General features: G+C 47.3%; 2 protein-coding genes and 1 long non-coding RNA gene across 3 annotated transcripts; 2 read left to right on the top strand and 1 right to left on the bottom strand.

Moving 5' to 3' along the window:
- Window positions 1–16,271: 16,271 nt before the first annotated feature.
- LOC130887650 (uncharacterized) lies at window positions 16,272–20,550 on the top strand. Its single transcript, XR_009058381.1, has 4 exons — window positions 16,272–17,550; window positions 17,886–17,993; window positions 19,627–19,909; window positions 20,326–20,550. It is a non-coding gene; the product is annotated as an uncharacterized LOC130887650 (long non-coding RNA).
- Window positions 20,551–20,559: 9 nt separating this feature from the next.
- Srd5a1 (steroid 5 alpha-reductase 1) lies at window positions 20,560–56,436 on the bottom strand. Its single transcript, XM_057790198.1, has 5 exons — window positions 55,906–56,436; window positions 41,272–41,438; window positions 34,984–35,085; window positions 27,718–27,868; window positions 20,560–21,489 (listed from the first exon to the last, which is right to left on the bottom strand). The coding sequence occupies exons 1-5, from the start codon at window positions 56,184–56,186 to the stop codon at window positions 21,423–21,425; spliced, it is 768 nt and encodes a 255-aa protein (XP_057646181.1). The 5' UTR covers window positions 56,187–56,436; the 3' UTR covers window positions 20,560–21,422.
- Window positions 56,437–56,898: 462 nt separating this feature from the next.
- Nsun2 (NOP2/Sun RNA methyltransferase 2) lies at window positions 56,899–79,364 on the top strand. The gene is made up of 19 exons (XM_057789802.1): window positions 56,899–57,069; window positions 57,177–57,334; window positions 58,910–59,014; window positions 62,725–62,830; window positions 63,458–63,529; window positions 64,192–64,276; window positions 65,394–65,586; window positions 67,205–67,279; window positions 68,422–68,552; window positions 71,517–71,590; window positions 72,117–72,247; window positions 72,577–72,673; window positions 74,619–74,779; window positions 74,991–75,083; window positions 75,612–75,747; window positions 76,204–76,284; window positions 76,691–76,829; window positions 78,235–78,274; window positions 78,566–79,364. Exons 1-19 carry the CDS (start codon window positions 56,980–56,982, stop codon window positions 78,846–78,848), a joined length of 2,250 nt encoding a protein of 749 aa, XP_057645785.1. The 5' UTR covers window positions 56,899–56,979; the 3' UTR covers window positions 78,849–79,364.
- The last annotated feature ends 28,594 nt before the right edge of the window (window positions 79,365–107,958 follow it).

Genomic DNA, 107,958 nt, shown 5'->3' with positions numbered 1-107,958 from the left:
CAGCAGTCAATAAGTAGAGGCTCCACCCAGGTAGGAAGCGTAGGTGAGTAAATCTAGCTTTTCCACCCCAGGGGAAATGTGCAGAACTCCTATGAGAACCAAGACTGTAATCAGGTCAAACAACCTCTCATGTTTCCGCAAATACCAGGGCCTGTGGGTCCAGTTTCTCAACTTGGGCAATCTGGTAAACCTCTAACCTTGCACACCGCATCTTCAGGAAGGGATGGATGATCCTGGTCACTTCCATTTAGGATTATATGAAAACTAATACGGCTGGATTTCAAGAGTGACCATTCACAGACCCTACAAGCTGGCAACTCTTACTGCTCTGAGATTCTGCAAGAAGCTGGGGTTTCCTCTGAGCCTCTGAGGTAGAAAGGCAGTGCATAGACCCACACCCTGCCTCCCACTCGGGCTGGCTCTCTCCCACCAGCTGTAGGGGCTGCTCTTCATCTCTGTTCCTCAGGTTGTTCTGTATTCTCTGCCCACCCTTTTGGCTGGCCTGGAATTCACTCTTCAGCCCAAGCTGGCCTCAAACTTGGGACAGTCTCCTACTTCCGGTTCCTAAGTGTGTTTACAGGTGTGAGCCATCACATCCAGCTTGTATCCATGGCGTTTACCAAGGGGCGACAGGAGCAGCTGGGGAAGCCTCCAGAGGGAGTCCGCCCTGAGCGCCTTTGTCGGACGAGGGCTTTCTCACCTGTGCACAGTGCCAGAATAGGCTGGAGAATTCTGAGCCACGCAGCTAGATTGAATCTCCGGGGCCTTCTCTAGAGGGTCATCCAGTGTACTCCATGGACGGGAGCAGGCTGGGGACCATGCCACGCCCGGGGAAGAACTCTGCAGAGTGGGCATGGGGACAAGTAGCCACAGGTAGAATACATCCTGAAAAAAGCCACCAGAAGAGTTGGGCAGAGTGTAGTTTCTGGGACACGGGTTTAGAATGGCTGGAGGTCCTGGTTTCCTGATTTAGGGGACAACAGGGCGAGCAAGAAATGCTCCCCATGTGAGAGGCACCTTGAGCTAGTTGACATGGTGGCTGTCACTGAGCACAGCCGCCTGGCCAGGCCTAACCAGGTGCATGTGCAGGAAGACTCACACTTAGCGGTGGCACCGGGTGAGCAGCATGCTGAAGTGGGTGTGAACCCGGGGAGCAAGCAGACAGAACCAAGGGGGCTGGGAGCTTGCCCCTTGGTCTTCATGAGTAAGCCACGTGACATTTCAGCCCCCCGAAGTTTCTCGGTAGGGTGGGGGCATGCGCTAGAACGTTTCCAGGTCCTACTCAGTAAAATATGTGGGTCTACTCCACTGAAGAACTGGCTCAGCCCCACAAAGGCCTAAAAATAGCGAGTTTACAGACCTGCAGATTCTTTCCTCATGACAGCAAGGCCTGGCAGGCCCGCTGGCTGCCCCGCAGGCATGCCCCCCCCCCCCCAGCTCCAGACACAGACAGACCAAGGCTGGGCTCAAAGCCTTGCCTGCCGGGAGTTCCAGGGGACACCGCCTACCGCAAAAGCTTGGCCATGACCAGCTCTCTCTCTCTGGTCCAGGCATGGGCCGCCTGTTGCCAGCAGGGCAGCTCTGTTTGTTTTCTGTGCAGAACGACACAGTAACACTAAGTAACACTCCAGCATGGTGATTGTTTCGGAAACTGACAAGCTGCTTCTAAATGTACATGGAAATGCAGAAACGCCAGCCTGGTGAAGAGAACCTTAGGTGATGAAAACAAAATCGGAAAGCTTCGATCTCTTACATCTTTAGCCTCCTAGCGTCAGCTTTCGGGGTTATTTACCTTGTAGGTGGCACGTGTAGCTTTGTGCACCACGGGGGTCACACCTCTTAAAACCCCACTTGATACAGTGATGCTTACTTAAATTCTGCTCCTTGAATTTTCCTCTGTTCTTTCCTCTTCCTCCACCATTTCTCTTCTTGCTGGCACAGTAAAAACATCTTATATCCTCTGTCCTTTGGAAGTTAGTGACTTGTATTTTGATGCTAGAAATGATTGTAGTGGTATTTTAATTGATTAAAATTATTAAAATTATTTGTGGTTATGAATACTGTATGCAGTACCTGATGAGACCAGAAGAGGGCAGAAGATCCTTTGTGATGGGTGCTGGGAATGGAACTCCAGTCCTCTGCAAGACCAAGATGCGCTCTTAACCCGTGACCATCTCTTCAGTCACTATATTGATATTTTGTTACAAGCTTAGGAGCTTGTCTTGTCAAGGTTGTTGGCTTCTTTTGGTATCACCAATGGCCCATCTCACCCAGCCTTGACAAACACCTACACATGTACCCACTGATTTGTATCAATCCCCTCTCTCTCTGCTCATGTCTCCATGTTTCTGGTTCACATGGCATCTCAGACATTCCAACTTAAGTTTACTGGGTCTTAATCACAGGGCTGAAGATCGGTAATTTTTGTAAGTTACATATCTTTTCGAGAATAAATCAGTTCTTTGTGTTTTGTGAGCATGAGCATCTGTGGTTTATGTACAGATGTGGGCGTAGGTGCAAAACGGTTCTCAGAGAGGCCACTGGTGTTTTTCTCCATCACTCCACGCCTTATTCTGTACCAACCAACTCCCAAGTCACGACACAGAGACTTGTGTGTTTGGAATGGTCGGCCTTAGCTTGGGTCTTTTCTAGCTAGCTATTTTTAACTTAATTAACCTATTCCTCTGTGCCTTGGGGTCATTACCTCTCGTACCCCTGTGTCTCTCACTTTCACTCCTCCTCTGTATCTATCTGGCTGGCGTCCTTGCTTCCTGCCTTAGGTGTGCCCCTCATTTTTGCCTTCTCTAAAGCCTATATTTCGCTTCCTATTTATTCTCTCTGCCTGGGAGCCCTGCCTATCCTTTCTCCTGCCTAACTACTGGCTGTGCAGCTCTTTATTAGGCCAGACCAGTCAGGTGCCTTAGGTAGGCAAGGTGAAATAGATGCAACACATCTTTACATAATTAAACACACACCCTTACAAGTTCAGCATAAGCAAATGTAACACGCCTTTACAAGGTTGAAGTCATATTCTGCAGCATAAACAAATGTAACACATCTCAAAATCATATTTCGCAACATCATTCCCTTAAGACAAAGTCTCTCGCTGAAGCGGGAAATAGGCTGGTGGCCACTCCTGTCTCTGTTCCCATAGCGCTGGGATCACAAGCATGCATAGCCATGGCTGGCTTTTTACAGGGGTGCTGGGGATTTGAACTCTGGTCCTCATGCTTGCGCAGGAAGTAATTTCCCCCACCCCTATCCTTTGCATTTCAATGCTCTTCTTCCCACTAGTCTTGTCTGTGATTTTAGCATTCGCATGCAACAGCTCTTGATTTCTGTCAGTGCTATTCAGAGCCCATCTCTACCCCATTCATGCCAGTGTTTTAAATTCAAAAAGCCTGAGTATTTACTACACATGGACAAGGTGGGTGATGACCAGTTTGGCCACTTCTGTGGGCTGTAGGTTATAAATAAATTTAAGATGCTGTAATGGAACAAACGTGTAACGACAGAGCAAATAGTAAACCAAGTGAAACAGAAAGTGCTATGGAACCTTTTGGAATAAAACCACATATATGTTGAATCAAAAGGATGAGAATCATGACCTTTCTCAGCCAGGAAATGACAGAGGACAAAGCTCCCTGCGTTTGTAATCACAGGGAAGAGCTCACCCATACTGGAATGAGAGTGCATGGCAGCTGCCAGTCTGATGTTATAGAGGGATAGCACCCCTTCCGCCAATGAAATGAATCAATGTGAAGGTGTTGAAAACTGGAAGACATGACACATTCACCCAGGCAAAGGAATTCTTTGGAGTCCCTCTTAAAAAGTGGTGCTGTCAAAATCAAGTCAGTTCAAGCTCTAGCATGGACCGGAGAGAGGACTCATCATTGGCTGCAGAGTCAATTGAGAGCTGCCAGGAGTGATGTCTCTTTGGGGCTATGGCCCCTGGTAGACTGCCCAGGACCCAAGGATGACCCCACACCCATTTACATGCAGGCAGGATCACTTCAACTCAGTGGGTTATTAAAACTAATTAAAGAGACCATGGAGCTGGGAGGGGAAACTTAAGAGGACTTGGGGTGCATTCTAATGGGGAACAAAGGTGGATATTAACAAAATATGTTGCACACATGTATGGAATTTTCCAAGAATAAAGGAAAATATTTTTAAGTGTTGCTATGCTAGGGATTGATTCCAAACAGCACAAAACCACCAATTTTTCAGGATTCCATTTGGCCAAAAAAAGAAACACACACACAGGCATGTACACCTGCTGCAAACAATGGTCATTTTGATTTATTACGACAGCCACAAGAAGCTGCCACAAATTTAGTAATTTGAAATCTTGTAAATCTGACAGTTCTGCAGGACAGAAGTTCAAAATCGGTTTCATTGGCTCATGTGTAGAGGTTTGTGGGGGCTCTGGAGAGAAACCCATTCCTTGTTCCTCAGCTTCTAGTGGGTGACCATGCCAAGCAAGTGTCCCTGGCTCGCAGCTGCTCCTCTTTCCTCCATGGGCATCCCTCCATCATCTGCTGCCTCATGCCAGCGTCTCAGATGCTGGCCCCACTGCCTCTGCTTTGAAGGGGTCTCTGCGATGTCATTGAGTCACCTGAACGCATCAGGATAATATGATCCTTACTCATGTGTGCTGGGTCCCTTTTGCCATGTAAGGAACTCGTATGGTTTCCAGGTTTTAGGACAAGGACATTATTCACTTGCCCACAGTTGGGAAAACACAGTGTTGTGGCTGCAGGCCCAAAGCTGTCCCCTGGGCTCTCCCAGCATCAACGCAGACAGTTCTCATTGGCTTCTCAAAAGCAGGAGAATGAAGACGAGGAGCTGAATTCACTGAATTCGTGGTGTGTACGAGTGAATATTTGTGCAGCTGTGTGTGTGTGTGTGTGTGTGTGTGTGTGAACCTGTGGGAAGCAGTGTGCAAACGTGGGGAATGCTTGAATATGAGTATATGACCATGGAAGCACAGGTGTTTGTTTGCGTGTGTATTGGACGATGGAGTCAGAAACAGCCAAGGTTTTGAAAATCTAAACAGGAAGTGATGATGGAAACATTCTTGTACAGGTGGTCTTAACAACAACCAGTGTTCTGCTGAGACACCCCCCCTCCAGTTCATGTCCCTCTTGCTTGACTCTGGACAGAAGCATCCCCATTCACAGTTACCCAGGGTGAGGGCCAGGGCTTGAGGACTCTTCCCATGACAGTCTACAAAGCCAGTCTCTTGTCCCTTGGCAGCCCTGGCTCTGTGCTGGTTGTCTGCCATTTCTCAGGCCTGGGTCCAGCCTTGCCCCTGTTACAAAAGGCATCCACAGGGTTGGCTACACAGCTGGACAGTGTTTAGGTGCATTTCCCTCTGAGGTGATGGGCATTTAAATTTTAACAGAAATGTGCTTATCCCATATCTGATTTTAGGCATTAGGTTTTACAATCTACTTTAACACAAACTCACACACAGTATCAATTCTCTTGAACTGAATTCACTGAGTCTGTGGTGTGTATGAGTAACAGGCTTACTAATATTCTTGGTGGAATCGGGAGCGCTGTTGTGTTTGTTCTTTTAAACTTTTTATTTTTGAGATTACAGTATAGTTTCAACATTTCTCCCTTCCCTCTCCTCACTCCGAACTGTCCCATATACCCCTCCTGCTCTCCTTCAAATTCATGGCCTCTTTTACACACTAATTGTTATTGCATGCATATTTGTATACACACACACATTCCTAAATATAGCCTTTCCAGTTCCTGTAACATTACTTACTCATATGTATGTTTTCGGGGCCGCTTTGCTCAGCTGCCTACAGCTCTTGGCATTTGTCCTTTGACCCAGCTCTGTCAAAGGCCTGGTGCTGTCCAAGGTGTTGAAACCCTGCTCACAGACAGGAGAAAGCCCTGCTTTTCTGAATGACTCTGGGCAACCAACTGCATGGGATAATTTATAGCTTTTAATTTGGATTCTACAAAAGGAAGAGGGGGAAGGATGAGGAGAAAGTGGAAGATGAGGAGGAGGGAGAGGAGGAGGGGGAGGAGGGAAAAAGGAGGAGGAGAGAGAAGAGGAGGAGGAAGAGGAAAAAGAGGAGGAGGAAGAGGAGAAGGGGGAGATGGTCGGTAGTGACTGTTTTAGAAGGAATAGGAATCTCTGCTGGCACAAGGGTTTTGGCTGATCTTAACTCATCTTCTTGGGTGCCCAAGAGCCTGACCAGGGCTATCGAAACCAGGACATCCTGGGAAGGTTTGGGTATTCCTGGCATTATACAGAAAGGTTTTAGTGTCTACACAGGGTGGTTTGACTGTTTCTTTTTCAAGTTGTCATAACTATCTTCTTGCACATTCAAATTGTGGCTGCCCTATTGCTTTGCATACTGAAATGTAAAACTCGGCGTCTGCTCTACACTCTATGGTATGCAAGCTGGGAACTAGGCTGGAGACTTAAAAACATACACACATACACACGGAGACAGAGACCCGAGGACATGGGTCATCCTTGATACAAGAATGCCCACTTTATTGTGCTCAGGGGTAGCTTATATAGGGTTCTGGTCACACCCCAGCTTTCAGGATCTTTCAGCTGCAGACCCATCAGAACCCACTCCCCTGCCATCAGGGTCTGGTGCTTAGTGCAGCTGCAAGACTCAGGAAAACAAGTTGTTTTGCTCAGAGCAGTTGCAAGCATAACAAGTCATTTACAAGAAATTCAGGGTCTCGGGGTCCACGTCCCCAATACTAAAGCACTTAACTGTCTTTAAAATAACCCTAAATTGCAACCCCAGGAAAGGGAAGAAAGGTGGACAACTGGGTTTGCACCTTGGTGATCTTCCTGGGTTCTCTGTGCTTGATCTTAATTCAGTAGCCTGTTGAGCAGGCTCCTCTGTATCAGGAGCCATCTACAGGGCAGGCATGGGGGCACCTCTTCCCTGGGGGCTAGAAAGACAAATCCTCACAAAGAAAAACAGATGCACACAGTACTGGTCATGCACTTCTGCGGCTCACTCGTGTACCAGAAGGCACCTAAATTATTGCAGCACCTTCCTGGTACTTAAATGCTCATGCAACGGAGTGGGCAGCACCAGGTCCACCAACAGAAGTTTAGGGGTGCACAGGACCCTAAATAGCACACTCAGATGTCAAGTGTCACCTGAGCACCCCTGATGGAGAGCATCATCCCAGTTGTAAATGTAATGGCACTCAGTAGCGTTTCCGTTCCCTAGGAAACATCACATCCCAGTGTACTTCAGACTTAGTACCCAAGACGTTATTCAGAGGGTGAGCCTGTTAGAGTTCTTGGCATGCCTATACGCATCTGCCATGAACTCGAGACGCCTGTTGTGGATGAAATTGTGGTCCCCTCCAGTGCACAAGTGAAAGCCTTAATGCTCAATGGGACCTTGATTAGAGGTAAGGCCTTCTGCGAGTTGTTAGGTTAAGTGAGGCCATGGTGTTGCTTGAGAGCTCACAGGACAAGGCTAAGTTTGCCTTGTAACCGGAGGAACCCCAGAGGTCCGTCTGTGGGCACAGAGAGGCTGTGTAATTGCACAGTAAGAAGAAACCTTTTTGTAAGGCAGACAGAGCAGCCTGAGCTGCTCTTCCAAAATCCAGCCCTCCTGGTACCTAACTAGAAGCTTCTAGAACTGTGAGCAAATAAGCCACCATTGTTTAAGCCACCTGGGGTGTGGTACTTTATGACAGCAACTGAGCAACCCGGCACCAAAGATTCAGATTACTTCCTGACCACCAAATCCAACCTGCATGGTTCTGGCACTGAGAGCGATCAGTGTGGTGTTTCATAGGATATCAAAACAGCCAGGTTCTCATAGTTCTCATGGAGAGATTAGGGCAGAGAGAAGGAAAGAGCATAACTCTAAGGCAAGACAGCACAGGGGCACTGTTGGGTCTGAGCGATAAGAAGAAACCCAAGTTCTCACAGAGAGATTAGGGCAGAGAGAAGGAAAGTGAGCATAACTCTGAGGCAAGACTGCACAGGGGCACTGTTGGGCCTGAGCGGTAAGAAGAAACCTCTGGTGTTCGCATATCAGAAGAGAAAATTAACGCACTTGTTGGAGAGCTTGCTGCACAGAAACCACCAGGAGCTTGCTGATGCCGTGTGGGCAGGATGACAAGCGAGGGTGAATGGCTACTTCCAGACACACAATCTGAGTTTATGGGATACCCAGATAACGTCTGAGAAGACCTCCGGGTAGTTCAGCGTGAATGTAAGCCTCATTCAGATTACAGAAAGAGAACGAGCCAGTCAGTCACTAGAAACGCCGCCAGCGTCACCACCCCTACGTCAGAGTCTCTGAAGACCTCGTGAATCACCGCAGACCACAGGCGCTGCATTGCTGGTTTTGTTTTCTCAACTTAGATGGAAATAAACACTCAAAGACACCCACTCGTCCCTTTCTGTTGTACCAGCACCAAGAGCAATACGCGCTGACTTCCAGTTGCTGGCTGTGTGTATTCTGATTATTGTTGTGAGGCATTGGGCAAGAACACCGACCAGAGTGGCATGACCAACGGGATCCATTTTCCATTTCCACAACACAAGCCTCTCTCTGACCAATCAGACCATAGCAGTATTATTTCCAGAGATTCGCGTCACTTCAAAGCCCTTGTCTAGTTCTCAGAAGCCTGGACATTGTCCCTGCTCCCTGCACATCTGTCCTGCTAACCACACACTGGCCCTGTGGGAGAAAGCCTCGTGAGTTGTATGGATGGCCACTTCGCAGAATGCTTATCTGTGTAAACTATCCAAAGGCAACATCCTGTCTAGGACTCTGCATGCACAGGGCATGCCTGCCCAGCTCATTCTCACACTCTCAGATCCTAGCCGGATTCCTGGCACAGAGGGGCACACGAGGACTTTCTGAATGAACAAACTAGGGTAGGCAGAAGGAAAGAAATCCATTCAGCACGAAGCCTATTTCTATTTGGCTAAAAACAGTGTCCAGTGCCCAAGTTTTGCTTTCTTTCTTGGGCTCCCAGGGGCTGATATCGTGTGACATTGTGATAGACCAACGGCCAGGTCTTCAGAGTTGTGCCCTGACCATCTCACAGCCTTTGTCACCAGCTTTATCTTTCTTTCCTTCCTTGCTGATCTCTGCTTTTAAGCTAAACTGTATCTCAGCTCCAGTGATGAGCTGGGTCCAACAGTCATAGACTTTCAAAGCATCAGTGTGACACCAAGGGCCAGTGCACTCGACACGCCCTGAGTGCAAAGCGGCAAGTGGACCTCTGTGAGTTTGAGGCCAGCCTTGTCTACCTAGAGAGTTCCAGTCTAGTCGAGAGCTACACAGTGAGACACCGCCTCAAAATAAAAGTTAATTTTTAAAAGCGTTTTTCTGGGCTCAGAGGGTAAAGCACTTGCCATGCACACCTGATAATGTGAGCTCAGCCCTCAGGTCCACGATGGAAGGAGAGAAAGTACTCCAGCAGTCGTCATCTGACTTTGACACGGATGTTCTGTGGTGCACGCGTGCGCACACACACACGTATATAATCCATTTAAAGTGCTTTCCTTAGCTGAGCATTGTGTCATGTGCTTATTATCTTCACTGCTTTGAGGACTTAAGTAGAAAACTGTACATTCCAGACCTGTCTGGACTATATAGCAAGATCCAAGACCCAGGCTTGAAAGACACACAAAAACAAAGCTTTCTGTAATTCTCCTGTATTTTTACCTCTCTCTCTCTCTCTCTCTCTCTCTCTCTCTCTCTCTCTCTCTCTCTCTCTCTCTCTCCTTCATTACACTCACTTATTTGTTGTGTTTGGGTGAGGGTAAGGGTATGAACTCACTTGCCACTTCATACACGAGGAAGTCAGAGGAAAACTTGTAGGAACTGGTTCCCTCCTTCTGCCAGGAGGGTCCAGGGGCTGGAAATCAGGTTGTCGGGTTTGATGGCACGCACCGTCACCTGCTGAGCCATATCACTGGCCCTGTGACTGATTCTGGGTAAAGTTACTCTAGAGTCTAGATATTTAAGTGCTGGTTTACCTGTACATGTGAGTTCTGAAGTTCTGAAGTCCTGTGGGTAAGTAGAAGATTGTCTGAATTAAGTTTATGTTTTTAATATTCACTTTGTGTGCATGTGGTGTTTACCCTGCATGTGTCTAAGAACCAGATGCATGCAGTGCCGGAGGAGGTCAGAAGAGGGCATCAGACCCCCAGGACCTGGCTTTCTGGATGGTTGTGAGCCAGCTTGTGGATGCTGGGAGTTGACCCTCTGTGGCCGCTGCTAGAGCAGCAGGTATTCTTAACCCTTTCTCCCGCTCCTTAGTGAAGCATTAATCTATGTTTAGTTTCTTTGGAAATTGCGAGGTTGTCTTTCAAAGCCTTCGTACCTTTTGACATCCTAGGACACACTTTCAGGCCTGTATTCTAACAGTGTTTGGTTTGTTAGTGTCATGGAGTTGAGCCATTCAAATAGATGTGTCATGCTATCCTGCTGTTCTGGTTTGCAGTTCCCTGATGGGGTAGCATGTAGAGCTTTTCATATGCGTCGTCCTCAATTTTGTTTATTTCTCCCATGGGCCTTATCGAGATATTTCTGATCCAAAACAGAAAAACATCACTTACAGGAGAAATATGTTTCTGGACTGTTTGGGCCAGACATTCCTCTAACTCATCTTTCAAAGCTGATAGGGAGGGAAACTCATGCCAAATATTTTCTTTTTAGATGCTTTCAAATCCGGCAGTAGAGCTGGTGCTAAGAATGATAAGGAGTGACTATGCTCTTCCAGAGTCGTGAGTGGGGAAGCATCACCCAGTCATGGGGAACCGTTGAGAACACAGTGTGGATTTGCAGAGGAGAAGCAACCAGCCACGCTCTGCACTAAGAGAGACACTAATTAATTTGGGATTTTTTTCAGTCCTTCCTCCGCTGTGTATATTTTAGGCTGGATTGCCTAGATTTTAAGAAAAGAAATAAAGCATTATCTCACTGATGTAACCAGCTGGTTTTCCATTCTGTCAACCCTTAGTATAGAAACACATGTATAGAAACATGTATGGAAGGATTCACATACATCTTAAGGTCCACACCTTCTGGATGGAAGAGTTGAAAAGAGCAAGGCTCAGAACCAGCTTCCGGGAAGGCAAGTCTCCATGGCAAGGCAAGATTGAAATAAACACTACAGTAGAGATGGCCACAGATGCCAACAGCATGCAGTAGCCAAGAGCTGCGGTGCCCAGACTGACCACAGTGTGAGCTGTCCCAGTCCCTAGATGGATGTGGGTGATTGACATTGTCTGCCTGAAGGAGAAGGAAGCAGTCCTAGAACGCTGAGTGAGCACAGTGGGTGGTGGGTGGGGCCAGAGCACGGTCCTGATGAGGAGCCAGCAATCGCTCACCCCAGCTATGGGCTCTGCTTCTCTTTGTGCTCATTCTGGCCAAGCTGTAAGAAATGACATGGAAAGCCCGGCAGTAGTGGTTCATGCCTTTAATCCCAGCACTGGAAAGGCAGAAGCAGATAAATCTTCGAGTTCAAGGCCAGCCTGATCTACAGAGTCAGTTTCAGGACAGCCAGGGCTACATGGAGAAACCCTGCTTAGAAGAACGAAGAAAGAAGGAAAGAAGGAAAGAGCAGCACAATGTTTACTCTCCACGTTACATGCTACAGTTCGGTTCGTGAGACTTATCCCTACACGTGAGTTGGACAGGGGCTGGAGATTGAAACACAGAGACACACAGACAGAGACACGGTCATTCTTGAAACAAGAATGCCCTACGAATGCCTACTTTATTGTGTTCCAGGCAGCTTATATAGGGTCTCCTTGACTAATGACCACACCCTAACTCTCAGCCACAAGCCTACCAGAAAACACTTCCCTGCCCTTAGGGACTCCTGAGGGTCTCCTGCTCAGAGTAGCTGCAAAACAAGCTGTTTACAGGAAATTCAGGCTCTGGGGGTCCACAGCCCCCACAAGAAAGAAAAAAAGAAAGGAAGGCAGGAAGGCAGGAAGGCAGGAAGGCAGGCAGGCAGGCAGGCAGAGGGACATGGAAGTGAGATGTCTTATCACTTCCGGGCTTGTCTTGCCAGAGACCTTTCACCTTCCCTTGCGACCTTGCCTTCATCCCGACATTACTGACCTCTCCCTCCAAGTACAAGTGTAACAGTCTCTACCACTTTCCCAAGCAGTTTATTTGTAGACACTGAAGACTCTATTTCCCCCCAAAACTCTATAAAGTAATATGGTTTCCACCATTTATGGAGAAGGAACAGAGAGGAGCATGCTGAGAAAGGGGCACCTATGGGCAGGTTGCTTCTCTCATATGAGCTGCATTGACCCGGCCTCCAAAAGACAGAACACGAGCCCAGCACCTGAGGGATGTAGAATATATCCCCCACCTCTGCTCCAATTTCTATTTGGAGCAGCAGCAACGCCTTCCAAAGGGCCAAGCTGCATGAAAGAGTGAAATCCCAGGTCCTCAGTTCTCTGCCCACAGCCTCCTCCTGCTCCCCTGTCAGCCCATCTAGATTAGACTGTGGAAGTTCCTCCCAGAATTCAGGACAGTGGGTTCCTGGACGTGTGGTTCCTGTGTTCAAGTTGTGAATGAAAATTCCTGGAAAGAAGCCACGCCCGGAAACACTGACTGACTAATTACAGCTACAGAGATGTGGAGAGGGTGGGGTGTTGCAGGTGCAAAGGCTAAGAAGCTAATTACCTTATGCCGGGCCAATCTAACCCCCAGAATAGCCATTCTTTGACCACCTCTGTGTCAGAACTAACATCCTGTGATGGATGGATAGAACCCTTTGGAAATCTATCAACTTAGCAAACCACTAGCCTCCACCAACTCAAAAAGTAAGACTATCCTCAGCATCTTGGGCCTACAACAAAGCTTCCCCTGTCTTGCTGGAACCACCTCTCTGAAGTGTTTTAAATTTTAAACCAACTTAAAACCAATACGTTTTAAATTTGCCTTGATTTATGACGTTCTTTATTCTGCAAAGCTATGAATCCTCAAGAAACTGTTTCTACATTAAAGCATGGAATTGGGGGTCATTTGATGGATACCTTTTTGGTCTACCTCCAAAGTATTTGGTTTAAAATATCTAGTCTGGAAAGCGTTTCTGTCTAAACATTTTGTTTTGCTTGCTCGCCTGCTTTGAGAGCTCTAAAGGCATTCTGGATTCTGCTTCCTCTCAGAACTCTGAAGGCACTTTTGTTTCTGTCTTGTTTGTCTTTGAAATGCTTTGATTTGCTATCACGTAACCTTTGTCTCCTGGCCCTCCTCCTTGAATTCATAACCCTGTATTTTTCTACTGCTTCTTCTCCTGTGACCCTGCTGAACTCAGAAGTTCTACCAACACCTAGTGATAAAGGTCGAAGACAAGATGCACCTGTTTCCACCCACCCAAAGGTGGAACACCCTGCAAAGTAGAGTGGCCCCATAGGGAAACCCAATAAATATATCCTATTCCTAGGTCAGAAGGAACTGCACTGGCTCACCTGGGAAGACACATATGAGGGCTTGGTCACCCAGTCTCATGAGTCCCCTCACGTTTGCAGACTAACCCAGGGGAGAAGATGGTCTCAGGGCAGAAGCTGAGAAAATAGAACTAAAGCGAGAGGTCATGCAAGAGTTACAAACTGTCTTTATTATGGGGATCAAAAGGAAACACAGACTCACAGCATACTGAACAAGGTGGAAGTCACTGTGTCCCGCTGCTCTGCCCTGGGGAGAGGTTGAACAGCTGCACAAGCCTGCTTCTGCTCCTACCTCCCAAAAGAGCGAGCGAGCCTTCCTCTCCCTTATAAGAGACACACCTGAGCCGGGCGGTGGTGGCGCACGCCTTTAATCCCAGCACTTGGGAGGCAGAGGCAGGCGGATCTCTGTGAGTTCGAGACCAGCCTGGTCTACAAGAGCTAGTTCCAGGACAGGCTCCAAACCACAGAGAAACCCTGTCTCGAAAAACCCAAAAAAAAAAAAAAAATAAGAGACACACCTGCACACAGAAGCCACTCCCTAAGGCTGGTACCCAAAAAAGCTATGGCAGAAAGGAGTTCCCACAACGTCCATCCCAAAGGCAGCACAGAAAACTGACCTGACACGCATCCCCTAGCTAGACAGGCAAATATTCAGAAAGAGAAAGCAGGGTAGGTGTGGGTGACAAGGTTTCTGAAAAGGAGAAAGTGCTTGGAGATAAACGGCCATCTGGTACACCAGCCGGCTTTATGTGTTGAAAAAGACTTTTAAGTATGGTAATTAAAATTCTAAATTAGTTACAGAGTCTTCACAACAGATAAAGAAAACCAGATGATTTCTTCAACTAAAAGAAAGGAAAGACATCATATCAAAGACTCCATTCTGATGAAAAGATTAGGTGTATATCGAGGTACTTGTAACTCACGCCTACACAAGGAAGCTCACATTACGTGAGTCTGTTCATGGGGACTTCAAACATGCTGCATGATACCTCCAGATATCATCAGATGGTACCACTGATGGTAGAGGACACTGAGTAGTTAAGAATTTCTCTCACTTTTTTTCACTCTTTTTGTTCACTTGTTTGTTTTTGAGACAGGGTTTCTCTACGTTGCCCTGGCTGTCCTGAAACAAGCTCTGTAGGCTGGGTGGTGTCAGATTCAGAGATCTGCCTACTTCTGCATCCTAAGTGCTGGGATTCAGGGCATGTGCCACAACGCCAGACACTTTTATGTTTCTTTAATACTTTTATGATTAGATTTATCAAAATTGTTTATGATATTTAATATTCTACCCATTATATTTCTAAGTGATGAAATAATACTAATCTTTGTTTTAATGAACTTATAATTGAAAATATTGTCCTTTCTTTTTATTCTTATTTTTATAACCATTTGCTTACCCCAACATCCACACTATTTAAAGCTAATTTTCATGTTAAAGGATTCAAGTGTTTTTACTGTCTCTCTATGTATAGACTATATATATAACAATATATTATATAATTTCTCATTACTCAGCATAATTTGGATAAAACAAAAAAGTCTTTAAATTACATTTAAACTTCATTTACTCTAGTTAGTTATAATCAAATATTAGAGTTAACTCATTCCAAATTTTACAAAAACTTTAACCTTTAATAACAACATTTATATTTTATATCTTAAGTACTAATGTTTCTTGATTAAATTAGTGTCTATGATGTTCTATAATGCTTTCAGATAGGATTAAAACAATTAAAACAAGATAGGATTTAAACAATATTCATGTTTTGCTAATAAAGAAGGATAAAACCACGGTGACTCCTTCCAGAGTTCCATATTTAACGCTTAGATATCATGGAGTACATGCTATCACGGATATATAGTTCATGAGGTACTCTTGGGTATAGAGATAGTTCATGGAGTACATGCTATCATGGGTATAGAGATAGTTCATGGAGTACATGTTATCATGGGTATAGAGATATCATGGAGCACATGCTATCATGGGTATAGAGATATCATGGAGTACATGCTATTATGAATATATAGTTCATGGAGTACATGCTATTGTGGGTACAGAGATAGTTCATGGAGTACATGCTATCATGGATATATAGTTCATGAGGTACTCTGGGTATAGAGATAGTTCATGGAGTACATGCTATTGTGAATATAGAGATAGTTCATGGAGTACATGCTATCATGGGTATAGAGATAGTTCATGGAGTACATGCTATCATGGATATATAGTTCATGGAGTACACATGGCTGTAAATACAGGGAGAGTATACCTAGAATCAATCTAAGTTTTTAAATGTAAAATTGGTTATTTAAAATACACATTTCCTTCATCTGTTACTTTCATTCCAATAGGCTAAACTGTGTTCTTGATTACTTAATTTTAGGTCTAATAGTTCTATTGTCTGTTACATGTAAATCTTATTTCTGTCAGACACAGAGAATAAAATAAGAAAAAGTCAGATACCAGTCATGATGGCTAATAGCCTTAATATGATTCTTTTTTTTCCTTTCCTTTCCTTCCTCCCTTTCTCTCTCTCTCCCTCCATCCATCCATCCTTCCCAGCCTCCCTTCCTTTTTTTTTTTTTTTTTGTTTTTTGTTTTTCGAGACAGGGTTTCTCTGTGGTTTTGGAGCCTGTCCTGGAACTAACTCTGTAGACCAGGCTGGTCTCGAACTCACAGAGATCCGCCTGCCTCTGCCTCCCAAGTGCTGGGATTAAAGGCGTGCGCCACCACCGCCCGGCCTTGTTTTTCTTTTTGAGAGACGCTCTCTCAATGTAGCCCTAGTTAGCTGTACTGTACTGCTGTAGGACAATGGTCTTTTATCCTGTCACTTGTACTAGTTTTAATAAAATGCTGATTGGCCAGTAGTCAGGCAGGAAGTATAGGCAGGGCAACCAGGCAGGAAGTAGATGTGGGGAGATGAGAACAGGAGAATTTAGGGAAAGGAAAGATGCTGTCTGCAGTCGTCACCCAGACACAGAGGAAGCAAGATGAGAATGCCTCGCTGATGAAAGGTACCAAGCCACATGGCTAACACAGACAAGAGTTATGGGCTAATATAAGATTAATGTAGACCTCTGTTTTTCTTTGGGACTGAATGACTGTGGGTCCAGGTGGGACAGAAACCTCAGCCAACACTGATGCCCTCTATGTAGACCAGGCTGGCCTCAAACTCAGAGATCCAGCTGTCTCTACCTCTCAAGTTTCTTTCTTAATGGCCCTTGCCAGCTATTTCTCTCTCCTGAAGACTGCTGTCCTGCCAACCAGCCAACCTAATATATACTAGATCTTAACAATGAGCTTCCTGGATACGAAGGACCTTACAATATTTAATAAATAACATATGGCCTTTGTATGCTGATTGGCCAACAACAGGGGGACCATGTTGTGAATGAGAGGTCCTAGAAATAGACTGGATTTGCTTATTGAGACTGATGGACTGATTAGAACCACAACAGTGTGGAAAGGTTCGAATATTGCAGGTAAAAATGTTAATTATGTTATCTCCAGGTTGCCTTAGCCTCCTGAACTACCAGTCCTTGCCTGCCTCTAACATCAGGACTAACATCTCGTGAAGACAGATAAACCCCTTTTGAAATCTATTAACTGAGCAGATGACTAGCTGCCACCGACTCAGAAGCCTGACAATGTCATCGGATAACATCTTAGGCCTGCAGCAAGGCTTCTGCCATCTTGTGGTACCCACCTCTCTGATAGACCCACCCATGTGTTTTAAACTTGTCTTCTTATGACTCTCTTTGTTCTACAAAACTATGAACTTTCAGGAAGCTACTTTCACATGGAGACGTGGAATTTGGGGTAACCTAAATCTATGTAGCTGGACCACAGCCACTGAAAATGGTTCCAGAACAAACTATGTCTTATTCCCTTTAGGAAAACAGCTGTTTGCTGTGTGGACAGAACAAGAGGTCTGTGCTGTCTGCGAAGTGCAGGAACCAGTCAACGAGGGCCTGAGCTGGGCACAGCAGCTGAAGCTTTGTTACATGGCATCTCAGGCTGGTGCCACAGATAGGTTCTCCCGGAAACACCTGGACTCTTCGGAACAGTCCCAAGCATCTCCAGCAGCCTAGCAAATGTGAGTTTATTTTAGGATCTCACCTTCTACTGCATTAGCATCTTATCTGATGCCAGCCCTTCCCTGGCCCTGTTATTTCGTATCATACTGAAACCTCTGCTGAGGATGATGCTGGTTTAAAATTTTGCTATGTAGCACAGAATGTCTTGGAGCTCCATGGATAGCCCAGGCTAGCTTGAACTCATAGAGACTTAAAATTAAGCTCATAGAGACTGGCACTGCTGGGAACTGTGGCTTTGTTAAAGTAGGTGTAGCCTTGTTGGAGGAAGTGTGTCACTATGGGGGGGTGGCTTTGAGGTCTCTTTTGCTCAGATTCCCTCATTGTTGACTTTCAGACCATTTCCTGTTGCCTCCAAGATGCAGGGCTCTCAGCTACCTCTCCAGCACTATGTCTGTCTGCATGCTGCCATGTCCATGATGATAATGGACTGAACCTCTGAAGTGTAAGTGAGCCACCCCAATGAAATGTCTTTCCTTTATAAGACTTGCCATGGTCATGGTGTCTCCTCGCAGCAATAGAAACCCTAATGAGGACAGAAGTAGGTACCCGGACTTGTGTATTGCTGGGATAGGCTAAACCATGTTTTTATTTGGAGTACTATGGACTTTGGGAGCGGGTTAAGAAAGCAGTGGAAAGCTTTAAGCACTGCCATACTGGCAGGCGCATGGAAAAGTGTGGTGCCGAGTTGTTTGAACTGTGCGGGGCTCACTCAAGAGGTTGCAGAGGAGCAGAATTTTATCACGTTGCCTGGAGATCGTTGCTGTGATATTTTGGGGAAGAAAACAGCTGCCTTTGCCCTTGCCCAAACAGTCTGCCTGAGGCTAAAATGAAGAAATTGGATTAATTCTGTTGGCAGAGTAAATCTCAAAACAGCCTCGTAGAGACTCTGTCAAGTTGTTATTTGTGGTGACTCTAATGAAGATTTATAATGAAAAGGAACAAATTAATCAGGGTAAGTCACAAATGTGATGCTGAGAAGTGAGCACCAGGACGCAGAATGGAATTAACGCGTGGCCCGTGTTTAAAGAGATAAATGGATTAAGAAATGGAATAAAGGGAGTCGTGACCTCTGGGTAAGATTTCCCCGCCCCCAGCTAAGTGTCCAATTTGTAAAAAGGAATTTAAGAACAGCTTAGTGCCCAGTGTGGTGGCACACACCTTTAATCCCAGCATTGGGGAGACAGAGGCTGGTGGCTCTCTGAGTCTGAGGCCAGCCTGGTCTACAGAGCGAGTCTTAGGGCATCCACGCTCAGGCAGTGAGGGAGGAAAATAGAAAGCTGGTGAAGATGTAATTGAACAAGGGGGCGTGTTCCAGCCCCAGCAAGCAGAACTTGGCAGCTTCAGCCAGGAGGTTCTGGCTTTAGAGTCAAGGATAGAAGAAAGCGGTTATGGAATTTGCCTCTGTGCCTAAGGACAGCTGCTGAGGCCAGGCATGTGTCAGACATGTCCCTATAGAGACCATTTCATGAAGCTGTGAACAAGCCTGGATTGCCTTGGAGACCCCAAGATGCTAGAGCTGCCAGAGTCGAGGGTTATCCGCTGAGGAGAGCTGCTAGCGGAGTGGAGGCAGCCAAGAGGAAGAACTATGTTGCGGTCAACAAAGCTGAATGAATGGAGTTGGAGAGCTGAAGAGTGCTTTGACATCAGACATGGAGATGCAGAGTTTGAAGTTTGCCTTGGTCCAGTATTTCCTCACTGTGTGTCCTTCCCTGTATTTTGGGATGGTAATGTATACCCTGCACCACTGTATGTTCAAAATATGTGATCTGCTTTCTGATTTTAAGTTTACAGGGCATTACAGTAAAGACATTGCATAAATCTCAGAAGACAATTTGGACTTTTAAACATTGTTGAGAGTGTGATAGACTATGGGAACTTTTGAAGTTGGACTGAATGTATTTTGCATTGACTGATACTGTTATACACTTTTGGGGCCAGGGAGAGGAAGGTGGTAGTTTGAATGTAACTGACTCCCATAAGATCATAGGGAGTGGCACTATTAGGAGGTGTGGCTTTATTGGAGTGGGTGTGGCCTTGTTAGAGGAAGTATGTCACTCTAGTGCTTGGGTTTTTAGGTTTCCTATGCTCAGGATACCACCCAGCATCCCAACTGACTTGATGTTGCCTACATGTCTGCAAGACAGAAGACTCTCAGCTACTTCTCCAGCACCATGTCTGTCTGCATGCCGCCATACTGCCTGCCCTGATGATGACGAATTTAGTGTCTGAATTTGTTGAAATGAAACAGCCATGCCCTGACGTTTTCTGTGTCAACTCCAGACATTCTGCACACCAGACCCACAGAGATTGGTTTGTGTGTAAGAGGAAGCCCTGCTAGGAAGGCCACAGGGCAGGCAGGTGGGTGGGCACCCGGAGGTGGATCGGAGGAAGGCAGGTGGTGGGGGCAGGGAAGTAGGTGCTGCACACAGGAAAGGCGGTGGGGGCTCTGTGCACACCATCAGGTCTCTGGGAGGTCCCAATGCAGCATGTTCTGTGGATCAGAGGGCACACTGTCCCATCGCTTCCCCTGATGACGGGCAGCAGGGAGTGCACTGCCCCAGGGGAATGGTCTATTTAATGGGGATGGCTCTTCACCAGTGGCTCATAGACTGCAAAGAGCCACTGTGGGGTTAGGGTCCCAGCTGGGGACCACTCTCCCAAGCTGGTGTTTGGGTGGGCAGTGTCTTTTATTACCTGCAGCTACTTCCTTGGAGGGGTAGCCAATTGGCGTCGGTATTGGCTATTATTTATTTGTTTATTTATTTATTTTTCAGGCGGGCATCCCGAGTGCCTGCGTTTCTGCCATGGGCCATGATTGGTCTTTGGGAGCATTCAAAATAAGGAATCCTGCTTTGAGGTTTTGTTTTATAATAATAAAGATATATTTTTTTAAAGTGCCTTAAGGACTTCTAGTTCCGCCTAGACCAAAGGAAGACCCAAGCAGGGCCAGTGAGTGAGTGGTGATACTGTAGCATGTTTATAGGAGCATGTCACCAGGAGAGCTGAGTGAAAGAGGCCTTTCCCCAGTCTCGGGGTCTAGCGGAGCAGCTGCAGGGAAGGCCAGCCAGTGGACTGGGATCTTTCCCTGGCCACGACTACTCCCGCAGCCCCAGGCCTCTGCAGCCTGGGCTGAACAGGCAGAACACACATCCACGGAGGAGGCAAGAGACCCCTGCTGACCTGTGCGTTCCTTGCAGGGTTGGTCGGTTGTAAGAGGTGTGGGGTCAGTGGTTTCTTCTTCCACTTCTGCAGCCCAGAACCCAGAGGCACTGCCAGGTTCGGTGGCAATGGGGTGGCGGAGGTGAGTGCCTTTCCGCGAGAGGCGTCTCATCTCTCCGTGAGTGTAGGGACAGCCTGGTCTACACAATGAGACTTGGCCTCAAAAATGCACAAACAATGGGTAGTGGGGGCGCACGCCTTTAATCCCAGCACTCAGGAGGCAGGGGCAGGCGGATCTCTGTGAGTTGGAGGCCAGCCTGGTCTACAGAGCGAGTTCCTGGACAGTCAGGGTTACACAGTGAAATCCTGTCTTGGAAAAAAAAAAAAAAACCTAAACCAAAACAAACAAACAAAAATCTAGAAATAAACAAAGAAACAAAATCAAAACGGCAAAGAGGCACATTTGAAGGCAGAGACAGCTGCAATGGCCCAGTGCTCCCCAGTCCTGGTCTGGCAGGCAGCACCGTCCCTAACAGCACACAGTGGGATTACTTTATGATTGGCTTACTCCTTTACCAGGGGATGAAAACCCCCGTAGCCCTTCCTGAAAACAGTGGTGCTGCAGAATTAAGGAAACAGTTCATTGACAATTGCCCAGAGAGACGTCGCCGCCAGGAAGGAGCTCTTCAAGGACGATGCCGCTGACATCACATTAATACACAAATGGAATTAGAATTTTTCTCCATTTGGGGTAATCTTCAAACTTCTCATGGTACCACCTAAAATGAGAGAAAAAAGCGTTTAGAAAACCAATTCATCTTGTCATTTAATCATTTTTAAAGATGGTAACGAAAGTGATTATGTGACAAATACCTAGGTGGTTTTTTACATTTTAAAAGTTTGTGTCTGTGTGTTTACACACAGTGGTCAGAAGACAACTTTCTGAGTTATCAGTTCTGTCTTTCTATCGCATAGGTGCCAGCGATTGAACTCACATTCTCAGGGTTGATGGCAAACACCTTAGCCTACTAGGGGCCATCTTGTTAGCCCTAAGTTATTGTTTTCTGTTTTTGCTTTTTTTTTTTTAAGCAATAAGGACTTGCTATTTATCCACACCGTGAATAATTTTAAGTGTCAAATGTGTCTCAGAAGTGCCCTGCGTAATTCACCTTTCTGGGAAGGGATGCTGACATGAACTAAACATACAATGGGTGATGTCGGCAATTTGGCTCTTCACTTGAAGCAAGTATTTTCAGTGCACGAATACAGGCAGCCAGCTGGGGAGGCTGAGGACGAAACGGGCAGAGTCAGAACGGACACAAAGGCACCTAGCTATGCCCCGTGCCTACAGTGGCAGCGCCTTGAGAGGCTGGGCTGGAGGGTGGCCTGGGCATCAGTGCATGGGACCTCATCTCCAAAAAGTCTTTTTTTTCTTTACAGGATTTAGGAATAGTCAGTAAAAAGAAGTAAATGATTGCTTCCCTAGGCATGAAAGATGTTAAGGGAAGCAATCATTTACTTGTGCAGCAGAAAGACACTGAGCAGAAGGGGAGGCCGTGAAGGGCACTGTCTGTGTGAGTCTAACTGCAGTCCAGTCCACAGCTACAGAAATGATAACCCAGGGGGCCGACTGCCAGTCGCTGTCATCTGCTGTGCAAGCAATAGGAAAGAGGACGCGAAGCTTGCCCGGGTCTCTGCAGCCCCTGTCACCTCTCTGGCATGGGACCCCATGACAGGAGTCTTTCCCAGAATTTGTCAATAGTCACCAGTGCAGAAAAGGTACCCATTCAGCACAGCTCCTTCATAAGACGCCCTGGGGATACCTGTACAGGACGCCCCACGTTGATAGAGGTTGATTCTTCTGCCTACCGAAGATGACAGTGGTCTCAGGAGGGCAAGGGCAGAGCAACCAGGAAAGCACAAGTCAGTGAAGAAGAGTGTATACACTGGTTGTATGATTCGGGATACTGCTGGAGGACACTGTATAACTTTGGCCACTCTTAAGTTGAAGGCCTCATATATATATATATATATATATATATATATATATATATATGACAACATGCCTAAACTCTTAGCTACTTGAGAGGTTGAGGCAATAGGATTTTTAATTTCAAACCAGCCAAGGTAACATAACAAGATTGTGCAAAGGGATAATTATTTTGTCCTCAGCTTTTAAGGCGAACAAATATATGAATATACTGTCACAAAACTGAGTTACTCCTTAGGACTCAAAATCACCCCACACTGACATCAATTTCAACAAAAGCATCTTCAGCTCAGAAATCATATAGCACGGAGGAGACAGAGGCTTGGGACTCACTCAGTCTGTGGTCGCCCAGCGTTGGCAGAGTAAGACTTCTCTAGCGGCTGGCTGTTTTGCTTTTCTGATCCTCAGTTTGAACCCCATATTTGTCTCTGGGTTTTTATTATTCGTGCTACACTCCACAAATGATGAGGACCTGAATAGGAACTGGCTAAGCAGTTTAGGGGTGGGGACTGCAAAGGCCATTCTTCAAGGTCAGAAGCAAGAAATGGCTTCAGTTCTCTGGCCAGCAGGGGGCGCTCTGGTTTCTACGCTCCTCCTAGATGAGCACCCTGCCTGGAGTAAGTGAGGCCGGACGGAAACTCTAGCTCAGACGCTAACTCGTTCATGGTAGGCGTGGTTATATGCATCCCCCGCCCCCAACGCTGGCCCATTTTCTAAGTGATTTTAAGCTCCTTATTCTTAAGGGGGAAAATGTTACAGACGCTCTGGAGGCCCTGAACTTATCAGGGACTGCTGAGAGGGCCTTTGAGAAAGTGACTGCTAGTCAAGGGATCGGAATCTGCGGCTGGCCTTGGGTGGGGCCTTACATTCTGATCTACTCCGCTGCGTGGAACAGTTCATACTATTGACGCAGTTCATCCAGTCAGGCCTGTGAGTCACCTGGCCAACGACCCTCAGGAAGTCACATTTGCCTAAAGCCATGTTAAAGGGACAGGAGAAATGATTAACCCTTCCTGAGGCAATATACGCTCCACTCTGAGAAGCCAGCCCTCAGTGCGGTTGGTTGATCATGCCACCAGCGCACGGTTTTGCCAACTGTGCCCGCTTCCAGAGCTTAAAAGGGTAACTCTCTTTCTCTTCCTTTTCCATGCTGGTCAAAGCCTACGCCTGTGTTCTCGGGCACCCTGCGCTTTCCACATAAGCTGCTCGCCACCTCCCATTGCATCCTGGTCTCTCTTCCTCTCTTCCCAGTCGGCTGCCACGATGCACAGTTTGCCTGCCCTAACAAAACTGTCTTCCAGCCTCCTCCCAATGCCATTTTACAATTTTTATTGATGAAATTGAGAAGGGACCCTGATGTCCCTGGCAACACAAAGAATTCCTTGGGATTTTCACTAGTAAGGCTTTCATTTGGAAATCTGAATTATTTATTTCCCGTTTCTGTGTATTTCATATTCAAATGTCGGGAGGGACTTTCTTGTTCCCTGTTTTGTTCGAGAAAAGTGCTGGCATAGAATCCAAGTGTCATTGAGGTCCATCACCTGTGAGTGCGTCAGCACACAGAGGCTATGGTCCCAAAGAGGTCAAAGCTGAAAGTTCACTGGTAGTCCCACACTGGTCATGTGCAGGGTCTCCCACATGGTCCTGCTGTGGTGGCATAAAGCTGCAGGACGCATCAGGACTGTGGATGGCCACCAGGATAAGCAGCAGCTGTGTTAGCAAAGCTGGCCGGAGTCAACGAGAGGAGCCATGTGTGCTGTGCAGGGCAGAGTCGGGCGCTCTGTGCACCCTTTAGAGCCCAGGAGACTGTGAGTGAATCCCAGTTATCGGGTAATGAGCTATTTATACTAGTGGACTTTTTGTTTGGCTGTGATTGGTTTTAACTGCGCCCTGGTTCTTCCCTCTTAGAATTAGAATGACGAGAAATGTTTCTGAGTTGGCAGGTGGATGGGTCTCAAAACGAGGCAGCTAAATCTTGGTTCCGTGGCTCTCCTAGTATGTTACTGGGCTAATGAGTGGGCGCCTCTCTTCCTCCTCCTGACCCTGGCTCTGACTCTGTGAACACAGGTGAATGAAGCCTGTCTAGAGCAGCTGCTGAATAGACGCAGCAAATGCAGCTCCTGGCTGACCTCAGGCTGGTGTGGTTTACTAAAGGAGGAAGCTGGGTAGACAGAGCACCCAGGCACGCATGGGTAAGGCATGGAAATCCTGTTATGTAGCCTGACTTCTCCTGGGGACAGATGAGACTGTCCGAGTAGCTCCCTGCTGACAGACTGGATGTCCCCATTCCCGTGGACAAGGGAATTCAAGTAGGCAAAAGCTGACCCAAGATCTTGTGATCTCCCCTCTCTCAGCTTGCTTTCGATGGACAAACTGGTTTCAAGAATTCCTGGCCAGATTGCTTTGCTCATGTGTTTCATCATACCAATAGTAACCCTAGTAGGACAATGAGCTATGCAAAGGCCAAAGTTTGATATGCAGATGACAGGGTGTTCAGTAAGCATGCTTGGAGGTTATGGTAATATAGCCAGAGAGACTTTAGGTCCTGGGGAACCATGGCATCTCTTAGAAAGTCCTGTCACTGTGGGGAGTGACCTGGTGACCCCACCCAGCAAGCTCTAGCCAGTGTCTAGTCTACAAAGAGGAGGGACATTCAGAGGAGACTTCTCCTTCATGCTTCCGAGGGAAGCCACAGTGAAGGAAGGCCTTTCGTTTCAACTCTGCAGTCAGTGATTAAGGAAAGGGGCAGGGGCTCTGCTGAAACCAGACTCTTAAGTAACCTTGGTACTAAAAGGTAGGAGAGGCCAGTTCTGGCTACAGGTTTGGTCCTAAACAGCAGGAAGGGACAGCTTGGGGTGACTGTGACTGGCATGCATTCCTTGAGGTTTTAGGAAAAAATACTCCCTGGACATTGGGCTCAATTCAACATTGCAGCACCTATGTGAAGCCAAGAGAGATAGGTCCACTATTATTTTAACCTAATAATCAAATAGGAGATGTCTCTGGGAGACATCTCTCACTGTGGTTCTAGCCATACCAATAGCTACCAACATGCCTGAAAGGAGATCTGGTTCATCACCCTCACCTTGGCTGTGGGACATTTTGGGCAACAGCCAGCCTACTTTGGGCTACACTAAGGGGCCTCTAGCATTATTCTCTCCGTGCCATCTGGCCCTTTGCTTCTACAGATGGCTCTGCAGAAAGAGCTCGAGATACACTGCCTGCCAAAATTCTACCAAAGCCACCAGGACCAGCCCAGGAGTCCCCTCCTCAGAGTTTTTTCTCTTCTAGAGCTGCACGGCTGGTAGACTCTGCCCCTTCTTAGCGGGAAGATGCCACAGCAGCCACTGCCCTGTTCCCTAAGATGGGGAGGTCAGGAGGGTTAGAGGGACTTAGGTAGACTAGGATAGTGAACGCCACTTGTCTGCAGAATACAGTGTGAGGTCAAAGAACAGGAAGGCATGGGCTAGGTTCATAAACTATCACGAGGAGAAAGGGGAAGCCCCATAAAATACCTAAGCTAAAATCTATTTTTTTTTTCTCCCAAGACAGGGTTTCTCTGTAGCTTTGGATCCTGTCCTGGAACTAGCTCTTGTAGACCAGGCTGGGCTCGAGCTCACAGAGATCTGCCCGCCTCTGCCTCCCGAGTTCTGGGATTAAAGGCCTGCACCACGCCACCACCACCTGGCTGCTAGAATCTATTTAACAGATGCCCAGTCTAGGTTTCCCTCATCCCAATAGGACAAAGGATAAATGTCATTCTTCTCTCTGCAGTCAGATCAATGGATTTGGCAATCCATCGACAACAACGAGCAGTTCCCTCTTTACCCTGACTTGGTTTTTGGCCATTTGACAATGTAAAACCTTTGCCGGGGTACTTTTTTTTTTTGGTTTTTTTCGAGACAGGGTTTCTCTGTAGCTTTGGTGCCTGTCCTGGAACTAGCTCTTGTAGACCAGGCTGGCCTCGAACTCCCAGAGATCCGCCTGCCTCTGTCTCCCGAGTGCTGGGATTAAAGGCTGCCGGGGTACTTTTATACCTCTGCCTTTCTCAGCAGCTCTGGGGGTTTTCAGGGTGTGGGGGTTTGCATAACAATTGTCCCCCATAGGCTCAGACACTTGAATGCTTAGTCACCAGGGAGTAGCAAGCAGTATTTAAAAGGATTACAAGGTGTGGCTTTGAGGTTTCCAAAGCCCTTGTCAAGTCCAGTCATTCTTCCCCAGTCAACAGATCAGGATGTGGCTTTCAGCTACTTCTCCAGTGCCTGCCTGCACACCACCATGTGATGGAAGAGGGTCATCTTTCTATCTGTTGTTTCATTGGTTAAGTAATAAAGAAACTGCTTGGCCTCTGATAGGACAGAAAATTAGGTAGGTGGAGTAGACTGAACAGAATGCTGGGAGAAAGAAGCTGAGTCAGGCAGTCGCCATGATTCTCCCACTGGACACAGACGCAGGTTAAGATCTTCCCTGGTAAGCCACCTCGTGGGGCTACACAGAATATCAGAAATGGGTTAGATCAATATGTAAGAGCTAGCCAATAAGAGGTTAAAACTAATGGGCCAAGCAGTATTTAAAAGAATACAATTTGTGTGTTGTTATTTCGGGTAAAGCTAGCCGTGCAGGAGCTGGGTGCGGGAAGCAGCCCGGCACTCTTATTACTACAACCATGCTTTCAACCAGGACGATAACAGACTGAACCTCCCAAACTGTAAGCAAGTTCCCAGTAAAAGGCTTTTTTCCTAAGTGTCGCCTTGATCGTGATGTTGCTTCTCAGCGACAGAACAGTGACAAAGGCACGGTGGCCTCTGACTCTCTGACTTCTGTCACTCCCTCTTCACGGGAAGACACTGGCTGCCAGCACAAGGGAGGACCCCAAAGCCGCAGGTCTGCTCCCTTAGCTCTCTACTCCAAGCAGCGGGGCTAGCGGCTCACTATTACCATGGAAGTCAGGCCTGGAAACGGCTATGCTCAAGCCCAAGAACAAACTGGGAACGCAAAGACGTGGTTTCAAACTTACTGGTGATGCTGCCTTGCCCTGGTGAGCAGCGTACTGATCGTGAACAGAGCAAACGCTCCACCCGGGGGAGACCAGCTGGCCAATGCAAAGCCACACCACTCCACAATCTCCCCAAGGTAGTTGGCTGCAGTGACATATTCGAACAGGCCTCCTAGGAGAAAAGAGAGAAAAGGTGGTGACAAACAGCACCTAGCGGGATACTTGGGTGATCCTGGTTGCTGGAGAAAGCTCTGGAAGAATGTTAACCGAAAGGTTAATGAGATGGGATGACAGACAGAGGGACAAAGGACTAAAGACAGCACAGGCCTTTAGTGGGGGAGGCGGATCAGCGAAAGGTTACCTCCTACACAGGGTATGTGGAGAGGGGGCGGTTAGCTTTCCACACGAAGTTGCTGGAGTCAGGGTCTGAGCTAGAGAACCCTGTGGAAGGGAGTGGGAAGAGGAAAGAAGAAAGAAATGGGAAGGTTAGGCAGGGAAGCTGCCAAGGCAGAGGGAGGCAGAGGTCACTAAAAGCCTTCTGATCTGATCACAGTGGGAGTCTGGTTGAGAAACAGGTTTTGCTAAGAAGGTCACTCAAGGCTGCTGTCCTCCGCCAGCAGGATTTGGAAACGGCCTTTTTCTGTAGTAAATCTTAGAAGCAGATTTGGCAAGCAGCAGACATTAGGGAGATGGCGGTTTTCGGAGGGGGTCAGGTCTGGGAGACCGACAGGAGACTCCGAGAGGCAGAGGAGGATGAGCAGAGAGCCTGGCAGAGGCAGAGAGAGATAGGGGCCCGAATAAAGGAAATGTCAGGGGATATTCTGGTGTGTAATGTAAGGTCCTTTTGAACGTGCAGAATTACCCTCCGGCCAGAGTTAGTCATCAGACACCTCAGCCAGGCTGCGCTTCAGTAGAGAGATTCTAGTCTAGGCAGTCAGAGGACTGCGGGGCAGTGGCCACAAGGAGGGGTGCCAAAGAGTTCTCCCAATAGAGAAGGAAGACAAGTCTCCAACCATTGGCTCAGACACCAGAGCTGCTCCACTGGGGAGACCAATGGGTCTATTTGGGGAAACTCTCCATGGGACACTACGGTTTCTGGGGAGTCCACCTGCAGGCTGGTTAGAAAAGAAGATTCTGGAGAAAGGAAAGAAATTCAAACTCAGCAGATGAGTAACTCAGGCAAAGAGGACCCGTCCAAAGCACTCAGGAGAACGGAGTTGAGGGGTTGGAGACAGGAACTGAAGAGGAAGGAGCAGGGGGACCCCAGAGGGTAAGTCAGCAGGGAGAGACAAGAGATGAAAGACGCGGGACAATACAGGCCTTTACTGTGGGGAGTGGGGAGGGGGGCTAGGGGGTGGGGAGACCTAGAGAAAGGTCTGTAAGAATCTGAGAGCTCACCATTTACTTACAAACAGGGCTTTGTACTTCTTAAGTCTCAAACTGGGTAAAATGAATGAGGTGCCTATTTACCACATCAAAGTGAACCTGGATTCCAGGTTCTCCCAGCATCCCTCAGCCCCTGCTGTTCCAGGGTCCTTCAGTATTGCTCCCTACCCTGAACTCTCCAACCCAGGGGCTGGGCTGTCCTTTCTATATAATCTAACCATTTGGTTACCCACCCCTTTTGTACCTTTGGCCTCCAGACTGCTGTACCTGGTTCCCCCTCTCTCTCTTCCTTCCCCCTCCCTCCCCATAAGGCCTAGCTCAGCCTGCTCAGGTCCTTGCCTCTGGTTATGGTCTCCCACGTACATACTGAGGAGCAATCATGTCCCTGCCTTTCCATTTCATTTCTTTCTTTCTTCTGTCATTTAGTAATACAGGATAAACGTGGAGGGCAGGGGAGAAAGTGGGAAGTCTCCCCTTTTGGCCCGTGGTTGGCCACAATTAGGTGTCACCAGGGAGCAACAAGTTAAAGCAAGATGATGATAAACCAACTCTCCTGGTTGGCCATTTCTGCATACTGGGAAGTACAAGGGGCAGGTCAGCCACCAAATCTAAAGACAAAGTTAATTTACTTCTAGAAACCAAATCTCTGTAGTTACTGGAACCATCGCAGCTCAACCAAAATGGAGAAGCTTATGAAATTAAGAGACTCCATTTAGCAGTTATCTGTTCAGACAGGCTCCTCGCTTTAAGTCCCGACTCTTTCAACCACAGCTGCAGAAGGCGAAGGACCCCTGTCCTCTGTCTCTCTCTCCCTCCCCCCACCCCTTTGTGTGTGTGTGTGTGTGTGTGTGTGTATGTGATGGGTGTGGTAGGGTAGGGGGCTGATACGGAGCCTATGGCCAAGTAAGGGGAATTCAGTCTCAAGCATAGACTCACTCCTGCAAACCACACAGAGCCCCTGCCCCAGGCCAGGCTCTGTTCCAGGCACTCAGTCAAGCCCCTTCTCCCATCTAGTCATGAACTCCAATGTAACAAAGAAGGGCGGTCACACAGGAGAAGAGACTGATTTGATTGAGGAGCCCAGAGAGACAGGGCAGGGCATGGGAACACTGGGATGAGGTAGAAAGGACTCATGACAAATTCTAGGAAGTAGGTCTTGCTAAGGAGGTGACAGTCTGGTCAGAAGTTACTGTGTATGTTCTGGGCAAGACAAGGCCACAGCAAAGACCCCATGGTAGGAAAGCGATAGCCAGCACATTCCAGCACCTGAGGAAGGCAGGACGAAGGCAGGCCAGAGACTCTGTACCCGTGATAAGTGGGGTAAGAAGCTGCTGTGGATCTTGTTTCGAAAAGGCGGCTTAATCCCAGCACTTGGGAGGCAGAGGCAGGCGGATCTCTTTTGAGTTCGAGGCCAGCCTGGTCTACAAAGAGAGTTACAGGACAGGCTCCAAAGCTACAGAGAAACCTTGTCTTGAAAAACCAAACCAAACCAACCAACCAAACAACCAAATAGGTGGTCACCTCTCAAGTCATAAAACCAATGCCAGAAACCAGCTCTGGTCAGGCCACCAAAGCACACCAAGGCCCCAGGAGAGCTGAGGTGGCCTAGTTCTCAGAAAAGACATGAGAGACCATAAGAGAAACAGCTGTGCAGCACAGGAAAGGCCCGATGGCAAAGACTTCTGATCCCCAAATCTCTGACTTAAGGTTTTCAGGCCTGGAGAGGAAGTTCCTATCACCTAGAGCAGCTAAGTCTGGCCTATGCCTAGAAGCAAGGTACGGGGCAGGACTCTTCAGTTACCTTGTAGGTACAAGGCCACACAGCACAGAAGGGCTTCTTAACTCTTTGTCCAAGGTACAGGGAGCTGAGGAAGCCCTGAGTGTGTGACATCATAAGACAATGTGTGTTGACACGGGCATGGTCAAGTCAAGGAACTGGGTCTCAGTGTTACGGGAGTGGCAAAGTCCTCCTCTGGTCTGTGTGTGGTTGCTGACAGTGTATGAAGAAAATTACCACCACAGCATTCTCCCCACAGATATTTAAGGCCTAAAGACCACTCCCTTAGAGAGACCTCCCAACATGATCAGTCAAACCTCGCTCTCTGCTCCAGCTGTAAACCATACACCTCGGGTCCTTATCAGCCTATGCAATAACCTCGGCTCTCAATCCTACCCTATATAATAAACATGATGCCCTTCCGGAGGACTGCATTTTTACCACCAGAGAGCCCAGTCCACGGGATCCCAGGTTTTCTGTATGACCGTGTCTGTCTTTTTTCTTCACTCCCTCACTGACTCTGTCAGGTTCAAAGCCCCGGAACTGTGCAAGGACATGTCACTGATGGAGAGGGGGAAGTGAAGAGGGCAAGTGACCTAACATAACACTTACAAGCCAGTTTCAAATTCTAGGGGTCCTAGTGTAGGGTGTGTGTTTGTGTGTGTGTGCGCACGTGCACAAGTTTCTCAGGTTCTGTACTTCTAAGAATTCCTGTCCGCATGCATCTGGGGCCAGAGTCTGGGGGTTGTGAAGGATAATTAGTCCTTCAGACACTTCCTTGGGATGACACTGTCTCACTCACCCCCACAGGAAAAGAAGTTAGATATGGTGGTACATGACCATCACCTCAGCATAGGATACATGAGATCCTGTCTTGAAAAAGACAGTTTTAGGGATACGACGAGGGACTCGGGGTATAGGTAGTGTCTAGGGGAGACTGGGACTAGTGTGTAAGGAAAGGCCAGAGTCTGGAAGTGTGGCCCAGAGCAGGTGAGGGAGCCTGCCACCAAGCTTGATGACCCGAGTTCACCCCCCGAGCCCACAGGGCGGCAGGAGAGAACTGACTCCATTGAGTTGTCCTCTGACCTCCACACGTGGTGTAGCACATGAGTGTGGCGCACACACATATACACACACCCACATTAATAATAATAACGAAAATTGCCTGAATCCTCAAAGCGGGCACATCTGCAGCCTCCCTTCAAATGCCACACCACTCCAACCTGGGGTGGATGCTGCAACAGGTCACTAAGTGACCATCCTCGTGAGTGTCCACTGCGGAGCGCTCACTATCTGGTGGAAGCACCTGGGTGTGGGGGCAGAGGCTGGTGAGCATGCTGGGATTAAAGGAGTTGTCCCTTTAGCATGGGCAGTGCAAGAATGCCATGTCACAAGGCAGTGCATGCCAAGTGTGCAAACTGCCACAAATGAATGCACTGCCCGTTACATTAATACAGGCCAGTTTCTAAAGCTTAAGGGTGGGTCACATGGCACAGTCCCTTGTCTCGTAAGCACAAGGTCTTAGTTTCAATCCCACCTCCCACACAAAAAGCCCAGCACGGCAGCACGTGCTTGTCATCTGGGTTTTAGAGAGTTGGAGACAGGAGGATCCCTGGAGCCTGCTAACCAGCCCATCAGGCGTTTACATACTTTAAAAAAGATCTTAATTGAACGACAACCACAGAAAGGCCATGGATAGTCACTGTCACCTATAGCCCACAGCGCTTGCCCTTTGTCCCGATCTGGGTGGTGTGGTCTGGGCAGGCGCTTTCTCTGCAGGGACCTGTGCAGACAAGCAGGGATCATACTTCCCTATCTACGCCTGCTTCTGCAGGGACCCGGGAAGTAATCTCATGTGGCCTTGGCTGGTGACATCAGAGTAGCTATTCCCTTTGGTAAACAACTCTGTGAAGTATGGCTCAATCTTTAAGCACAGACACCACCATGCATGAGAAAACACAGCCATGTCAACTGTCACGTTGGAAAAGCCCCTTGAAAGTCAGAACGTGCAAGAAGTTGGTTGGTTTAAAACTCAGAGCTGTCACAGAACCTTGGCGGCAATATCCCCGGTGCCCTGGGCCCTCAAAACCCCTGAGAGACTATATGCAAGGAATGCGAAGGCCAAAGCCTGTGTTTCCTCCTCGGGCACTCAAGGATCTGAGCAGCCACAAGCCGAGGATTCTCCAGGTACAGCTGGGGGCTGTCTGCTTCCCCTGGAGTATGGCGAGCTCTTCTAAAAGGCAGGGTGGAGGCTTGGGCTTCTCTGCCAGGGCCTCCTTATCTTAGTTTTCAGGGTGTGTTCTGTGTCCTCCATCAGGACCACCTAGCCCACCCTCCCCCTTACTTTGTGCAGCTATCATGAATCCGAGTCTCTGAGACTTCATTTCCATATTTTATGTCCCTCTGAGGGAGCTGTTGGTTGTTTTTGTTGTTGGTGGTGTGCACCTTAACTTAAACGATTAGAAACAATGAACTTGAGAGGAGATGCCCGCCTAGCCTCATGGTTCCCACCATGCCTTTTCCGGGAGACACCTTGTCTGGGAGACACCAGCCTTTGCTGCTCTGCTTAGCTTGTTCTAAGACCAGCGCGGAGTGTTGTTGGACATTTGTACATTGTGTGAAGATGTATTTGCTGTGAGTGGTGGAATAAAAAGCTGAACAGTCAATAGCTAGGCAAGAGGTATAGGTGGGATTTCCAGGGAGAGAAAGGAAGAGGAGGAGGATCTAGTGCACAGGAGACAACAGGAGACACCATGAGGAAACAGGGGATACAAGATGGAAGAGAGGTGACATCACATGATAGAACACAGATTGGTGTGGTAGGTACTTCTGTCTATGTGTTGCTTTTATTGGTTAATGAATAAAGAAACTGTATTGGCCTGTGATAGGGCAAAAGAACAGAACTAGGTAGGGAAAACTAAAGGGAAGGCTGGGAGAAAGGAAGCGGGGGTCAGAGAGAAGCCATGTAGCCCCGCCAGAGCCAGATGGAACTTTACCTGGTAAGCCTTAGCCATGTGGTGATACACAGATTAGCAGAAATGGGTTAAATTAATATGTAAGAGTTAGCCAATAAGAACTAGAGCTAATGGGCCAAGCAGTGACTTAAATAATATGGTTTCTGTGTGATTATTCCAGGGCTAAGAGGCCAGGCAAACAAGTGGCCTCCTACAACAGATTAAAATAAATGGGTTAATTTAAGCCATAAGAGGTAATTAGGTATAAGTCTAAGCTATAGGCTGAGCTTTCATAATTAATAAGAAGTCTCTGTGTCATTCTTTGGGAGCTATCGACTCCTTCACCGTGAGCGTCACCTGCACTTTCTGTGAGCTCAGTTATCGACTCCTTCACTGTGAACATCACCTCCACTTTCTATGAGCTCAGCTAGCGACTCCCCCCCTCCCTGTGAATGTCACCTCCACTTTCTGTGAGCTCCTTGTGAGACCCACGAGTTTTGCACACCTCTTCCCCTGGGCATAGTGCTGCCACGAGGGCTACACATTGTGGGTGAAGGAGGTGCCTCTGGGACTTGGCTGCAACATACCAAAACAACATGGAACAGAACCCACAGCTTCAAGGTTTTCAGACTGACCACGGGCCATGAGTCGGGGTGAGCCTGAGGGGTACCAGTCACACACTGTCACACAGTGCCTCCGAGTTCTAGCTCACACTTAAGACTGTCTGCTAATGAGGCTTTTCCTGGAAGCTCCTGTTATTAGGGTTTCTACTGCTTTGACAGACACCATGAGCACAGCAGCCCTTACAAAGACATTTCATTGAGGGGCTCACTTACAGTTTCAGAAGTTAAGTCCACTATTATCACGGCGGCGTGCAGGCAGACATGGTGCTGGAGAAGGGGCTGAAAGTCCTACATCTTCCAGACATGTTGGCAACAGGAAGTCGACTGGGACACTGGGTGGTATTCTGAGCACAGGAAACCTCAAAGCCTGCCCCCTCCAGCAAGGTCACCCCTCCTAATAGTGCCACTCCCTGTGAGATTATGGGGACCGATTACATTTAAACCACCAAATCACACTAATGTATTTTAAGTGTATTTCTAATCTCATACAATATTTTATATGGTTTTAAAGAGGGAGATTCCATGAAAAACGCGTCTCAGTACATACCCCTGGGTATTTTGTATCCAGTGTCCCCTGGTTTTCTCAGATTCCTCAGGATGTGGTCGGAATGGATATTTACCACCATGCCTATTAACCACAAGGCAAAACCTAAAGAACAAACAAGGTTATTATGGTTAATCGCTGGCCAGAGTGAAGAAAGCCATGCTCAACTGAACAGAACATTGCCTTCCTTGTATCAGGGGAGACTGAGCAGGAGCCACGGCTGGCAGCAAACACCACAAGTGCCCGTGCTGGCCATGTGCTAGCCACGGCGATAGGCTGCCTCCTTGACTGTGGTTACAGACATCTATTCTACCCAAAACATGTGTGGTTCCAGTCTGTGTTTTTACCATGACAGGAACAGAAAACAGGACATATGGCCCGGGCACAGGGAAACTAGGCTGCAGGTATGTTTACCTCCCCTTTTGCTTAAGGAAAAGCAAGAGTCTTCCCTTCATATAGGGAGAGGCAAATATTTGCTGGCCTCACACCCCGTCCCTGAAGAACAGAGCCTCAGATCCCAGCTGTGGTCCTTTTCTGTCCCTTCCTCCCAGCTCTGCAGAGCATATCCCGGGCTTTCACCCCATCAGTCTGCTACCAGCTCCTCAGTCAGGTTTCCTCTGCCACTTGGCCACCCTTTCCCTTCCCTCCTATCCCCAGGGCCTGGAAATTACAAGGTTCTGGCTAGCACCCCAGCACCTAGCTAGGAGCTTCCTCTCCCTGGGATGATCCTTCAAATCCTCGGGAGTTTTTTTTGGTTTTATGAAGCAGAGTGTGAGATTTTATTAAAGATAGGTTTGTATCTGCTTCAGCAAGATGTTAGAAGAGACAGAGGTTCTCAGAAGTCCTGGTCACAGAGAGCATCAGCATGACCCCAGTCAGAGAAGGCAAAACACCAAGACTCAGTTTTACCAAAAAATAAAAGACTCTGATACAAAAAGGAAAAATCTGATTTTTCCGTGATATTAAAAACGTGAAGGCCACCACTACTGGCAACAGAGGAAGCTAAAATGGCTGAAAGACACTTAATGAAATGTTCAACATCCTTAGTCATCAGAGAAATGCAAATCAAAACAACTCTGAGATTCCATCGTACACCTGTAAGAATGGCCAAGATCAAAAACACTGATGACAACTTATTCTGGCGAGGTTGTAGGGTAAAGGGAACACTTCTGCATTGCTGATGGGAGTGCAAGCTGGTACAACCCCTTTGGATGTCAGTGTGGCGATTTCTCAGAAAATTAGGAAACAACCTTCCTCAAGACCCAGTAATACCACTTTTGGGTATATCCACAGGATGCTCAGTCGTGCCACAAGGACATGTGCTCAACTATGTTCATAGCAGCATTGTTTGTTATAGCCAGAACCTGGAAACAACCTAAATGCCCCTTGACTGAAGAATGGATAAGGAAAATGTGGTACATTTATACAATGGAGTACTACACAGCAGAAAAAAATAACGACATCTTGAATTTTGCAGGAAAATGGATGGAGCTAGAAAACATTATTTTGAGTGAGGTAACCCAGAAACAGAAAGGCAATTATCACATGTACTCACTCATAGGTGGTTTTTAAACATAAAGCAAAGAAAACCAGCCCACAAATCACAATCCCAGAGAACTTAGACAACAATGAGAACACTAAGAGAGACTTACATAGATCTAATCTACATGAGAAGTAGAAAGTAGAAAAAGTCAAGATCTCCTGAGTAAATTGGGAGCATGGGGATGTTTGGAGAGGATTGGAGGGGGGAGGGGAAAGGCAGGGAGGGGAGCAGAGAAAAATGTAGAATTCAATAAATATCAATAAAAAATGTATAAAAAAAACCAAAACCAAACAAACAAAAAAATCTGAAGGCCAAACAGTGTTGCAATTGTTACCAGTCCACGTGCAGTTGGCAGAGTGTCGACCCTTGGACCCACTGCCAGGTCACAGGACACCCTCTGAAAGGATGCAGACCCGGCAGAGCAGGCTCCTGGGTTTCCCATCCTGACTCTGCCACCAGAAATGTCCTTTTCCCTAAATAGATCAAATGCCATGGTAAGGTCTATTGGATCCTGGTGATTATAATGGACTCAGTAGTTCTTTTTATTTTGGGGTTTTAGATGTTTACATGATTTCCGTGATTTAGTTTTTAAATAAAGTCACAAAGAAAATCAGATTGTCCGGATCTCTTATTTATGCACCCCATTTCCCGTCTGAGAGACTAGCTGTACTCTGTGCGGGGACTGAGGAAAACTAGCATTTGTGTGCACCTAAGATACACAGTGAGTTTAATTTGTGGGATTTAAAAATCATAGAAAGTCTTTACAAATGTATCTGTGACAGTTATAACCGCAGGACCCAGAGGCACCCAGGGGACAGAGTGCTAAACATGTGTGAGTGATGGAGTGAGATTCACTTTGAATGTGGCCTGGAGTCCTGGATTAAATCAAGGGAGGAAGTCAGTGGAATCAGCATATTCATCTCTCTGCCTCTGAGGGCTGATACCTCACCTCGTGCCTCCAGGCCTTCCTTCACACAAGGGACTGTCCTCTCAAATCGTGATTCTTGTTACAGCAAGGAGAACGATAACCAACTGGAACTGGAACCAGGGTTGTCGCTGCTGCCGTGATAGATCTGATCACCAGGTTCCTCTAAGGGGGAACCGGTTTACAACGGGAGTGTGGAGCAGAACCCGGGCTAGAAGCCACTGGCTACGTCTTGGCAAAGACTGGCAGCATTCTACCCATGTCCCGGGAACTAGGAGGAAGCTGAGTTTGAAGGATCCAGGAACAGAAATAAAGAGACAGAGGTTCCAGAAATAGGAATGTAGAAATGCAAAAATACAAATTTGTAAGTCTGAAGGAGATGGCAGCTGACGGTCACCAGCTCTGTCCGCAAATAGGGATTAACTGTTATAAATGGGTTTCTTCGCTTTGGTCGGTCTGCGACCAAAGGTTAGTTTTTTTGTTCCTACAAGGGCTCTCTGCAGCCTTAACAACAGTTTGGACTTTCTGTTCCCTGCTATGGAAAGCTCAAGAAAGTGAAGTTTCTGTAAATACCATTAGGGGGCACAGAAGAAGCCACAGACCAATAAACACTAATTTAGTCGAAAATCATGTTAGTGGGTATTGTAAAAAGCAATTTGTATTTAACTTTTACCTCGAGGCTGTAAGAATTTGTTTACCCATGCCTAATGCTTATTTCTTATTGTAAAAGCGGAGCTCAGAAACCACCCATAATTTCAGAACCCTAAACTCTGACTGTGGTTCCAACTGAAAGCTTTTATGCCACATGGTGATTTTCTTTTAATTTAATTTTGGATTAAAGCTTGTTTATGGTTTAATAGGCTGGAGTGGTCTGTCGCCATTTCTGAGCACTCAAGGGCAGTGGGCTAATTTGTTTGGCAGAAGGAATCTGAAGACAGGAAAGCATCTAGGCTGCAGCTTGGCTTGTTAGCTCCGAAAGTGGGCTAACAAGCGCAGCACGAACAGGAAAACCATGCCATTTGCTGAAAGGAGGAGGCTTAAATAACCTCTGGCCACATCTATAAGAGGGTTCCTGAGTGTACAAGGCCTCTGGAGGGCAAAGGGTAGATCCTAGGAGCCCAGCTCTGGCCTCTTCCTTCTAGCTCTAACTGAGGTGGGGAGATGCACCATGAATACGGGTGACACCGTCCATGGGCTAAGGTCATGAGCTGAACAAAGAGAAAGCCCACTGAGCTTCAACATCCACCTCTCTCCACGTCCTGACTGTAGATGTCATGTGACCAGCTACCTCGTGCTCCTGCCACCGTGAACTGGCATAAACCCTTCCTTCCTTCAGCTGCTTCCGTCTTGCATTTTGTCACACTAAGGAGATTAGTAACTGACACATTACCAGAGTTGAAATGGAGCCACTTCTGCCAAGCTTTATCAATAACAATAAACAATAGAGCTGGGGAGGGGATGCACATGTACACATATGAACAAAAGAGTGGGGGAGGCATGTATACATACATGTGGGAACAAGAGAGTGGGGGAAGCATGTATACATACATGTGGGAACAAGAGAGTGGGGGAGGCATGTATACATACATGTGGGAACAAGAGAGTGGGGGAGGCATGCATGCATACACATAGGAATGATAGAGTTGGGAGGACATGCATGCACACATGTTGGAACAAGAGAATGGGGGATGCAAGCGTGTACACATGTAGGAACAAGAGACTGGGGGATGCAATCATGCACACATGTTGGAACAAGAGACTGGGGGATGCAATCATGCACACATGTTGGAACAAGAGAATGGGGGATGCAAGCATGTACACATGTAGGAACAAGAGAGTGGGGGATGCAAGCATGCACACATGTAGGAACAAGAGAGTGGGGAAGACATGCACATATACAAGTAGGAAGGAAGACACTGGCTCTTCTAGGGGATGTGTCCGTGTGGGGACTGCCTCAGAAAGAGTTAATGCTGACTAGATATCTTTGTTATCTTTGTAAATGCCTGGCACACTTTCCTTCACTCTGCTCTCCAAGCTTCCCCCGTTTGCCTCAGCCTCCTTGAGTGCACTGGCAGTCTGTGACAGGCTGTGCACTTCCATAGTCCTCTGATTGTTGCTTGGGGTGGCAAATCTTTCAAACTAACCAGGGACAGATGAGCTGGAACCTTGCTGGTAAGCCACACCCACGTAGTGATATACAGACTAACAGAAATGGGTTAATGGAGATGGGTTAGTTTAGGATATCAGAGTTAGTCAGAAATACACTTAAGCTATTGGCCAAACAATACTGCAAATAATATGGCTTCTGTGTGATTATTTTGGGGCTGAGCAGCTGAGAACTAACTAGCAGCCTCCAACAACAACTGTTAGGGGAAATTTTTGGTTAGAGTTTTGCTCTTGGCGGTAACTAGCTTAAGGACAACTACCTACCCACACAGCTTCCTGTCTCCTTGCAAAGCAACACTGAATGATACCCACATATAAATGAGACCATCTGGCCCGCTTCCTGCTGGGCATGTTGCTTGTGCTTTCGTGTCTCTCCACTTAGTGGTGGAGGAGTCAAAGGCTTGCGAACAGCCTTTAGGCAGCTGCAAAGGTGAGGGGAGGCGAGGCAATGGGTCCAATGGGCTGCTTCAGACGGTGAGCACACTGGCAAATGAATGGCTGTTATCACAGAAGCGACTCAACATGCAGCCTGTGCAGCAGCCCAGTGTGGTGACTTCTCTAGGACCACACCCCCTCATGCTGTCCTCACATGGGGTCACGCAGCCTGTACAGCAGCTCAGCCTGGTGAATAAAGCTTTTCATCCCTCATCAAAGATGCTTCTTTTTGCAGCAGACAGAGACCATTACAGAAATCTACAGCTCTCAAAATGCAGAGAACAAGTGACTATGGAGGGCCCAGCTCTAGCTGATACATCTGAAACACAACACAACATTTAAGGTTCAAGGGAACACCAAGAAAGATGGGGCGTAAAGACTGTAAGATCCAGAGAGCCAGGCCATCAGTTGTGACATAGTATCTTCTAGTCCTGACACGGAAGGTGCACCCATGGAACCTCAACATATGGTCATCTAAACAAGACTTGCATAATGAATGGCAGTAGCAGGTGGCATGCCAATGTGGTTGGGGGAAATGTCATAAGATGAAGAGCTCCAGACAACTAATGGCTGCGGAAGAGGAAGAGCGAGTTTTCTCCAGGGATTACCTCCATCATAGGCTATCCGACTCCAAGTGGTCGGTCCTACACACACACCCATATGAGTGACAGTAAATGTCAGTAGGTTTCCTGTGTGTGTGTGTGTGCGCGTGTGTGTCACAATAACTAAAGAAAAGGAGGTTAAGAAGAAGTTGGGAAGGCATCAGAGGAGTTGGAGGAGGAAGAGGGAGGGGTGGAAAGGCTATAAATATAATACTCATGTATGAAATTCTCAAAGATAAATTAAAAAGTAAGCATTTGAAACTCATCCCCCCCCAAAAAAAAATAAAGAGAGAGACAGAAAAGCAATTCCATCTCCTATTCTTGATAGCCAGATTTTGGTGGCACAGACAAACAGTCGGAAGCAGCCATTGAATCATCAAGTACCCTTACTGGGATGCAGCTTGCAGCTGTTTCTAAGTTCTCGGTGATACAGCATGCATTTCAGTGCTACTGGGATCAAAGTACCTGGGTTGGGCCTTCCCTCCCTGCTTGAGCAAAGACAGTCTCCTCCTCCCTGCTTCGAGCCTACTGAGGCTCCTCCTTGTGGTTCCTTCTCTAGTTTGAGCTTTCTAATAGAAACCTCTGGGCCTGAGTGGAAGGGCTGATCTCTGTGAACTCACCGGTCAGGAAACAGGGCTGGGCCACCCAGTCGTCCGCATACTCTGCAAACTGGCTCAAGTACCTGCTCTGCAGGTAGCCGTTGAAGGTGCAGAACAGCACTGCTCCAATAAAGGAAATCAGGGGCGTGGGTTTCCCTCCTCGGATCAGGACCGAGAAAACCAGAGTCCTTAGGAAACACAAGCGAGAGACAAACTTAAGAATGAGAGGGTCTCAAAAAGAGGAACATGGGATGTACTCACTCATAATCGGTTTCTAGCCATAAATAAAGGACATTGAGCATATAATTTGTGATCCTGGAGAAGCTAAATAAGAAAGTGAACCCAAAGAAAATCGTATAGTCATCCGCCTGGAGAGGGGAAGTAGACAAGATTGCAGGGCAAAATCTGGGAACTTGCGGGTGAGGTGGCATGGGGCAAAGGGGAAATGGGATGAGAAACATGAGAAGGGGAGGATGGGAGGAGCTTGGGGGATTGGGATGGTTGGGATATAGGAAGGGTGGATATGGGAGCAGCGAAGTATATATCCTAACTAAGGGAGCCATCTTAGGGTTGGCAAGAGACTTGACTCTAGAGGGGTTAGCAGGTGTCCAGGGAGATGTCCCCAGCTGGTACCTTGGGCAACTGAGGAGAGGGAACCTGAAATGACCCTATCCTATACTGATGAATGTCTTACATATCACCTTAGAACCTTCATCTGGCGATGGATCGAGGTAGAGACAGAGACTCAATTTGGAGCAACGGTCTGAGCTCTTAAGGTCCAAATGAGGAGCAGAAGGAGGGAGAACATGAGCAAGGAAATCAGGACCACGAGGGATGCACCCACCCACTGTGACAGTGGATCTGATTTATTGGGAGCCCACCAAGGCCAGCTCGTCTGGGACTGAATAAGCATGGGTTGAAACTGGACTCTCTGAGCATGGCGGACAATGAAGGCTGATGAGAAGCCAAGGACAATGGCACTAGGCTAGAAATGGCTCCATAGGTAAAATGCTTACCATCAAATCTGATGACCTAAGTTCAATCCCAGGACCCACATAGTAGAGGGAGAAAACCAATTCTTATCTCTAGATGTCACAGATACCTCAATGTCTCCAGGTAAAGGAGCTGTTGATTCTACATGGCACTGCTGTGTAAGCCCTGTCAAGCATCACTCTGATCTGACATTTACACACGAATGACAGAATCAGTTTGTTCATCTCAACAAAAGCTGAACCTTCATCTAGCTATGGATGGAGATAGAGACAGAGACCCACACTGGAGCACCGGACTGAGCTCCCAAGGTCCTAATGAGGAGTAGAAGGAGGGAGAACATGAACAAGGAAGTCAGGACCACGAGGGGTACACCCACCCACTGAGACAGTGGGGCCGATCTATTGGGAGCTCACCAAGACCAGCTGGACTGTGACTGAAAAAGCATGGGATAAAACCGGACTCTCTGAACATGGCGGACAATGAGAACTGACGAGAGGCCAAGGACAAAGGCACGGGGTGTTGATTCTACTTCATGTTCTGGCTTTGTGGGAGCCTAGACAGTTTGGATGTTCACCTTCCTAGACCTGGATGGAGGGGGGAGGACCTTGGACTTTCCACAGGGCAGGGAACCCTGACTGCTCCTGGGACTGGAGAGGGAGGAGAAGAGGTGTGGGGGGAGGGGGAGAGGGGAGGGAGGAGGGGGAGGGAAATGGGAGGCGGGGAGGAGGCAGAAAATATTTTTTTTCAATTAAAAAAAAAAAAAGAATGAGAGGGTCTGTTTCCGCGTCGTCTTCGACGACTTGGGTTTGCTTTCTTGTAAAGACGCCATCCTTGGTTCAGAGGCTTTTAGATAAAGGAGTAACTATGCATCACTCGTGTTCATCAATCACTGTGCTCAGGATTCTAATTATACAGACCATAAAACAGATACACCTACTTAAGAGAAAAATGGAGAAAGTCCCGCTATCCTAAAACAACCTCCAAAGCAATCTGACACTTCTGGCCTCAGTGGGCACCTGAACATCTACACACACACACACACACACACACACACACCATTTAAAATAATAGTTAAAAATTTAAAAGAAAATATGACCGTTAAAATACAGTTTACTGGGGATAACTGGTTGGTAAAGAACTGGTCTTACAAACACAAAAATTTGAGTTTAACCCCCAGTACTCACCTGTCAAAAAAAAGTGGGCACTTACAACCCCAGCACTGGGGAAGCCACCTTAGCCTGGGTCACCTTAGCCTAATCAGAGCTCAGGGATGCTCTGGTCCTCACCTCAGTACTGACGGTGACAGCATACACTCTATGTCCAGTTTTTTTTTTTTTTTTTTTTTTTGGTTTTTCGAGACAGGGTTTCTCTGTGGTTTTGGAGCCTGTCCTGGAACTAGCTCTTGTAGACCAGGCTGGTCTCGAACTCACAGAAATCCGCCTGCCTCTGCCTCCCGAGTGCTGGGATTAAAGGCGTGCGCCACCACCGCCCGGCCTATGTCCAGTTTTTAAAGTGGGTTCTAGGATCAACTCAGGGCCTTGTGTTTACAAAACAAGTGCTTATCACTTTACCAAATGAGCTAGCTCCCAGTGTATTAGTATTTAAAACCACAGGCCAGAGACCCTAACACACACACACACACACACACACACACACACGGGTAGATGGTGTCTGATGAATAATATCCGAGGATTGTCCTTTGACCTCCACAGGCACACATATCACATATATTCACATGTGCACACACACACACACACACACACACACCCAGTGTTTGTATTTGTCCCCCTGTCCTGGAGAGACTGGTTTCAGGAACCCTGCAAACACTAAATTATTGGATGTTCAACTCATACACAATTGCATAGCATTTGCATAATAAAATGTGTGTCCCATTTTCAGTATATTTTCTAGATTACTCACAATTTAACCAAATGTAAACAGGTGTTATGTTGTTTTATTTGGGGAATGTTAGCATAATAAAAACTCCATGCTCATTCAATGCAGATGTAATTTTTCTACAATATCTCAGTACATGAGTTGGTTGAATCTTGACAATGAACCAACAGCAATAAGATACCAACTATCCTTGGCTCATAGGAGGTACACACGGCTGAGCTGAACAAAACCCATTTTGTGTTCCGGTCTCGATGCAAAAGAAAGGATCAAAAAGAGGAAAGGAAATCAAGAAGCTAAAATACACACAGAATATTTCCAAGGGGCGAATGACATGCTGAGGCGGGTAACTCTGTGGGAGGCCACTTCTCCAGGACACTGGGGTCACAGACAGCAAGCGTTCACCAGTTTCCCCAGATCAGTCCTAAGTGCAGTGCTGAATTCAGTGGCAAATGTGGGTTGGGACGCTTTGAGTGTGAAGTGCTACTATGTTGACCTGCTTCTCTGGCTTGCTGCATCTGATGGTCCTAATCCGTCAGTCTGGGAAGGGCATCACTTGTTTCGGGATATTTGATTGTACTGTTACACTCCAAGACGTTTAATAAAGTTGACCTTGAATCAACAGAGCAGTGGAGGAACAACGAGCTGACCCTCTCTCTCCACCTTCTGAGACCGAAAACACCTGTGATCTTTCTAAGCCCCTGCTTTCTCTTTCCTGTGCCTTGTTAAACACAGATTAACAGCCCTCCAATCTCAGAAACCAACCATAAAATAAAGAATGGGCTTCCTTCTTTCCAGAATTCTCCTGTTCTCCTTGACTTGCCTCTACTTCCTGTCTGGTTGTCTCACCTATACTTCTTGCCTGGCTACTGGCCAATCAGCATTTATTTAAAATATAACTGACAGAATATATACATTTGTTCCACACCATTAATAAAGTAATTTTTCTTAATTTGACAAATACAAATTGACTGGACATTTTAAATGTAACTCTTACCTGATAATTGTTATTATTGTACATAGTTTCATTATGTTATATTTAGAATCTTTCCTTTTTATTTAGACAAAAGAGGAAAATGTTGCCATATATTTGATTGCTCTGTGACACTCTGAAACTTTTAATAAAGTCAACCTTGAACCAGGGGGCAGAATCCATGACTAGCTGACCAAAATTAACACAGAGAATTTGGAGGACCCAAAATATGATACAACCGAAAGGTACAGGAAAGAACAGGGAGGGGCTTAAAAGATTCATACATCTTTTTGATCTGGGAAGGTGGAGAGAGAGGGTCAGCTGGTCATGCCCTGCTCCATTCTTGATCAATCAGGTTTTTATCTCACTATGTGACTCCCGAGTTTTTATTAATAATAGACAATTTTGATAAATGCACCAGTCACCCGTGGGCAGATCCAGTGCACCATGAACTTGACCACCCCCCTTTGCTCTACTCAGAGGAAACAGGCTGCACTTGCAGCTATGTTCTGGCACAGCAGTCTGGCCATCTAGACAGGTGTCTGTGCACTGTTCTGAACCCAGGCACACATGTCCTGAAGGAGGACCCTCAAGCTCCTGGTGAGCTCTGCAGGGCTTCTGGAAGGAGCTTCTCTGCAGACCCGATAAACTATCTTCTTGATTCATCTGAAGGCAAACAGCATTAATGTGTAAAGTATACCACAGTTTGATGTCAAGGCTATTGGAATCTAAAGTCATGTCAAGTGCTTTATAGACTTTTCCATGGCGCCCAAATTCAACATGAGATCCGGAATATCATGTTGATTTGCAACAGACGTAATTTGTGCACATGGGCTGTAGCTCTGCCAATGTCTCGTGAGCCAGATCTTCATGCTTTAAAAATCTCTCTGGGTAACTGGGAGCTGCCATGTATTACATGTGAAGAAATTAATCTGCAAAGGATTAATGTACCAAAGGATGCACCAAACAGAATGAGGCGAGCTTTTCAAGTGTCCCACTGAAACTGCAGATGGGGAGCTGCTATTAGTAGGTTTCTGCTCGCCTCAAAAGAGCCTCAGAGTATCTAACAAAGCCCTCAGGGCCAAGCGTGGAACCCTCCCTTTGAGCTGTTGCTTGAGGGAGAACTAGAGACTCCCCAAAGAGTATAGACTTGTGGAAAAAAAGTCTTGCCATGGCCCTTGGCTACCTCCCTCCCCTTCTGTACTCAGCAACACAGAGGTTCCTATTCCCAAGGTCAGGATCTGGCTTCCCCCTGGTACAGTCACACAGGAGCCAGGACAGACTCTAGTAGTGCCACTATTGGGCTTTGCCCATGTCATTTTGTTCTCTACTGCTCCCTCAATTGGCTTCTATCATCCACAACACCCTGTGCCAACAAGGGCTGGAGAGAGTTGGCCAGGACTGACTGTACTAAATGCTGTTTCCACTGTTTTTTTTTTTTTTTTTTTTTCCAGGACTTGCCGATAGAGCTCGAATGACCGTTTAATAAGTAAGATGCTTGGGGGGAATGGAGACTGCTTATCTTTTCTACTGGGAAAACTTAAATGTCACTGAGTTACATGGGCTTTGTGTATAGCGACGTGTATCTCTCCCTCCACCACCACCCCTAACTCTCACACAAGTATCTCCCAAAAGTTTTAAATACCACATCTGGCAAACAAGTGCTTTTGGAACAGTTTTCTACTCAGCCACAAGGAAACTGAGTCGGGGCACCTGCAGGAAAATGGACAGAACTAGAGATCCCTGTATTCCGTAAAAGTAAGCAAGACTCGGTGAGACAACAATGCATATTCTTTCTCATGGGTGAAGAGTCCTAGATTTCTCGGGGGAGAGGGAGTTTGAGACAAGGTTTCTCTGTGTAGCCTTGGCTGTCCTAGAATTCATTCTGTAAACCAGGTTGGCCTAAAACTCACAGACATCCACCTGCCTCTGTCTTCCCAGTGCCGGGATTAAAGGTGTCTGCCACCATCACCTGGCTGGATCCTAGATTTTAGCTTTAACACATGTGCAGATATAAATGTTTATACTGGTACAGGTCACAGAACTGGAATGGGAACCATGAAAAGGGGCAAAGCTGTGTGGGGGCACACGAGATAAAAAGATGGCAACAGAACAAATGAGGCATAAAAGTAGAAGGAGAAACTGGGAAAAAAAAAGGGGCCAGCAGGTGAGAGTAGAGGGTCGGGGAGGGGCGTGGAGAAGGATGACTATGGCTAGCATAGACAAGAATAATGGGTTCATATAAGTTAAAAGGGTTAATAAGAAGTCTGAGCTAATGGGCCAATCAGTTTATAACTAATGTAGACCTCTGTGTGATTTTCTTTGGGACTTAATGATTGCGGGAACCTAGCAGGACAGAAAATCTCAGACAACATTTTTTTTTTTTTTTTTTTTTTTTGGTTTTTTGAGACAGGGTTTCTCTGTGGCTTTGGAGCCTGTCCTGGAACTAGCTCTTGTAGACCAGGCTGGTCTTGAACTCACAGAGATCCGCCTGCCTCTGCCTCCCGAGTGCTGGGATTAAAGGCGTGCGCCACCATCGCCCGGCTCTCAGACAACATATTAACTATCCTATCTTGATGAGTCCAAAGTTCTCTACCTAAACCACTTTCTATCATAACTTCTATTACTTTACTATCATAAAATATCTTTTCAGTCCTTAAAATGTTTTCTTAGATAAACACCTTAAGTTTTTATGTCTCTCATCCTTATAAACTTTATATCTCTTTTGTAAGTTTATTTTCTGAATTTGGTAACAAAAAACTGTATAACTATCCAACAAATGGTGCCTAACATGTGGACAACTGCATCCACATAAAGCCTGATAGAACTTGGGAAGTAATCCTAGACAGAAAAGAATAGAGTTAAGCCTGGCTTATTGATATCAGCTTTTCTCAGGTGGGCTCTGCTTGCTAGAGGCAAGTGCTCTCATTTAAGAGAGGCTTCCTCACTCAGCTTTAGCTGCAAAATCTTGCAGCTCTTTAAAGAGGTCCTGCCACAAAACACTTAAATGGTGTTGATGAAAAGCTGACCGCATGCTTTCTGTTGGTGGCAGGAACCTTGAAACACCATAGAGTTGGGCAATAAACATGGCTATAGACGGTACCTCCTTCATGAGGCTGGAATCTCAGAAAGCTAAGGAATGGGTTGGATCCAGCCGTCAAAGCCACAGCTTTAATTCTAGTCATATTGCTTAGCAAATTAAAGACTCATGCGGTCAGGAAAAGAGAGATATACAGTAAAGATAGATTCAAAGTAAAAAAAAAAACCTCTAAGTGTTTTATAGTATGTTAAAAATATATGCAGGCTTGGGAGAGAAAAAAAGGTTACAAAGTCTTTTTTTTTCCCCCAAGAGAGTAGTTGGGTGTGGTGGCACACGCCTTTAATCCCAACACTTGAAAGACAGAGACAGGCAGACCTCTGTGAGTTCAAGGCGTGGCGGCACATGCCTTTAATCTCAATGCCTAGGAGGCAGAGGCAGATAGATCTCTGTGAGTTCAAGTGTGGTAGCACGCACCTTTAAACCCAGCACTTGGGGGGTCAGAGGCAGGTGGATCTCTGTGAGTTCAAGGATAACCTGGTATACAGAGGGAATTCCAGGACAGCCAAAGATACACAGAGAACCTGCCTCAAAAAGCCAAAAAGTAAAAGTAAAAATAAAAAAAATAAGGGGGTAAAATAAAGCCACATAAAGATGAAAAATACACAGAGTCTGGATACTGTATGTTTTGTGCTCTTTTTGAATTGTTTGAATGCCGAGGAAAGAGCAACAGCTGCTAAAAGATATTTGTTTGTAAATGCTGCTAAATTAATCCAAGATAGGTATTTAAAAAATACCTTGACTTCAAAATTGAAGTTAAAAAAATGTTACTTTGAAGAAGAGGTTTTGCTTTTGTTTCCACAGGAAATGAGAGGCTGTGGATTCATTCTGAGTTAAGAAAAATCAGGTTTGATCAAGGAAGATCCCCTGAGATGGCCCAGATGTCTGAGTTCTACATCCAGAACAGATTCAAGACTGCTGCCTGAGTTGTGAGCCCACCACTCAAGCAAGATGTGATTGCCTCGCTGAAAAAAGGTACCGAGCCAGGTAGCTAGCATAGACAAGAATAATGGGTTAACATGTTAAAAGAGTTAAAAAGAAGCCTGAGCTAATGGGCCAATCAGTTTATAACTAATGTAGACCTCTGTTTTGATTTCTTTGGTACTTAATGACTGTGGGAACCAGGCAGGACAGAAATCTCAGACAACAGATGACCATCACAAAGTATTCAAGCAACTGCTCATTACTTTGAAGTTAATATTATAAAACTAATAAAAACAAATAAATGAATGAAGCCACTGATAATCAGAGCTCTAGTGGCACCAGTCTCCCAGATCAGCAGCCGAACATCAACTCCGGTTGCTGTGCTCAGGGCTCTTCTCCCTACAGAAGCGTCTGCTCAGCCTCTGCCACTCTAGAATGACTTTGCATTTGCATGGCTGTCTCCATTCTCTCCCTTGCCTACAATTAATCATGGCATTGCACATCCAAAGGCTTCGACTTAAACCACTAAACAAAATTTTAGGAAGCACTGCGTTTTCAGAAGTTCCTCTCTGGCACTGAGCCTAGCAGAATACACACAGAGATAGGCCCGTAAATATGTCAAGGTAAAATAGGCCATGTCATCATTATCAAACCCTTGGATGTGCCAGTACTATGTGGACTGTTCAGACAACAGACTATTTAACATAATACCTATCCTCCACGGTTAGACATCAGGTGGGAACAGCTCATGTCATCAGTGGAAAACCCTGCACAGTGTAGGGACTTACCCCAAGAAACGTGGTGTTGGGAGAGCCCTGTGATAGCAGGAAGACTCAAAATGTGCTCATTTTGTCAAACTCTATTAAAAAAAACAAAACAAACCAGGTGGTGGTGGTGGTGCAGGCCTTTAATCCCAGCACGCAGGAGGCAGAGGCAGGAAGATTCTTTGAGTTCCTGTTGGCCAGTTGATCCTGTTGTACACGTCAAGTTCCAGGCCAGCCAGGGCAAAGCAGTCAGAATTTGTCTCTAAAAAACAAATAATCCCACTGGCAAGTACAAACAACAGTGGAAACATAGATAAATAAATTAGGAAGACAATGAAGGGAGACGGGATCTGTTGTGTGTACATCTGAAAACAAGTACTTGGAAAGGCTTTCCTAACAAGCATGGCTAGCACAATGGCCAGTCTACCTTACAAAACAAACAAACAAATGAACAACAACAACAAACCGATTTCTACAAGACATTTTCACGAGGCTGTGGGGGCTTGAATGGCAACACGTCTCCATTAGTCCACCATTTGAAGGTTTGCTCCTCAGCTTTTGACTGGAAATGTCTCACTGGGGACAGCTTTGAGGGGTTCATTCTGTTTCCTGCTTTTGATTTTAGATGTGGGCTCTCAGCTGTTACTGCCACCATGCCTGGGGATGGACTCTTACCCCTCTAGAACCATGAGCACCAAATAACACTTCACCTCTAAGTTTCTTTGGCCACTTGTTTTTATCAAAGCAACAGAAAGTAATTATATGTTAAGTGTTTTGTCTTGGGCAGATTCCACCTTCACCCCCAGTTCTGGGTGTCAAGACCTGCTGTTTCAAAATCCTTTGTGTAATTCCCTCCTTATTTACTTTGGCAAGGTCCAACTCACCCCAATTCTCTTAAACATGTAAAACGTGCCATGGCCCTGGTGTTTGTTTCTCTTGCTGCCCTCTCCTACCCCCAAAGGTGTGTGTCGTACCCTCTGGGGGATCCCTCTCTGCAAGGGGAAATATGAGTACCATTTTACTCAGTCACCTTCTTTCCTGAGTCAAATCCCTGTGCTCAGAGCAACAATAAAAGATCCCTTAGTCTGGTGGGAACCAAACTTGGTCTGCCAAAAGGGCCATGGAAACTCAAAAATTTGCAAACAGCCTTTTAGGATGTCTCCCACCTGCACTGCCTACTTCCTATTGGAAATTAAGAAATTCTGTTATTAAATTTCAAAGGCTTGTGTGGCATTTTTTTCCCAACAGGCCTACCTGAAATATATAAACAATTGAGTGTTAATTCCTAAACCGACAGAGTAGTGAAAGAGGGCGAAAGGTAATTTAAGGGGGAAAAAAAAAACAAAAACAAAAAACAAAGATGGGTATGAAGGGCCTGCTCCCCAGCACTCGAGAGTCTGAAACACAAGGGTCAAAGGTGGAAGGCCAGCCTCGGCTACACACCGAGATCCCGCGTCATAGAAACCAAACAAAATGCACTGCTGTGGGACCTGCTTTAACTCAAATGGTTTCTTCTGGTTGACGATTACTCATCAAGGAAAATGAAAATCTCAAAACTTAAACTTGCCCCATTTCAGCAGAAATACAGTCTGGATTCAGTCTTTTTCACCGACGTGTTGACATCCCTGCTTTTCTGACAAACGACAGATATTTTAAAGGGGGAACTCTCTGGTTTGTGTGTGTTCCCCGGGCACACCTGTTGTGAATCCTGCTGTAAGGGAAAATGCCTTATGCCGCTGCGCAGAGGCTGACTTACAAACTGCAGTCGGATTAAACCAACAGTGTTAGCAGCAGTCCTGAAGGGGCTGGACGGATGGCTCAGAGGTTAAGAGCACCCGGCACCCTTCCAGAGGACCAGGTTCAGTTCCCAGCATCCACCTGGCGGTTCACAATCACCTGTCACTCGTTTCAGGGGAGCTGGTGCCTTACCTTCTTCTGCCCAGCTTGGGTTCTGCATCCATGTGGTACTCACATACATGCAGGCAAAACTGCAAAGTGCATAGTATTTTTTTAAAAAGTAATTAACCCCAAAACTCTCTTGGTCCATGTTTTAAATGAATCTGATGAGAGAACGTCTTTGAAATTTGTCGGCAAAATGAAAGCAATGGCCTCAGGGCTGTCAGCTGATTGGCACCCTCAGGGTCTTCCTCTTTTCTTTCGGTTTGTTTTTTAAAGAAAACATTTTGGAAGTGTTTATTTATAAAAGTTTAAGAACAAACAATTGTTAGAATCCCAGACCAGACAGCTTAAGTTGAGCCTAGATGTTGCCCTCTGTCCATCCTCATAGTTGATTCTGGGCTCCTCACTTTCTACACAGAGAGGCAGACATGTCTCCGAAGGCCTCCTAGTGTATGTGGATTCCAGGCAAATGGCAGGCGCCACCCTCTCCCTTCTCCAAGGAAGCTCAAACTGCAGGTTCCAGATTCTAAGGCATCAGCAAGCAAAGATGACGTATCTCCCTCCAGCTGTATGGCAGGGACACTTCAGCCAGATGTGCACCCCTCCTCACCTCACCCACATTCTCAGTCTCCGTTTCCTTCCTCTAGCTCTCTGTTTCAGGGGTGGGGTCTGGACTGAGACAACTCCCAGGGGAGGGGCTGGGGATGGAGCCTCCACCTGGAACATTCCCGACTCTTTGTGTATATGGATGCCAGGGGCTGTGGTGTTGCTTCCAACCAAACACTGTGCACGACCATACTCCCTAAAGTTTTGGAGAGAAAAGTAACTCTAAATGATGGCCGCTCTCCTGATAGCTCACCTTTCACAGTGACCTAGGTATAACACGTTATGAACTTGGGTCATTGTAAGTGGGGTATTTATACGAGAACTTTTCATGTCAGTTGAAAAAAAATTAGCACCTCTGGCTTAGAACTCGGGGTGCTGGGATTAAAGGAGTGTGCCGGCACATGCCTGTAAGTTGAAATTTAAAGTTATGTCAAATTACATAACGCTGGACTAAAGTCTGAGAGAGGCCGACTTACTTCTCTCCACCATTTTCCTTCTCATCTGCATTCTCTCTCCATTTGCTTCTCCTGGGCCTCAAACTCAGTTCTGTATGCAGGGAAGACACTGAACATTTGAGTCATTTCTAAGTCAAGTGAAAGTTCTGAGATACCAACAGCTAAATGTGAATTCAGGTCCCTAGGCTTGCTAAATTCTACACAAAGGACTATGTATCACATAGCAATACGCACGACCAGTTTAAGCAATTCTCTATGATCAAATATGTATTTACAGGAAACACTGGTGTATGTTTCAACATTGATGACTTTTATTTCCGCAAGCTTTGTCTCATCATATGCAGGGTGTGGGAAGAATCAAAATGGTTATTCTCTGGTTATGCACACTAGACAAACGGCGTAAGATGTGCCCTTTGGGTGAGAAGGAGACCAACACTGTCTACCTTGGAGGGTTTGAAGATAAGATTATTTACAAGCTATAAACATGAGGAGTGAACGATAAGCAAGGTGGAAAGACAGCCCCTGAAGAAGACCACAGCTGTGAGAGTGGATTTTAGGTCCGGAAAGTTAAACAGATCAATGGGGACATTTTTGGATGAGAAAGAATTCTGTGCGGCAGGATGATTTGTTTTTCTTTTTTACTGATTTATGGTCTGAGTTGAATAGCTGGATTGCCCCGGAATGGGAGGAAAGAAACGGAGTAAAACTAAAGATGAAGCAGCGTGCGGCGGGGCTGAGCAGGCGGCAGGTTTGGGAAGCGTGAACGACATGAGAACAACCCGTGCTGGACATGTGTAGGACACATGTGTAGGATACATGTACTCTCACTGATCACGTCATTGCTGACACTCGTGCTCCGTGCTGCACCTGCATGAGTCTCTGGGGGAACTGAGCCCCATTCTGTGACTCGGCAGGTGAGGTCTGAAAGTTGCAGCGGGTTTCCGCTTGTTCCCATTTATCCCTGGACTTTTCCCATTGCTCATCTCTAAGACCTGGTTCCTGCTACCAACCTGTATTCGCCGCTGCTCCTTACTGAATTTTGTACCCATTTCATGACAAGCTTCCACAGATGCATGGATTCCCACAGGATCTTGCCAGACCCAGGACTTTGGAACGAGAGTCTTCACACACAGTCAGAGGAGCCGCACAATGGGCTCGGGAGAACCACTCCCTCTAAACTTCCTTGTTCACAGGTGCCTGAGATGTGGGCACAGTGAACACTGATTTCCTTGTTCATAGGACCAAATTACGCCCAAATCCAGCCCTTCAGAGAAAGAACTCCATCAACGGGGAAAAGGTGACAGCCGCTCAAATAACAACCACTTCTGCCAAGTATTAATGACACAGCGAAGGACAAGAAGGCACTAAGGAGGGGCTTGCATGAGTGTGTTCTTGCAAGACTGATCTCACAAAAAAGACTCTGCCAGCACAGCCTTGGGCAATGGTCACCACAACCTCACACCAAAAATAACTTCTGGAAGGATGCCTGTTTAAACCTTAGATTATCGATGCCCCCAACCCCAGTTGGAACTCTTTAGCCAAACATTAGTTTCTAAGTACTGTATGTGCTCCTGAGGCTGCTCCTGATCACCTTTTTTGGCTGTACGAGGGAATATGGCTCGCACATTCTCATTCCAATAGTCAATGATCTCTTCCCCCTTTTCTTGGGGCTGTGCTCTCTCCCCTAACTCAGCCCTCCTTGCACAGCCAGAGCGAATGCCTTGCGGCCCGAGCTACTCTCGCAGTCCAAAGGGAATCTCTGGGATTTGCTATTAGATGGCGAAACCTCTAGCAGTCTGCCTCCCGGAAATGACTCTTATCTTTTTACGGAGGCACTTGCCTGAACAAGAGTCCGGTGGATATTACAACAGCAGCAATGCCCATCCCTTCATAAAAACAGAGCAAGCAAATTGATAACAACTTCATTGGGTAGAATATAACTTCTTTGTGGTTCTATTTGTGTGTGTGTGTGTGTGTGCGTGGTGTGCATACGTGTGAGTGGGTGTGGGTGCGTGTACAGAGAACATGTGGAGGTCACAAGACAACCTCTTTGCCTTCTCGTTCCCTGCTCTGTAGACTAGTCTAACTAGCCCCGTCTCCTATCTCTGCTGTCCATCTCCCCACAGTGGCGCTGGTATTACAGAAGCTTGTGTGGGATGGAAACTCGGGTTGCGGGGCTTGCACAGCTACCCACGGAGTCATCTCCCCAGCCTCTGGACTACTACTCTAGCAACAGTTTGAAGCACACAGAATTCAGTCTTTGTTGAACGTTGATTGTGTCCCCATACACCAGGGACTTGTGGGCACAGAATCCGAGAAGCTGTTCTCCCGCCTCACTGGAATATAAGAAAGAACAGACTACCAACAGAACACTGAATTCTCCCAGCCTCTCCAGGAAAAGGGTATTTTAGGACAGGTCCCCAAAATCAGAGGATGAGAGACTTGTAAATGTCTTCCCTCAGATACAGAGGCGTCCTTCTTACCGGGCAGTTTGCAGACTCTAGATGAACACATTTAAATGTTGAGTCCGTTAGAACTAGAGAGTCCAGTCCAGTTAATTAGAAACCCTGAAAACTTGAGGCAGGCACTGAAACATTCTTCACATAACTTCTCCCGAGAAAGATTCATAAGCCAACTGTGTGCCTAGAAAGCCAGCCCCTCTCAAACAAAGAAGGCACCACTTCTCTGAAATTGCTAAAGTCCGCATTCAGGGTCCAGAGTAGTTCCGAGAGACTTAGCTGTTAGCAAGCTGAAGCCGGGTCAAGAGAGGCTGCAGCAGGGATAAAGATTTCTCAAGGGGGAAACAGTAGAAATGCAGTAACATCATCCCGCTGGGGTGACATTGCTGATAGTTTGCAGACAGCCAGAGAAGAAATTGGGACCATTGTACCACTAACCCTGGCCAGGCACGTACTTCCACCGCTTTCATGCGGTCCTTTCTCCCTCCCTTTCGAGACAACCCTATGAGTTTCTGAATTAAATCTCTGAGCGCGGGTCCCCCGGGAAACATCAAGTGTGGGGAGGAGCAAGAGCAGGAGGGAAGATCATTACCTTTGCACGTAGTGGATCAGAAACATGGCCAGCAGGACCCGGTTGGGCAGGCTACTCAGGCGCGTGGCTGCAGGGCGGACGCACTCATACAGCGGCCAAACCATCGAGGGCAGCTCCTGCAGGAACCAGGCCGGTCGCGCCGGCACTTGCACACCGGGATGCTGCCACGAGTAGCGGCCATAGGGAGAGCCCACATAACTGAGCAATACGAAGAACACAAAAGCCAAGACACCCTCTAGGTAGGCGAAGCAGTCCAGCAGGAGCAGCTCGTCCAAGTCCATCGTTGAGGTCGAGCAGCGTGCTCCATGCCCGAGCGTCCAAATGGGGCCACATATAAGCACAGGAGGAGGGCGCAGAGCGGCCCACTCGAGCCCGCTCCGCAGCGGTGCGTACCTGCCCAGGGGAGGGGCGAGCTACCTGTTCGGGCGGGGACTGGACCACAAGCTAGCACCACCAGACAGAGGTTGCAGGGGAGAGCCCGACGGCGCAGAGCCCCGCCTGCGCAGAGAGCTCCGCCTCTTCCCGCCCGCGATCCGGGAGAGCTGCACGCCCGTTGGCTCCTCTGGCAGGCAGCCCGGCGAGCAGGAAGGACGGGATCCCCGAGCGCCCTGCAGCCGGAGCTCCGCCCACTCCGGGCCACAGCCCCGCCCCGAAGTCATGCTGTCCCAGCCACGGTCCCGCCCCTTGGCTCTGAGCCTCCCGCACCGCGGGGTTCTGCAACCCGAGCCACTCCCCCTCACGATCTCCTTGACAGCGGCGGAGCTGCCCGCCTCTCTGCGCACGCGCTTGCTTGTGGGTCGTCCACGCAGGTGCCTGAGGCTCCGTGTCAGACGGGGTGATGCGTGCTCAGCGGCGTTGAGGGTTTCTTTGCGGAAGCATCTTCCATGTAGGGTGGTCATGCTTTCCTTGCGTGCGTTTCCGGCACGATCGTGTTGTTTCTTACACGGCATATGTCTTGACTTCCCCAGCTAGGACCCCCGCCGCTGGGGTCCTCAAAAATCAGCCGGAAGTACCGCGTGCGAGCTGGCTGTGCTTGGTCGCGGTGTGCGCTCCGCGTGTGCAGCCGCGTGGGCCATGGGGCGGCGGGCGAGGGGCCGGCGGCTGCAGCCGCAGGCTGAAGGCGCGGAGGACGACGCCGAGGGCGGCAGAAAGCGCGACCAGGCGGTAGGCAGTGGGAGGGAGGGGCGCCCCGTGGGCTCGGGCTTGGTGGCTTGCTGGTGGGCCGGGTTAGCAGGCATGGGGGATTCGCTCAGCCTTCGCTGTCCTGCCAGGGCTGGGAAGGTGGCTATCCTGAGATCATCAAGGAGAACAAGCTCTTCGAGCACTACTATCAGGAACTCAAGATCGTGCCCGAGGGAGAGTGGGACCAATTCATGGACGCACTCCGCGAGCCCCTCCCGGCCACGCTGAGAATCACTGGTTACAAAAGGTAAATCTGATGTGTCTTTGCTGGGGTCGTGGACTTGGAAGCTCTGGGGAGGGAGATCGGATGCAGGGGAGCAGCCTGGGTTGCTTAGGCGTTGCGGGTGGAAGGTCAGACTATGGCGAGAAAACTCAACCCGAGAACGTTCCTGTGGGGGGTGGGTGAACTGATGGGTTCAACTGAGGAGCATGGAAAATTCGTGGCATCCAGTTTGCCTCTTTCTCCCCGCCCGTCATTGTACATCATTACTGAGACTTGTCACAAATAGAAATGAAGCTGGGCAAAAGTGTAGCATTGCATTGAACTTATTTTTAAGGTGTATCCAACCTGTGTTCCAACGGGACACAGTAGAACCAGAGGGGTTCTGGATTTAGTAAATTGGTTTTGTTGCTTTGCAAGGTGAATTCTTTTTAAAGTGATAAAAATTTAATTGGTTAAAAACAAGTGTGGGGGTGGGGTTAGGGTCAGCATCACTTCTAGGATCCAAGAACTGAGCCCGTGGGAGAGGTACCCCAGATGCCCCCTGTATGTATCCCACCGTGCCTTCAAGCTGCTGAGCAGAGTCCTCTGCCCGGCACCAGGTCAGCTCCTAGTCACTGCTGGCAGCTCAGAGATCTGCAGGGCATGGAGTCTCCATCTGTACCTGCTCCAGAGGCACCTTCAGATCAGAGCCACTTGAGGGGCATGCTGCCGCGGGAGCCCAGGAGAGAGGTTCAGAGAAGGGGTCTTTAGAAGGACCATCTGTGGAGTCAGCATTGGAGGCACAATGGGAACAAAAAAGCCGCAGCTGGACACAGGCAGGCCCGGCTTGCAGAAGCAATTCCCTGAAGTTCAGCTCTGAGCAGGGCAGGAGGGATAGTTAAACTGGAGATTGTCAGACTGGAGACCGTTGTAGCCGTCCAGCCTTAGGACCAGTTGCCTTATGGAGCCAGTTCAGAAATGCTGTACTAATTTCCAGAGCACTAAATCTGTCCCCCAGTAAAACATCACAGAACATTTCCGCCACATCGTAGGAAGACAGGTCAAACTCAAGGGAAAGGGGGGAATTTTATCTGCCACAAGTTGATGGTCATAGAGCTGCCAAGCCTGAGGTGAGTTGACTGAAATGGAAACAGGCCAGGAGTGGATGGCAGGCTTGGGACCATCCCACATTTTTGGTTCTCATCCTCATAGAAACCAGGTCTTACACAGAAGAGATGCTGTGGGGGTAGGCCCAGAGGAGGAGCAGCCATAGTGAGGACAAAGTGAATTCTTAAAAATTAACAATGTCGGGCCAGAGAGATGGCTCAGTGGTTAAGAGCACTGCCTGCTCTCCCAAAGGACCCAGGTTCATTTCCCAGCACCCTCATGGTGGCTCACAACTGTCTATAACTCCAGTTCCAGGGAATCTTGACACCTTCCTACCAAATGCACATAAAATACAGTTAAATAAATATTTGTAAAAAATTAACAGCCCTGGATGATTAAGGAACGCTTCAGAGTTGGTTTCAGTTGAAAGGTATTTTTAGTCTTAAAGTTATTGCATTTTTATCAACTCACTTTTTGTAGTCACTGTGAAAATTGCCTACTTTTTTTTAACAGCCATGCAAAAGAGATTCTCCATTGCTTGAAGAACAGGTATTTTAAGGAGTTGGAGGACCTAGAGGTGGATGGGCAGAAAGTTGAAGTTCCACAGCCACTAAGCTGGTAGGTACAGAATCCTCCCTCATGTTGGGCGTTTCTTAGATTTCTATTCTATTTATTAGATTTCTATTCTATTTATTGTATTGTATTTATTTTATGCATTTCTCAGCTCTGTCACCGCTGTTGGCATAAAGAGCCTGGGTGAACTTTTCCAGCATCTTACGCTATTTTCCCTGATGCTTTTTCCAGCCTCAGACTGGTGTGCACATGTTCATAACGGACTTGCCATTCGTGTTTCGCACATGGTTCAGTCCTTTGGTCTTTGATGATCCTGAGTGGCTTTTCTCACTTCTGTTCTCAACCCCGAGTTTCCCACACCAGAGTTTCAGCGTAGTTGCTTTCCCTTGAGAAAGGGAGACCAGACTCGGCCTGGCAAAGCCTCACCCCTGGCTGGTGTGGCTTATGGCCCAGTGTTTCCCTGCACAGCCTCCGGGCAGAATCAGTCTTCACTGTGTCCAGCAGCCATGCACTTCCGTGGTGGGGCTTTCGTGACCTGTGGTCCCCGAAGCCTAAGGCATAGGATGCCTTCTGCGTACCGCAAGTGCTCCAGCCCAGCCCAGAGGCTCCATACCTGCGTGAACAGACTCAACAGATGTTTTCAGCTATGGTTTTAGGTTTCAGATTTGGGGATCGAATTTTCACAAAAGAAAAGTATTTTTTAAGTCATTGCTAGATGAATTTAGTTAAGTCTTTTCTGGTAACTTTTAGGTTTTGGCTATTTTGTGCTTTTTATTTTGAAACGGGGTCTCATTGTGTAGCCCTGGCTGGTCTGGGAGTTGCTATGTAGACCAGTCTAGCCTCGGAATCACAGAAGTTCAACGCCCTGACTCCCTTCTGTTGGAATTAAAGGCCTGTGCCTCCATGTCTGGCGTTTGGTTATTTATAAATTGGTGTTATCTTTTATTTTTAGGCAATCAGCACAAAAGATTAGGGTTTTGTTAATCATGACAGATAGCTGGCCTCTCCTCACTGGCCATTTGGATTTGTGGTCGGTCTCCTTAGCATAGTAGGCACAACATGCTCATTGAAATGAGTACTGGGTATCAGACACTAGAATCAGTGTGCAGAGATGAGCCAAGCCTATCACTGCTGCAGAGTACAGAGACCTGAAGCCTTGTGTTGTTAGGTTTTAGTAGTTTAGAAGGTAATATATAGGAGAATGACTTGCATATGTGTTGTTGTTGTGAGTCCATGAGAAAGGAAGACGCTGTCAGTTGTTTTGGTCGTTGACTGCTTAACGTGTGGCGGCTTCTTGGCATGTAACACCTGGTAACTCCCCAGCGGGCTGACCTCTCCTTGAGCCTTGGTTGGAGACTGGTGGTCATGGTGCCTGTGCATTGCCTGATGGGGAGGCGTCTGGCTTCCTGGTTTCCCGGGGAGTTGTTGCTTTACATCTCGCCCGGAGACATTTATTTGTCCTGTAACCCTTGTACAGTGATTAAGCAGGAAGGCCTTGCAGATGAACACACGTCTACAAGACATGCTGTTGTCGTCATTCTGTTCTCCATTTCCCCACAAACTCCATGAAACAGACTCTTGCTTTGAATAGCCCTTGAACACCTAACTCCAGCTAATGCCATATCTGCTTTCCCGTGTCCTTCTCTAGAGTTGTGTATGGGCGTCTGGCGGAGCCTTCCAAAGCCTTTGGAGGAGGGAGAGGAAGGAAATGACTCTTTCTCTGTCAACAGCTGGCAAGGCTGTGCTGTGCTTAGTTTTCTGAACACAGCCGGAGTATGATAAAAGATTAACTGTGTTAGGTTCCTAATCGATAGCTTTCCCCATTATCAGTGACAGTTACTTAATCAGGTGTGCATGTCAGTGCTGGACACTGGGAAGACTCAGCAGTCAGACGGCAGCTTTTTGGGACTTGTGGTTTTCTCTGCTCAAAATGCAGCCAGACATAGGGTCTTCTCTCGCCTTTGGCCACAGTGGGGCATAGTGTAAAAAGATAGCAGTGCTGCTTCTGTCTTCCGAGAAACCTCAGATGGACTTTAAAATGCTTTAAGACATTCATTAAACAAAAAACCCCAAACATGTCAATAGATTTTTCTTTGGGTTGCCAGCTCGCAAAAGTGACATGGAGACTTATTAATCATGAAAGCTTGGCTCACTGCTTAGTCCTGTTCTACCAGCTCTTATACTTTAGCCCATTTCTATTCATCTACATGTTGCTAAGTGACTTGTGGCTTTTATCTCTCCTGCACTTCTGCTGGCGACTCCACCTTACTTCTTCCCAAAGCTCTCTGTCCACAGAAATTCTGCCTAACCTCTTTTTCTTCCTAGCTTTTGGCCATTCAACTCTTTATTGAGCTGTTCAGAAGGCATTTTGGCAAAGACACGTCTTCAGAGTGTACAAAAAGATTATTTCACCACAAATACACAAGTTCATGAGTATTCGGTCTTAAAAGCACATGACTTAAAATATTTGCCATTGCTGGTGAGGTGACCTAGCCTTTGGACCTGCACTTGGAATGCAGGGGTAGGCATAAAAATTATTATGTATATATGCATTTGCTGGCCGTTCTAAAGATGTGTGATCAATTTGGTTTTTATTCATTTTCACTTAAGCATTTAGCCATTTGGAAGTTGTAAAATATTTTAATTGTGAGTTCACTCGCTGTCATGCTCACTACAGAACTTGAAGCTTATCTTAGTGAACTTGCACCTTAGCTGTCGGTACTAGAAGCTGACCCATTAAGAACATAGAGGCTATTTATTGCTCAGACTATGTGTAGGTTGCTCCCCATGCTTGAAATGAAAATTCAGTTCTTTCTAGTAAGTCCCAGCGGTATATGGCGTTCACACTGATGCTCTGGTGACTTGGTAATTTGTACAGTTTTACTGTCATTGGTCACAGACAAGTTTGGGGTTGCCAGAAGTTATATCAAATTTGGCATTTTGCTACTCTGTTTCAGGTGACAGAATGGCCCAGCAGATTCCTCAGATACAGCACTAGGTGCCAAAACTGGGAGTGTCTGTATTACTGCCTTCAGTAAACCAGAATGAATACCTTATTTTTTTTTTAACTGCCTGATAAATCGAAAACAACTTCAAAGTGTACTGTCTTGAATGGAGGGTACTGTGTGTAAAGTCCAGTCAGTTCCATTTCTGTAATTCAGTAGACAGAACTTATCACACGTATCTTAAAACATGGCTGTTGAGTAGGGTCTTAAGATGCTTGTTGGCTCTCTGTACCACTCCCAAGTTTCAAATTCGTCAGCTGTGTCTGTTTTCCAGTCAGCCTGAACTTATTGTCCTGGCTGCTGCCGTGGCTACAGATGGACACACAGAACCTTTGTGAGCATTGTTGTTAACAGAGCTCATTGTCCGCTCCAGGTGAACAGTCCTCAGTGACACTTGCATTGATCACTGTCTCACCTGTAGAGTGTGACGTTGGGCTAACGAGGCATGACAAGCCTTGTGCTGTGGGTCACATCAGAGACCTCAGACCAGGTGTGGACGCCTTTCCCAGTCCTGACCTCATGAGGATAGAATGTGCATAGGTGACACAGGGCAAGGGGCTGTGTTGGTAACCTTGTCCAGGAGGTAAAGATGAGCACAGTGGTGGTTTCCTTGTGGAACTCTTTGTGTAGAAATAGAAAATAGTTGAAGACAATCGTGATCAGGTATTTGTTAAGTGTTTGCATATCTGCTACACGTGCCTTATTATGTGAAAACGGTGAGTTTCTTATCTTCCATCTCCTCTCATGTAGGTACCCTGAGGAACTTGCCTGGCACACAAATTTAAGTCGAAAAATCTTGAGAAAGTCCCCACTGTTGGCAAAGTTTCATCAGTTCCTGGTTAGCGAGACCGAGTGTGTAAGTTGGTTCTGTGGGTGAGCTGGGCCGGAAAGCACCCAGTGCTGCATCGCCGAGCATCCACTGCAGACGGGTGTGGTCGGGTCACTATAGTCGTACTTTCTTGGTGTTGATGAGTCTGCACTTTGTGTCCGTCAGCCTTACTTACTGTTTCCTCGCTGACATGGCTTAGGATTTGGATGGGTGCAGGACGAGGCAGTCACTCATGGTACTTCTGTTTAGTGTAACTCCTTTTTCTTCCATTTGCCTGTCGTACATACAAAGTCTGAGATTTTAAGACTACTTAGTGGACTATGGAATTTATCTCGTTTACTTTTAATGGCATCATTAATTGACACTTTATCCTATTGTATCTTCCCATGTATTTTCCCCTTTATTTGACATTTACTAATGAAAACAAATGCTTGTAGCAGGTGTAGCTGTGAGTCTCACAGGTGCTGTCCTCCTGGGTTGTAGCAGGTGTAGCTCTGGATTATTGCCTGATGGCCACTTTCTTTCCTACACTTCCAGCTGCTTGCTGCTCTGTAGATAGGAGGTTGCCTTGTTCTGGGAGGGTTACGGGACCTTTTCCTTCATACATGCCTGATTTGAAGTACTATTTTCTTTTGTTCTGGTTTTCTCCCCAAGGGAAACATCAGTCGGCAGGAGGCTGTCAGCATGATCCCCCCACTGCTGCTCAGTGTTGAGCCCCATCATAAGGTAGTGTGCCAGACAGAAGAGGGGAGGGGAGGGGGGTGTGGACAGTGTGTCCACTCTGCTGAAGCCTCTCAGTACTGCTAGCCTTTTCCTCCTGCGTTTGTTTGATAATGCTATGTATTTTAAGGTTTTGTTTTGTAGTTTTGTCTTCTTTCTTAGAGTACACATAGCTACACAGAAATTGCTTCACTCTTAAAGGGTTTTTTTTTTTGTTTTTAACTTAGCAAATTAACTATACTGGTATAACCTGTGGTCTTTTTGGCTAAGTCACATTGACTTCATGGAGCTCATTAGTTCTGAGCACCATCGCATAATTTTTAAGTAAATTGGAGTCTTGACTTTGTCCCCACAACCCTCTGGGAACAATGAGGAAAAGGCAGAAAGGAAGGGAAGGGGTCCTGCTGTGGAGCTGACATTCGTTGTCTTGCTGGGGCGACTCCTGTTCCTGGTTTCTGAGTCTGGCTCCCAGCGTCATTCTGTCCTGTCCTTCTGCAGCCCTTGTCTCTGTCGCTGTGTGACTTCTGCTTTTATGAGCAGAGAACATTCTCTCCGTCGTGTTGAATGGAATGAAGTCAGCATATTAGAATGACTCACAAGATGGCTTAAGATCAGATGTAGAGTCTTACAGCTTTTAAAAAGTGGTGTGTTCTTGTTTGTTTTTGTAGATCTTAGACATGTGTGCGGCCCCTGGATCGAAGACCACACAGTTAATTGAAATGTTGCATGCAGACATGAGTGTCCCCTTTCCAGGTAATCACTGGCGGCCAGGGAAGCTGTTTGGTGAGTTATGGGCGACTAAAGTCCTCCCCTTTCCTGCTTCCTGGGCAGTGGAGTGGCCTGTGACTATAGTGAAGGTAGCGCTGTGTTGCTGTGTTCTCAAACCAGCACGCTCAACTCTGAAAGCCTTTCTGTATGAGCTGCCTGTACTAGGACGTGGCATATATACAGATGTGTGAGCTTGGGTAGCAGCTTCTCTGCTCTGATGAGTTTCTGCCTTAGGTGAGGAGCGTGGCAGGTTATTCTGGGTAGTTCCTGTTAGCCCCTCCATTCAGATCCCTTTGCCTTTCAGCAGTGGCTGTGGCAGCACTGGGTGCCATATTTGAAGTGGGGGGGATAGGCAGTGGTGCAGGGAGGTGGCAGCCATTTTTGCAGTGAGCCAGTGTCTCTTGAGCGAGGGCACAGCATGCCTAGTGTTGGCCAGGCCAGCTTCTGTCTCCTGCTCGGTGGCTTTCAGCGCTGCCCAACCCTAGTTCTGTTTCAGTTGCATACCTAACTAACGGTGTAGGCGGTTTCTCTCCCTTTGCTTGTCTTCTTTTTAACCCTCATCTTCTTGATAGCTGTCTGTTTTTAGCTCTTTCCGTGCCGTCAGTGAAGGGCCTTACTTAGCTGGCAGGAGCAGTTTCTCTCTGTTCAGATGTCTTGTCCTCGTGTTGTGAAGACCGGTCCTGGCTGTAAATGAGCAGGGGCACCACTCGGGAAACTTCCCAGGGGTGGTTCTGAGCTTGGGATGTCAGCACCATGTAGCAGGGCCAGCTGATGGGCTCAGGTGACAGGACCCTGCCCCAATCCTGAATTTCCTTCCAGAGCAGAGCTTTCATATGCAGGGCCTCGTGTGCCCTTCTCTCTCCGTCGCCCTCGTAATTCGTGATCCTAGAGAAGACCCGAGCACAACAGCTGTAAACAACTGCTAACTAACAAATGAGACGTTCAGTATTTTCGGGTGCAGCTCTTTCTCCCTTTTCTAGAAAGCCCGGGTCTTATGTTTCACAGAACGTTCCTTCTCACCTGCCGACCAGAGGTTGTGGTTGTGTGTTTCAGGGAATGCTTCTCCTGCGCATCTCATCTGACTGCAATTTTATGTTCCTAGAGGGATTTGTTATCGCAAATGATGTGGACAACAAGCGCTGCTATCTGCTCGTTCACCAGGCCAAAAGGCTGAGCAGTCCCTGCATTATGGTGGTCAACCATGATGCCTCCAGCATTCCTAGACTCACAGTAGATGTGGACGGAAGGAAAGAGATTCTCTTCTATGATCGAATTTTATGTGATGTTCCTTGCAGGTATTTATATTATCACGAGGCCAGAAAGCCCACAATCTGTCAGGAAGTCCAATCACATGTGGATTAGGTGAACTGAAGTAGCATGTAGACGGTGGTGCATATGGTCACTGTGGCCAGGAGTCTGGGAAGGGCGTTAGGTTGCTGGGGTGGAGCAGCGTGATGAACAGCGCCAGACGAGAGAGGACATCCTTGAAGAACGGGAGTTTGACATGCATGCACGCACACACCAGGATGAATTCCAAGATATCACTGGATCTATTTGCATCCCAAGTATTCTCTTGGAGTGTGTATATAAAAAAAATGTTGGGGTCTTCTATTGAAGTTTGTTACTTAGTTCAGTGAAAGAAATTGAAACCTTTGTGAAACTCATTTTCTCTGTATGTTGATAATTCAAAATTAATGTCAGAAGTGACCTATCAGAGTCTTAGGAAACCTCTTTGGGGAAACGTCATTTTTCTTAAACATTTACTGCTCGTAGTAGCACTTAGGAGAAACTAGCTGGTACTGCCAAGTGCGGCTGAGTTAAGACGCATGGTGAGTGAATGTGAAAGCATGGGCGGTGAGCGAAACCAGCGTTCTGTGTGAAGCATCCTAAGTCAAACACATGAATTTTCTTGTCTCCTTGGTTACAGTATTTAACTTTGAAGGACCTCTGTTCTATCCATGTGGATTTATATATGGTCTTAAAATCAAAAGAAAAAACCATTTTTTTATATTCTGAAAATAAGTTAGTCTTACAAACACTTGGTTATAGGCTGACGAAATTCCTGAAATTATGGTAGCGTTTCTACCATAGGAGCCCTTGCATCCAACCAGAGTGAGGATGTGTTCCAGGTCTTTCCTCCTGAAGCACAGAGGAATGAAGCTGTGCAAAGTTGTAAGCTAGGGCAGAAATGGACCCTGGTAGATGAACTAGGGTGACGGGACCTGTCCTGTAAAATACACATGCAGTTAATAGCAAATCAATGCAGAAAGGTGGTAATTGTATTCAATCGGCTTGATTGAATTTACTGTGGCACAGCCTTTGCAAGGGTAATTCTAGTTTTAAAATATCATTCTTTATTAATCAGTTTTCTGAGGAGCATTTGTGTAAGGGCCTGTGTTACAGGTTAGTGTGGCTGGTACAGGCTAAACATGCCCTAGTTTGAATATTTAGAGAGCTTCAGAAGCCGAAACACTTTGAGTCCTTGTCAGATCTGCAAGTGAGCAGCTGCACCTGAACTCACAGCCAGAGCAGTGCATGCTCAGGTGACCCATAATCATCCTCAGGCTGTGTGTGTAAGGTGTGTAAAACCAGTGCATTCGTGTTTAGGATTGGTTCTCCTCATGCACTTCCAAAGACACCCAGAACTTATTTTCTCCAGAGCACTGGGAATAAGGAATCCTTCTCCCGTGGAGGGAGTCTCTTCAGAGTCGATTGAGGGTCTCTGCTCCTGTGCTTCCATTTGGAACTGAGCGTTGGTGTCGTGCTCTGAGAACTGCGGTAGCAGGCACTGTCTCTGTGAGCGTGGAGGTGCTTTAGTCGGTTTTTATACCTGCTTGTGGTCCAGCCTGGTAAGACGTGCTTGTTAAACATCTGCCCAGGCAATGGCTCAGTTCTTAAATGTCTTCTTTCCAGTGGGGACGGCACGATGAGAAAAAACATTGATGTCTGGAAGAAGTGGACCACCTTAAACAGCCTGCAGCTCCACGGGTGAGTGAGCTGGTTAGACCCAGAGACGGGCAGACTGCCAGTGTGCTGTTTCCCACCTGACGTCTGCAGGTCGTTACTAGCTGCCTCGTGAGCGTATTTGCACACTACAGCTTGCTTTAAGGCAGTGGTTCTCAACCCTTTGGAGGTTGGCTATCAGATGTCGTGCATATCAGATATTTACATTACGATTCTTAACAGCATAATTATAATTATAAAGTAGAGCAATAAAATAATTTTATGATTGAGGTCACCACATGAGAAACTATATTAAAAGGTGCAGCATTAGGAAGGTTGAGAACTTTAAGTCCTTTAAGAGTAGTAACTGCTATTTTATTCTGCCAAGTTGTATATATACTTATTGCCTTTTATGACCACCTCACCTCAGATCTGAAGCATGCATTTCCTCCCCTGTAACTGACCTTGGATCTCTCACAGTAGCATCTGCTAGTGCTTAGTGTATTGCCTTGTTTGTGTGTGGCATTCGTTTGTGTGTGGCATTCTTCCGTAGTTATAATTTTATGTGTATGAACTTTTTGCCTGCATGTACATATGTACACATTGTGCACACCTGGTGCCGGTGGAGATCAGAGAAGGCATTAGATCTTGAGACTGGAGTTTTGGGTGGTCGGTCATGGCCACCATATGGACGCTGGAAGCAAACCCAGGTCCTCCACAGGCGCTCTTAGCTGCTGAGCCATCTCTTCAGCATACACACGGCATTTTCGGTGGCCTTTCTGTAGGGCTTGCTGTGATTTTTTTTTCTTTTGACATGAAGCACATGCCTGTCAGTGTGCACTAGCAAAAACCAACTGCAATGCTACTGGTTTTGTAAATGGAGGAAAGGGTTTATGTTCTCTATAGAAAAACCACATATCTGAATAAGTTTGGAGGTTTTAACGAAGAGATTCTCCAGATACGTTGTGCTTTTCTTGTTAAACTGTTGAGAAATGTGACGGCAGAAGGAAATGTGGAGTAGATTGCTTTTTTGAGAATGAACACTGGCTCCTAGAAGATCACACTAACTTCATTTGCAGTCTTAGGAAGTGTTTTGTTGGTTTTTATCCTGAAGTCTGTGTGTGGTGAGGTGGGTAGGTACTCTCTGTGCCTCTGCCGTCTTGTGCTAACCTGCTGCTCTCCCTTAGCCTGCAGCTCCGGATAGCAACTCGGGGTGCTGAGCAGCTGGCAGAAGGCGGCAGGATGGTGTACTCCACGTGTTCCCTGAATCCTGTCGAGGATGAAGCCGTAATAGCGGCTCTGCTGGAAAAGAGTGATGGTGAGCATGTGTGCTGGTCTTTCGGGGACAGTGAGTGCACTGCTGGTGACTGGGAGCTAATCCCATGAACTGCAGCACGTGTGTTAGGGTGGACGTTACTGTGATGGGCTAATCCCATGAACTACAGCAGCATGTGTGTTAGGGCGGACGTTACTGTGATGGGCTAATCCCATGAACCGCAGCATGTGTGTTAGGACGGACGTTACTGTGATGGGCTAATCCCGTGAACTGCAGCACGTGTGTTAGGGTGGATGTTTATGTGCAGCTCTTAACGTTCATTTTACTTCCTCAACCTGCAAAACCAAGTAAGCTGCTGTGTCCTCTTGCCACCATTCGGGGTTTTTTTCCCTCTGGACTTCTGGTCTTAGGGTTCTCACGTAGGTGGGTAATAATCTAGCTGTCCTCTTATGACGGCCTTGTTTGCCTCATATAGGGTTTCATCCCATGTGTAAGCTGAGCAGTACCCAACTGTCTGTGTGACCACCTCCTTGTGACCCCACCCCCTTTCACTGGCTCATCAGTGGGTGGGGCTTGGGCTTCTGCTGTGAGCCTGAGGCTGTGAACGTGGTGTGTTAAGAGTCCCTGGACAGCTTGCTCTCCATGCTTTGGGATGTGCATCTGCAAGGGCATTGCTGAGCCCTCTGATAACTCTTGTGATGAGGACTCACAGGGTTGCTCTTTGTACTGACAGACAGCATCGTTGTCCTCCCTGCACACAGGGTTCCATTTGCATCACATCCTTGCCAGGCCTGGGATTATTTTGTTAGTGCCCATCCCACTGATTTAAGGTCTTAGCACACTGAATTGCCCTGAGGCATCAGATAGGCAGTATTTTCAAACAGTATTCCAAAACAGCATTTTTCACAATGCTTTTTTAGGTGCTTCAGTTTTAGCATTTTGCTGAAGTGTTAGCGTCCTCCATTAACTTAACCTGTATTGGAGTTTTCTAAAAGCAGAGAGTAGGTTTTCTCCGCGTTTCAGTATCCTCACAAACACGGAGGAGGTGTACTCACACATCCTGAGGCGTGGCGCCCACACCTGTCATCCCTTGCCTTGGGTGTGTTGTAGCCCTGGCTGGTCTGGACTGTGCAGTCAGCCCTCAGCTGAGTCTTTAGATGAGATTTAATACATTGCATTTGTATTCTTACACATCACCCTTAGTAAAGACAGGATTTTGGAATAATTGTTTTAATAGTATTTAACTTCTAAAAGCTCTCGTGGAGAAGGAAATGAGGAATGACGTATTCTCCGACCCTCTCCAACCTGTGCCGGGCGATGGTGGTGTGTGCACTCAGGAGGCAGAGGCAGGCAGATCGCTGTGAGTTGGAGCCTCCTCTGCAAAGCTAGCTTCAGGACATCCAGCTGTTACACAGAGAAATCCTGTCTCAACCCTGCCCTGCCCTCCCCCAAAAAAAATTGAACCTGCTAAGATTTATGTCTGTGTTAGCTGGGCTTTTAGGACAACGGGGTTCTGGTAACTAGAACAATAGACTCCGTGTCTGTCTTTTGCTGCAGCCTAGCCCCTGATCGCTGAGAAGCTCTCATCCTCACTGTTGGGAGCTGTTTCTGTCACTGCTTAGTCACCAGGCTAGGCCAGGAATGGGGTCTGTGCTCGTAACTGTGCTCACAACTGTGCTCACACCATCAGGAAGAGGGAGCAGAGGACTGGGTTCGAGAGCAGTCTGAGCTGCACGGACATAAGCCCAGGGTGGGGATGTGGCCCAGTGACAGCACGAACAGCCCTGGGCTTTGATAGCAGTGGAGAAAAGTGTGCTCTGGAGGTGTTTGTAGGATTGAGGGATTCATCCTCTTTGGGGTGCCCTTTTGTTGATGTAAAAGCTGACTGGTTTCTTGGTGATGAGTTGTCTGACTAGAGTGGGTACTGACTGCAGCTGAGCTCACCCCGGACACAGGTGATGGAACTAACAGCCTCGCTTCTATCCTCACGCTTGGCATTTGGTCCTGGTCACAGCTTTGAACGGGAAATGGAGCAACAGAAAGTGCTTGGGTTCTGGGAACGCAGGGAGTGTCAAGCATCAGAGTTGGTACAGTCCTTCGTTAAGCTCTGGCAGTGGCTCACAGGCGTGGAGACTGCAGACGAGGTGGGCCGACTGCAGCTTATGGGGCCAGCTCTGCTTCTCTGCTCCTGGATGCGGCCCGCTGGCCCTGCTGGATGGAGAACCAGTGTCTGTGTTGTGTTTGCTTTGAAGGAGGGAGGTTCGTAGAGCAGACTGCTTCTGTGAAAGCCCTGCTCCCTGCAAGGGTCCCTTTGGGGTCTTTGCTTCTCCAAGGAGCTCAGGTGTTGCTTTCACGAGTCCATGTAGTAAGATGGGGACGGACACATCCACTGTGCAGCCTCCTGCGGCGACGCCACTGTTGGAGACTGAGGAGCAGTGTGTGTTCACACTTGCCCCCAGTGGGAAACTTTAGAGAATTTTCTGGGATAGAAAACTTTTTTTTTTTTTTTTTTTTTTTTTTTTTTGGTTTTTCGAGACAGGGTTTCTCTGTGGTTTTGGAGCCTGTCCTGGAACTAGCTCTTGTAGACCAGGCTGGTCTCGAACTCACAGAGATCGCCTGCCTCTGCCTCCCAAGTGCTGGGATTAAAGGCGTGCGCCACCACCGCCCGGCTTGGGATAGAAAACTTTGAAACACTCAACTCTTGGGTGTTAGACAAAAAAGCATGAAGATTCAGATCACCTGACCAGTGTGTGTACTGAGTTTTAATTTGCATTTTAAGAATATAATGAAATTTCTTTTAGTGAAGTTACTGCACTGAGTCTGTCACCACCCCCAGAGGGTTCTTTGTGGTTCATTCACTCCGTCCTACTCCAAGCCACTTTCTGCGAATGGACTTGCCTTCCCTGGACATTGTTAGAATGAAGCCTCATTGTGTGGACTTTCCTCTGTTTCTTTGAATGGGCACAGTGTGGCAGCCTTTGGGGCTTTCCTTGGGTGTGTTTCCAGGTGCTCTTGAGCTTGCTGACGTATCTGCCGAGTTGCCAGGACTGAAGTGGATGCCTGGAGTCTCCGAGTGGAAGGTAATTCTGCAACGAGGGCTTTAGTCAAAGATTCAAGAGCCACAAACATTGGAAAACATTCGTGCTTGGGTATTGTGAATCAATGCATCACCTGGTTGTATAGTATAGAATCCACTCACAGATTCTATTTAAAGACAAATACTGTATTACATGTGTTTTTCTGTTTTGTTCCTCATATAGAACCTCTCTTTACTCTCATGCCCATAGATTAAAACCTTGTACCTTTTTAAGTGTGTGTGGGGTGGCAATTTAATCTTGCTTTTATAAAAAAAACAAAACAGTTGTTTGACCTTCCTGCTATGTCTGAGATTTTTTTCTGTTTAATAAATAAATAACCTGGTCTGGGGCTTTGATGCTATTTGTCCTGGACTTTGAGGTGAAGGAATTTTGGTATTTTTAAAAGATGCTATGTAAGTTATTTGCCGTGCGTGCTTTAGCTTTCCCGTTGGAAATAGTCTTCTGTGCTTTGTGTGCTCTCACAACTCCCCTGTGTACTTCACTGTAGTAATGCTGCTGGTCTCTGCAGGTCATGACTAGAGATGGGCAGTGGTTTGCAGGCTGGGATGAGGTTCCCCAGGGCAGGCACACACAAATTCGACCTACTATGTTCCCACCAAAAGACCTGGAGAAACTGCAAGCAATGCACCTAGAGCGATGGTAAGTTGGTGGCACTGTGGGCTTTGGAATGGGGAGATGGTAAGCTCGGTACCCATTGGATGCGACTGGCAATGTTTACAATGTTAGAACTGGTTAGAATCTCAGAGTTAATGCATGAGCTTTTCATTGTTAATCCATTAGTGTGGAGGAATTGTCCAGAGCAATGGCTTCATTATGTTAGCTTCATAAATGCATGCCGTGTTCCTTGATCATCACAGCCATCCCTTCATTCTTGTGTCTTCCCCTGTTCCCCTACACGAACTTTTCAAAGACAGTGTGGTTAGGGAAGATCTGGTCATTTGCCTGACATTTTATATATACTATTTTAGCCTTCGAATACTTCCACATCATCAGAATACTGGAGGGTTCTTTGTGGCAGTATTGGTCAAAAAAGCATCAATGCCATGGAATAAGCGTCAGCCAAAGGTAAGGGCTTTTAAATCCAAAACCAGCCAACAGGGCATTGGACTTCACCTCTGTTTCTGTAAGACAGGACCTGGAAGAGTTAGTTCATTTGAAATACCGAGCAAAGTGGAGATTCAAGGGGTGAGGATGCTTGGAGAGGCTAAGCCTAAAGGAAGGATTCATCTAAATTTCAGATTTTTCCAGAAAGGAGGTACTTCTCACAAAGAGATGGTGAGAAAGGCCATTTGGGTAGCACATTCTGTCTCCATCTTAAAGTTGAGCTACTCTGCAGCAGTTGAAAGGATGTGAGATTGAGGGTGGGCAGGACGAGGGGCTGTGAGTCCAGAGTCCTCTGGCATTCATTCACAGGAGTCCGACACCATGGGGCTTCCTTCTGCCCCCTGTATGTGCTGACCACGAGTGAAATGTCATTCCCTCATGTTTGTTAGCCCAACCACTGTTTATAGCTCATAAACCAGACTTGTGTGGTTAGAGACTGTGGCCTGGAGTTGTGCAAACCTCTGTTTCTTCAAATCATCTTGAATTAGGACTAACACTGCTCAACTTTGCAAAAACAAAAGGAACTGTTTTCTCAAGGATTACAGAGTGCTCTGGCCACAGTTAAAGGTGGCCCAGGGTAACTGAGATCCAGCTGCGAAGGCAGAGACACTGCTTCTGGGTGCAGGCCAGGAAGGTCCTTACTTTGAGACTGTGGGCCTAACTCCGGGGGGGCAGGGGTCCCCAACCCCATGGGAGTAAAGCTTCTGAGCTGTACTCTTTCCTGTTAGAGGTAGGATGCCAACCATGTCAGTCTTCTTTCTCCAGTACTGTGCTTATCAAGAAGTAGAATTTACTTGACTATTACATTTTATTCATGCCAATGTGTTTAAAGGGTTGTTTCCAGGTAGTCAATTGAGGTTTGGTGTCAGGATGCCTCGTGTTTGCCTACAGTGTTTTAACAGTGGCGTGCATTTAGTTAGCTCTTTGAAGCTGGTGTTGAGACTGGAGTCCTCTCCTGGTCTGTCCTGTGTGCTCTGAGCTGTAAGTGTGCTGTCGATTACCTACACCGAGGAGCCTGCTGGCCCCTTGCTCCTTGTGCGGTCTAAAGGGGGCCCCTTTGATGGGCTCTTGCCTTTCACAGTCCGTCGTGTTATTGCAGGGTGCTGTGTTGGCATGGCTCTCTCACTGCCACTTTTCTGTGTCTCACTGAATTTGGGTGTGTGGCCTGCCCTCTGTGAGTGAGCAGTGTGCACTGCGGGGGTGCACTCCTCATGGGGTAGTTAGTGTCTTACTAGTCAGTCATGGGGAGCAGACACTGTGCTATGTCTTTAAAGAGAAGCTGTGGACAGTGGGCTCTTTGAGACTGTTACTGTGACTTGGCTTTGGTGACCTGGGGAAAATCCGGAACTTGCCTTCACTGAAGCATCCTAACTTGTAATCTGACTGCGGACCTAAAAGATTGGCTCTCACAGATCTTCTAACTGTAGGAAGGACACGGTGCTTTATAAATTGTGTGGTGCTGTTAGTGGTTGAGCCCCGGGCAGCGTGCACGTTGGACAAGTGTGCTAGAATCCCAAGAACTTCCACATGTGACTGAAACCTTTTGTGTGTCATGGTTGCCGCAGTTCCTGGAAGAGTGCAGTCCCCACAGTCCTCTTGGTTAAAGTTTCATCAGTTATGTGCCTGTGCCTTACCCAGAGCAGACACAAGAACAGCCTGGCTGTGCTGGCCTCTACCAAGGCCAGCCTGTGGGGCCACCGGAGAGTTGGCTCTGAGTGGACGGTGCCAGCACAGTCCATTCGCAAGAGCAGGTTCTAAAAGGAATATGGTTTTAGAAGAAAATTTTGCTGTCTTCCAATGCCATAGAAAAATACAACTGGTTGATGTGAATTTGATAGTTTTAATTTTCTTGCAGTGGTGAAGTGTTATTGCTTTATTATGAAAATGAACTTGTTCCCTTCAACAGGTACAGAGTAAATCTTCAGAGCCCAGGAAGACCACAGCATCCAGCTCTGTGGGTGCCACAGAGAGGAATCCTGGAGACCGCTCTGAGCTGGACGGTGACTCAGAAGTAACCCAGTGCACCGAGAACACAGAGAGTAATGAAAAGAAAGATGGCGTGTGTGGGTGAGGAGAACTACGCTGGGCGTGTCAGCCAGATGGGTCCCAGAGCCTTAGCCGTGGCCATTTCCAGGGCGTCTGTGTTAGGCTCTGCTTGGAGAGCACCCACAGCTTGACAGACAGTTGAGGCCCAAGTGCTGGCTGGGGCCAGTGGGTGCTCTGGAGTGGGCTCCTGCCGTGCTTGCTGACTGCCTTTCCGCCCCTCATTCCCTACTAGGCCTCCTCCTTCAAAGAAAATGAAATTGTTTGGATTTAAAGAAGATCCATTTGTCTTCATTCCTGAAGATGACCCTTTGTTCCCGCCTATTGAGTAAGGATCCTGACATTTGAATCTTGCTTTAGAAAGTTCGTTGTAGCAAAGCAAATACATTACCAGTCACATCCAACTGGTGCTTTGTAGTTAGATCCTCCCTCCTTACCGTGCCCGAGAGCTGGGCAGTACTGGAGAAGTACTAGCCTTACCAGCTGGGGGTATCAGCTGGGACCCCGTGTATGTTCTTCTCACCCAGTTGAGTAGCAGCAGCCAAGGTTCCCAGTCTGCTCTTACTTAGGAAATTGAGGAGAGTAGGTCCGGGTAGCAGTGGAATTACCCTTCATAGGGAACACAGAAAAGCTTGCATTGTAAAAATGTTAGTGTTTGGCCCAGTGTGGGAGTTTGGGCTCCAGCTGGTAAGCGCTGCTCTTGGAACAGCCCCTGGCCTGGCTGTCCTGCAGGCACATCCTGCTTGTGCTTTGAGACGAGAGGCACAGTCTGGAAGTTAGGTTCTCTTGGGTGCTGTGAGGTTCGTAGATGGTCGGCTGTGGGCTGTCCGTATAAGCAGCGCCACTGTGTTGACAGGAAGTTTTATGCCTTGGACCCTTCATTCCCGAGGATGAATTTGTTGACCCGAACTACAGAAGGGAAGAAGCGGCAGCTTTACATGGTCTCCAAGGAGCTGCGGAACGTGCTGCTGAACAACAGTGAGAAGATGAAGGTGGGGCTGGCGGAGCTGAGCAGGGCCTTGCATACCCACACTGCTTTCACTCGGGAAAGTAGGTTCCACTGCCCACATTGTGTTTTCTCCCGAGACAGTTGTCCTTTGGTTTTCCAGCCTGGTGGCTGTGCTTCCTACAAAGCGAACGAACTGCCTTGTTCAGTCTGCTGGACTATCAAGGCAGTGACATAAAGAGCCGCTGTCTTGATGCATACTGAGATGTGTGCAACTTATTCTTGTGCTTAATTGTTGAACTTTAGGTGTTGTCATGAGCTGTGGACATAAAAGTGGTTGGAACTATGAGTTGATTCTTGTATGCCAATTTCAGAAAGAGCAGCTTCTCTTCTCGTCCCTTTCCAAAACTGTTCTCAGGCAGCCCTTACCCCACAGCGGAAGGGGCTGCAGTAAACAATTGTCCTTAGTTCCTTCCTGTTTCTCCTCATTTTTAAATTACAGGTCATTAACACTGGGATAAAAGTCTGGTGTCGAAATAACAGTGGTGAAGAGTTTGACTGCGCGTTCCGCTTGGCACAGGAGGTAATTTTTGGAAATGGAAAGTCCTAGCCATGGTGCTGAGACAGCCGAGAGAGGCCTTACGGCATGCCGCTGGACTTCAGTACTTCAAGGCATGCTGCTGGACTTGAGTACTTGAAGGCTTGCTAGACAGCCGAGAGAGGCCTTACGTCATGCATGCTGCTGAACTTGAGTACTTGAAGGCTTGCTAGAGCTCACCAGGCCACCTAAGCCATTCTTGAGTTCTTCCGGGGTCTTGACCCAGGGGAAGACCTTAGTCAAGCCCTGAGTCTCACAGGAAAGCCCTTCAGTAAACGTACCCATGGGATCCCAGTGCCCTTTCTCTACTCTTACAGGGGATATATACATTGTATCCATTTATTAATTCCAGTACCCATGGGATCACAGTGGTCTTTCTCTACTCTTACAGGGGATATATACATTGTATCCATTTATTAATTCAAGAATCATCACTGTGTCGATGGAAGATGTGAAGACACTGTTGACCCAGGAGAACCCATTCTTCAGAAAACTCAGCAGTGAGGCCTACAGTCAAGTCAAGGACTTGGGTGAGTACAGGGATCTAGAGGCTGGCTAGTGTTAACTTCATGAGGCCTGTAACAGGCGTTTCTACTTCTAGGGAACCTTTCTCAGTCACATGTACTAGTGTGGGCACTCCTTTGTATGGGTTCCACATCCTCAAATTCAACCAGTCATGGATTGAAAATATTTGAGAGAAAAAAAAGTCATGTCTGGCTGGGGATGTGCTCAGTTGACAGGGGTCTTCCATTAGCAAGTTCAGAGCCCCATAAACTGAGCCTGCCTGTTGTCCCAGCACTCAGGACGTGAGTCAGGAAGATCAGATATTCAAGGTCATCCTGGGCTGCACAGCAAGTTATGAGTAAGAGTTGTGGCAGGACATTCACTCCGGAGGGAATTTTGTGACTTACAGATAACATTGTAGAGGCTGTAAGTGGGCGTTGTGCAAACCCTTGCCATTTCATATGAAAGACTTGATCCTTTTTTGAGGGTTCTTTTCCTTTGTCCCTATGGAACCCGTACTGCTACTAGGCAGCACCCCGAGTTTATAAAGCACTTGGCCTGGCTTCTTGAACCCTGTTTGGCTGCACCTTGCAGGATTATTGCCTGGGGTCCTGGTCATGAGGCCCACGTCTGACTCTTCTGCCAATCTTGTAGGCCTCTGGAGTTCAGGTGGCCCTGTTTTAGTTCCATGAGACCTGTGGTCTTGGTTGCACTGTCCCCGTACATCTCCTAAGCGTCCACATTAGGTTACTAGGTCACGGTGGTGACGTCTTCACCAGGTCCCTCTTTCCTTTGTTTGCATTCTTGTGACAAGTGTGTGTTGGTGTGTACAGACAGCTCACTCTGCAGCTGCATGGTCCTGGGTTTGTTTGACCTTGTCCTGTCCTGTGTGTGCCACAGGCACGCAGAGTTCTGTGAGCTCTTATCTCCTACTCCATCTCCTCAGCAGAATCACAGTTCAAAGGAGAGATTATTTAAAACAAAGCAGGAACTTTATATTTATTTTTTTGTAATTCCATGAATGTTTATTTTCTGTCTTTGGTTGGTGTGTGGACATGCCTGTGCCATGCTCTGCATGGAGAGGTCAGAAGACAACCTGTAGGAACAGCTTTCTTCCTCACGGGGTCTGGGAGCAGACTCCAGTCTTCATGTTTAGACAGCAAGCTCTTTCTCCAGCTGAGCCATCTTGCTGGCCCTCATTCTTCTTTGAGGTGATGAGAGATAGGACATGGTAACTGTGAGATTATTTTGGGCTTGGTGTAAGAGTTGGAGCTTTATTATATTTAACCTTGAGTGTTGAGAATTGGCCAGTAGTTAGCTCTCAGTCTCCTGCCCCTGAGAGTTGTCATCCTCTTGAAAACAACACTCAGCTTTGGTTGTGGCCAGGAGTGAAAACCTTGGCACGTGTGTCTGTTTTCTCTTTTCCTACAGCAAAGGGAAGTGTTGTGCTGAAGTACGAACCGGATGCTATGTAAGTGTGTATGCCTCACTATTGGATAAGTAGCCTGACATGGTAGCTCGTGGTGTAACCCCAACACTTGAAAGCTAGGGCAGGAGGGTACCAGACTACAGCATTGGGGCCTGGCCTTTGGGGAGTTCCAGGCAGCAAAGCAGCAGAGGTAGGAAGATGCAGCTACCGGGTGGCAGGAGTTCTGGCAGTGGGTACAGCTTTTATTTTATTTTTTTTAAGGTTGCATGCCAGTATCACTAAATGTAGCTAACAGGATGTTCAATGTTTACATGTAGCCTTCTTTGTTGACAGGAATCCGGATGCCCTCCAGTGCCCCATTGTGCTGTGTGGGTGGCGGGGAAAGGCTTCTATTCGAACTTTTGTGCCTAAAAATGAGCGGCTTCATTATCTCAGGATGATGGGCCTGGAGGTGTTGGGAGAAAAGAAAAAAGATGGGGTCATTCTTAACAATGAGAATGTAGACAGCCCAGAGCAGCCCGAAAATGATGAGGGTGCCGAGCAGACAGCACCAGACGCCTGCATCTCAGACGGCATCACTGGCTGTGACCCAGCTGCAGCTGAACCATCCCGGTGAAGACATCTCCACATGCTGAACTGGCTGTTCTAGACGAAATCCAGAACATCCTTAGCTGCGGAGTACATTGATGGGGCCTGTACGTGGGTGGGTGGCGGCAGTCTGGGGAGCTGTATTTTCTAGCATTTAGGAGTCGCTTCGGCAGATAGGATCCATGTTTCTGCTACTAAAGGCTAAAGCAAAACAGCCTTTGCAGAAGTTCAGGTCTCTTGTTGGGCCAATGTTGGCCTAGTCTTTTTAAAATTATTTATAGTAAAAACTACAACTCTTTGGGAAACAGCTCTTTCCTTTAATAATGTTTGAACTGCACATTGGTGCGCCGTGCGGTGATGCTGACACCTGAGGCCTCAGGTGACTTCTGTGCCTTTGCTTTGAAGGGTGAAGTAAGCGATCCCAGAGTGAAGACTAGTGAATCATGGCAGCAGCTTTGGGGACAGTTCTGTGCTCACCCAGAAGGTGCTTTAAGTGGAGTTGCAATTACTTGGGTCATGAAATATGAGCTATTATGATAATAAAGAGCTATTATGATTTAAAAAAAAAACCATGTGACTTTGATTTGCTCTTAGTTGGCTAATTGAGGAGGAAAACCTTGCCTCTGGTGTAGGCCAGAAACAGGGCTACTGTGGAGTTGTCGATCCCTGTGTCCTGAGCAGCTTCCCCTTCAGTGAGATACTACAGACTGGACTAGGGACTGCCAGATCCTTGGCCTGGTTCTGGCACAGAACCAACCTCATGCTGGTTGAGCCACTGCCGGTTTCAGCGTTTAAGAATGGCGAGGTAGAGTAGGGTGGACCTGTACTATTTCCCCTCTCCGGCAGTGCTCCGTCTGACTTCCTGGAGCAGCCTTCCCTAACAGCCTCACGCTCAGAAGTGACTGCTAACCCCTTATTGCACACACATGCAGGGCAGACACGGCACCTGCTTATGTCTCTGTGTCCTCGGCCTTCTCGACACTGCCGTCAGCAGCGTTTGCCTCTCGCGCAGATTGTCCAGGCAGTGTTCTTGGAGTAGCGTTTCCTTTCCTGTTATATGTCATGTACTTGGTCTGTACTGGTGAGCATCAGTTATAGTTTTGGGCCTTGCCTGCTGAACTGTCTCTGAGCCAAACACCTCTTGGAGTTCAGCTGCACCTGCTCACAGAAGGTCATCCCAGCTGGGCTTGTTGTCTGTTGACATCCCCTGGGGAGGGTCACAGGCCCATCTCCTGAAGTCCAGCTACACCATACCACATGTTGTGACTCCACCTTGGAGAGGGGCTAGAAAATACAGGCTGAAGACAGCTAGGGTGGAGGCTCCATCTAAGTGGCTGTGGGAAAGCCATCTGCTGGTCGAAGACTTGACACTGTCCTTTAGGGAGAGGGACACCCATGGCACTGTTAATGGCCCTCCCTCACCTGCTCTATAAGTAAGCCCTGTAAACTCGCTGGTTCCCCAGAATGAGCCTTGGTAACATCATGGAGTTTTGGTGAAGCTTGTTGGACTCTTAGGAGGATAGACTTTGCTTATATTCCTTGCCCCGCAAGAGGAATTTTAGCAACAGTGGGGCTCCTTAGGTCTTATTTTTGAGTATAACCTTGAGAAGACCACTAAGCCGAAACCACTGGAAAAACCTGACTCCTAAATGGCACGGTGACCTTCTTAATCAGTGCCACCCAGGCTGCCTCCTACAGGTGTGGGTTAGTGAGATTGTGGGATGTTCAGACAGGCGGTGCAGCTGGGGCTTCTGTCCCTGTTGGTTTTCTGTCTCCTCATGTGGTCTCAGCTTTGCTCAGCCAAGTTCCCTGCCTGCTGTGCTTACTCAGATGTGGTTTTAAGGGGAGGTCTTTCAAGACTGTTTTTGAGTCTTTTCCTATCCCGCCAGCCAGATCCCAAATAACACAAAGATTATTTATTTGTTACTAATTATGAAAGCCCAGCCTTAGCTTAGGCTTGTGCCACTAGCTCTTTTAACTTTAACCCATTTATTTCTGATCTACGTTCTGCCGTGTGGTTCAGTGACCTCTGATGGGTACTGCATGTCTGACTAGAGTCCTGCTGGTGTTGCCTGTGTGCCTAGATTCATACTTTCTGCCGTGTAGCATCTGCACTACAGGACTGGACATGAGCCAAGAACTAGGCTGAGGATTTAAAAACACACAGAGACACAGGAACACGGGTCATCCTTGATACAAGAATGCCAACTTTATTGTGTGCCAGGGAAGCTTATATAGGGATTCTTTTTTTAAAAAAAAATATTTATTATGTATACAATATTCTGTCTGTACGCCTGAAGGCCAGAAAAGGGCGCCAGACCTCTTTACAGATGGTTGTGAGCCACCATGTGGTTGCTGGGAATTGAACTCAGGACCTTTGGAAGAGCAGGCAATGCCCTTAACCACTGAGCCATCTCTCCAGCCCTATATAGGGATTCTTAACTGATAGCCACAACCCACCAGAAACCACTCCCCTGCCATCAGGAACTCATGAGGGCCTCATGCTCAGAGCAGCTGTAGGCACACGAAAACAAGTTGTTCTGCTCCATTCACTCCAGCTGGCCAAGGGTCTGAGGCAGGCAAAGAAAGTCAAGGGGCCAGGGGTCTGCAGCCCCCAACACTGCCTGTGAGTCCTGCCTGTTCCTCCTGCCTATTGGCTGTTCAGCTTTTTATTACACCAACCATGGCAATACATTTTCACACCGTGCACAAATACCCCATAACGCGATTTGGGTTTGTTCTGTAGTTCAGGAGTCCTGCACTTGAGAACCTGCTTCAGCTTCCCAAGTTCTGGCTTATGCGCATCAATGGGTGCCTTCATCGAGAGAGCCTCTTAGAAGAAACTGCCCAAACCCTTCCCCGGAGTGCAGGCCAGCTGGCAATCCTGGGTGCCACACAGGTGTGGAGCCACTCAGGCTCATGCTTTTCCCTTGTGTCTCCGTGTAGTTAAAGTGGTTCCTGCCAATGCTTATGGCGAAGAGTGCTTTCCTCTTAATTTCAGCAAGGTAAGGGGTGTGATTCCCAAAAAGTGAATTATGGAAGACGTCTTCCTGAAGGGTCTCCTGGCCTTGCACAGAGTAGTTGTGTATTCTGTTTCCTGAGTGGTCGCTGAGACAGTGGAGCTGCTTCATATGCTAAGTGGAGCATGTGTAAAGGAGTAATCGTCTCTGTGGGGAGAGTCAAAGAAAGACTGAACTAAACACTGACTTCTGGGGCTGGAGAGATGGCTCAGGAGCTCAGAGCACTTGCTGCTCTTGCAAAGGACCTCAGTTCTCAGCACCTGTGTTGGATGGCTCAAAACTGCCTGTAACTAGCTCCAAGTCATGTACCCACCTTCTTCTGGCTTCTGCATGTACTTGCTCATACATACACATGCACATAAATAAAAATAAAAGCAAAATCTAGGGAAAACCCCAGAACCTTTGTTTTCTTTGAACTTTGGAAATTATGGAACATAGGGGATGAGTATAAATAATGTTACCTCTGACAATGTATCAGAGCAGTAGGGGTGTTAAACATGTGCCTGCAAAGGCATTGACACTGACAGCAGAAGGTCCTGTGTCAGCGTGTGATCTGAGCAGGAAAGTGAGAAGCTGCCATTTGTACAGACGTGACCATGCGTTGTGAGCGTGTGTCTTGAGTTCACAACACTGGAAGAATACAGAAACAGACGATACTGGCTGAACTCAGGAGGGAGCTACACTGGACCATGGAGATCTAAGGTGAATAGGAGCACAGGAGAAGCCATACGTACGAGAGTCGAGGGCGGAATGCTCACTGCCTTCCATCAGCCTTGGGATGTCTGCATTGACCGCATGCACACTGGTGGGTGAGGATCCCTCAGCATTCGGACTAAACAGAGCATTGCCATCTTGTCAGCCCTCTTGGTGGAAGGCTTTGCCACATGAGGTCTGTGGCTTGTGCTGACTCTGTGGCCATCACCACGCCTTGACGGTGACTTCCCAATTGAGAATCTGTGCCCTTGTGGATTCTCGTGTCTTGCTTGGGGAGATTCCACACATAGTGACTTGTCTGTAGTTTCTGGAATGATGGCAACTAAGTTGTAGAAGGCTGGCCGCGATCTTCCCGATTATACTGTAGCTCTGTCAGGCCCCCAAGGATTCCCGGGATTCAGCATGGCCATTCTCACAGTTTTTCTCTGTTACTGTGGGAAACGTAGGAATACATCGGTGACGACTAGTGAGGGTACTATTGTGATCAGGAAAGAGTTGTATTTCAGTTTACAGCCCAGGAAACAACAGTCCATCAATGAGTGAAGACAGGATGGGAACTCAAACAGGAGAGGAACCTAGAGGCAGGAGTTGATATAGAGACCATGGAGGGGTGCTGCTTGCTTGGTGTGGGACCATGGTCTGTATTCTGTCAATTATATTTTAAATAAATGCTGATTGGCCAGTATCCATGCAGGAAGTATAGGTGGGACAACCAGACAGGAAGTAGAGGCAGGTCAAGGAGAACAGGAGAATTCTGGGAAGGAGGAAGCCCATTCCTCTGCAGTCCTTGCCCCGACACAGAAGAAGGAAGATGTGACTGCCTCACTGAAAAAGGTACCAAGCCATGTGGCTAACATAGATCAGAATAATGGGTTAATATAAGAGTTAATAAGAAGCCTGAGCTAATGGGCCAATCAGTTTATAGCTAATGTAGACCTCTGTGTGACTTCTTTGGGACTTAATGACTGTTGGAACTGGGCAGGATAGAAAACTTCAGTCAACAAATGGTGCTCAACGTGTGGACAACTGCATCCACATAAAGCCCAACAGAGCTTGGGAAGTAATTCCAGACAAAAAGAATAGAGTTGAGCACAGCTTATTGATAGCAGCATTTTCTCAGGTGTGCTCTGTTTGCTAGAGGCAAATGTGTCTTATTTAAGAGTGGCTTCCTGACTTAGCTTTAGTTGTAAAACCTTGCAGCTCTTTTAAGAGGTTCTGCCATGAAATACTTGAATGGTGTTGATGAAAAGCTCATCGCATGCTTGAAATGCCACAGAGTTGTAAAAACATGGCTTTGGCCGGTTTTTACCTCCACCATGAGGCTAGAATCTCAGAAAGCTAAGAAATGGGCTGGATCCAGCCATCAAAATCACGGCTTTAATCTTACCCATATTGCTTAGCAAATTAAAGACTCATGTGGTCAAAGAGAGAGAGAGAGATACAGTAAAGAAAGATTCAAAGACAAAACTTCTAAATGTTTTACATTGTGTTAAATATATATGCAGGCTTGGGAGAATAAAGAAAAAGGTTAAAGTCCTTAAAATAAAAAAAGAAAGAGTAGTATATAAGTTATGAGTCAATAAGAAGCCTGAGCTAATGGGCCAATCAGTTTATAATTAATGTAGACCTTTGTGTGATTTCTTTGGGATTTAACGACTGTGGGAACAGGGCAGAACAAGGACTGGGCAGGACAGAAAACCTCATTCAACACTCGCTGTCTTGCTCAGCCTGCTTTCTTCTCGAACCCAGGACCACCAGCCCAGGGGTGTCCCGACCCACCATGGGCTGGGCTCCCCTCCATCTGTCACTAAGTAAGAAAGTGCACAGGTTTGCCTACGGCCCCATCTCACAGAGGAATTGTCTCAAGTTGAGGTTCCTTTCTTTCAGATGACTCTAGCTTATGCAAAGTTGACATAAAACTAGCAGGACACAGTCCACACATAGAAACATCTAGAAGAAACTTGCTTCCAAGCATCCCCCAGAGGAGTCAGCACAGGCTTGATCTCATCCAGGTAAGCAGCATGGTCTTCCAGGGAGGTTCAGCTAATCTCAACCCCAGGTTTTTCTTGGGGTCACAGAGGTGCCTTCTGTCTGGCACATCTCAAACTCTAGGCTCCCATGGGGGAAGGAGAGGAGCACTGTGAATCCAACTGGCCAAAAGCCAGCTAAGGGCTAGCCTGTGCCTGGCCTTTCTTCCCTAAGGACAGAGACTCAGGCTCACCACATGGGGAACCGGATCCTGCCACCAAACCTGTGAGCAGAAGGTTTACGGAGCGTTTGGGCTCTCTGGATCCACTGAGGTGGAAGCAATACTTCAGATCACTGAATGCTGGGGTGGTGTAGTGAAACCCGTAGCTCGCTGACTGTTTTGACACCCCTAAATGGTCGTGTTGCCATCCCAGCAGACAGCACACCCCCAAATGGCTGTCTCCAGCTGGACGCTGACTTGGGCTTGACCGGTGATCACTGCTCCCGTTTTAGCTAGTGAACAACCCTTGAAGAGGAGGAACTAAAGAGGAGGGGGGTAAAAGCATGTGTTGTGTGGAGCCTTTGGTACCTAGCCACTAACTTAGCCAAGTACTGGGTCAAAGCCACAGTCTCAGCCACACCGTGTTGGGTGTCTCTCATCACAGCTGCCGTTTCTCTGTGGCTCCAAGAAGGGATATCTGAGGACACATCTGGGCTCCTGGAAATTCTGTGGTGGCTGTTTGCTCATTCCACACACCAGTTCTGACACTTACCTTCTCCATTCTCAGAACTTCTCAGAACTAAAGATTCTGGCACCCATTGGCCTATATGAGAAGTAGTCAGGTACCAAGAATTGACATAGGTTTGTGTTCTCTTTGGGTAATTTTTAAACCTTGTATCAGAATGATGGCTTTTTTTTTTTTTTTTTTTTTTTTTTTTTTTTACAAGTCAAATGATCTGTCACTGTTTATCCAGATTCTGGTAAAAACAGATATTTCCCAATAACAAGATCTCTAAATATTGAGCCAGTTCTAAACTGTGAAAGTCCATAGTGTGCTGATCCGCCACCTGACCTGACACAATTCGCTCCCTATCACTGAACATACCTTGACCGCCTTCGGCTCTGTGTTGCCTACACTTCCTGTTCTCACACTTGTTTGTGGGAGGGGACCTCCTAATCTCCTTATGTTTGTTTATGTCTCTGTGTGGCTGCCCGTACGCTGTGGATTGTGTGTGGAGAGTCCAAGGGCTTGGAAGGGGCCAGTTCTCTATCTTGTGGGTTCCAAGTATTAAACTCAGGTCGTCAGTCCTGTTGGCAAGTCCTGCAGTGCCTCTGCTGCCCATATGGGCTTCATTTAATAATTCATCTGATAAATCATTTGGTGACTCCAATCCAGGGTCCCCAAGGATCAGTGCTGAGATTTGCAGCCAGGGAGGCAGTTGGATGAGAAGCTGGGACAGTGTAGGAAGCTCAGATGGGCTGTCACGGTACAACAGAGCCTGGACTCAGTTAACCTGAGAGAATCCCCTCAGGCAAGCCTAGAGGACCATATTCCTGGCAATTCTCAGTCTCATGAAGCTGACGGTTGAGATCAGCTGTCAGGTGCAAAGCAGGTGAGCTGCAGTAGTTGGGTTTCCTACACCACATCTCAGGAGGGGCGAGAATTTGGTGCTGGTTTCTACAGCACTGGAGGTGAGCTGCAGTGGGTTTCACATACCGTGTCTCGGGGGTTGTGAATTAGCCTGCTGGTTTTACAGTGTTGGAGTGGGGAAGATCTTTTAAAATATGACCCAAGTCCCAGAAACATGAAAGGAAAGATATACACAAGTTCAATTACATAAAAAATCCCACATGCAAAACAGCATAAGATAATGACAAATTACAAAGCATGATGAATCAAAGGGCTAATTTTTTAAAATAAATACAGAATGCCTCCAAATAAAACAAGAAAAGGTCACCAAAGAGAGAAATTGGTAAAATAGATAAATGCTAGCAGCCAGTAAACATGTGAAAATATGCCCGACCTCATTAGGAAATGCAAATCCAAGCAATTAGTTTTCGTTCCTGTCATATTGTATGGGCCAAGTGCATGTTAATTAAACCTGTATGGATGGCAGCTTTATCAATGCTGCCAAATAAAAAGCGCTCAAACCCTTTGATTTAGGAAATGGACTTGGAGGAATTTCGACTGCATAGCTTGGTAAGAGAGGGGACAAACTCTGTGAGCGCTACAGTGTTAATGTGAAGGCAGCGACAGCACTGGTCATTCAGAACAATTGGGTCAACTGTGGGATGTCCACAGGAACAAAACTCTGCAGGCGCGAGAGTAGGCGGCCGTGTTTGCTGACGTGTGTCTAGTATGCGTCAGCGTGTGCAAAGAAAGCAGGTGTGGTAGGACACAGAGCCACCAGCCTGGCTCTCACCCCGTGTCCCCTCAGGACACATGATGGCTGTAGAGAAGACTGTGTGCGTGGGGTGCCAAGTCCAAGAAGAAAGCATCTCATGCACGTTCTCACTCTGTCCAATGTCAGTGTTGTTGAAACGATGCAAACACTTGGAAAATAACAGAAATTAATTGATGGTAAGGTGGTGAGAGACTCTGCAGGTAAAATGTTCTGACCTGAGTTCCATGCCTGGAGCCCGCGGTGGGAGGCGAGAGCTGTCCTTTGACCTCCACACACAGGCATCGGGATCGTAACAGGCCTGGCAAGAAGAAGTCTTATTGAAGAGAATCCCATGGCCCTGAACCTGACTATTAGACCATTTAAACATTGGGCGCCAAGGTGCTGGCTTTCTCCCAGGTTCTCACGCAAAAGGCCCTGCTCTGTCTTTCCTGCTCAGGTCCTGAGACCTGGCTCCCATCTCTCCTGCACCATCTCAAGTACACTATGCTCCACCAGCATCCAGAGCCTTTGGGGCTCCCAGAACCCTCAGGCTGGTCCATGGGAGTGAGAAGAGATGGCCTCCTGCTTGACCCTCCTGAGGCCCACACCAGTGTGGTCTGGCTCCATCCTTTCCTGGTTTACAATAGACTCAGTCATTCATGGTCTCTAATCCACCAAGGTGCTGGATAAGCTAGCTTCCTGTTAGCCAGTACCTCTGTTACTAGGGAGGGGTCCTGACAAGTTGTCTTAGTTAGGTTTTCTATTGCTATGAAGACACACCATGACCATGGCAACTCTTACAAAGAAAATAATTGTGGTGGCTCACTCACAGTTTCTGAGGTTCAGTCCATTATCATCATGGCAGGGAGCACGGCAGTGTGCAGGCAGATGTGGTGCTGGAGCTGAGAGTCCTACATCTTGCAGTCAACAGGAAGTCAACTGTGACACTGGGCGGTATCCTGAGCATAGGAAACCTTAAAAGCCCACCTCCACAGTGACACACTTCCTCCAAACAAGGCCACACCCACTCCAACAAAGCCACACCTCCTAATAGTGCCCCTCCCTATGAGACTATGGGAGTCAATTACTTTCAAACTCCACACAAGTCCATAAAGGAGTGCAGCAGAACCTAGCCAACACCTACTCAGTCCCTAATTCAGTGTGCTCAGGAGAGAAATCATTCCATGCCAGGATGCTGGTCGCTAAGGTGAACAGAAGCAGGCAGGCCTCACTAATCGGGAGCCTGAGGTCAGCAGGGCCACACCCATGTTTATGGCAAGAGCGGGGGTGGGGGGTGTGGGGGGGTGTAAGTCCTGGGGTGCTGAGGTCATCTTCCAGGAGGGACCCTGTGAGCAGTGGGAGGCTAGATAAGAACACAGGCATCGCAAGGGCTAGTCTGCCGGGAGACCCTTGTGGACGCGGAGGTGAGGGGTACAGGTGGGTAAGTGGAGACCAAAGCGCAGCAGGCCGCATCTGCCCGTGAACTTCTTGAGAAACGAGGAAGGCCTCGCTGGGGCATGCAGTGTGCTAAGGAGCCTAAGCCAGAGTCAGGTTGGAGGACAACCTGTGGGAGTCGAAGCCCTATGCATCAAGACAGGGCTGCAGTGATCTCACTAACTAGAGCAACCTGTAATCGTAGAGCAAGACGACCTAGGAAGCACAGGTGCTGCTCTAAAGAGGACGCGCCTCACCACCCACATTACCCGAACACATGGGAAAGGGGCCTCTGGGAAATGTAGTTCATCCCCTCCAAGCTAACCAGCACTAGGCCACCATCCCAGTCCCATCTCAGGACCACGCTGGGACTGTCCCTGTGATACGTGGGCTCTGGTGCCCCCTTGTGGAGAGGTCTGAGACTTGAGTGCCTCTTGGGACTTCAGGGTCTGTATGCTATGCTATGTCTCTTCAACCTTCTGGTCTGCGTCCTCCAAGACTACTCTGAGCCTCATGTCTCCAGGACTGCAGCTCATTAGTCCGAACCTCAGACGTTTCCAGTCCTCCTCTGAAGGTCTGCGGAGAAGTCGCTGCAACTTCCTGTCAACGGCACGCCTCCCACTTTAAAGGAGAGACAACGTAGCTGGAGCCACACATGAGTGACCGTGGCCCAGGAACATAGATTCAGATTAACTTCATGTTCCAACATGGTACATATCATGAAGTTTTATTATTATTTTTTAACTTTAAGTGTGTATATGCACATGTGTCCGAGTGTGGGTTTGTGCCCGAGATGTCAGTGCTGGCAAGGACAAAGTGTCAGATCTCCGGATGTGTGGTCGGGCAGTTGTGAGCCTCCTGACACAGGTACTGTGTAGAGCAAGGTTCCAGAAATTTTCCATACCTCCTTACTAACCTTCCCCCTCTGTCCTTTCCCGTCCTCTCTCCCTCTGATACACACGCCTGTGTGCCATGCACGTGTCATGTCGTCTGCTCAGGAAGACTGGGAAGCAGGCTCCTTCTCCACGAGTGCAGATCCCACTCGACCTCTCAGTGTCTGGCACGGCCCACCCGTTGCTGCCACGGTAGAAAGCCATCGTTTCCAACCACCACTGCCTGGGATCCCTGCCGCCTGCTCCTTCTGGTGTTAGGGTGCTCTTTTCACCTTTTCAATATGCTCTTGCTCCCTCGAGTCTGGAATGCTTCCACAGGAGCCTGACTGGGTGTAATGGGAGAGAGGAGAGCGCTCCTATTGGTCCCGACTTAGTGAGAGAGAGAGAGAGAGAGAGAGAGAGAGAGAGAGAGAGAGAGAGAGAGAGAGGAGAGCGCTCCGATTGGTCCATTTCAGTTCTCTAAATGTGCACTGATTTCCCACACTCTATGTGACAGGTACTACTGAGTACAGAACATGGGTCCTGGCTTAGCCCTGGTGGCACTGCTCCCCATGAGCACCCCATCTGCAGGGAGGCGGGGCTTCAGTGGGTCCTGGATTTCACAATGGTCTGTGCTCACAGATACATTGGCTAACTGATGTTAATGGTGTAAGGTGAAGCCTCAATACACACACACACACTACAAACACCTACACACACCACACCATGCACACTTACACACACACACACACACACACACAGAGAGAGAGAGAGAGAGAGAGAGAGAGAGAGAGAGAGAGAGAGCATTCTATCATTCAATAAGTTTCCAGGAGCAAAGGAGGTAAAGGAACACTCTGTCTTAGCACAGCCATGATCTTCTTACTTAAAAGGAGTACAAAATGGTAGTTAGGCTCCAAGTAAAAATTCCAGGCCCTTAGCACTAGACGGGCCTGTCACCCAGTGTAGTACATTTCCAGACTGCAGCCTTCTGGAGTCAGGATCCCCATCCATCTTGTATGCAACTGTCTGTGCCTCCAGCATCTGGTACTTGAGGGCACACTCTGTAAGCGCTCATCAGCTGAGCCCGAGCGTCCTGAAATGAGCTGTTTCTGCCCTAGCTGTGCCCAGCTAGTTTCTTTCCCTCCCTGAACGGCTGTACTTCTTGCTCTAATGAGCTGGCTGCTCCTCCAGGGAAACCACCTTAGATGGTTTCTATCTGAGTAGAAGTTAGTCCCCAAATGGTTATCTGGTTCTCCACCTTGACCGTCCCCCAGGATCATGCAAGTGGCTTTGAGAAGACCTGGCCCGCTCTGGACAGCCTGCTGTGACAGGGCCAAGTACATGGGTCTCGGGTCCCTCCCAGGGAGCTGCAGCGCACTGCGCCCCCGTGTCTGCGCTCTGTGCGCTGGCACCCAGTTCGCGAGCTTATTGTCTTCATATATTACACAGTTGTTTATTCTCTTAGTCTTCAAGTTAGATAGGTATTGAGAATTATATGTTTGTCATATTTATTTTTAGGTTAATCAGGTTTTTTAGATACATAGAGATTATATTTAGTATAGATAGTATGATCTTCAGCCTCTTCAAAGAACTGTAAAAAAAATGGCCTTTAATCTAACCTAAAATTCTGTGCCAACAAGACACAATTACTCCTGACAACACCACTCTACTCCCGAGAGAATGTTGAGCACCAGAGACACTCCACTGGGAGCTTGTCTTCTTGGCAGAACTGGCCTTTGGGTTAAAAAAAGCCCATACCTCAACTACTGACAAAGATACAAAATATCCAGAAATGGATAAAACAGGATTGTCTTATCTTGCCAAGACAGGGTAAGATAGTTCTAAGAAAGTTCCTTGCCTTTAATAATGGTATGTCAATTATGTTAGGCCTTAGCTAAAGTTGGTTGACTCAACATTACAAACGAGACTTTGGGTGATTGCCCAGGTAGTCAGTTGTCTCTGTCAATTGTTGCATATTTTGGATATCTCTCGTTTGTTAGGTAATATTAATTTCCCTTCTCAGATCTTTGACGGAGTTGAAGATTAGATAATTGTAGTTACTCTCTACATTATTTAGATTCTTTGAAATAGAACATTTAGTATATTTATTATTTGTTCCTATTGTATATAATTGTATTTGGTTTGGCACTATCTTATTTAGACAAAAAGGGGAGATGTAGGGGAGACCCAGCCAATCACCTTGCTAGCAGGGGGCGGGGTCCCCCGAGGATATTTTTTACTTATAAAGATTGCAGGTGTGCTCCCAGCCGCCCTTTCTTTTGCTTTCCTATTCTCTGCTGGAACTTCGGTTCTGTGAGTCTTTCCCTAATTAAAGCTGAATATTTTATTATAATTTCCGTCTTCCTTTCATTTACGCCGGTACAGGGCAAGGGAGCTGGAGGTTAAAATACACAGACACACACAGACAGAGAGACAGACACACCGGTCATCCTTGAATTCCCCAAGAATATCCCCTTTATTGTGTTCAGGGGCAGATTATATAGAGATCCACGCCCCAGCCAAACCCACCAGAAACCACTCTCCTGCCATCAGGAACTCCTGAAGGTCTCATGCTCAGAGCAGCTGTAGGCACTCAGATCAGGGGATTACAAGAAATTCAGGATCTGGGGTCTCACTGCGCCCAACAGGGAGCCATGGTGGGGAACGGTCACTTGATCCATCCTCAAAGCACTGGCAGCTTCTAGGAGATCAACTGATTAGCAGGAACTCCTGCTCTGGAGGCCTGAAATCATTTGCTTGACCCAGTTTTATGGCTTTCAGGTTCAGGCAACAGCTGGAGCCAGACTATGAAGCCGGGAAGTGTTGCTTAATTGAGAGCCACAAGGGGTTCCTTTACCAGAGAGATGGAAGGAGTCACGCTGGCCTTTCCATTGCCTGTGGCTTCTCAAGGAGGCTCCCCAGGTCTTTAAAGCAGGCTGGGCCTCCAGAACAGACCCGTTCCCCCTTACATTTGGCTGTAGAATCTTCTTTCTCACAAGGATCCTATCAGCCAACCGAAGGGCGTCATCACCTGCCCGTCATCACCTGCTAGTTTCTGGGTTAACTGGACTCCTTGAGGCCGTTCCTATAGAGGCAAAGGCTGAACACACAGGTAAAACTCTGACATGGGAACCATTAAGCAGCAATTTCCTATTCGCCCCCAGCCTTGGTCTTCACATTCTCATTTCCCGACTGCACGGCACCTTCCGACGCTCTCCCTCCACTCTGCCCAAGGCCCTCCTCATGGCTCCTTCCCAAGCCCTCTCCATTCCCCTGTTCCCCTGGCCCTCATTCCTATTCTCCACCAGCTTTCCTCCATGCTCTTGTTCCTGGTCACACCCTCCTCCCTCCACCTGGCAGCCAGCTCCGTGTCCCGAGGACGTTGTCTCCCCTGAGGGGCATCGTGTAGCAGCGTTTAGTTTCTGAGTGGCTCCCCCCCCACACACACTTTGGTGTGATGTTCTCAGGCTTCCCACGTGTTGGAATTGCTTCCTTCTGGTATTTATCCATCCCGTCTCTGCTGCAAATCATGCTGTGGGCACTCACGAACATGCTCCTGTTTGCTGCTGTTGTCTTTGTCATTTGTATGGTAGCGGTGAACAATACAGGAGGACACTCGGCTTCCAGAGGAAATGGTCATTAACAGTGTGCGTGGATCGACTTCCCACCCACAGCAGCTGTGGCTGAGTAAGAGATGAAATGGACAATTCTGTGTTGCACACACTGGACTTCAAAACAAGACCCTGTTTGGAGCGCTCGGCTCCTCTTCCTCCAGATGTCTCCTTTCTGCCCTGCCCTGTTACCTGGAGTCCTGGGCTGGGGACAGCCAGGCTCAGAGCTTCCTCCTGTCTCTGATCAGAGCTGGCCATAAAAGAAGGGCTTTTCAGGTGTTCCCTTGGGGGCAGTTCTGTGGCCTGTGGGGTGGCTGGTGGGATCTCTGAGTTGCTCTCAGAAACACGAACGAGAAAGCAGACGCCGTAATTTCCTAGAGAGAGGAGTGTAATTGTTTTGAAATCATTTCACTTGAGCACTTGGAAACATCCCAGAAGTAAAACAGCATGTTTTAAATTAAATGAGCGCTTACTCTGGAGAGTTTCTGCACTGCTGGCCGTGCTCAAGAAGGGGAGTCTGAGAGCAATGGAATGAATGAGGAACGGGGAGGGGCGTGGGGAACCTCTGTGCTCGCAAGGTCTGCCGTGAGATCCGAGAGTATGGGCACACTTTTCTGTGCTGGTTTTGTTTATGGAGTCACTGCCCAGCTCCAGGAGGGCGGCCAATGAGCATTGTTTTCCATACCTATAGGAAGCTGATTATGGGGGCTACCCTGGCTCAGTCCTGGACATGCTGCAGAAAGTGCCATGTGTCTAGTGATGCCTAAGAGTGGCCTAGGTAGAAAGCAGGAAAGCGAAAGGGACAAAGGCAGGTCCCAGATGTCACCAGCGTTAGTCTTTTTCTGTGGCTGTAATGACTCACCCGGACAACAACAGCTTCAGGGAGGAAGGCTTTCTTTTGGTTCGCAGCTTTCTGCTCTGGCCTCTCAAGGTGGGGAAGTCAGGGCGGCAGGAAGGTGAGGTGGCTGATCCTGTGTTCTCAGAAGCAGTGAAGGGTGAAGGCTGGCACTCAGCTGGCTTCCTCTGCTCCAGAAGGAGCTAGCGACAGGGAGGTTGGCTTAGAGCTAAAACCTGGAACAGAGGGGTTGCAGCATGCAAGCCCTGCTGAAAACAGATAACAGGTATATTACAGGAACAGGCTTCAGTGGGAACCCTTAGCTAAGTGTAGCGAGCTGCGTGAAGCCACCTGATGGCAATGTAGAGAGCTGCGTGGAGTAGCACCTGATGGTGCTGGCTCCCGCCCTCTGCAATCCCGAAAGCGAGTGCTCTCTGTGATAATCAACTCCTAATATCAACTAGGCCTGACTTATGCTATTATCACGCAATGATTGTCAGCTGCTTGCATATGCGTGGACCTATGAGCAGTGCCCACCTGGCAATCTGGGGTTGGCAGCCCAGGCCTACTTAAGGGCTGGGAAGAGGTTTGCCCAGGGAGAGGAAAAAGGAGAGAGGAAAAGAGATAGGGAGAGAGAGAGAGAGAGAAATTTTACAATTGTCAAAAGGTTCTGAATAAAATTGCAGTGAGAAGAGCTCCGGTGGTCGCGTCATCCTTGCTGGCCGAGGTGGGCGCGACAGTTGGTGGCCCGTACGGGGACAAGACAAGTGGTGCTGCGTACGGGGATCCTCCAAACCTCTCTCCGTGGAGCCCAGAACTTGCTGCAGTCAGGGGGTGCACCGGATAATCCTCAGGTAAAGACTGGGGATCCGCGAAAAAAGCGGGTTTTCCACTCTCGGCGGTAGAAGGGAGAGTGGAGGTAATAGGGCTGCGACTATAGCAGACGGATCAAAATGAGAGCCACGACCAAAGTGGACGGTTTAAAATGAAAATAAAAGAATGGGATTTTAGAATGGGCGCTTCAGCATCATACTTGATTTTTCTGGCTCTTAACGAGCTGTTAAGGAGCGCATTGGAAAGATTTTTGACTAAATGTGACACAATTGCTCCTTGGTTTGCCGTCTCTGGCAATCTTAATGTGTCATCCTGGGACAAGCTTCGTAGAGATCTGAATTTTGCCGCTGAGCAAGGTACGCTAAGGAAGGGAGTTAGATTCTTGTGGTTTGAATTACCGAGACCTCCTGAGTTTGCAGTGGAGAGTGAGCAGCTGCGGCTCCAAGGCCAAGCAGCTCTGAGGGTCTGTGAAGCTGCAAACACCCAGGACCTGCCTTGAGGACCAACAGGGCCAGAAAGCTAGGCCACTCCCAGCGTGTGCCTCAGGGCATAGAAGCACAACCGTGTTAAGATCTGTTGGCCTGGACCTCTGTCCCTGCCCCAGGCAACAGGCCTAGACGGGATCCGTCCCACCCTGATGGGGTCCGGCTGGCCACTCTGCGCGCTGCCACGCCTCCACCTTACAGCTCTGTGGGGAGGTAGAGTCTCCGCCTCCCCCACCCCCCACTGCCGTGACCTGCCTCCAAGCGCGGCTGAAAATGGCAGTAAGAATGCAACGTCCCCGCTCAGCAGGAAGTAGCCAGAGAGATTGACAACGTCCAAATTCCCTATAAGATCATTTAAGTGGGGTTCTTTCAGAGCAGCAAGCCTGCTTTCCTGAGTTCTGCTCCACTCCATGCACCAGTCTGGACCCAGAACGAATGCAGCTGGGGCTAGAAGGCAGCTGGAGCAGAGCTTTGCTAGGTGGCTGTGGTGGAAGGCACATTGCCTCAGCAGTCGGTACCTAGCCTGGCGGATGCCACAGCAGTGCCAAGAATGCAGCATATGGTCACTTAGCAGAAGCAGGATCAGCTGAGTTGCTAGGGAAGCCAAAGAGGTGCACGAGGAGAAGGTGTCTTCCATGCACTCAGCTGACAAGAATGAATGTGCCACGGGGGTATGGCAGCTGGGGTATGTTAAGAGAGGCAAGTCCATACCCTAGTCTGACATTTCTATCCATCCGGGGCTGTGTGTGACCAGCATTCAATATGACTCATGCAGCTAATCTGTCTAAAGAATTGTCTAGATATCTTTTAGGTAATTGGTCTGGTGAATTCAAAAACTGGAAAAGCTGCGGATGACGATTGTGACTGCAGATTCCACACGCATGGATACCAGCCTGGCAGAAGGACTATCCTCCTGGATCACTCCATGGATCATCTGAAGGAGTGGGCGGGAGTAGGAGCCCTAACAGGCTTAATGGTGCTTGCCTCCCTGGTATGCCTGTGGTGCATATGTCACATAAGGGTTTCACAGCATCGCAATGCAGTTATGATCATTCAGGCTTTCACGGCCATTGAAGCAGGACAGTCTCCCCAAGTTTGGCTATCTATCTTAAAAGAGATAGAAGCGAGCACAGGATGCGAGGCTTGCGCACTGCACTTGAGGTAAGCATACATCAACCTCAAGAAGAGCAAGTCTGATTGCATGTGGGTTGGTGTCTAGCTCCCACCTCTGTAAAAAGACACCGGACAGGTCTAGTGTTCTCTGGGTAGATGACACCTGGACAGACACTAGTACATGTTCCATTTTTAACAGAGATCAGACCTCTACTCTTGCCTGTAGCTTTACAAAACAAAAAGGGGGAACTGTAGCGAGCTGCGTGAAGCCACACCTGATGGCAATGTAGAGAGCTGCGTGGAGTAGCACCTGATGGTGCTGGCTCCCGCCCTCTGCAATCCCGAAAGCAAGTGCTCTCTGTGATAATCAACTCCTAATATCAACTAGGCCTGACTTATGCTATTATCACGCAATGATTGTCAGCTGCTTGCATATGCGTGGACCTATGAGCAGTGCCCACCTGGCAATCTGGGGTTGGCAGCCCAGGCCTACTTAAGGGCTGGGAAGAGGTTTGCCCAGGGAGAGGAAAAAGGAGAGAGGAAAAGAGATAGGGAGAGAGAGAGAGAGAGAAATTTTACAATTGTCAAAAGGTTCTGAATAAAACTGCAGTGAGAAGAGCTCCGGTGGTCGCGTCATCCTTGCTGGCCGAGGTGGGCGCGACAGCTAAGGGCATTGGTACCAGTGCTGCAGGGAGGCCTCTGGCCCTAGGATAAAGCCTGGCTGCTCTCAGCCGGCATCTCAGGCCTGTTCCAGGTGATGTGCTAATGACACAAGGTGGGGCTCAGTAAGCCTGTTGTTGTCTCCTAGGCCCTTGGGGGACATGGTCTTCCTGCATCCTGCATCCCATCTAGCCTCTTCCATCAGGAGACCAGGCCCCTACTCTGCTGACTACTTAGATTTGCTCAGACATCTTCAACAATCAATGGTGTGTTTTATAGTAAATGTGTGTGCGTGCATATGTATGTGTGTATGCACGTGTGCATGCGTGCATTTGCTAGGAATTAAATCACTGACCTATGTCCCAGTTTCAAGATTTTCTTTTTTCCCCTCTCTCCTTCCTTCCTTCCTTCCTTCCTTCCTTCCTTCCTTCCTTCCTTCCTTCCTTCCTTCCTTCCTTCCTTCTTTCCTACCTTCCCTCCCTCCCTCTGTCCCTCCCTCCCTCCTTCCCTCTGTTCTTCCCTTCCTCCCTCCCTCCTTCCCTCTGTTCTTCCCTTCCTCCCTCCCTCCTTCCTTCTGTTCTTTCCTCCCTCCCTCCCTCCCTCCCTTCCTCCCTCCCTCCCCTCCTCCCTCCCTCCACCTTCTCTTCCTCCTTCCCTTTCATATTCTTTCCATCCAAGCTGAACTTAAACCTGAGCTCTTCTTTCTCATCTCAGCCCCCTGAGCAGCTGTGGCTACAATTCTGCATATTGCTAGCCCTGTCTGTTGAATGTGTTTTGTTTTGTTTGAGACAGGGTCTTTTGTAGCTTAGGGTCTTTTGAGGTGGCCCTGGAGCTCACTACATAAGCAAAGCTGGCCTCCATGCGTGGGCTACACACGAACATCACTACACACAGCCTGTTGAATAGTTTTTGCAATGCGTAGTCTGCTAGGAATTTCATTCTTAAATATGTGTTTCAGGTTATTCCATTTTGCCTGTTAGTTCAAGGGATACCTGGCAAGATTTAGGAACTTGCCTAAAGGGCTGGGCACCAGCCTAAAAAAGTCAGGTTGTCATTGCTGAAGCCTGAGTCATCACACAAGAGCACAGTCCTCATGAGCCAACAGCTTCCGGGGAGCCTGGAAAAGGAAAAGGGTCTTGGAGAGAGTTTCCAGAGAAAAAGCCACACTAAAGTTTTTCCTGACTCTACACTTTGGCCTTATTTATTCTGTTGTTATTGGGGGGGACAAGAGATTGAACCCACACCTCGCACAAACTAAGCGAGCTCTCGGCCACTGACCTGTCTATCACTTTTCACTTTTCATTTTGAAGCAAGGTTTCGTTCATTTCCCCAGGCTGTCTTTGGCCTCACTCGCAGCCCAGTAAGCCTTGAACTTGAATCCTGCTTCCTCAGTCTCCAGAGCAGCTGGGATTACAGACCTGTCCACTAGACCTGCATTAAGTTCAGAGCGCTGTACAAAAATCCTTGCTTCCCATCCTGGAGTTAAAATGTATAACTTAGTTCTTGCAAAAAAAAAAAAAAGTCCTTTAAATAAAGGAAGCCATGACCCAACTGTCATTATATTATTATGAGTTTATTTTTTTCCTTATTGTATGAGAAATGGTAGCACATTGCAAAGAGGGTAAGATAAAACCTTACAAGCAAGTCAAAATAGATCTTATTCTATTTTTAATTGACAAATTAAATTGTATATATTTGTAGAGTACCACGTGATGTTAGGACGCTGCTATACACCGTGGCATGTTGAAATGATGATAATTAACCCATCTGTAATTCCAGATTTATTGTTCCTTTAAAGTCTCCTCTGGTTTTGAAACACACAGTGGATTATCGTTATCACTGCCACATTTTGTAACAAATCATACAATCTATTCCTCCCATCTGACATTTGGTACAAATCGCCATCTATTTCTCCCGCCTGGCATTTGGTACCCTCTAACCAAAGCAATTAGCATAGTTATTTGTTGCCTGTCCCTTCAACTTTTCCTCCTGTGTAACAATGTTACAAATGCCATTGTCAGCATCCGGAGTCCTGGAATCTGCAAGGACATCAGGTCATCAGCGTCTCTGCGCCACTTTCCGTTGGTGCTAGGTAGATTTTTCATTATCAAGATGAACCCTAATTCATCCTTGTTTGCTGCAGCCTGCGTGTGCGGATGCTGGACTTAGCACCATTGTCACACACAGGTCTCAACTCATTGTCCTCTAACCAGGAGCCGCACCCCATCCATCCCATCAGGCCAGCTGTGTTCCCGTAATAAGCCAAGCAGGGAGCAAAGACTGTCTAATAAACTGGACTGGCTTATTACAAGATGAGAGTGTATGAAATTTCTGTATGGAAATAATTGGATTATTGGAAAGAAAAATCGGCTTCTTCTGAGGCAGCATTGTTAATCCAGGCTGCAGAAAACACTCACTCGGGACACTTTACTAACAGCAGCGACTGGGCTTAACCTTGACGTTCAAACTCAGCGGATCTTGGTAATTCCTCCAGCAGCAAGTTTTTTTTTGTTTGTTTGTTTTTTGTGTCCCATGATGCTGAGGATCAAAGTCAGGGCCTTCTGAACTCTAGGTAAAATACTCTTTCTGCACTGCATCCCTCACCCTAAGGCATTTTAAAAGAGTGCACCCCAAGAAATTATAACTAAGTCCACACAAACAGGTTCCTACTTATAAATTTATATATATAAGAACACTTCTTGGCCCCACTTTGGATTTATTCCCATCTTGCCCAGTGGGATGAGCAAGCTAATTTGAAGAAACTGACAATCTGAGACTGAAAATAATAATTTTTTTTTTTGCATGGTCTTACCCTTGCTCATTTTATGAGCAGTCTTGACCAGGGACCTTAAAGCCAATACAGAAAAGCCAATTTTATGCCTGTCTTACTTATGAAAATGACTGCAATGATTTAGCAAGATATGAGTAAATGGAGCACCACATTGTATGAGAAAATGATAATAACTGATATGCAGGGACCCAAGGTTTCATATAAGAACACCTAAAATTTGACAACTTTTGGAAAAGAGACTTTATCTCCGAAGGGTCTAATAAAATTAGCCGTTCGCTATGAAGCTGGAGCCTTCTTACCTGAAAGCACCAGAGGATGGATTGTGTGGATGCTGACTGTCCCCCAAGGGGCCTTGTGTTGAAGGCTTGACCCCATGCCTAAGGAACTGCTGTGAGATGGCGGGACTATCACCAACAAGCTGAGTTTCTTTTGTTCTGCTTGGGTGGAAATGCGATTAGGAGGAGTGCAGCCCCTAGCACTAGCCGCTCTGACTGCAGGTGTCGGGACCACGAGTTTTCTTAGCTCAGAGTTTAGGTGCCAGTAGCCCAGCATCCAGCAGCTGTTGCTACAGCCAGGGCTGAAGACAACGAAGACTTAGTGATTGGTGTTACAGCTCCCCCTCAGGCTGAAGCCGGTAACTGCATGGCTTTCCCGAGCTCTTTCAACAGCCAGGACTAGCCGCTCTTCCACCGCCTCAGCTCTCCATGATGTTTACTCTCCAAGTGGTGTTTACTTGCGTTCTTGGCCCTCCGTGAGCTCCACCGTCTGCATTCTGTCCTCCACTGCCTCTCCTCTCCTCAGTTCTCATGCCGTCCTTCATGGGCTCAGCTCTCTGCCGTTTCTGCACCAGGACACTCCTTGGAGCTCATCTTCTACCTCCTCCTAAGGATGCCCTACCCTGGCAGTTGTTTGTTCTTTAGTAAGAAGCACAGCCCACTCAAACGTTGACAAAAGCTCACAGTTCAATACAGAAACCACGGTGGAGGAGAATTGCTGGAGCTTAAGCTGCGTTGCGAGGGACAGCTGTTTGGAAGAGCACTCCTGGCCTTGGCACTCAGGAGCATTGGCTGTGGTGTGCGGGAGAAGTCCTCTTCCTCAGCCAGGCTGAAGACCACTGAGTTGCTATCCGCGGTGCTTGTGAGCGGGGAAACCTGCAGTGGATCTAGGCAGAGTCATCTCAGGGTCATTGAACTATTTGTGGCCTAAGCAGATCCTCCCGTGGCAAAACACAGGGAGGTGGCCACAAAAATGATTTCCATCACCTAAAGTTCATTGGGCAACTAGAGGGTTTTCTTTATTTTATTTTATTTTCATTTTACATACTAACAGTTCCCCCTTTCTCCCCTTTTCTCACCCTCTTCTCCTCCCCCTTTCCCACTCCACTATCCACTCCTCAGAGATGGTAAGGCCTCCCATGGGGAGTCAACAAAGCTTGGCATATCAAGTCAAGGCAGAACCAAGCTCCTTCTCATTGTATCAAGGCTAAGCAAGATATCCCACCATAGAGAATGGGCTCCAAAAAGCCAGTTCATGCACCCAGAATAAGTCCAGGTCCCACTGCCAGCCCATCTCCCCTGCAAAGAGATCAAGCCACACAACTGTTACCCACATTCACAGGGTCTAGTTTGGTCCCCTGCAGGTCCCGAGCTGTCAGCCCAGAGTCTGTGAGTTCCCACTAGCTCTGGTCAGCTGTCTCTGTGGTTTCCTGTCGTGAGCTTGATCTCCCTTGCTCAAATGATCCCTTCTTCCTCTCTTCAACTGAACTTCAGGAGCTCAGCCCAGTGCTTGGCTGTGGATCTCTGCATCTGCTTCCATCAGTTACCGGATGTAGGCTCTTTGATGACAGTTAGGGTAGTCACCAATCTGATTACATCCTCTATTGCTAGGAGTCTTAGCTGGGGTCATCCTTGTGGATTCCTGGGAATTTCCTTAGCACCAGCTTTCTCCCTAACCCTATGATGGCTCCCCCTAGAGGGTTTTTCACACCGTCTACAGCCATGACTGTCCTGATGGCAGCTTGCGGAACAGGGGAAGGAGTGGCCTCTATGAGAAGGGTGCTGTTGACTCTGAGATTGCCCCCCATGCTGTCTTCCAGGAGTGACATCATATTGTCCACCACCATTGCTGTGGACTCAGGAGCTGTGCAAACAACAACCTCTCCCATCGAGCTGTCGTCTCTGCCTGTCCTGCTGTCATGGTCCCTGGAAACGGCTGCTGTGGCCAGCCAAGCAGGAAACGTCAGACAGCTGTCAATCAAGCGGCCAAACTGCCCCTGACAGACAACTGAAAAAGGAACAGCATGAAGAGGTGTTTACAATAAAGATTAAAGATGCAGTGAGCTTTCTCTAAGAACATTCACCTCTAGCCAAATAGCCCCAAGAAAACACAGCTCCTTGACGTATGGAGCCCAGTGAAAGGAGCTGAGGTCACCGAGGAATATTCAACCCTCCCTTCGCTCTTTTCCTTCTTTCCTGCCATGGGTCACTGATTCCTCATGACCTCAAAAAGCAGAGGTGAGACGAGAGCACAGGTGGAAGCCCATGGAAGAGTTTAACAAACTGGTTATCCTCTCTCTACCATCTTTGCACACCGCCACCAAGGTGCACAAGAAGGTGCTGGAAGATGCTTTCAAAGTCAATAATTCTAAGAGAGGAAATGCCAGGCCCTCATCAGACCACGCCCTAAAGTCATCATTTGGCTCCTGTGATGATGAATTATGGTCACACTGGCAAATTTGGACTCATTGATGACCACAGAGCTGGGGGAAAAATCATTGAGACCCTCCCAAAAAGGCTGAACAAGTACAGAGTGACCAACCCTAGATTTGATGTGTAGCTCAGAGATCTAAGAAGATGACAGAAGATCCCCCATCATCCTGCCATTCTGGTGTCATTGTACTGACAACCACAGCTGGCTTCACGGAGCATGAAGAAGCAAGACAAAAGCACACAGCACACAGGAGGGAAAATCCTGGGTCTCTTTTTCCCAGAGATGTAAAACACATACACAAAAAGGCTCTGTGGGATGGGGACAAAAAAAAAAACCAGCAGTTATCTTGGGCGTTTTGTTACTGACAGTGGTCTAAAGGCTGGGTTAGGTAGGACATCTGTGAGGAGTGTCTGCCAGTGTACTAAGAAGGCGTTTCTAGTCATGGAACATTTAAGCATCTGCTTTAAAATTAGCAGGAAGATAAGATGACCCATTTTATGACTGCCACTTTCCCAAACCGATATCATCATCTCTGTGTTGTAAATGCTTATCTGTATATCCACAGATAAGTGCAGCTCTCACTCATGACTGAAACAGAGACATTGCAGAAAATCCTAACTGGTCAGAATGCAGAGGAGAACCGAACGTGGGTGCTCATCTCCAGCTGATACATCTGCAAGGCAACCTCTGCACACTGACTAAGACGGGCAGAAAACTCTAAGAGCCAGATGCTCAGGATGTCTGCTGTGAGGTCATTCCTCCTATACACGGCGTGACAGCTGCCTCCATAGAATCTGAGCTGCCTCAACAAGGCAATGTAAGCTGGCATGTCGGAGGGAGACCTCACAAGACCCCGGCCCTAATGAAGACCTGCAGATAGGTAATGGCTGCTGAGCAGGAGAGTCAGTGTGCTTCAGGAATGAGCCCCTGATGAGTTACTTGATTTCAAGTGGCCAGTCCTGAAGATGCGTACATAAGAAGAACACTAACTGGATTCAGCAAGATGTGTGTGTGTGTGTGTGTGTGTGCACTCGAGTAGGTGTGTATGTGTGTCTGTCTAAAACGATAGTAAGGAAGAAGAGATTATGGGTTTGAGATGGGGTGGGGGATACAGGAGGCTTTGGAGGGGAAAGAGAGGGGTGAAATATGATGTAAACACAGAACTCATGCATACAATTCTTTTTTTTTTTTTTTTCGAGACAGGGTTTCGCTGTAGCTATCAAGCCTGTCCTGGAACTAGCTCTTGTAGACCAGGCTGGTCTCGAACTCCAAGTGCTGGGATTAAAGACGTGCGCCACCACCGCCTGCCTAATGTATGCAATTCTTTACAAATTTTTAAAGGGGAAATAAATCAGCAGCATGTAATTTAAAAGAGAGAATTAATTTGTATATAATTATTAGGGAAACATTAAAGCATATAAATTATTGGAACATGTTTAGTAAGATGGCTGTATATAAAGTTAAATATAACATTAATGACAAACCTGATAATATAAAAAATTCCATGTAAATTACCTTATAGTATGTCTAAAATATATTTTTGAAACCCATACATACAAAACCTATACACATAAGGACATTTTAATAAAAACAAAAATAGATGGCAAGGTGGGTACAGCATCACACAGGGAGAATTCTCCCTGGTGCATTTCTAGAGTTAATGCAGCTCCAGACAGAAGAACTTCTAAATGACTTGTGCCCTGAAAGTTAATGGAATTGTCTTGACAACCCTAACAGTTTGTATATGTGTGAATTTTTTAAAAGTAAAAGAAATTATTTCTTTATGATTTGGAAGTCCTTGTTCTTTTGTCTTGCTAAGTGCTTTGGCTAGGCTATAAATTGCTTAAAATGCACACCCGACTTTGCTTAGACTCACATGTCATAAGATTTTTAAAAGAACATACAAATTTGTTGTAATTTTATCTTTAATATATAAAAAACAAGCTATAAATTGTACAGTAGTTTTTATACAAAATATATATTTCCATTTTATTCATGTAAAGTTAAATGACAGTAAAAGCAAGCAATACTTGATGCATATGGAAATAGTCTTATTTTGTTTCTAGCCTAAGTTACATAAAATCCGAGATAAAATATGAATTCCAAGAGCAAGGGAGACATTGAAACTAACTGATATATTCCACTGGCTCCTGAAGGCTGTAATGTAGGCTGGCTCCGCTGATTTCATGAGCAGGCAGGCGTTAGCGTGGACTTAAGCTATTTATTTTTTCCGTCACTTATTAACCCACATTTGCAGAGGATTTCCCCATCAGGCGTGTCCCAGGGTCATAACCACAATCCCACGTTAGTTCTGTTCTGTTCTTGCTTTCACACGCTTGTTGGTGAGGAAGGCCATGGCTGGAAAATCCCTGTGTTTCTAGAAAACATGCCCTGTACCTAGGGATTCAGAAAACAAGCATGCTTGAGGAAATGTCCCAGATTTTTGAAGCATTGGTGGGGAATCTGGTACAGCGTCCTTGGCGTCTCCTGGCAACTCTTCATCAACAAATCCCTGCTGATTTTGAGACGCTGGAAGTGTTTCCTCTTGGGGTGGTTCAGCTGGAACATCGAGCACCTGTTTGGTATTCTCCTGGTCCAGTATGGCTGCTTGGTAGCCTCTATGGTGAAGTGTCTTTTAGTTCTATCGATCACATCCTATCATCCACCTGTTTGTTTTCAGAATCTCCATCTTGCTTTGAACTTAGGTCTTCATGATCTATCCTGGATGGAGAGTGTCCTGGAGCGGGTTCAAAGCCATCTTTATCTTCTCAGGTGTCAAGACTCTCAGGAAATCAATCTCATGTTCTTCCCCTTGTAACAGAAAACAGCTGTCTTGGGTGCAGGACTTCTGACAATGGAGTGAGGCTAAGCTCTTGAAATATTTCTATAGTTTGCTTCCATGGCAGGCTCCTTTGAATCATTCTAAACTTAGGTGGACGTTTCTCTGTTTGGGGACTTGGAGGATATTTTTTTACAATCAGAACATCCAAGTTCTATGTTCCTCATGTTTGAAAATGGGTTTTCATTGTGTTTTGTTATTTTTCATTTTCACTGATATTGTTAGTTTTTTTTGGGGGGGGGGTAGTTCTGCTTAGTAATCTTCCTGAGTAAGCACACACAGTGTCCCCTGTCAATGTCACCCCAGCAGTGTACTCCCCGGGCCTCCGCCTCGTTTTCAAACACCTGCAGCCTCACCAGAGAACCATAGTGGATTTGATACATCTGTTGGCTACACTTTTGCAGCAGGTTGCATTCATAAATGCCAGTAGGTATTAACCTCCGCCTTCTTTTATATCAAGTACATACGCCATTTCTTTACAAGGGGCCTGCTTGCGTTCTTTGTTTTCAGTTGGAGACAAGCACTTTTTTTTTCTTTTATGGCTATGCAGCCCTCAGAACAGTCATATGAACCAGAGAGCAAGCTAGAGAGGTTTAGATAAAGTGCTTGGGGCCCTCTGATCCTTCTGCGCTTACACCGTGGAAGTCTCCTACTTTCGTTTTATTTACAGAAAGACATTGGCACTGATTCTACTCTATCCGAAACAACTTGGTCAAGCTTTGGGCAATTCCAAGTCAACTGAAGTAAGTATCAAAGAAAAGCTGCCTGTGACTGAACAGCTATATTGTCTCAGCAGGGAACAGACTTCTTGCACGTGGAGAGCAGAGGACTGAGAGTTGTCATTGTGTGTCACCTTTGAGAGGGACATCTGATTATCAGCCACAGAAGGTTGTCTCTTTAGGGTGAGTGGCATTTGTATCAGACAAGCATGGAGCAGAGGTGACAAGAGGTGAGATAATCAAGGGGACTCCTCCTGCCTTAAGTCTGCCCTTTTATTTTTCCGAGGGAGCCCTTCTCTTCCCCGCGGATCCTTAGCTGCGGATGAACTGTTGCAGCCACCTTGTTCACCAGAACCATGGCTGCGCTGGGTTCTCTGTCTGTGGTAGACCCGTCTTTTATCTTCTGCTTCAATGGCGGCAGCACATTCTGCTACTTTCCAGACATGATGTCTACTTCATGTAGACAAAAGTTCATCAAAAAATGTATCAGAAACCACTTAGATTGGAAAATATTACCAGAGTGCAGCGGGAGGCTTCGTGAAACCTGCAGGCCTCCAACAGATTACGTCAGTGTGCGTCGCTGTCTTAGGGATCCCTCCAACAGATTACGTCAGTGTGCGTCGCTGTCTTAGGGTTCCCTCCAACAGATTACGTCAGTGTGCGTCGCTGTCTTAGGGTTTCCTCCAGCAGATTACGTCAGTGTGCGTCGCTGTTTTAAGATTCCCTCCAGCAGATTACATCAGTGTGCGTTACCGTCTTAGGGGTTCATCGCTGTGAAGAGACACCGTGACCACAACAACTCTTATCAAGGAAAACAGTTAACTGGGGCTGGTTCACAGTGCAGAGGTTTAGTCCATTGTCGTTACTGCAGAAAGCATGGTGGCATGCAGGCAGACATGGTGCTGGAGAAGGAGCCAAGGGTTCCACATCTGGATCCATAGGCAACGGGAAGAAAGAGTAAGGCACTGGGTATGGCTTGAGCTTCTGAAACTCAAAACCCACCCACCTCCAGTGACACACTTCGTCCAGTAAGGCTACAACTGCTTCAACAAAGCCACAAATCCCAATCTTTTTGAAAAATGCCACTCCCTATGAGCCTATGGGACCATTTTCTTTCAAAGTACCACAATTGCCTAATATTCTTTGGTATTTATAGAGTTTTCAAATAGAAACCGGTGCTGAAAAACTTTCAGAATGACTTCTAGTTCAAGTTAAACAGGCACACACATCTTCATCGACACCTATACTGATCGCTGGATCAGGACTACTGACAACATCTTCCTAAAAATAAAGTTAATTCCGTGTTTTGGTCTGCAAATGCATGAAACACTCCATGAAATGGGCCAATGGTTGATACTTCAATGTTCTGCTTCAGCAGTGTCTGCTGTCCTGTGTGGCTGGGAGTTGGTCAGGTGCCAGGGGATCACCTCCCATGTCCGCTATCATGTCCTCCACCATCCCTTATAACTAGCCTCTCTTGTTTCCTTCTTCATGTTCTACCGTACCCACACATGCGTTTGTCTGTATACACATACATTGCTGGCTAGATTCCGCATACGAGAAGGAGCAAGTGGGGTCTTCTGAGGCTGTTTTTGTAAACGTGAGGAGCTGGAATACTCTGAGGTCCTTCAGACGGTCTCGATTACTCCTCTCCACTGTGGGGTGCCTGTGTTCTCTGCTACTGCTGAACTCGGTCTGCATGGAGCCTTAATGTAGCTGTGAAAACTTCCACAAAACAGGCTGTGCCTGTTTAATGTCCTCCTCAGAGCAGGAAGGATGCTAACCTCCCCAAGGTCCAGAGTCTACATGCTCTGTCAAAACTCTGCTGGAGGAACATGTTGACAGCAAAGAGCTTTCACTCCACACAGCCAGACGGCTTCTTGTTTGCCCCCAGGTCTTGGCTATAACGTTTTGACCCTTTATGGAGACAGGAGCATCTGCAGCCTAGGCTGGTCTTGCCCTGGAGCTCCTCTGCGTCCTCACTCACACAGTTGCTTCTGTGGTCTGAGAACTGGTATTCCCCATGCATGCCACCACGCTCTCCCCCCATGCTGACTCTCTTTAACAAGTTTTGAGGTGACTGAAATTTTCGTCACACAAACATTAGCTTGTTTGACATCAGGGCTTTACCATAGTGATGCTATTGCCC

Source organism: Chionomys nivalis, chromosome 15, assembly GCF_950005125.1.
Source record: "Chionomys nivalis chromosome 15, mChiNiv1.1, whole genome shotgun sequence".
Classification (NCBI taxonomy): Eukaryota; Metazoa; Chordata; class Mammalia; order Rodentia; family Cricetidae; genus Chionomys; species Chionomys nivalis.
The sequence above is the reverse complement of the archived record's forward strand: the minus strand, read 5'-3'. Positions and strand labels throughout refer to the sequence as shown.

What these genes read in the sequence shown, in the direction of transcription:
- Nsun2 (XM_057789802.1), top strand. Translation starts at nt 56,980, where the DNA reads ATGGGGCGGCGGGCGAGGGGCCGGCGGCTGCAGCCGCAGGCTGAAGGC. An exon ending in AACAGCCTGCAGCTCCACGG is followed by an intron (nt 67,280 to 68,421) that starts GTGAGTGAGCTG and finishes GCTCTCCCTTAG; the next exon opens with CCTGCAGCTCCGGATAGCAA. An exon ending in TCTGCTGGAAAAGAGTGATG is followed by an intron (nt 68,553 to 71,516) that starts GTGAGCATGTGT and finishes GTGTGTTTCCAG; the next exon opens with GTGCTCTTGAGCTTGCTGAC.
- Srd5a1 (XM_057790198.1), bottom strand. Translation starts at nt 56,186, where the DNA reads ATGGACTTGGACGAGCTGCTCCTGCTGGACTGCTTCGCCTACCTAGAG. An exon ending in CTGATCCACTACGTGCAAAG is followed by an intron (nt 41,439 to 55,905) that starts GTAATGATCTTC and finishes GTGTTTCCTAAG; the next exon opens with GACTCTGGTTTTCTCGGTCC. An exon ending in AGGGCAAGGCAGCATCACCA is followed by an intron (nt 21,490 to 27,717) that starts GTAAGTTTGAAA and finishes CTCTCATTTTAG; the next exon opens with GTGGTACCATGAGAAGTTTG.